Here is a 144,179-nt window from a genome sequence, read left to right as displayed (position 1 = left end):
CAAATATCAGGTCCTAGACAAGATCAACTCTAATTGTTCCTGGCCCTAAAGATAAGAACAGTGTAACTCAGTTTATTCTTCCCTCTCAAAACCTAAAAGCAAGGAAAATATTCCTTCATTTGTCCTTCCCCCCAAACCTCACACTTACTTGTAAATTGTATGGAATGCGTCTAAAGAAACAAGTCTGTGAGGAGATTTTCTGAAACCCACTACTCTAGAACTTACCCTTCCTAAAATCACGTTTCCTCGTTTTCTTCCGCTGTCAAAACCGTCAAAACCCAGAGAAGGGAACACCAAACAAAGGGTGTTTGGAGGACCCTCCCAGGAGGGGAGATGCATGTCGAAAGTGGACTATGGACTGAACATGTTTGCCACTCAATGCCTCTTTTGCAGACCACAACACCCAAAAGGAGAGAGAGAACACAGGGGATTGCCCTGCCACAGAGGCAGGGGGGGGATGGGGGGATGGGGGTGGGGGGGATATTATCCATGGTGGTGGAAAATGGGCACTGGTGGAGGGATGGGTATCTGATCATTGTATAATCAAACCCAAGTACAAAAAATTGTAAATCTACAACTGTACCTCATGGTGTTTCACTAATAAAAAAAAAAATTTAAAAAAAAACCCATCAAAATCCCTTTCTTATGATTGTTTAATAAGATGGTGGTTTGGAGGACATGGATATGCCATATTTCGTCTCCTGATGGTTTCTGGCAAAGCTTTTCTTCAGCTTGTCACAGCAACTCACATTTGCTTGGCTCTTGAATAGCAGTGGGGCCAGTCCACCTTGTGGTTGTAATTGAGTTGCCATTAGTGTTGCCACTTGACCTTGGTTCAGAAAATGTCCAACTAGGCCTCTATATCAACATGTCTGTTCTTTTCCCTGGGGACTACCCTTTTTCTTTGCTGAAACAAAGTGAGCTGCTTCTCAGAAAATCCCCAAGGGTCAGAGAAAGAGTTGAGGGTACAGGTATCAACCATGTTTGTGTGGCCACGTTTTTTGCCTGTAAAGTGGGAAAATCACACTAGAATTCAAGCCTGAGAAAAGTCTTTCAGTCCATCTGGGTCCCAGTTCCTGGTGGGGCAATTGTATGAGTGCTTCCCAGGAACGGAAATACTTGTAGGCATTTATACATAATCTGTAAATTTATACAACTGTCTGTCCTTGTGTGGCCATTTCTGTTATTTTCCAGAATCACGACAACGATCACAACCATCCTGTTGTTGGTCAATTGCCTCGAGCAGGTCCCAGTAACATCTCCTTCGTCCTAGCCCTGAGATTTTTTTAAAAGTGCCATATTAAAGGCTCTTTCAGGGTTAGGAGAATGAGACCCATCATAGTTACTGGTATTTGGCATATTGGGTACACCACGGGGAGTTTGCCAGAGTCTGCCGTGTGGGCAGGTTACATTTGGTATTTTCCAGAATAAAAATTGCAAAGATAGGGGTTAGAGCAATAGTACAGCGGGTAGGGAGTTTGCCTTGCACACAGCTGACCCTGGTTTCTATTCCCAGCATCCCATATAGTCCCCTGAGCACTGCCAGGAGTAATTCCTGAGTGCAGAGCCAGGAGTAACACCTGTGCATCACCGGGTATGACCTCAAAGAAAAAAAAATCAGAGATAAAGGGAAATTATTTTATTTTAAATTTTTAATTGTAGTGAATATTTAGTTATCAATCTTTATGAAGTTGCTCATAGTTGAGTTTCACACATACAATGTCCAGCACTGATCCCATCCCTTATAGCACTTTTCTTTGGCCACTGTCCTGAGGTTCCCTCCCAACTCCCGTATGGTTTCGAAACAGGCATGTGTTCGGTTATTTTAGTTTAGTCTCTTATTTCCAGCCTTGTTAGTTTTTTGGTTTGTATTTATGGCTCTATCACTTCTTGACATCACTGATATACTTCAGACCTCTGACCCCATCCCCATTACTTCCTGTCTGACTTTTCTTACTTTCCCCCTCGGTTCCTTTTGTTCTATGCCCTTCTGTTCCATATACTCTGGGTCATGACCTCGTCCAACTATATCTGACTTACTTTACACAATATGCTAAAAGGAACTTCGGATCTAAAATGTGCTTCATCTAGCTCATGTGGGAAGCATAAAGAAATGAAGAATGGGATTATGTAGACCACAGTGTAAACAAACAATCTGTTGGTAGAGATTGCCCAGAGATCAGCAACTGAAACTGGCTGCAAAGAGTGGGAGATAGGGTGGGGAGAAGGAACCTTGGGATAGTGGTGGACGGTTATTTACACATGTCAATGCAGATTTTAAGTAGCATTGCAAGTATTAAACGGTAGCATGAACACTGTTATAGGTAAACTATGCTAATCTGAACAAAAATTGCAATATATATTGACTTTAAAAAATTAATTACAGGGGTTGAAGTGATGGCACAATGGTTAGGGTCTTTGCCTTGCACTTCGCTGACCCAGGTGCGATACCCAACATCCCATATGGTCCCCCGAGCACTGACAGAAGTAATTCCTGAGTTCATGAGCCAGGAGTAACCCCTGCACATAGCTGGGTGTGACCCAAAAAAAAACAAAAAAAAAATAATGATAATAATAAAAATTAAAAAATAAATAAAAAAGAATTAACAGGGCTGGAGTAATAGTGCACTGGGTAGGGCATTTGCCTGGAAAACAGCAGACCTGAGTTGATCCCCCGCATCCCATAAGATCATCCACCCACCACCCCACCACTGTCAAGAGTCATTCCTGAGTGCAGAGCCAGGAGCATCCCCTGAGCATTGATGGGTGTGACCTAAGAAACAAAAACAGAACAAAATAAACAAAGAAAGAATTAACAAATTAATTAGCAAAAGGTTCTTTACCACCTTGTGAGAATCCTAGAAGGTTGAAACCACTTTAGTCTGAAGTAGTTACCATTGTGTTCAAATGTAGCTTCATTACTTAACAAACAGGACAAGCTGAATCATTGCTTGAAGTCAGAGAAAAGTGGATGCGTTTTGCTACCCCATGACCCCTCTCCCCCCCCCCCCCACACACACACAAACACACTCAGGCACGCACATATCCCTTTACTCTGGGGAAGGATACCTGGGGGCTTAATTTGTGTGCTCATTTTGTTTGTGTATTTTGTTCTGTGCTGGAATTTTCAGGTTTATCTGTTCATCTAAACGTGCAGAGAGCTCACATTTCTCTCTTAGCTCTCTTTGCTGTGGCATCCGGACTCTGCCTTGTCTATTCCAAATCTCCTGGGAAATACAAGTTGTGCGAGACTAGTAATAGGAACTTATTGTGTGCTTCTAAATCTATAAAGAGTACAGATGTACGTTTTAAGTCAGAAAGATAATGGATGAAGATATCTCTATTGAAGGAAAAGAAGTTATTCTGTTTTTAAATAAAGCCGGCTGCAGGGCTGTAGAGATAGTGCAGTGTTTAAGGTGTCGACCTGGCATTCACTGGATCTAGGTTAGATCCCTGGCACCCCGTAAGGTTCCTCGTGAAAGTGGAAGCCTCAGTTTCCTTTGACCAGCTGCTCTGAGCACTGTCATATTTGATGGCCTCATCTTATGTTTTTAATGTTCCTGATGTGAAAAGTTAATAACTGTCCAACATCATAAAAATTCTTACCCAGGCCTTAGGCTCAAGGGGAACCTAGGATAGTGGGCAGTACCTAAGGAAAATGACCAGATCATTCTATAGAATTAAAAAAGTCTGTGCAGTTTTGTGTTCTGTCGGGATGGGGGAAAAACAGAATTTAAAATGTTCTTTTAAGCTTTTCCACTGTCTAAACTCTACTTGGTCTACATAACCTGTCACTGCTGTCTTGGAGAAATCATTGTCCCAAAGGGTCATTTGAAATTCCCATCCAAAAAGGATTGTTGCAGTGACTTTCAATAAAAGCAAGAGATATTGAAAGAAAAAAATAAAAACACACAATTCTAAGTTGCATTCAAAGTTATGAAAAACAGTAAGAACTGAGAAGAAATCATTTTAAGCAACATGATAATACGGGTGTCCACTATTTAAAAACTGTGATACATTTGCAATGGAAAATAAATGAAACAAACTCTAAACTCATCCCATATTTTGATCCAGAGACAACCTGGCCCTAAATCTAAAAAGACTATCAAAAATGAGAACGGCAGCCTCACTAACATGAAGAGATTCAATGGCAAGTGAAAAATAAAAATTATGCTCCTGTGCCAATTCATGCCCCATCATTTCGCAGTAGTTGTCATCCACTCTACGGTGTGTCCTATAATATAGATTTATAATAATACTTTATTCATTTGTCTTGAAAATGGTATAGAAAAATATAGGTAATAAAAATGAGTGTCATTCATGCTGGGGGAAAAGGCAGCTCAGATAGAGAAGGGAACATCAAGTAAAGGATGTTTGGAGAATTCGCTCAGGATGCAAGATGCATGCTGAAATTAGACTATAGACCAAACATGATGGCCACTCAATACATCTATTGCAGACCACAATAACCTAAAGGAAAGAAAGAGCAAAAGAGAATGCCCTGTCACAGAGGTGGGCCAGGGTGGGGAAGGATGGGGTGGGGGTGTGGAGAGCTACTGGGATCATTGGTGGTATAGAATGGGCACTGGTGGAGGGATGGGTACTTGATCATTGTATAACTGAAACCCAAGCGTGAAAGTTTGTAAGTCTACAACTGTACCTCATGGTGTTTCACTAATAAAAAAAAATGAGTGTCATTCATGAGATAACAGTAACAGCATTGGCCATTATTTTTCTGTATAATTTCAAGATGTTCCTCAGTGTTTTTTTTTTTTACCTCAGTCCAGGAAGCTCCCTTTAACATGTCTTGCTGGTGGGGTCAGCTTTCAACAGCTGCTCTCCGTGGTGGTTAACATTTGGAAGCTCCATGACTCTCCTTTGGGAAAACTCCAGACGGTCTGCTGGAGAGGCTGAACCAGAGGATATTCTCACTAAAGGTGGGTAAAACTTGTTCTTTCACAATATAGAACTGCAATTTTTTGTTTTATTTTCACATTTTTCTGTTTGGTGACCATTGTGAGTGGTGCTCCAGGTCTACACCGGTGATATCTAAACTGGAAATGCCCAGTACATGAAGTGTCAGGAACAGACTCCTGGCCTCTAGCTTACATGCACTCCAGCCATTGGAGTTATCCGACTGACTCAGAGGAATGAGATTTCAGAGCTGCATATCCTGATATTACATATGCATCACTGTAGCACTGTCCTCCCATTTTTCATCGATTTGCTCCAGCAAGCACCAGTAACGTCTCCATCATGAGACTTGTTACTATTTTTGGCATATCGAATATGCCATGAGGTCTTGCCAGGCTCTGCCGTGTGGGTGGGATTCTCTCGGTAGCTTGCCAGGCTCTCAACAGGGACAGAGGAATCTACCATGTACAAGGCAAATGTCCTAAACGCTGTGCTATAGCTCCAGCTACATAAATATATATAGCAAACGTTTCCTATAATACTAATACATAATTATATATAATTATTAAACATGAATATGATATATTATTTATTTTATTATTTATATATTATTTCTTCAATGCTCTTGAAGGCATTCCAAGCAAAGCGGAGGTGGTGTAGTTGCCGACCATCTATCTTCACTCCCATGTTTTCCCATTCCAGCCGTCGCATGATGTTCTCGAGGGTGGCACTGAAGAGTTTTGGTGAAATGGTATCACCCTGCCGAACCCCTCTCTTGATATGGATGAATACTTCTTTGTAGAATGGTGAGATCTTGGTAGTGAATCCGCAATAGAGCTCACGAAGGATCCTGATGTATTGAGTTTGTACGCCCTGATTGGCTAGGGCTTCTATGACCACTTCCGTCTCAACAGAATCAAAGGCCTTCTTTAAATCAATGAACGTTAGACAGAGTGGCATCTTGAACTCCCGAGATACCTCAATGAGCTTGGTTACTGTGTGGATATGGTCGATGGTACTGAATCCTTTTCGGAATCCAGCTTGTTCACATGGTTGTCCTTCATCTAGTGTTCTGCTAATCCTATTCAGGATGACTCGAGTGAATGGTTTGTAGATGACAGACAATAGGCAGATTGGGCGATAGTTGCCAATGTCGTGGATGTCTCCTTTCTTGTATAGTAGTACAGTCTTGCTGGTTTTCCATTGGGATGGAACCTTGCATTCAGACAGGTAGCGTGTGAAGAGTCGAGCCAATGTATTGATGAGTACTGATGGTAAGTTCTTCAGGTGTTCAGGTCTGATCTTTTCTGGGCCAGGTGCTCTTTGTTTCTTTACCGACGAGATGGCATGTTGGATTTCAGAAGGGAGAACATTGGGAACGACATATCCATCATGTGGTATGTGGTATGTGGGATTGGATTCCACGAGACATCAAAAGATCACGTGGACGCCCACCTATAAGATGGTCAGACTTCTTCGTCAAGACCCTAAATGAGCTTGAGGCTCTACATGTTCCTAAAACGAACAGATACCATTGGGCTACGCTAGCACGCAACCGGGATGAATGGAGACGTTACTGGCACCCGCTCGAATAAATCGATGAATAACGGGGATTAAGTGATTAAGTGATTAAGTGATAAGTGATGATATATATTATATGATACACAGTACATTATGGTCTGCACTGTAGCACTGTCCTCCCATTGCTCGTCGATTTGCTCAAGCGGGCATCAGTAAAATCTCCATTGTGAGTCTTGTTACTGTTTTTGGCATATCAAATACATCATGGGTAGCCTGCGGGCGGGATACTCTCGGTAGATTGCTGGGCTCTCTGAGAGGGGTGGATGAATCAAACCCAGGTCGGCCACGTGCAAGGCAAATGTCCTACCCTCTGTGCTATCACTCCAGCCCACATTATGTTCTATAATATATAATTTCTAATACATATAAAAAAATATATATATTATAATTCATTATATTATGTTGCCAGCTAATGTATATAATATATTTATGCATACTATATATTTTATTTATTATATATTACATAACAATTATTGTGTATGAACATTTATATTTATTATATAATTATATTACATATTGATGCTCTGGAGGGATAGCACAGCAGGTAGGGTATTTGCGTTCCACGAGCCGACCTGGCCGACTGGGGTTCCATTTCTCTGCCCCTCTTGGAGAGTCTGGTAAGTTTCCGAGAGTACCTTGCCCTCACGGCAAAGCCTGTCAAGCTACTCGGGACATATTTGATATGCCAAACACAGTAACAAGTGTCACAGTGAGACGTTACTGGGCCCGCTTGAACAAATCGATGAACAACAGAAGGACAGTAACAATGACATATTGATATAAGATATATTATGCATTGTTTATATAATTATATATTTCCATAGATTCATATAAATTTACAAATATTTAGCATATACAAAAATATGTAACATGTAATTTCTATATATAAATATTTAGTATAAAATATGTTATATGTTATATTATACATTTAACTTATAATTCATATATACATATATTAATACATCAATATAATTAATATTTTGTATATGTGAATACATAATATATTTTCACATATAATATTACTGTATAATATAATTATATAAACATAAAGTTTAAATATCAATATATAATTCATCATACATTAAATATACATAACTGTATGTATATATTCTATAATATATAAAATTACATATTACTAGAATATAATATACTAATATCATTATATATTAATTTACTTTTTAAATATACACATGTATATAAATATATGTATATAAGCAAATCTATATTATTAAATAGAGACATATTTCATATAAAATTTATATACAAATATTTGGGCTGGAGCGATAGCACAGCTGTAGGGCATTTGCCTTGCACGCAGCCAACATGGCTGACCCGAGTTCAATTCCTCCGCCCGTCTCGGAGAGCCCGGCAAGCTACTGAGAGTATCTCGCCCACACGGCAGAGCCTGGCAAGCTACCCGTGATGTATTCGATATGCCAAACACAGTAACAATTGTCACAATTGAGACATTACTGGGCCCGCTCAAGCAAATCGATGAACAATGGGAGGACAGTGACAGTGATAGTATATAACATTGTATAAATATAGGTATTGTATAAGTAGTAAATATAATTATCTACATAATTACCTATTATAGATAATTATGTGAGGAGCAATAGCACAGCAAGTAGGGCATTTGCCTTTCAAGTAGCCGACTCGGCCAACCCGAGTTGGATTTCTCTGCCCCTCTTGGAGTGCCCAGCAAGCTACTGAGAGTATCTCACCCACACAGCAAAACCTGGCAAGCTACCTGTGATTTATTCAATATGCCAAAAACAGCAACAACAAGTCTCACAATGGAGACATTACTGGGTCCACTAAAGCAAATCGATGAAAAATGTGAGGACAGTGCTACAGGACAAGTGCTACAGTGCTACAGATAATTATATTTACTATTACATGGTATTAATATTATAATTATAAGCAACTATAAAATATAAACCTCAACTCATAACATATAATTAACATGATATAATATATTTAATATAATATATACTTAATATATACTGGCAATATGATGTATAATATAATAACATTATACTATCATGGGACTGGAGCGATAGCATAGTGGTAGGGCGTTTGCCTTGCGGGCAGCCAGCCAGGCCGAGCCAGGTTTGATTCCACTGCCCCTCTCGGAGAGCCGGGCAAGCTACAGAGAGTATCTCACCGCACAGCAAGGCCTGGCAAGCTACCCGTGATGTATTCGATATGCCAAACACAGTAACAAGAAGTCTCAAAATGGAGACATTACTTGGCCCGCTCGAGCAAAATCAATGAACAACAGGAGAACATTGTTTTTGTTTTATATTAATGTAGTATATTTCTTTTGTAATTATATATTACTTAATATATATTACATATTCTTTATTATAATATTTCATTTTATATTATAATCAATGAACAATGGGAGGAAAGTGCTACAGTGCTATTATAATGTATGATACTATAAAATATATTGTTATGTAATATTAGAACAGAATGCTATATAATATGTATTATATATTATTATATTATATGATGTGTGATAATGTAATATCTTTTATTAATATATATAATTTTATATATCACATTACTATAGAGTTTTAAAATATTATATTACCTCTATATACTATATCTATTATATTATCTCTATAATATACATTTTCTATCACTGTCACTGTCCTCCTGTTGTTCATAGATTTGCTCGAGCGGCCCAGTAACGTAACGTCTCCATTGGAGACTTTGTTGTTACTGTGTTTGGCATATCGAATACGTCACGGGTAGCTGGCCAGGCTCTGCCGTGCGGGCGAGATACTCTCGGTAGCTTGCCGGGCTCTCCGAGAGGGGCGGAGGAATCGAATTCAGGTTGGCCATGTTGGCTGTGTGCAAGGCAAATGCCCTACCACTGTGCTATCACTTCAGCACATAAATATAAATAATAATATAAAAAAATAAAGAGCGGGTAGGATGTTTGCCTTATATGCTGCCGACTGGGCTGGCCCGGGTTCGATTCCTCCACCCCTTTCGGAGAACCTGGTAAGCTACCGAAAGTATCTCGCCCTCAGGGCAAAACCTGGCAAGCTTTTTGTGATGTATTCCATAGGGTAAACACAGTAACAAGTGTCACAATGGAGATGTTACTGGGCCCTCTAGAGCAAATCAATGAACAACGGGAGGACAGTGCTACTGTGCTACTATGCAAATTATATTAAATTAAGAAATGAAGGGCCGGAGAGATAGTGCGGTGATTAAAGTGCTTGCCTTGCACATGACAAGCCTGGATTTGATCCCTGACACCCCATAAGGTCCCCAGAGCACCCTAAGTAAATCCAGGAGTAAGCACTTCAATGTAAATCATGGTCATTGATTAGCATTGAAGTCAGTGATAGATAAAACCTATATATTCCAGGAGATAAAGTAAGAACGAATAATATAACGTGGGCTCTAACAATTCACCTTGAAAGCAGTATACATATTAGAATCTAAATTAGTGAACTCGTGATGCTTTCAACCATAAGCTGGTGGTTTCCAAGTTTACTCCATATTTTTGGTAACTGTCATTGGAGGCTTTTTCTGGAGGAAATGTTCTCCCTGGGCTCTGCCATGTTAAAGGAAGCTGAAGAACCTTAAATGATCCCTTACTCATAACCTGTACCTCATCTATGTGATTCATAACTACCTCCCTTTAATAACCAGTTGATTTAGATAATTGCCCTCCATAAAGTATATTGTTATTAACTTGAGTCACAAGTGAAACCTTTCCACAAACGTGGAACTTAGCACACCGAGATCCAAGCCACATATTACAGGAGCATATGGGAGAAATTTACCTACTCCTCTGGGACCTTTCGAGTTGGTAAAAAAAAAATTAATTGACATCAGATATATTAGTTGGAGAAATAGAACACATTTAAATGCTTACATATGGTGACTTTCCATAGCTATAAATTCTAGAGCAAATAAGATGGACTAGGGATTTATATTCTTGAGCTAATGAATGGTATTGAGCCCTTGTATATCAAGGAGAGAAAAGGATTTTCTCACAAGATGAGAAAAGAGTGATTCATATGACAAAACCAGATGCACGATAATTTCGGTTTGCCATAAGGTAGGTTTCTCAGGTAAAAGTGATTATTTCTGGAAATAACCCTTAATCTGGCTAACTTTCATTCATTTACTTGATAGTAGTTTCTCTTAAATCCTAAAATCCTGAATCGACATTGCTTTCCATGTCAAGGAGCCATGTATTGTGTAAATCTTTCGTAGACATTTTAGGGAGATCTATGATTTACAGTCTTTGTTCAAATATACAGATATCTCAGACATAAAGTATGGGGAGAATGTATATTGTATAGGTCCTACATCAAAAATAACTGAAAAGGCTATATTATTATTTGCCAGGTAGTGCCCAAAACATTGATAAACTGGTGAAATGAAGAGCAAAATAAAATCTCATATTTATTAATTAACCAATGACATAGCCAATACTAAATTTCAAAGCATATAAAGCAAATGCTGACAGATGTTATAGTACAAATTATAAACACCATACATGCAGTTGTGATTTAAACACTCTTTTCTCTTAGGAGAGGATATAAAATCTGTAAGACTAGACAACATTTTTGTTACAGAATGTTTTAATACACAAAATACATATTTTTGAAATACTATGCTCAATGTAATGACATTTTCAGGTAGAACCTTGGAAGTAACTAAGTTTGGATTCAGTACTTGGTGGATAGCCTCATTATGAGAGGTTTTCCCTTATTAAAAATATATTGTGAGGCATCTGCTTCTTGTATCATATCCAGATATATATTTTGTCATGTCATCATGTGATAGAGAATGAAAACCCTGGAATAATATATTTAATTCACTGACACCTTGATTTTAAACATCCCACCATCTCAACACTTAGAATAAATGTTTTCTGCTTAAGTTACCTAATCTTTAGTATTTTTGTTATAACAGTCTTAACTGATGGAAACCACTACGAACCTGCCTAACCTTACTGATATTTAGAAGACTCTAGAGCAAACATTTTTGGAAAGGTACAGATAAAGTCAGAAATTTATCCCACATGCTTGAACATAAATAAATATATTGCATAGAAAAAGAGTATTTAGAAAGATGTCCGCGAACCACCTCCAGCACCATGTAAGCTCTTTCCACATTCTTGAGATTCACCATCTATGATCGAGAGAGGTGAACAAAATGCAGATATTCTTCCAGACCCCACACAAGGCTGAGTTTTCCATGGTACCTTGGGGCAGGTGGGGGAATGGTTGATCCCAGCACCCACCCAAACAGAGCCCTGGCAGCCAAAACCCTCCAGACTCCACAATTGCCACCATCCTCCTGGCTAAACTCCACTTTGGATGAGCCTCATCCAGAAATTAATCTGTTGAAAAACTCAGGTATGCAGGTTTTGTGACTGAAATCTCCGATGCAGGTTTTGTGCCTGAAATCTCCGAGCTTTCACAGGGTCGAAATGGGCTACCCATCCCCGTTTTCCTGTGCTTCTGGAAGCCCTAACAGTCATATGCATGCCACAAAATGTCCCCCAGTAAAAATTGTCACTCCAGCTGTATCGTCTCATCAAAAATTTTGGACTTCCTGTAGTGACACCTCAAATTCTACAACACTGATAAACCAGGAGTAGCAAACCAGATTGGATGGGGTGTATTGTAGAAAGGATTCAATCTTGATTAAAAAGTTATCAAAAAAGAAGGCTTAAATTGTAACAGCATTTTAGTAGTCTCATATTCAAGGGCTTAAACAGCTCTATTGTGAGATACACAATCTTCACTATCTTTCTTCTGAAAAAACATTTCTTGATCATTCTTTTAGCACATTATAACAGGCAATATAAAATAAATTATATAAATATAAATGTATATAAATTATGTAATATAAATATAAATTTAAAATGAATTATATAAAATAAATTATTGAAGGCCTGCTCTGGGTCATACTTAAGGGGTGATTGGGAAAACTGGAGATAATGGTGGTGAGAAGGTGGTGGGATTGGTGTTTGTATATTGAATGCATGTAGCAAATCATCATCAACAATGCTGTAAACCATGGCGTTTATAAAAGGTATAAGGGGGAAATAAAATATTAAAGAATAAATAAATAATTACTTTGGGGAAAAAGAGAGTATTTAGAAACAAAAAACAAAACACAATCAGTTAAATTCAGAGGATACAGCCAAAAGGATATAGCATGGACTCCGCACCAGGGTGTTTTCACTCGGGGCACCCTGGAGGGTGGTGGGCAAGAGCCCTTCCCACCCTAAGGGACCAAGCCCTGGCAGCCAACGTACACTACCCAACCGCTGCAATGCTCCAGGCTGCTTTCTGGACCACGAGGCCATGAAGCAGCCGCACGACACATCATAAGACACTTCTTACCCATTTTTCATAATTACCACACCATGTTTGATGGAATTTAGATGGTAGGCAACAAATCATAGAGAAATATATATGTATATATCTGTATATATATATATATGTATGTATGTACTTTGGGGCTGGAGTGATAGCACAGCGGTAGAGCGTTTGCCTTGCACAAGACTGACCTGGGTTTGATTCCTCCAACCCTCTTAGAGAGTATCTCTCCACACGGCAAAGTCTGGCAAGCTACCCGTGATGTATTCTATATGCCAAACACAGTAACAACAAGTCTCACAATGGTGACATTACTGGGCCCACTCAAACAAATCAATTAACAACAGGAGGACAGTTACAGTGACAATAAGTACTTTAGTTACTAATATTTCACATATAAGTAAAACCATCTAGTAATTTGCCCTTGCTTCCTTATGATACAGTCTAATTACCTCAAGATTTTTCCTTATTTCCTGAAAAGCACTATTTGATCTTTTGGATGGCATGGGGACAGTCAACTGAGTCTGCTTACCACATTTCTCTCCAGTCATTTGTTAATGGGGATTTAGATTGATTCTATGTCTTGGACTCTACAGCATTAACGTGAATAATACGATATCAACAAAGGGGTGAACTATCCTTTCAAATGAGATTGTTCAAATTCTTCTTCAAGTAAATGCCCTGAAGTGGTATTACTGCATCACGTGTGATTTTCACTTTTATTTTTCATTTATTTTTATTTTTTCGTTCTGGGACTGCATCTGGTAGTGCTCAGGGCTTACTCCTGACTCTGCAGTCAGAGATCACTCCTGGTGGTGCTCAGAGGACCTGAGACAAGCATACGTGTATGAGTCAAGTGCCCTACCTGCTGTATTAGTCTCCAGTCCCAGAAATTTTATTTCGTTGAAGAACACCCACACTGCTTTGCAAAGAGGTGCAACAATTTATATTTTCAACAACAGAGTACCAGACTTTCTTTTCACCCACATTGTCACCAACAATACTTCTCCAATCATTTTTATTAGAGGCCATTTTCAGCATGTGAGGATGTCGCTGTGATTTTTCTGTTTAAGTTTTGTATTTCATCTTTCTTCAGGCTTCGAGGTTCGCAAGTTAAATAATCATTGAGTTTTCACTTTTAATTCTCTAATAATGATGTTAAGCTTATCTTCATATCTATGTGCTATCTGTATGCCTTTAGTGAAGCATCCATTTGGGATTTTTGCCCATTTTTTTGGTGTTATAATTTTAATTTTTTTCTGTCGAGTTATGTGAGTTTTTTATATATTTTGTATTTAAACCCTTACGATATGTGTGCTATGCTTATGTCCCCCCTAACCCCCCAGTTCTTTTCGGTTGATTTTTCAGTTTTGTAGTAGTTTTTAATTTTTTTTCACTTTGTAAAAGTTTTTAAATAAGTTATTCCATCTGCTTATTTTTGCTTCAATTTTTCTTGCCATGGGTGTTGACTCTCCAAATACATATTTTATGTTGAGATCTTGGTTTGAATTTCCCATGCTATTTTCCCTGTGTATTTTGTGGATTGGAGACTAATAGCCCATTTCTTAATCCACTTTGAGTTATTTTTGTAGAAAGTGTAAAGTACAGATATGGTTTCTAATTTTTGTCATGCCACAGTCCAGTTTTCCAAATACCATTTATTTAGGAAATTACTTTTATTTATTGTAGGATCTTGGCTCTTTAATTGCTGAGTACGTGTTCATATGTGTGTGGAATGATTTGTCTACTTTATTTATATGTGAGCTTGATTTTTTCCAGTACCCTAACGTTTTAATTACTGCTGTTTTGTAATATAGATTGAAGTCAGGAAATATGAAACGTTCATTTTTTCTATTTTTTCTTCATTTACTCTCTATTTTTCTGCTTTAACCATTTAGTGTCATTCGTGCTTCTTCACAAATTTTAAATTGTTAGTTATTTTTCTTTAAAAATGGCAATGGTATTTTGGTAGATAATACATGGAATCTTAACTTTTTTTAAGCAAGATGGTCATTTTAATACTATTTACTTTTTCCAATCTATAAACATTAAATGTCTTTTCATTTATGTGTGTGTTCTACATCTTAGTGATACCTTATAGTTTCCAACGTATGTTTTTCACCTTCTTATGTTTACTTCCAGGTATTTAATATTTTTACAATTTCTCTTTCTTCCAATTCAGTGTTGCAAATAGAAATGCAACAAATTTGTGCCCATTGGTTTTGTATACGGCCACTTTGACTCATTGTTTCAAGAATTTTTGATGTCTTTATCATGTTATTTACAAATAATAATATTTTGTTAGCTTCTAATTTGGAATCTTTTAATACATATTCCTTACCTAACTGCTCCATCAAATTTCTTAAACTAGTGAAAAATTAATTAGACATACATATCTTTTCCCAGTTCTTAAGGGAAATTTTTCTGCGTTTTACCAGTAAATCTGTTTTTGACTATGAATTTTTCATATATAACTTTTATTGTGTTGACATATGCTCTTTATCTTCCTAATTTATTAACCACTGTTTTATCAGACAATATAAATGACAAAATATAATATGTGCTTATATAACATATTGTGTCTATTATATAAAGTATTTATTTAATATACATGGACATAATTATATGATATAATGATATAATGCATAACATTATACAATGTAAAATATATAACACGATATAAAATTATATAATAAATTTAATATATGATATTATGTATGACACATACAATACATATATAATACAATTATATTATGCATGGGCTGGAGCGATAGCACAGTGGGTAGGGCGTTTGCCTTGAACCCAGCCGACAATGCCGACCCAAGTTCGATTCCTCTGCCCCTCTTGGAGAGCCCAGCAAGCTACTGAGAGTATCTCGCCCGCACGGCAAAGCCTGGCAAGCTCCCCGTGACGTATTCGATATGCCAAACACAGTAACAACAAATCTCACGATGGAGACGTTACTGGGCCCACTCGAGAAAATCGATGAACAACGGGGGGACAGATGTGCCTTACATATTATGCATATTTTATTATGTATGTCACATACAATATATTATATATTATATAACAATACAATATGAAATGAATTGATATTGAATTTTGTCAAACTGCTTTTTAGACTCAAATGATATGATCAAATGATTTTTATCTTTCTTTGTATTGTAGATATAGTTAATTGCAATCATATATTTGCAGATATTTAATCATTCTTACACCACTGGGATGAAAACTATTTGGTTATAATGAATTGTTTTCTTGATGTGTTATTGGTTTTGTTCAATTTTTTATTAGTTCTTTATTCAGTCTTGCAATTTTTGTGTCATTCTAAACTATTTTTTCTTAATAATACAACTTTCTTTGTATGTTTATAGTAATCTTTTCTAACTTTAACATTTCTGCTGTATAAGATGAAGCTTCTCTAGTTTCTATTCTTTTACCCTCAAGGTATTATTACATTTTTTGCTATTATTCTTTTTTATAATGAGAAACCTCAACTTGTATTGATTCCTTCAAAGAACCAATACTTGGTTTCATCCATTTTTTTGATACCATCTTTTTATCATTTATTTATATTTTATGATTTATTTTTACTTTAGCATATCGACACTTGTATTTCTCCATTTATTATTTACTTATGTATTCATTGGTACTCAGGAACCACCACTGGCTCTGTGCCGTCACTCCTTGCCATACACAGGGCCCATTTGTGGGAGTGTGTCCATAAGTTAAGTAGGCAATGTTGGGGACTCTCCTATGTTCACATAAGGTTTGATTAGATTATTTAAGATTTTTTTTATTTAATGTGAGTCTGTACATCAATTGCACTCTATAGGATTGGATGACTAGTCCCTTTGACTTTGTTATTCCCCAGGTTATACTTTATTTCTTTTTATATTTATTCAGAAACTCAATTCTTAGTATTCTTTTTGGAGGTGAGGTTTTTCCTATTTTCTTTCTGCTGCTGATTTGGCATGTGGGTCCTGGGGGCTGAGATCTCCAAGCCTGCTTGTATCCGGGCTGAGCATCCTCCACCCAGATCCTCCATCTTCCAGTAGGCAGGGGTCACACCTACCAATTGGCCCCCTGGTGCCGTGTAATCCCATCAACAGCCAAGACCCAGAGACTACAAAACCCAGCTCCCGGAAGACATCTTATTATCTCATTCTTACTTTGGACAACTTGGCAGGCTATCGAATGTAACCTGCCCACACGGCAGAGTCTGGCAAACTCCCCGTGGCATACCCAATATGCCAAATACCAGTAACAATGATGGGTCTCATTCTCCTAACCCTGAAAGAGCCTTGAATATGGCACTTTTTAAAATCTCAGGGATAGGACGAAGGAGACGTTACTGGGGCCTGCTCGAGGCAATCACCGAACAACAGGATGATAGTGATCGTGATCGTGCTGATTTTCAGTCTCTTATTGAGATGATCAGGAAAGATATTTGATGGAGCAGAAAGCGAGTGCAGTGAGTAGGGAACTTGCCTTGCACACAGCTGACCTGAGTTCGATCCTGGCATCCCATATAGTCTCCTGAGTTCTGCCAGCAGTGAGTGCTGAGTGCAGAGTGAGGAAAAAACTCCAAGAATCACTGGGTGGGTGACCCAAAAATAGCAAAAAAGATATTTGATATCCTTTCAATGTTCACATTTTTTAAAAAAAATTTCTTTTGTGGCCCAATGTATGTTAAATTCTGAAGAATATTCCATATAAGCACATAAAAATGTTTATTACTTTATGTTAGGTTGAGACATTCTATATGTTTATTAGGTCCATATCCTCAATTATTTAGTTTGTTACTGTTGTTTGCTGTTTTGGGCCATACCAGGTGGTGCTCAAGACTTACTCTTGGCTCTACTCTCCAGGATCACTCTCGGTGGGCTCAATGGACCATGGTAGGGAACAGGGATCAAACCTGGGTGAGCTGCATGCAAGACATGCACTTTACCCTCAATAATACCTCTCCAATACTTCATTATTTTATTTAATGACATTATTTCTGTTATTTTTTCTCAATATCATTGCCATTTCTGTTGAGAATTCTAAAAATTTTCATGTTGCTGGCAATATATGCTTGGAGTCCTGATAAAGATTGCTTAGTGTATTTGAGTTTCGCCCATTGTATGCACATGTATTGATGGTCATTGTATCTAAATGGATTGACATAGAGCTGGTTAACTCTTGCAGTATTTTCTCAAACTAGAAAAATCAGAAGCAACACACACATACCATGAGGAGAGTTGATGAATCTCAAATTGTGATATGCTCACAAGTAAAACTATATGGCATCAAGTAAGCATAAAAGTTAAATTTTACATTCACACTTGAATGAATCTGGAAAACTCTTCTGAATAAAGGGGAATGAACTGAAGGATATGTAGTGGAAAATTATGTAAACTTTAAAAACAGAGATATTGCATGTTGTTTATGAAGTTATACTGTCTGGTAAAATGGCAAAATAATGTGTGAGGTAGATATTTGTTTATTTCTGAAGATAACTTAATACTAATTATTCTTAAAGTATATTTATTTTTATAATGCACTGACTTTTTAATTTTCATTTTATTTTCAATAAAATGACAGTCTTTTCAATGCAGCAGTAAATAACAGACATTGCTCTAGCACACAGTTAAAACCAAGGGAATTATAAAGCACACTTGGGTGTTCACTGCACAATGAATAATAATTCTTAATTAATTTTTAATTAATTCTTGTTAATCATCAACTATTAATAATTATTAGTTGTAATAAGAGCTGTCCTATCCCATTGAAAGGGATGGTAGACAGAAAACACATCCACTGTATTATTTTTATTTTGCTGTTTATAAGAAGATTTGGAACAGATATGATTTTATGTTATATAAGACCCTAGAATTAAGATTAGACGTTGGAACTTAAATAACATCAATTTAACATATACCTTATACAACATAGATTGAAAATATATCTAGGGTCTTATATTTGCTATTTGGATAAGCAAAATTACAGTGGCTGAATTCAGTGCAAAATGTGAATATAGGAGGTTGACTCTTTGCTGTACCATTTATTATCTTTGTGTAGACATTTTATTTATTTTCTGACCTTACTTTCCTCACCTGCAATACATAGTTTGTATGGAAAGATACCAAGTACCGCATATGAAAATTTAAAACTACTTACAATACAGAGTAAGTAGTATGTAAGTGTGAACTGTTACTGCTATTTTGATTTATTTTTCAATATTGAATTCACAGAGAGGGAAATTGTGGAAACAGTCTGCTGTTAAAGTTCTCTGCTGACATTCTAATGGCTACAATTTCAAAAATTTAAACTAAGACAAGTGCAATAATAAAGCGTTGTCACAGTAAGATACTGGTCTCAGTGACAGCAGAGAAGTTTAGAATTTTTAAAAAGTTGGTTACAGGTTCAGTAAAGGCTTTCTAAAGTGGCTATTTACGTTACTGCGACTTGAAAACCAAGAAATCCACCGCTAACTACCCCTGCTGAGATTTCAGTCACTGCCTTCATGGAGAAATACTTTCAACTGTGCCTTTGCTTTGAACTCATTGTTACACCCAAAAAAAAGAGTTTTTATTTTCTAAGCAATATCATTTGTGCACCTTGAAGTCTAAAGTGGCCTCTTCCATGGCCCTGTCACAAAATGTTTCATAAGAGGAAATCAAAGTGTGGCAATATTTGCTGGGGGAAAGGAAAGACGTAAAATAGAAATTTTAATCCAAAATTTGGCAGCTTGTCAGGGCAGAGGAAAAACAATGGGAGTACAGTAGGTTAGACCTTCATTCCTTCAGTGATAGCACTTAGCTGGAACCATAGCAAGTTCTTTGTGAAAAGACAGGGCCAGGACATAGTACAGAGGTTAAAGTGCTTGCCTTGCATGCTGCCAACCCCAAATTGATTCCCAGCACTGTTTATGGTTCCCTGAGCATGGTCAGGAGTGCTCCTTAAGGAATATATCCAAAATACCTCTGGATGCTACCCCTTTCCCCCAATAAAAAGATTCAAAGAACACTTGTGAACAAAATAACTTTCATGTAATAGGGAAATTGCAAACAGAATTTTGAGATGTTTTCTGAAGATTAGAATCTTGATCAAAATACTGGAAGTTTCAGCGTTACATTGATTTTTAGGGAGTTTGAGGAAGGAAGAGTTTTACAGAAAGAAAAGTATACAGCTCAGCTGCTAACTTTACTTTTTATTCTTCATGATTCCATAATTCTTATTCCTCAAATTTAATGTATGTCCTCCCCAATAAATCAAATTAAGCAAAAATCAGTTGATTTTTCAAGAGCAATGACTATTCACTACAAAGCTGAAGGATCAAATGCTTTTATTGTTTATGTGCACAAGCACACATAAATAAGTCTATGAGAAAGATGCTGCTTCATAGAGGCAAGAATCTAATATTCTCTGTTAGTTGGGCTTTGAATCTTGAAAGACAGAGTTTAAGTTACCACAGAAGAAATATTTCTGGTGAAGGATAGGCTCTCATGCCAGCCAACGATAAACAACCCATTTAATGAATGAAATAAATCATAATTTATAAACTCGTTAGAGATGTGATATTAGAAAAAGCCATGCATTTGTAGCCGCACAAGGCTTTGCAGTCCTAATCTTTGTAAGACTGATGAGCATGAACTATTTGCAAAAGAATCCATGAAATTGTACAGTTCCAGTTTTCTTCTCCTATTGATTATGAATGCAGTTCAGAACAAACATTGAACTTAGCCCAGAACTAGGCAAGTAAAGGGGAAAAAAGCAGGCAGTCAACAGCTTTGTATGAGCAATTTCAAGGCAGTAGTGGGGTTGAGTCATGGTTCTGTCATTAACCAGCTGAGTAAGCTAGAACTAGTCCTTGAATTTAAAAAGGCTAATTACTCAGTATCTGTGTTTCAGACCATGGTGCCCAGAAGGAGAGAGGGGGGTTTGCGGGAGGGAGCGAGAGGGAGGGGGACAGAGAGAGACAGAGACAGAGAGACAGCGAGGGAGAAGGGGACAGGGAAAGATAGAGACAGAGACAGAGAGAGACAGACAAGACACAGAGAGAGACAGACAGAGAGACAGAGAGACAGAGACAGACAGAGACATATAGACAGAGAGAGAGACAGAGAGAGAGCGACAGAGACAAAAAAGGAAAGAGTGAGACAGAGAGAACGAGAGAGAGAGAGAAGGAAAGTGCCTGCCATAGAACCATAAAGACAGACTGGGCGAGGTGTGGGTAGAAGGGAATCTAAGGTCATTGGAGGCGGGGAATGGACACTGGTGAGGGATTGGTGTTGTATCACTGCATGACTGAAACCTGATCACGAACAGCTTTGTAACTGTATCTCATGGTGAGTCAATTAAAAAAAGAAATAAAAAAGAATAAAAATTAAAAAATAAATAAATGGAATTGGTCACAATAAGGGCTGGAGCGACAGCACAGTGGTAGGGCATTTGCCTTGCATGCAGCTAACATGGCCGACCCGAGTTCGATTCTTTGCCCCTCTCGGAGAGCCCGGCAAGCTACCAAGAGTATCTCGCCCGCACGGCAGAGCCCGGCAAGCTACCCGTGATGTATTCGATATGCCAAACACAGTAACAACAAAGTCTCCAATGGAGACGTTACTGGGCCTGCTCGAGCAAATCGATGAACAACGGGAAGACAGTGACAGTGACAGGTCACAGTAAAAATATAAATCAAACTGAAAAAATTAAAACATAAGTAAAAAAGGCTAACTACTGAGAACCAGAAATGAATGAGTTGGAGAGCAAGTGCCCTGCAAACGTCGCCCAGCACTGCTGTACACATGCACTGCACATGTCCTAAATCCCCAGCTCCACAGCAAGGAGAGATCAAACTCTCCTTGCTGTGGAGCTGGGATTCCAAGTGTGTTCAAGCACCACAACCAACAACTGCAGGTGGGAGAAGGTTTCATGGGAACAATTAGGCTCATTGTAGGTCAGTGGATGCCTTTGTGTCTTGTCTAATGTCTTTCAGGTGACTGAGCTGAAGTGGAGTGTCATGGAGATAGTATTCTATTTACTTGTTTTGCCTTTTTTGGACCACACCCAGATGTGCTGAGGGCTTACTCCTGGCTCTGCACTCAGGGATTCACTCCTGCTGGTACTTGGGGACCATTTGGGATGTCTGGGATTGAAACCAGGTTAGCCAAGTACAAGACAAATTCCTCACCTGCTGTCCTATCACTTTGGTCCCAGAGATAGTAGTCTTGAGAAGGTTTGTACTACTTCCTTCCTGTTCAGTCCGACCAAGTTACTTAAGGAAAGTGCTTGGAGATTAGGACTGGTAAAATCATCACAACTTCTGACTGACATGAACGCTAGAATCCTACCAGCCCTAGGCAGCCATCAAGCTTCACCCAAATTCCACCTGATCTTCACAGCCTGAGAACCTGTCCCCACCATCCTGTTTTTGGGGAACCTTGTCCTAAGATTGTAACAAAGAAAGCCATCTCTGATCTCCTCCAAGATTCCCAGATTCCCAGATATCTAATCTGAAAGAAAGGATTTCAGGAAGACACGACTAATAATATAAGATAAACATATTTGGAAAATATGAGGAGACAGAAAGAGGTAGAAACACCATCAGAGGAATACAAGATTCTCCAAAGACGAGAGCACTGAGTACACATCAATTCCAAGTTTATAAAATTGAAATGTGCTTGACTTCTAATGCTAGGAGAGAGTTAACACAATCTGAGTTGTGGGCGATCACTAACCTGGCCAATGGATCCCACTTGCCTCTACTAAGGTAATCACTTGTTATCCCGTTGTTCATCAATTTGCTCGAGCAGGCACCAGCAATATCTCCATTTGACCCTGTTGTGTGCTAATGTATTCCAGTGGCATCTGCTCACTCCAGAAACATGAAGATAATCAAACCATTTATTCAGGGTCTTGATGAAGAAGTCCGACTGTTGGAGTACACGGAGCTTAGGTTTATCAGATTGTACCCATCACAGTGCTCCCGAGTCACTCCCATTACTTTGTCTGTCTGTAACCTCTTCTATGCTCTCTTCCCCAACCAATTTGTAAGGTCTCATCCTTCTTAGACACTGAAGCTGTACTGTAAGTCAATATTGCCTTTCTCCTCTCCTTATGTCTTTGAGCAGTTTACTTTAATGCAATGTCCTTTTGTATAGATACAGGAAGACAATTAATTAATATTATGCTTTATAACTTAGGAATTGATTGGCTTTGAATATTATTCACTCCTGGGCATCTGCCTTCTCAACTTAAGCCTCAGTTGCCCTCACTTCCTAGCATTCCAAGGGCAGGGTCCCGACGTGGGACTGGATGGAACCAGGGCAAGCCGGTAAGTTATGTGCTACCCTGGCATCGCGATGGGCCAGGCCAAGGTGCCACGATTCTTAACTATAAGTTAAGAGTTTGATCATAGGCAAATGATGTCATGATCCAAAAGTAACGACGAGACTAGGGCCCTGCTGCTAGGAATAGGAAAGATATCTGGCCTGAGCACTGCAGTCTGAGATCGAGATGGCCCTAGGAGAGCAATTCTATAAGCTCAAAGTATTTCTTACTGTGTCCATACGAAATGATTAATATTATGTATGCTTATATGTTGTTTGGACAAGGAGAGGAGAAACACGTCCTAGAAGCAGTTTTCTGTGTGTCCTGACTAGCTTGGATGAGACTGCTTTTTTGGAGATGTAGATTCCAAGCTCTAGCAGACTGGTCTTTGTTGTGCTAATCTAAGTGCTTGTAGCTTGTGAAAAGGTGAGGCCAGGATTACTGGCCTGCGGATGTAAGGAAACAATGTATGTTTGCCACCTCAGTGTTCTTTCTGTAACTCCTTTTGATGAGATCATTATATTGCGCCCTTTAGAGGTACTATGATCTATATAAGGGAGATTTCAGGGCTCTCTGGGGGGACACGTGCATCAGAGAGCCTGGGAAGATGGGGCTGAGGACAGAAGCTGAGAGAACAAAGGCGCACGTGCTCGAGGATTCCTGAGGCCTCCATGACATACATCTCTTCCATGTAATAAACGGCTGCTAAAACCAACCAGCTTGGCCTCGTTTCCTTCCTTCGCCTGACCATCACCATCGACCTCCTTGGAGTGGGGAAACGGCCAGACTGCCGGCCGTTTTATTTTTTGTGTGTTTACACATCCGACCATCTCATAGGTGGGTGGCCAGGTGTTCTCTTGATGTCCTGTGGAATCCAGTTGGTAACAGCTCTTGTCCAGTGGTCGTCTCCAAATCCCATTACATGTCCAGCCCATCTGATTTTTGACACCTTGGCATATGAGGCAGCATTCCTGATCTTCGATCTTCGATGTAGGTCGGAACTCCAGATTCGTTGTCTCACTTGAGTGAAGCGTGATGCTCCAAGCATAGCTCTTTCGATTCGTCTTTAGGTGATCCGAATAGTGTTCTTGTTCTCTACTAAGGTATCTTATATATTTTATCCCAAATTTTTGGGACTTTGGGATTTCTAAATAGATGACATCTGTTGCTAGAGAATTATCAAGGAAGAACTTGGAACTGTGGATGATCTTCTTTTTCTTATCACAGTCTTTGTTACTACAGGTGTGTCTCCTTTCAGGGAATACAACCGTCTCTTGATATAGCACTTCTATCCCTCAGTGGGTGTCCAGTATTATCAAAAAAAAAATCTTTCTGCATCTCAAACATTTCCATGACTTTGTACAGGTTTGACTTTGAGACACAATGACTTTTTCTAATCCATGTTTCTAGCGCTCAACTGTTTTCTTTCAACACAAGTATATCCATCATTGCATCAACAACAACAAAAGTAGAGAGGAAAGAAGGGGTATATATGTTTTGAATTTTAAAAGTAAATGCATAAATTGTACTAGCCTCTAGCTTTAAAGCAATTTAAGTGAATTTAAAAACTGTGTATGTTATTTAGCATTGGACCTGGTAAATAGTGATAAGTATGTTATCTATTATCAAATATTTCACAGTATGCTCTATTAATACTATTGGGAGTATTTTGATAATATTTTGATGTACTAAGAAGGAAATAGCTGTGAAAAACTTTATATTTTGGCACAAGTTGCCTGCTGAAATTTCTGTCTCCCTTCAATTAGTCCTAGGGAAATCAATCATTCTGATACTCCTTGGCATACAGGCATATCATGACTATCTAAATAACCCATTTCCTAAAATTTGATAAGCTTATTGCTCTTTCATGTCTCTGGGTCATAAAAAGTCTCAAATTGTCTCAGGATTCATATTTTAACGGTGAAAATGATACAGGTCTCACTATAAAATGTCATTTTCAGCAAGAAATAAAAGATCAATGCTGTCTTCTAATAGATCAGCTTAACTATTGGAACTCTAGCTTTACAGACATGCTTAAATTTTCAAGATCGAAAAAGTACCAGAGATTCAGGTTGAAAATGGCTACTATTCATCAATAGTTCACGCAAGACAGAGAAACAAAGGAATATCACAATACCATTAAGCACTAAGAACTGCATTTAACATGAGTAGATCCAAAAAAGAATTCTAGTAACTCCCATACTAAATTGGGTTAATCAAATTGTGAAGTTCAACAAGTCATCCTCCAATCTCTTCAGAGAGTCATATTCTTTTTTTAAAAAATTTATTTATTTATTTATTTATTTTCTTAAATTAATTTTTATTAGTGAAACACCATGAGGTACAGTTGTAGACAGTTGTAGACTTACAAATTTTTGTGCTTGGGTTTCAGTTATACAATGATCGAATACCCATCTCTCCACCAGTGCCCATTCTCTACCACCACCAGTCCCAGTATCCCTCCACCCCCCCTTCCCCCTATCCCACCCTACCTCTGTGACAAGGCATTCCCTTTTGTTATCTCTATCCTTTTGAGTGCTGTGGTTTGCAAAAGAGACATTGAGTGGCAATTTTGTTCGGACTATAGTCTACTCTCATCCCGCATTTCCCATCCTGAGAGGAACCTCCCAACACCCTTTATTTGGTGCTTCCTTCTCTGTCTGAGCTGCCTTTCTTACTACCTCTTTTTTACCAGTAGGGATACAGAAGTTAGGGGGGAAATAACTTGCCCAAAGTCAGGAAGCCACTAGGTGGCAGAACCTGCCTTTTTCAGCCCTGAGTTATGTACTGAGCTCGGAATGATTTTACTAAACTTTCTATTTGGCCATCTAAAGTCACCTTAATTTAAATATAACCAAATACGTACTCTGCTTCAACTACTTTATTTGCCTACTGCTAAACCCACTTCAGACCCAGAACGGACTATCTTTGTAGATTCCATTGTCTACCAAGTGTATCAATCCAAACGCAATGTGCAAAACAAACAAACAAAAAACCTAGAAATCAGTCTTGACTCATGCTTCTCTCTCACCCTGCACATTCAATTTGTCAATAGGGTTATCAGGTTTTCCTACAAACATTTCTTAAATTCTACAAATTTTAGCCATCTCCACTACCACCCCACTAGTCTGAACCAAAACCATCACTTCTCCCTAATTTATTGTAAAAAAAATGTTTAAGTGATCTGTTTCCACACTTGGCTCTTTAAACAGCTCAGATCATGTTTTAAATATATAAATCCAATCATAAGCATTTTATTTGTTAAATATTTGCATGACTTCCTTGTCTTCTTGCAATAAGAACTCTAAGCCATTCACGATCATGATCACAATCATCCTGTTGTTTGTCAATTGCCTCGAGCAGGCACTATTAATGTGTCCTTTGTCCTAGCCCTGAGATTATAAAAAGTGACACATTCAAGGCTCTTTCAGGGTTAGGAGAATGAGATCCATCATTGTTACTGGTATTTGGCGTATTGGGTACGCCACAGGGAGTTTGCCAGACTCTGCAGTGTGGGCAGTTTACATTCAGTAGCCTGCCAAGTTGTCCAAAGCAAGAATGAGATAAGATGCTTCCCGGAGCTGGGTTTTATAGTCTCTGGGTCATGGCCGTTGATGGGATTACATGACCCCGCCTACTGGAAGATGGAGGATCTGGGTGAAGGATGCTCAGCCCCAATCCGAGCAGGCTTGAAGATCTCAGCCCCGGGACCCGCATGCCTTTGTTCCTCTGCCGGTACCTTAATGCATGTGGAGAGTGGTCTCAGCATGGTTGTGGCAGGCTCCTGGAAGTCTTCAGATGCCGGGGCTCTGCTCAGGGTGGAGAGGGAAACTCAACCTGCCCCCTCCAAGGGGCCCCGGCAAGGACAGCAAGGCATGGGGGCAGGAGACTAAACCATTAAGCGGCCAATAAGGCTCTGCCTAGATTTGCTCCGAAATATATCTTTCTGTGTTTATGCCCAACTCTTTTCAGTTGCCATATTATGGCAGCATGTCCCCATTTGGGGTCATTAACATTTTTCTTCACCATGCCCTTTGAACATACAGTACTAGTGCCAAGAAGTCTTCTAACTAGATCCATGCAAAATCTCTTTCATTATTTTCATTCTCATCAGCTCAAATGCACTTCAATGAATCATTTCCTAACCATCCAGTTACAGCTATGCTCTGTATTACTCCATCTCATTTGTGGGCATTATCCAAATGTTTTTTGCATAAAAAGAGTATTCATTATTGAAAATCATTGCTTTCCCTGATTTTTTTTCCTGAGGCAAAAAAAAGGAGGATGAGCAAATGTATAAAAGCAAAGGCCATTTGTTCAGAGATTTTTATAGCAAGGAAGTCAGCTATAATCACTTGCATATTGTCAGAAGAGATCTCTGACAATGAGAAAGCTTTATTGTGGAAAAAAAAAATGGCAGGCTCTTAGTATGACCTGATTTTGGAAGCTTCTGCATAGGAACCTGAAGCTGGCTATTCTATGTGATTAATGGTGGGCGTGAATTTGCTTTCCTCTCTTTGCTCCTGAATTGGAAGTGGGACAAAATTCAGAAAGGTGTGTTATTACTCAAATCAGGGTAATTTAAGTCAATCATTCCATAGAGCAATCTCTTCACACTTTCTGCAAGTTAAATGTATAGAAGCGTCTTTTCTGAGCAGCATATTGTTAATAGGAGACATTTTCATGGTCCTGCTGTATGAATGCGTTTTAGATACGGTCTAGTAATTACTCGACTGTTTATCCAATTCCCAGTTTTGCATATCAGGTATGTCTTCAAAGTGGAGTAAAACAGCAAGAAAACAAGTCTCAAATCTGTTCTATCAATATGAAACTAAAGTATTGCCCAGGAAATGGATGGTATGCAGTACACATTTGATATAAATTAATGATTGAAAGACCAGTAGGGTACTCAAATTCTTTACTGCTTTAAACAAAATGTTTAAAAGCCAAAAACCAAATCAAAAGCTGTAAGTACCGAGTTTTCTCATTGGCCAGGAAGATTGACCGATTTTGTTGAGATATTGATCTGCTATAACGCACATCCACTGATTCAGTGCCCATTTAATGAACTCCTTCTCTTTAAAATGAGCACCAACGTTTTTCATAAATTATTTATCAGGGAAGAATATGTATATAACTCATGGCAGCTCTTATCAATAAATGGGCATTTTGGCACAGTTTAAAGGGTCTTTTTTGTCCATAGCTTTGGGAAAAGACAAACTAGTAATGATAGGAACATTAATAATTTGATAGGCTTCAAAGAGAAAAGTCACAAGCCAAGCTAAACAAATTTAGAGGTTTTTATTTGTTTGTTTGGGGCCATATATAATACACACTGGCTTGGTGCTTAAGGACTGCTCCTGTGTTCTGTTTGTGCCATGTGATAAACAGTGCATGAAATGGGCTTTCTACATGCAAAGCATGCACTCAGCTTACTTAATGCGCTCACTGGCCCTCAAAAAAATAAGATTGAGGCGAAGATATGATCAAACTACTGTTTTCATTTTCCATGCAGAGGGAGTCGAGGTGCAAACAAGTTGAACACTGAATACTAGAACTCTGTTATTTGGGTTTATCTTTGGTATTTTCAAAACACCTAAGTATCGTTTCTCTTCCTTATGTATTGTGACCAACTTGTGTGGCTGATGTCCTCATGGAGAATGAGTTATTTTAGTGTCGAACTGTATATATTCATAGATATCCATCTCCTATCATATCATACGTTGAGATAATTTATTTATTTATTTGCCCTTTTGGTCACACCTGGCAATGCACAGGAGTTACTCCTGGATCTGCGCTCAGGAATTACTCCTGGAGGTGCTTGGGGAACCACATGGGATGCCGGGAATTGAAAACCGGCTCGACCACCTACAATGCCCTAACCACTGCGCTATCACTCCAGCCCCCATTGAGATTACTTCTAAGGTCTCTAAATGAATATTATTTCAACTTAGTGTGGTGTGGCAATGACCACCTCAGGTCTACCAGAGCTCTTACTCATGTTTATCAGAGGAAGCATGCATATATGACAGTGTCAGTGAAAGAATAGTTTCCTGTCCCAATGCTAATAGGACAGGATGCATTTGCTCTGAATATTTTTAGACATACTGAACATGATTTCACAGGTTCAATCGCCAGCCTGGCTCTGGAAGTCAGGTTAAGATGATTACAGTTATAATTCTTTAGATTTTTTTCTCTAGCATGAACAAAATTGTACAATACATTATCCTTGTGTAGAGGCACTTTTATTCTAAAGTTTCTGAACTTTAAACACATTATTCCCTTGATGTGACTTAAGCAGTGTCACATTTTAAAGAACTCTTCATCGAGAGTAAATTATTAAAATATTTGCAAAGGGCTCCTTTGTCATAGTATACTGAATGCTGTGGGAATTCTAACATAGAACCTGTATGGGAAGTTCTAAGAAAATAGACAAATAACATATAGTGTATATGTATGATGAACTACACAGGAACCATGCAAAGTCTTGCTTTGGGAAAATTATTTTATAATATGACTCGAAAGTCACACTGGGATCTTTTACAAAGTTGAAGGATGGTATGTATATTAAACCCAATTCCAAGTGCTTTCAGAATGTTGTTAAAGGATTTACCAGGAAAGGAAAATATATTAAAGGAATAAAACATAAAGCTTTATTCACTTCTATACAAGTTGAAAATCTAAGAGTCAGGTAAAGAAATATTTGTTTTTCTTTTTCTGAACTAAAGATTCTAGCTAGAAGTCAGATGGGAGAGTGTTATCATGGCATGCCCTGGAACTCCATAGTAGTAATTTACTGCACAATCACATTTCAGTTTGTTGTAATCCTTAGCGAAAGTCATGCTGGTGTTTCAGATTTGGTACCAAGTAGCACTGTAGCACTGTAACAGTCCTCCCGTTGTTCATTGATTTGCTTGAGTGGGCCCAGTAACGTCTCCATTGTGAGACTTCTTGTTACTGAGTTTGGCATATCGAATATGTGATGGAGAACTTGCTCTGCTTTGCTGTGCGGGTGAGATACTCTCGGTAGTTTGCCGGGCTCTCAGAGAGAGGCAGATGAATCGAACCGGGTCGGCTGCATCGGCCGCGAGCAAGGCAAACGCCCTACCACTGTGCTATCGCTTCAACCCTGGTACCAAGTATGTACTGAATTTTTTTTGAACTGCTCATTTAGTTTATATGGCAGCAATTGATGACACATGATATTACACAATGTCTATCCTTTAATTTTCAGTTTTATGCATTACTGGAAATTAAGAAATTGCAGGTTGTAAATGTAATGCTTAGACCAGCAACAAAGTAGGGTCAGGAGTAACATTTACAACACCTTCTTATTTTTATAAATTACACATACAAGCCCAAAACAGCACTGCAGTCATGTTACTCATCGCATAACATACCTTTTTACAAATAGCCCTGTTTTGCAAAATATTAGAATAAAATATACAGTGGGAGGGCAATAACTATGAAGACAACACAATACAGAGTTTGGTCAGTTGAATTTTGGAAGAGCATAGTGTAATAAAAATACAACAAATCATATACAGATTAGAGAATTAGAAATGTACATTCTACAACATGATCATATTGTGACTTTTGTTGTGAAAATGTGCTTGAGAAGAATGTAATTTGTTAATCACTGAAATGGTATGTGAGATAGATTAGATGGAGAGCTGTAATGCAGGTGAAGAATTGTGTAGCAAAAAAAAAAAAATTGCAGGTTGTTAAGCACTGTGAAATGCAGTTACCTGTGAATCTTCTTTCTTGCAGTCCTGAATCCATTTATCTCATAATACCCTCCAGTTTAATTATTGGAACTTAGCTGACACAATATTCTAGCAAGTGAATATAACTATTGATAGACTTGTTTGAACATTATATCAAGTAGGTTATTTGTTATATGTAACATAATGTACCAAATGCCAATACTCTCCCACAAAAAAACTATTTTTGTATTATATAATTCCTTGACTATTAAGTAAGAATTAGTGCAAATATATGTAGCATTTTACAGGCAATATGTATAAGGCAAAATCTATATGTTCAGAGCAGATACTCTGTAATAATTAGATTTTTAAAAATCATCTACAATGAATATTTTCTTGGTTATCAGGGAAACTAAATTTGAATTTTAAATATACATAATGAATTCATATTTTCTTCACTTGACTACTGAAAAGAAGTTCCACATTTTTTCAAAGGCATGTTCTTACTAACCTTATGCCTCTTAAATCCCAAAACATAGCATAGGGACTTGCAAATAGTAGAAAAGTGTGGATATTCATATCATGATGATAAAAAGCTACACTTCCATAGAAAAGATAAAGCATTGGAGGATTTCAGAATGAGGGGGAAAGTTCTCAAAATAATTGCATAAACTTTGCAACAACAACAACAAGAACAAAACATAAGAGAATTAAACATATCCTGGTAGAATGACCTCCTTGGCCAATCAGTAAGAGTTTGCTTCTGCAGGGATCTATGCCGTACTATTCTTTGAAAATAATGGATGCAGAAGAATATTGTGACTTTTGTCAACATACGTGGGTTGTTGTTAAAACTCATTATACATCGATGGTTTGGAATTTACAAGAAAAGAGGAATAACTTTTATTCTCCAGTAGCAAATAGAAAAAGTTCTCCATAGTTTATCTGAAGACGAAACAAAAGAAAACTTGTGACAAGGAAGAGTCTCTAGCACAATATAGGGCCTATTCACATAAGAGTTCCATTCCAAGATGTGATACTCCAAACAATTTCCTGATAATAAAAAAAATAGTAAGCTTTATTAAAGCAAATCAAGTTGGATTGAACTGCACTGTAGCACTGTCCCCCTGTTGTTCATTGATTTGCTAGAGTGGGCCCAGTAATGTTTCCATTGTGAGAATTGTTGTTGCTGTGTTTGGCATATTGAATATGTCACAGGTAGCTTTCCAGGCTTTGCCTTGCGGGCAAGATACTCTCAGTAGCTTTCTGGCTCTCCGAGAGGAGCAGAGGAATCGAACCTGGGTTGGGTGGGTTGGCCGCATGCAAGGCAACTACCCTATGTGCTGTGCTATCTCTCCAGCACAGATGTAACTATACATGAAAAAATTGAGATATAAATGCACTCTAATGTTGAATCTGAAGGTCAACAAAAGAATTGGAAACACTCTTGTTCTTAATAACTTTTGTTTTTCCTTTAGATTGATTGACTATATTTGAATCATCCCTCCTGGTGATTTCTCATGGGATACCATGTCGTGCTGGGGGTCAATCCCAGGTTTAATTTTTGAGATATCTTTATTGTTTTATTTATTTATTTTTTGGGTGGGGGAAAGTGATGGCAAATCCAGCTGCACTTAGGGCTTACTCCTGGCATTGTGCTCAGGGATTACTCCTGGTCAGTTCAGAGAATCATATGTGATGGCAGAATAATTAAACTTGGGTTGACACCATGCAAGGCAAGCTCCCTACATTCCATACTCTGGAAAGTTAGCTATATATAAACTCTGGCCCTGAGCTATCTTTCTTAATACAGTTCTCTTGTGCATATTTATAGGCAAACTGAAATTTGCTAGTTTGATCATTTTAAGGCATGTGTTAAAGTAAATAATGACAACACTGATGAGGATGATAATAATATCCCCTAGTTTTATTTAATAAGGCCCTCCCATTGATCATCGATTTGCTCGAGCGGGCCCAGTAACGTCTCCATTGGAGACTTTGTTGTTACTGTGTTTGGCATATCGAATACGTCACGGGGAGTTTGCCAGGCTCTGACGTGCGGGCGAGATACTCTCGGTAGCTTGCCGGGCTCTCCGAGAGGGGCGGAGGAATCGAACTCGGGTCGGCCATGTTGGCTGCATGCAAGGCAAACGCCCTACCACTGTGCTATCGCTCCAGCCCAAGGCCTACAGCACCCCGGTATTCCCAGGCGGTCTCCCATCCAAGTACTAACCAGTCCCGACCCTGCTTAGCTTCCGAGATCAGACAAGATCGGGCGCGTTCAGGGTGGTATGGCCGTAGACCACTATTTAATAATAAAATATAGAATATAGAACCCATACTTCTGGGTGTTTTCCTTTCAAATCGTGATTGATATTCTTACATCCTATATTGCCTTTTACCTGGCCTTCCACTGCTGCTAAGCCAGTCCTCTAATCATGTACTATGATGTAACTAGATCATCTGAGAATGGTTCCCTCAGTAGCATGAGAATCTGTTCGTTGTTCCTCTCATATTCTACTGTAGGTTTTTTGGATGCTATTGTGTAAGACATCAGCATTCACTCATGCACAATCACAACTATGAAAGGGTTAACGTTTCATGAAAAGTGTAGAAATTTCACTAAGAAAATTATGATGCTCATTAAATCTATAAAAAGCATGAATAACTTCAGTATACCTAAACCTCTATAATTTTAGTATATGTATGTTCTATGCAATATTGGAACTGTAATTACAATAAAATATAATTGCTTTAATATAATCCAATGTAACTGAGTATTCTGTATTTCATATGCCACTTTCGGGTTAATTATGGGTTTACATTTGGCCTCTACAGGATTAGAACGAAAGTTCAGTAAATGTTTCTTGAATTCCATGGATGAAAATCTGAGATTCATCCTATGCAGTAACTCAGAAGAGCCTAGTGGAGTAATGCAGCAGTTACCTACAGTCATGAGCAGATCTGTGTCATATGCCTGTATTATTTCTCCCTCCTTGCCCGTTTCACGGTTAATGAATTCCCTATTCTTGCTCCTTGCGGTCACATCCCCAAATAAGCTACTTGCATAAAAGCTTTTCTCTTATTTTCTTGTCTCCCTACCCCGACTTCACCTGCCTCTGGAATCAAGGAAAACACTGAAAATGGTAACAGTAAATTCTATTTAGTTATAGAAATGTTAAACCTAGACGGATAGCCTTTTAAAATGTGAAAACTGATTTCTAGAAGTTAAATTATATTGTCTAAGTTTACATTGATTAACCAGGGCAGGTGTGAACTTACACTGGAGGTGGCTCCTGACTTCTGTTCGAAACTCTGTAACTAGATTGTTTATGTTTATTTCATGCTACTCTTTAAAAGAAAAATTAATTTAAAATTTTCTTAAAATAGTATAGTATCATCTTTAGGAAAATAACATAGATAATTTATTATAGGAATAAAAAAATCTACACTCAAATTCCCACCAAATAAAATGAACTCATAATAGCAATTAGACTCATACTCTTTCAAACATCTTTTTAGCAGAGAATAAAATTAGAATCAATACAAGGCAACTAACATTTACTTGTATAAGCATGTGTGTGTATATGTGTGTGTGTGTGTGTGCGTATAATTGAATTTTCTCAAATAAGAAAAGGAACAGAAACCAAAGAAAATGCTTCAATTCATATTCACACTTCATTATAATAAGAAATAGTATTTCTTAAAATATCCCTTAAGAGTAATAAAGTGATCATAACCACACAGAAAAATCGGACTCATTATTGGTTTTAATTAAATGTTTCCTTTTTGTATAGTATTAATTGACTGCTCATTGTGAAAGATGAGGACATTAGCTAGCTCACATTTTTTCCTCTCCCTGGTCCTCCATCTTTGAATTTTTGTGAATTATGTCATCATTCCTTCTACATCTTCAAGTTCTTTAATGCCCATATCCAGTTTCATGAAGATATTTTCCAAAATTTCCTTTTATTACTTTTATGATCCAAAGGATCGAAATCTCAGTGACCCCTGCGCTACTCCACAGCTGTTCTATTCATAAGGTCTTTATTTTGAATCGTCTCTTAATTAGCTACAGATTTATTCATGAAATAAAGATTTTGTTTGCTTTCCTGTTTTAAAGAAGAGTTCTTAGAACCCATGGTATTTTAGTTCTTTTCTTTTGTTAGCATGTCTGCTTATTACCCTTGTATTTGAATGGTAACTATTTTTTGACACAATTTTCCCAGTTCTCATTTTCCTTCCCCTTGAGAATTTAAAGGTATATTTTCATGATCTCTGGCCTTTCAAGTTAGGATAGAAATCAGATTTTTTTCCTATTTGCAGATGATTTGCTTTTCTAGTCCAGATTCTGAAAGAATTATTCTTTTATCCTAGAAATCCAATAACCGAACTAGGCTATATCTTCAAGAAAATCCTTATGAAAATTTTATGCAAGTCTTTTTCAGTCTATATGTATCTGTGTATTTTGCATTTTTGTACCCTTTATAATTGCCACATGCTATGATGCATGCTTAAACACATGAATCTATTTCATGTAATTATATGGGACTTAAAGTATTTGGTATGTATTATTTTGAGACTGTGTCCAGTGGTTCTCAAAGTCTCTTCCTGACCCTGTGCTTGGGAGTCACTGCAGGCAATCCTTAGTGGACCATGTGGTAGTGGGGATTAAACCCAGGATTCGCCCATGCAACTCACGTGTTCGATTTTTTGAACTACCTCCTCAGCCCAAGGAACTTACATTTTTACTAAAGTATCATAGTTTATAATATCATTGATATGATCATTTTAAGCTTACATTCTACTGCACCAACCATCAGAGTGACAGTACCCCTCCGCACTACCCCAAAGTCCTTTCTACACACCATCGTCCTCAACCTTAGAAGGCTTTGTTGTCAATTCATGTGACAATATCTCAGGGTTAGTTTTCATAAATCATTGCTTCTTACTTTGATTTCTTAAAAATGATTACTCCATATCACATATGAGTGAATAATCTGACATTAAATGCATAATTATGATTCCAGTTCCATCTGAGATTTGAAGAAACAAAATGCCCACATTTGGAGTCTCAGCACTTTTATATGGCAGCATGAAGGCTGAAAAATTGATGAGCCACTGCATTGTTTTAGCCATTACTTTGCAAGATCAGAATATTGGTAGAATTGGTAGAATGCAAGCCAGAATCGGGAAAGTGGTATCATGAGAGAATTCACACACAAAGGTGTACCTGTCAGATTTTAATTTCAACTTCCTTGGTGGTATTTTGAAACTTAACATTTTACTCCATTAAAGGGAATCCATTTTGTCACAAAAGCCAGTCTAGTTAAGATGTGCAAGATAGTTCTGGGATATTTTTTAAGTCATGGAGAAGCAAACTTCAATGAATAAATTAAGGAAAAATGTCAGGGAACTGGAGCATGACCTGATACTTTCAATGTGTTTGCTTGTGGACTGTCTCCTACCCTTAAAGGAAAGTAAGCTCATATGTAATATTAGAATTCGACACTTTTATTCCTTTCTTGTAATGTCTAGGACGGAATTTATATTCATTCAGGCTCCAGTTTGAGGGCTGTGTTTTAGTGCTTTGCCCATTTTTTCAGTATCATGAGATCACGGAGCAAATGAGGAACCCAACTGAGGAATAATTGATGTACCTTTGGGTAGAATGTCTAAACTTTTACTTCGTTGAATATTTTGTCTGATTTTTGTTTATGTATTTAGTATAAGATTCACCTTATGTAATTATGAGGTAAATTTCATTCTCATACTGAGATATTTGTAGCTTTGAATCATATGTCTCATTCATTGTAGAGTTCCGGAGTCATTGTTTTTCTCACTCAGCTGCTTTTCACTATTCCCTTTTTGTGTATTTATCTCTAATGGCTATTTCTTGAATCCTAGTAAAGACAAATAAAAAATTAATAAGTAAGGGTGCCTTCCCAATATTTCTGTAAAATGTTAAATATTTATTAACATTTTCAGGTTTTCTTTTTATTAATCAGGAAGTATAGGATAAAAGTGATAGGAGGCTATCATTGAAAGTAGAAATCATTAGATTTTTTTCAGAAAGCAGTTTTTATAAAATATATGCTTTAAGGGTCTAGGATAACATACAAGGACTAAAACTCTTGCTTTGCATGCAGTCAGCACTAGTTCAATCCCTAGAACCCATTATGGTCCCCTGAATAAGCCAGGAATGATTGATCCCAGAGCACAAAGCCAGGAATAATCCTTGAGCACAGTGAGTGTGATGTAATTATCACAATCCTCTCCCCCAGCAAAATCTATAGTTTAGACATTTAGGCATCATGTCCGGCTAATATTTTTCTTAATAACTATGTTCTTTAGTTTTCATTCTTTAATGAGGTTGGTGTTTTTAATATTAGTTCAATTTTTCCATTTTTACCTCTCCACTAAGTTTTCAGAAATAATTTCAAAATTTCCTGAATAATGGCATCTTCTGAAAGTAGAACATAATGTGTTTTTTTCTCATTTAATCATTTAAACATATTAGTGTGCATAGCTGTACTCTCTAATGGTTAACACAAATGTCTCTTAAGGTCCATCAACAATATTAGCAAAATTTAGTATAAGAAATCTTTTATTTGAATAGAAATGTACTGGTTTCACAATAGATAATCATAGATAAATCAATGTTTTTCATAAGGAACAAATAGTTTATTGCTACTATAAGGTCTCGATTAATGAAGTAAACTAAAAAGAATAATCTGGAAGACTAGGATCAATAGTTTATCCTAAACTGCAACTTTGTAAGGGATCATATTCATCAAACTGATGTAGTTAACAGGAAATGAAAAGAAATATTCCATAAAACATAAAAAACAAAATTTATTAAGTTAATGGAGTAATTTTTGCTTATATTTGTTTATTTTGTTCTTTATTAATTTATCATCAAAGAAATCACATTGATCCTTCCATTTCTCAATGCAATGTAGCAAATAATAATCCAGGTGTGTATGTACCTTTCACTGCTCCATAGAAAATGAGATTGAACCACTTACAATTTAAGGAAGTGTCCACACTCCATGTTAACTCTGTCCAGAAAGCATCAGTCGTCTCAGATTTCTTCGCAAATTGCAGAAGCCTATTTCTGAAAAAAGAAAAAATCTAATGATTTATACTTTCATTGATAGCATGATAGCATGGCTCTGACCTTGTCTCACTTTTATCCCAAACTTCCTGATTACTAAAAATAAACTCTGAAAATGTTACTAAAATAAATGCAGAAGCCTAAATCTAGTGTTCAATCTGACACTAGAATCTTGATTGTCCTGATCTTCCTCTTAGGCTGAACCTATGTTCTGGAACAATTTGATAACGTTCAGTCTTGTCCAGGACATAGTCAACATAATATCAGACCAGATCCGAGACGGTAGGGTCTTTAGGAGTCAACTCAACCCATTAGCGCTGTGAGTCATGAGAAAACAGAGACCAAATTCAGGAAATGTAGTTGTTCCTTTATGACACATACAAATTCAAGATCTGAATTGGGACCATCAATTTCCAGATGTGAAATTCTTTACCCTAGGCTCCTGCTTTTCATTCACTGCTTATACATTTATTTCAACTATATTAAAAATTAATTTCCAGAACTCAATTAGCCAATTGAAGATTTTACAACGTATCAATAGTAATTTTTAGCAAATAGAACCTCTAAGGATTTTCTATAGCAGAGATGCCTAACCTTTCTTTCTTTACCTTAAAACAAAAAACGATTATTAAGTGTCCCCTGGAAATCTACTTTCTTTAACAAACACAGTATCCCGGAACTGCTCTCAAGACTACGGCCAGCCACTAAATCATCCAAGTTCTCTCCATTCCTGGAGGGCGGTGGGAAGCAGGGTTGGGAGACAGTGGTCTTTGACCTTCCTTCTCTATCACCGTGATCCTTTAACACTGTAATATTCCAGCACAACTGCTTTTTACTATCTTAGGAACAAGGCTTGTGTTGGAGCAATAGCACAGCAGGTAGGGTGTTTGCCTTGGATGGAGCTAACGTGGCCGACCCAAGTTCGATTCCTCTGCCCCTCTCAGAGAGCCCAGCAAGCTACCGTGAGTATCTTGCTCCACGGCAAAGCCTGGCAAGCTACCCATGACGTATTTGATATGCCAAACACAGTAACAACAAAGTCTCACGATGGAGATGTTACTGGGCCAGCTGGAGAAAATCGATGAACAATGGGAGAACAGTGACAGTGACAGGAACAAGGCTTGGTTTCCGAAGGCTTTCTAAGGGCCTAAATAAAGTTCTACTGCTGACAGTTGCTAAAACATTTGCACTAATAGAGGCCAGGCATTCCATTAGATTCAGTCTCACTGAAAAAGGTCTCTCTATGACACCTTAACCCTGAGCCTTACAGCCACCAACTCATACAGCATAGAAAGCACATTCTACTCTTGTCATCATAAACTATAACCTAGAACTTTTACTGATTTGTTCCCCCGTCGGTAAACGTAGATCATATGCCTCACTTCACTGTGCCCAATGCCAGGTACTCGAAAGAGAAACAAGCTCCGATTCTTAGTCTCACATTGGTCACACACAGCCTCCAACAGCAAAACTTTGCTCACAACAAAAATAAATAAATGGAGAGCTGTTTCATTTTGAAAAGTCATTTCCTTTTTCCCAAAAAGGTGACAATGGGTTCTTTATTTAGTTCTCAAGGATCAAAAGTGTTACTTGACAGTATAATTGCTCCGTGGATTGAAGAGCAATATATTGCAGCATGAACTCATTAAAACTAATGTGGTTTCTATAAATAAAGGCCCTTGAATGGACCGATATGAGAAGTGTCATTGGCGTCATTCTCCCGCCCCACCAAAAAAGTCAATTGATGCAATAAATGAGTTTTCTCTAAGGATATATTGTTATTCATTTTAATCTTTGGCGGGGGGATACACATACAAAACCATCTCATTCATTTTTCATAATGAACACCTGTGGTTAAGAAAATAATCTATGGAGCTGAAATGCTGTCTAGATATTCTTCTCTTCAAGATGTTATCCAGTACATTACTTCTCTCTGCCAGGAGGATAAACATAAGGGATCACATTTTCAAATAGCCCACTTAATTTTCAACATATCAATTTTTGTGCGTGAAATGAGTACAATAATTGTCTGGGAGTGTTATGAAATATGCAAGCATATGTAGATACATATCTATGCCAGAGATTTAAGGCAAATGTCAGAAAGTTTGGTAAAATCTTGTACTTTTCCATTAACCATTTTAAAAATGTATGAATGTATCCTCAGCAAAAGATCGTAAACAACAAGACAGAGCTGAGGTTTTATATATTAACTGGCAAGCATATATAGGAGTTTCATTTTGTCCAGAATTGCTTCCTAAGCTAGTGAAAAATAGAAAAAAAAAGCATAATCATATTTATCAGTATATAGGTACAAGCAATGATTGCATAAAGATTTTAAAAAATATTGTAATATGAGAAACAACAAAAGTATGCTGAGATATGCAGACCCCAGCAGAAAACACTTGGCAGCAACATAGTATAGTCTTCTAACATCTGAAGATTTTCTCAGTGTTTGATTAAGGTAAGAGCTATTAGAATGCTTCTGCATAGATTCTGAAACCAAAAGGTTCAAAAGGTTCTAGTTACAGAGATCACAGCACAATTCCACAAATGAGTCAAAAGAATTTTCTACCAATTAATTTTGCTTTATTTTTATTCTATTCTATTTGTTTATTTTATTCTATTTTCTAAATTCTATTTTTAATTCTAATTTATTTATTGTTTTGGATTCTATCCTCTGGAATTTTCAGGCATTACTCATAGGCCTGCATTCAGAAATTATTCCTGGAGGTGTTCAGGAGACTACATGGTGTGCTAGGTATCAAAGATAGGTTGGCCGCGTGCAAGGCAAGCACCTTACTTACTGTCCTATCTCCAGACCCCTATTAGTCTTAAAGTGGAACAGGATGCCTATAAAATCACTGTCTGTTCTGTATTAGAAGTGGCCAAGTAAAATGACAGTTGAGAGTTGAGATTGTCATCAGCTGTACTGAAGAATGAGTTAATATCTCTCAATACTTGTGTTTTGTTAAGCTGTTCATCCATGTTATCTGCCAATCTCAATAAAAATGAAAGTAGGGTCAGAGAAAAATCTGCAACTGTCAGTGCACATGCATTTCATAGTTGAGCCCTGAATCTGACCCAAGGCAACGTATGGTCTCCTGAACAGCCTTGGGAGTGATTCTACCAAAATCTCTGAACCAGGAGTAATCCCTGAAAATCCCTTGGTATAACTGAAAACCAAACCAAACCAGACCAAAACAAAACAAAAGAAAAAGTAAAAAGAAAGTTACCAAATAAACACATGCACAAACACCAAAACATAAACACACAGAAACACACACAGTTGTTTACCACAATGCACATAAATTTAATTAGGATTATTTTAAATTTTAAACAGTATAAATTTTTAGAAATTGCCTTGCAAGTGATTGGCCTCAATTGGTGATGTCCCCCAGGTAGTGTCAGAAGTGATCAATGACCACAAAACTGGGACTAGCAAACTAGCACTGCTAGATATGACCAAATCCATATCCCCCATTAAAAATATTTTTTCTAAGAGGCATTGAATATCAATGATAATTTTGAGAGCAGTTTAACAAATTCTAAGGCATAATAAAGAACTTTTTGAAAAGGAAAATATAAGAGGTAGAATCTAATATAAATCTGACATTGGTACTTCCCTCTTTCTAGATTAGGTCCCTTTGAAGGACACAGTTTAAATATTTTACCTTATGTGTCAGAAACATAGTACAGAGTTTAGGACAATAGCCCTGTGTACTTGCCAACTTTGGTTTGATCCCTGCACTGTATATTGTCCCTCAAGCCCACTAGTATGAGTTATCCCTAAGCACAATATAAACTCTAAACTTTACTGTTAATGGCCCCCACACTAAAATAAACACATAAATATTTACCCCCTGTGGGGCTGGAGAGATGGTACAGTGGGTACAATCCCTGCATCCCATATGGTCCCCTGAGCACAACCAGGAGTTATTCCTGAGTGCAGAACAAGGAGTAATCCCTGAGCATTGCTGGGTGTGATCCCAAAAGAAACAAAATTATACTCATCCAATAAACTATGGCAGAGGGATATTGGTAATTCTGTGGTGGTTGTGATGTGGTAACACATGTTTTTAAGATGTATGAAATTGCACCCCAGAAGCATGTGCAGCTGCAGCCAGTGGGGTCTGTAGGTGATTTGTGTGATGTGGGGATGAGAAAGGAGGAAGCCTCAAGAAGGAATCTGTTTCTTTGTCTCTATCAACCTCTGCCACCCAGGAAGGAGCTGGGGGAAATCAAGGACTGAATAGAGTCTTGGGTTTTATTCCTTGCAGGAAAGGAAAGTTAGTCCTGAAACTTACCCGGGCCTTTTGCGTTCTATTCCTTTCTCTCAGAAAAGAATTTCAGGGGGTTGGATGGAGAGAGAGAGAAAGAGAGAGAGGACTTGGGAGAAGATGGGCTGCTACATGGTGTACAGGTAACTACAGTACATACACGTCACAGCATAAGTAGGAAATCCTCAAGAGAGATGCAGGTGACACATGTGCGCGGAAACCACAAGCACTAGACAGCAACACCTGGGCACAAGCAGCATATGTGCGTGCTTCCTTTGTTCAAGTTGGCTTTTATAAAGTTTTTCCTAAGTTGCCCCACATGGGGATTTCTAGGTAGGTAAGAGTCTGTTGCTAAGGTTGTTCCCAAGGCAGGGTTTGAGGAACAGTTGATGAGATTTTTTGATACTCCTTTCTTAGCCTTTGTTCCTGCTGGAGCTTCTCTCAGTGTGTGTGTGTGTGTGTGTGTGTGTGTGTGTGTGTGTGTGTGTCTGTTGGCATGTTGGGTGTGGAGTCCAGCCTTCTCTGGATATGAGCATGATGCCAGGTAAAGAAATGATCAAACCTTAGTTCCTAAGTTTACAATCTGGATGCTGACAACCTTAAGACTAGCTAGTTTTATTACTTCCCAAGAACTCATTGCCATGGGGGACCTTTCCCTATCGACATGCCTGCCTGCTACATAGTCACTTAATCACTTAATCACTTAACTTCCCGTTAGTCGTCGATTTGCTCGAGCGGGCGCCAGTAACGTCTCCATTTGTCCCTGTCGCGTGCTAGTGTAGCCCAATGGCATCTCTTCACTCCGGGAACATGGAGGGCCTCAAACCGATCGTTCATGACCTTGACAAAGAAGTCTGACCATCTGGTAGGTGGGCGGCCACGCGGTCTCTTGACATCCCGTGGAATCCAATCAGTAACAGCTCTAGTCCAACGGTCGTCTTTAAATCTCATTACGTGACCAGCCCATCTGATTTTCGACACCTTGGCAAATGAGACAGCGTCCCTGATCCTTGATCGTCGACGGATGTCAGAACTCCGGATTCGTTCTCTCATTTGAGTGAAACGTGATATTCCAAGCATAGCTCTTTCTATTCTTCTTTGGGAGACCTGAATGGCGTTCTCATCTTGTTTGCGTAGGGCCCAGGTCTCTGAGGCATATGTTAATGCAGGAAGAACAGTGGAATCAAAGAGATGTGCCCGGAGCCGGAGGTTCTTCGTCCTCTTAGCTATTTCTTCGACGTTCTTGAAGGCGTTCCAAGCCGCTCTCTTCCTCCTGCGCAGCTCGGGTGCCAGGTCATTTGTCATGTTGACCTCTCGACCTAGGTACACATAGCTGTTGCATTCGGAGATGGTCGTTCCATTGAGAGCGAATGGGGCGTCAGGAACAAGGCTATTTCTCATAAACATTGTCTTCGTAAGATTCAGCTGTAGTCCTACCTTTCCACACTCACGGTCAAAGTCGGCCAGCATTTGTGCCGCTTGGCTGATGTTTGGTGTTATTAAAACAATGTCATCAGCAAAGCGGAGGTGGTGTAGTTGCCGACCATCTATCTTCACTCCCATTCCTTCCCATTCCAGTCGTCGCATGATGTTCTCGAGGGTGGCACTGAAGAGTTTTGGTGAAATGGTATCACCCTGCCGCACCCCTCTCTTGACATCAACGATCACTTCTTTGTAGAATGGTGAGATCCTGGTAGTGAATCCGCAATACAGCTCACGGAGGATCCTGATGTATTGGGCTTGTATGCCCTGATTGGCTAGGGCTTCAATGACCGCTTCCGTCTCAACAGAATCAAAGGCCTTCTTTAAATCAATGAACGTTAAGCAGAGCGGCATCTTGAACTCCCGAGAAACCTCAATGAGTTTGGTTATCGTGTGGATATGGTCGATGGTGCTGAATCCTTTGCGGAACCCTGCTTGCTCACATGGTTGTCCTTCATCTAGTGTTCTGCCAATCCTATTCAGGATGACTCGAGTGAACAACTTGTAGATGACAGACAATAGGCAGATCGGGCGATAGTTGCCAATGTCATGGATGTCTCCCTTCTTGAACAGTAGTACGGTCCTGCTGGTTTTCCATTGAGATGGAACCTTGCATTCAGACAGGTAGCGAGTGAAGAGCCGAGCCAGTGTATTGATGAGTACTGACGGCAGGTTCTTCAGGTGTTCAGGTCTGACCTTGTCTGGGCCGGGTGCTGTTTGCTTCTTTACTGACGAAATGGCGTGCTACATAGTCATCTAAACTAATTCTATTTCAACACATAATATTTCATCCTATCTATAAGTCTTAATAGAATTTATAATGAACCCTCTTGTACCCCTGGGGCTGGAGTGATAGCACAGTGGGTAGGGTGTTTGCCTTGTATGTGGCAGACATGGGTTTGATTCCCAACATCCCATATGGCCTCCTGAGCACTGCCAGGAGTAATTCTTGACTGTAGAGCCAGGAGTAACCCCTGAGCATCGCCACGCCAGATGTGACCCAAAAAGCCAAAAAAAAAAACCCTCTTGTACTCCTCCAAAAAAAACAAACAATGAGTAAGATTAATATTATGCTGCATACGGCGTCAAAATAACTTTGTAGAAACTTACAGTAAAATGCAAAGAGGTTTCACAAAGGACTGGGTCTTGGTCTAGTTGATGATGATGGTTATCACATGATTTGCAGATTGCTGATTTCCCTTCTCATGAACAGAATGAACCAAATTAGGATTTCTACCCACAATAAGGATCAAAGGATGTTTGACTGGTCCAGTTTGCTCAGATGACATTTCCCGATCTGGAAAGCAATTGCTAGAATGTCTAGAGGTTGGACTCTAGTGGCCTGGTCCTGGTTTAGGACCATTGCACTGAACCACGTGATATTTCAAAAGGGTAAATCTTCATCAATGAAACTTGTTAACTCCATGCACACTTAAGTACCACCATTTATTTGTCATAATCTAAAAGATTCTACAAAGAAATAAAGAAAACGTGTATCTTTTTACACTTTTTTTAGGGGCTGGAGCTATGGCGCGGCAGTGGGGTGTTTGCCTTGCAAGCAGCCAGCCCAGCCGAGCCAGGTTCGATTCCTACATCCCTCTCAGAGAACCGGCAAGCTACCGAGAATATCTCGCCCATGCAGCAAAGCCTGGCAAGCACCTGTTAGGTACTCAATATGCCAAACACAGTAACAACAAGTCTCAAAAAAATTAGAGACGATACCCGATACCGGGCCCGCTAGAGCAAATCGATGAACAACGGGAGGACAGTGCCAGTGCCAGAGACAGTATCTTTTTATAGTATAAATAGGCAAAATATGTAAATGTTAAGGTAAACAGTATTTCAGTGTCTGAAGACGAGGAGCTAGGGAGGGGATCAGAAATTGTAATCAATGGATGAACAGTGTATTCCCTTGTTTGGGGCTGGCACAACTTGCTTGCAACGTACACAAGCTACGGGGTCTTCCATTCTTGGCTTGGAAATCTATGATTCAGGGTTGAAGGTGCTGGTTCCATCAGATTTTGTTGGTTGGTCATGCACAGAAATGGGATTTCTATCCTACGTAACTAGCAGAATGTAACTATGTTGCTTTTCTTTTTATCTTTTTATCTTTGGTATTTTTTTTTTTCTTTTTGGATCACACCTAGCAGTGCACAGGTGTTACTCCTGGATTTGCACTCAGAAATTCCTCCTGGTGGTGCTCGGGGGACTATATGGGATGCTGCAAATCAAATCCAGGTTGACCGCATCCAAGGCAAACGCCCTAACCTCAAGGCTATCGCTTTAGCCCCCTCTGTTGTTTTTCAAGACTATAATGCAACACTTGAAACTGAAAATCTTAGAAGAAAGTAGAGGGAAAACCATTCCATATGTACAGTTGATTTTGTTAAAGCTATAAACATAAAACAAAACAGAATAATAAATTGGAGAAGAAGATACAGATATTTCTCCCAAAGATCCACAATTGTCTATTAGGTGTATTAAAAGATATTCAATATCAATAGTCATCAGGGAAATGGAAATAAATTCCACAGTGCCATCTAATATGTGCTATCACAATATCCCATAATGGTCAGTTTAAACAATAGAAATACATTGTATCATAGTTTTAGATTATAGAAATTCATGGTCATGTTGGCAGAACTGGTTCCTTTTAAGGATTGAAAACAAGGATCTCTCTCATTCCATTCTTCTTGACATAGATGCCTATATTTATGTACTAGAATTTTCACATTATATTTTTTCTGTGTACATATGTCTATATTTGATAAAATTATTAAATATTTTAGGTGAAAAAATTATAATGGTACTAAAGTTCATGGCATTAATGTACAAAGCTACTGTACCCCACAACCGCTAAACATTACTGTTCCTGTATCTACTTCTTATACCAGTACCAATCATATTAAATTATGGTTTACCCAAATGATTTCCTTGATCTTGTTTTCGACTAATTCTTTCTGTAAAAACTAATGTAGTTTTATTCCAATGTCATTTCCTTTTAACTAAAGCACTCGATCTTAATATCTTTATATATAAAGAACCATGGAGCAATAACACAGCAGGTAGGGCGTTTGCCTTGCATGCGGCCGACCCAGGTTTGATTTCCTTCGCCCCTCTCAGAGAGCCTGACAAGCTTCCAAGAGTGTTGCGCCTGCACAGCAAAGCCGAGCAAGCTCTCCGTGACATATTCTATATGCCAAAAACAGTAACAACAAGGTTCACAATGGAGACGTAACTGGTGCCAGTTCAAGCAAACTGATGAACAATGGAAGAAAGTATTACAGTGCTATAAAGACTTTGGAGTTTTTTACATATAAATATAAACTCACAAAGATAGACAAAAAACAACTAAATCCCAATCAAAAAATGGAAAGACAAAATGAACAGACAGTTTTCTGAAGGAAAAAGGAAATGACCATTAAACATATAAAAATGTTCATCTTCATGTTCATCTTCATGTATCATCGGGAAAATTCAAATTGAGATGGCAGTAAAATAACATTACACTACTGAGAATGGCACATGTCAAAAGAGCAAACAAAACTGGGAACTATCTGGGTTGGAGGGAGTGTGGTGTAAAGGGCATTCTTATCTAGCACTGATGGACATCTCTAATTTATCCCTTTCAGAAAACAGTATGGATATTTCTCAGAAAAGGAAAGATAGAGCAGCCATTGGATCTAGAAATTCCATTCTTGTTATTTAGCCCCAGGACCTAGAAGCATTCATTAAAATGTACATATGCAGGTCACTATTTGTTGCAGCACTTGCCACAATATCTAGGACATGGAATCAATCTAGATATCCAACAACTGATGAGTGGCTAATGAATATATGTTATATATGCATATTGGAATACTATGTAGTTTCAAGGAAGAATGGAATCATTAATTTGCTGCAATTCAGATTAATTGGAGGATCTTATGTTAAGACAAGTCAATCAGAAGAAGAAAGACAAATACCAGATGATCTTGCTAGTCTGTCGTATATAGAGTAACAGCATAAGGAGGTGCAAGATATTAAGGGGCCCTACATAGATTATCCTGGATCTTAGACTAGACTAGAACTAAGAAGGATAGGGAAGGAAAAAACCTCGAGGAGAGTAAGAAGAAGCAGATAGGAGGTAACAGGGGCAAGGTTCAGGGTCCTTGCACACATTGCAGTGTATGAATGCAATGGATTTATTATACATCTGCACCATAGAACCAAGAGCACCAAAGTATAAGATCCAAACGGCAGCAATCAAACTTATAAAATAGGCCTATCAAGAGAGCAGTGGGGGAGGTGAGGGAAGGAAACAGGGGACACTGTGAAGGGTAGTTAACTTGACACTGGTGATGGGGTTGGCATTGGGATATTGTATGCCTGAAACTCTACTATGAATAGTGTAAGTTTGGTGTCATCGTCGTCATCATCATCATCATCATCATCATCATCATCATCATCATCAGAGAGTCTGTAAACTTATAGTAGTATGATATGAGATGTGTACAATTATGTTTCTAATTCTAGGAACAATACTGCTCAAGTATTGCATTGCACCAATTTTGTTCTCTTTAATCATCATTCATTAAGCATTTATTAGTGCTTTCTCCATGCCAAAGTTTGTTCTTGGTGCTAAGCTCTGGGTACTTCATCTTAAAAATGCTAAGCAAGGACTCTGTCCCCATAAGTTTACACTTAAAGCTAAAAATTAACACACACTTCTTTTCACAAAGAGAGCTATTAAAATTCTCAAGACTCCAAAACCATATTCACAAAATTTTCCTTCTTAGCTATATACTATAACTCTAAAATTTACATAAGTATTGTTATCACCATACCTAAGTGGAAATGGTGCATAAATCTTTTTTAACCAATATATTTCTTTAATGAGACCAAAGTCACAACGATTAATGAAGTTCTAGAGTATAGATATATTAACTAACAAACCTCCAATTTTAAAATTAATACATTAAAAAATCAATTTTTAAATGTGGAAATGGTTATATCTCACCACATCGTTGGTAGGTGTTTTTCTGAGGATTTACTAAGCTGTGTGCTGCTAGTTCAGCCTTCTGTTATTGCTGCTGTTTGTTGAGTTTAGTTAGCTTCTGTGTTACTTTCCCCATCTAATTTGGTGTGCTACTACTTCAATTTCAGTGTTGAGAAATTTGGTGTGGTGGGCGAAGGCTGTCTGCTCCCACTCTGAAAGACCAGCAATTTCTCAGCCTGGACACTGGGATACCTGCGCTTTTGCCAGTTTGGTGTCTCTACAGAGTCTCAGTGAAGCATCAGAGTTGAGCCTTTGGTGTGGCTGCAGCTGTGGCTGCAGCTGCTGGAGTTTTGACAGGGTGGGGACTCACCCTGTTCCTCTCCCGAGGGTGTCCCAGAGTATTCTCCTCCAGGGACTGGTGAGTCCATGATTTTAGGTTACTTGACTGCACCTTCTTGGAGATTCAGTCGAGAGGCAGTAGAGCAGAGGTGGTGGGTGAGTCTGCAGTGGCAACTGTGGGAGGTGGGCTGGCTTACATCTCAATAGTGTTTTATATTGACCACTTTAATACCAGGCACTGTACTGAGTTCTTAACGCATATTAACTCATTTGCTCCTCAATATGAGCTCAGTAAGTACAGCTTAACATTCAGAAATTGAAATAGAAATACTTTAAACAACTAACCCAAGGACATGGAGCTGGTAAGCAAATGAGAGAGTACCAGAAACAGAAAGTAGATTTTTTTTTATTTTAATGGATCAATGTGAGATATATTTACAGACTTATAAACTTGGGTGATTACGTTTCAGTCATACAATGTTGAGTACCCATCTCTCCACCAGTGTCCATTCTCCACCACTAATGTTCCCATATCTCTCTTGCCACCACCACCTTTTCCCACCCCTGCCTCTGTGCCAGGAATATTCCCTCTTACTCTCTCTCTCTCTCCTTTTGGGTGTTATAGTTTGCAATACAGGTACTAAGAGGCACCATGTTTGGTCCATAGTCTACTTTCAGCATGTATCCGCTATCCTGAGAAAGCTCTCTAACCGTCATTTACTTAGTGGTCCCTTCTCTATCCCAGACTGCCTTTTCCCCTAGCATGTGAGACGGGATTCCAAGTCAAGGAGCAATATTCCTGGCCCTTATCTCTATTGTCCTTAGGTGTCAGGCTTCTATTATGTTACTTTATATTCCATAGTCATTCTATGTCTATCCCACTCTTTCTGACCCATTTCACTTAACATGATACTCTGTATGTCCATCCAACTGTATGCAAATTTAATGATTTCAGTAGATACTGTTTTTAAGAGCTTCTGCTGTGTTGATAAACACTCTCTAGTTGACTTTATTACTTGCTCAAGGCTAAAATATGTGCATGCATTTACCATTGGCTCACCTTAATTAAGAAGCAATTTAAACCAGTTTGGAAATAAAAATAAAACAAAAACAAAAACGTAAATATTCAAAGCATGAATGGAAGAAGACAAAATACTAAGAAAATGAAAATGGGAACGGGGTCAAAATAAGGAAGTGTATGTGACTATAAACTTTATTTTTGCCATGATTTTCTCTAACATTCCATGAAAAATAGGGGAATCCGGCCAATACCAAAGTTCATAGCACCCACATCAACTGCTGAGAACTACAACTATACTTAGAACTGAGATCAGATAAGAATTTGTCTTCAGTTGTCTCACAGAAGTTATCTTGGAACAAAATGAGCAATAAGCAAATGAAATGAATTTCAAAGGTTTGCTTCTTTGGTGTCTCTCCTGTAATGAAATCTGTGAAAGGAAGCTCAGTGAAAACAGTTCTGTAAAGCACTCTGACAAAATGAGTCATCTAAATAGCTCTTTGCTGATTTGATTTCATTATGAAATCTTTTAGCAAGTCTTGATCAATAGATGGGAAAGGCCCCCTCAAAAATTTCTCCTGGGGTACTGTTGTCCTCGGTCTTTTGGGCTTGACTTTGGGCAACAAAAATTTTGAGATTTTCATGTTTTCTAAATGAAGTTCTTTTAATATTGCCAATTAATGTCTTCATTTGCTGTGACCAGTAGTTATGCTAGTAGAGCTGACATCCTGTTTTATCATTTTCTTAATAAATACTCATTTCTAAATATAGTTTTCTCCTGACTTAAACATTGGGCTGAAAATAGTACTCATTTATATGATGTTACACAGGTGTTTCCACATGAAAACACTCTTTGTCAACAACTCCAGAAAAGTTTTATCAGACACTTTGAATTAATATGGAATCCAACTTTAGTAAAGCATTTTATTTTTCTATGAGATAAATGGAATAATTAAACATTTTAAGAGTTCTGAACACCACCCCAAAAATGCCTCTGTGACATACTATTTGGCTTCAGGACAGTTGAAAGGCAAGAGATATAAGATATAAGATAGAGTCCTCTTTTTCTTAAAAACAATGGGCAAAATCCTATGTGGAAATTATCTTTTCTATATCTATAGGATTTCTTAGGGATCTGAGGCATCCCCAGGAGTGAGTAGGGCTTACTCTTGCTCTGTACTCTGGGAATCACTCCTGGCGGGCTTGGAGGACCATTACCATATGGGACATTGGGGATGAAACCTGGGTCAGCCGAGTATAAAGCAAGCACCCTACCTACTCTATTATTATTCTAGGCCCCTAACCTGAACTATTTTCATCCTTCACATGCATGTTATCTCTTATCACCCTGTCACTGTCACTGTCCTCCCGTTGTTCATCGATTTGCTCGAGCGGGTCCAGTAACGTCTCCATCTTGAGACTTGTTGTTACTGAGTTTGGCATATCGAATACGTCACGGGTAGCTTGCCAGGCTCTGCCATGTGGGCGAGATACTCTCGGTAGCTTGCCGGACTCTCCGAGAGGGGCGGAGGAATCGAACTTGGGTCGGCCATGTTGGCTGCGTGCAAGGCAAACGCCCTACCCGCTGTGCTATCACTCCAGCCCCTTATCACCCTAATTAACACGAACATTATGACATGTTAAATAAAAAGCCTTCAGGGGGCAGGACAGATAAGTTACAGGGGGTAAAGTACTTACTTTGCATACTGCTGATCTGTCCAAATCCGAGCAATGTAGATACACTGTTTATTTATTTTTTAAATGGTGAAGCAAGATAGATTTTTATTGAAACTTCACCATAAAAGAAGAGAAAGATAGCAAGTACATGTTGAAAAACTATAAACAAACAAACATGTGCTTCTCCAGAGTGGAAAAACCGAAGAGATATAGAGACAAGTAAGTAACATACTGTATGTGTTCAAGGGAGAACAGGGGCTTAAAGAGCAAGCCTTTTCATTTCTTACAGAAGTGCTTGCACTTCCCAGGATAATTCGTCTGGTGCTAGGCATTATCCAACCAACTAAGTAGGGCTGGGAGACCAACAAAACTACGCCCCAGTGGTGTTGAGGGGAACCATGTAATGCCTAGAATCTGCGAGTCTCAAGAAGACCTGAAATCCACTCTGCTAAACTATCACTCCAGGCCTAGATGTTTTAAGTTACTACCAGTATTGCTTGGAATCAGGATCAGGGATTTTATAAAGAGGAAGGAAGTATGATCTAGAAGAAATGTTTTTAGTTTTATTTAAGGTCTTTTCTTGCAAACAAGAATTGGTTACTGCACTCAAGGTTGTTTGGGCTGGAGCTAGAGCACAGCGGGTAGGACATTTGCCTTGCACACGGCCAACCCAGGTTCGATTCCTCCACCCCTCTCTGAGGGCCTGGCAAGCTACCCGTTGACGTATTCAATATGCCAAGAACAGTAACAAGTCTCACAATTTGTTGTGAGACGTTACTGGTGCCTGCTCAAGCAAATCCATGAACAACAGGAGGACAGTGCTACAGACAGTGCCATTTCTATAGGAAGGTAATATTTTAATCTCCAAGAATGGAAAATTGGGGTGGAGAAAAACCTGTGAAAATAAACTTTCTTAATCTAAATCTTAAGGCTGGAGCGATAGCACAGCGGGTAGGGCGTTCGCCTTACAAGCGGCCAACATGGCAGACCCGAGTTCGATTCCTCCGCCCCTCTCGGAGAGCCCGGCAAGCTACCGAGAGTATTCGATATGCCAGACACAGTAACAACAAAGTCTCCAATGGAGACGTTACTGGGCCCGCTTGAGCAAATCGACGATCAACGGGAGGGCCTTTACCTTTACTTTTTTAATCTAAATCTTATATTTCCAACTTTCTCACCAAATTAACTACCATAACCCTGCATTTGATTTGCTTTGACAACATATTTTATTTGTAAAGCTCATGGATAGATTCAACTTTAACTCTTATTTTATAAATTTTTTCCATTGTAGACTCCCATATACATGTTTTTTAAAAAAGTTAATTATATTCCTGTTTAATCTCACACATGTCAGTTTAATTCTTGAGCCTCATCAGAGATCATAAAAGGTAGAACAGAAAATTTTCTTTGTCTACAAAAGAACCTTAAAAATGAAACCATATGTCCAAACATGTCATTTGTGTCTTAGCAAGGAAAATGTAAATGTTTGGTCAAGTATGGCATGACTTTTAAAGATTTAAGATCCTAGAATTATTAAGATAAAGAGCCAACTCTTGAATTCAATTTATCTGACTTAAGAACTAACGCACTATCAAAGTGTGTAGCCACTGGCTTACTTTTATAACAGAAGTCTAAGAAAGTGAAAGGAGAATACATATGAAGTTAAATACTACAGTATTCCTTGGGCATTTGCTAAGAGAAAATTACATTAGCTACTATTTATTTAGTTTTCACTATATAGTTAATCCTACTTGATTCCTATATTTTCTTTATTTTATCTTAGAGTTCTGAAAAGCAGATATTGTTTTTCTCATTCCACAGATAAGAAAATAAATTATTAGGTAGGAGATCAGATAGTAAGGACATTTAAAAAAATGGGTAGAAGAATACAAAATTCAAGATCTATTTTCCAAATCTATGCATTCAAATATGACACGATAGAGCCTTTCTCAAAATTAAGATTCCATTGAAGCATTTTGCTAAACATTTCCTTACTAAACATGGCATGGGTGGGGTAAAATAAATACATTGAACAAAAATTAACTCAAAACCATAAGATATGTAGGCATTTGACTAAAGAGCTATTACTGTTCTTTTATACACTGAACCAATTATTAAGGCTATGTGTTCAATTTAGCTGGTCACTAGAAATTCAATTCAAATTGCACTTATAAGCAAATGAGTACATAAACATTCTGAAGTATTTAAAATTTACTGAGAGCCAGACAATTTAACCTGAAAAAGATATTATAGATGTCACTTGCACCTGTCTCCAAGGTTACTCACCCTTCTTAGTTAAATATTTTTTTCCATAGTTTGCAGAATATATATTGAGACTTAAGCATTCTAGCCTAAGACCAGAATGCCTTTCCTATGAATTATCCATTAAATTTGCATTTTTATTGACACAAATATCAATCAATCTTCCAATAGAATGTACAAATTAAGAGTATGAGGTGCAAAAGTCTACCGTTTAATTTTGAATTATATTTCCATCACTTACTAGATTTTAGTTCTTAGGGGGAAAATGTGTCTTTAACATCTCTAAACATTAGTTTTCTTATATGTAAATTAAGGCTACAAATAGTACTTCATGAAGTTCATATGTAGAATAAAAGAGAAATTATTACATGTTTGCACAAGTTCTAGTACATAGAACCTTATTCTTTACCATGTGCTGGGCACAGTTTTAGGCATTTGGTGTGTATAATCAAACCAAACAGCTAAAAATCCTTGAAATAACACAACTTGAACTCTCATCATAATTACCATCATATTTGTCATTAGCATTATAAAAGGGTAATTCCGAAACTCCAGAGATTTTAAAGTCTATGAAGATAGGATATCCTCCGAAGATGCTTTACTAAATAGATCATAAGACTCATTAGAACAATTTTGGTCACAACTGATCAACTCTTAACTGTGCATCACTCTTTTACTATACCAATGCCTATTTTACTCATTTTATAAAGACCAGGACTCCATAGAGAAAAATAAATGTGGCATCATAGCACTGGAGAAGAACAAATTTAAAAGCCAACTCATTGTTTCATAGATAGAACAGCATGTAAGGCTTGCATTCAACTGAACTGATTTCAGTCTTCAGCATCCCACATGGCCCCTTGAGCCTACCAGGAATGATCCCTGAGTGCAGAGCCAGGAGTAAGCCCTGAGCATAGCTGGCTGTGGCACACATCCAACCAAAAAAATCACTTAGGACTCTAAACCATGCCTACAATCTTCTGGAGCAGAGAGTACCTGTAAGTCTGTTTCCTACCAGATCTCACAGTCAGAAGAGAATCAGGAAATAAAATGTTAAAACTTTGCTTCAAAAATTCCAAATAAATTTCCCAAAAGAATTTTTAGAGAAAAACGGTTCATCCTGAGGGAAGATAAACAGCCTCTTCACTTTCTTTAAAAAAGGAGAGGAACAGAGCAATTTATCACTAAGCACCCTGTCGCCAACAGGTTGAGAGTGTCTGACATTAAAAAAATCATAAAAGCCATCAGAGAGTTCAGAAAGAAAAGAATGCCATTAGCAGCATCAAAGCCAGTAATTTTTGTGTATGGGGGCAGTTCTGTTCTCACATCTAGACCAGGACTTTAAGACACCAAAAGAAGAGAAGCCCACAAAATACTCCACAAAATTACGCAGAGGAAAAAGCAAAGACAACCAGTCGAAAAACTGATCTCACTTTAGGCAGGATAACTTTAACCACAACTGTTGTCACTGAGGAAGATCAGATATTGCAACAATTTCAAATGATATACATGGAAGTTATTTTTTTTGTATATGTAGCCAAAGTCTGCTCCGAATATGACAGTCTAAACTGAAAGATGGCTGAAAATTAATTAGAGGAGGTGGGGACTTGGGTAAGAGAGTGCTCAAGGACCCATACTGAAAGATCTTATTTTCAGGTCAGCCACAAAGTTAGACAGGAACCAGAACACGTGTTTCATTACAGTGAGATCAAACACACCCCCACAAAATCAAAATTTATATCTATGCCACGAATCCTCACTTTCGTTTATCATTAATGTTTCACCAGTTGTACTTAATTGCTATAAATATAACCTATGTAATACCAAACTTGAATTCCATAATTATGTATTTTATTTTTCTACAATGCATAAATAATACATGAAATAATATGGTTTGCAGGTGTGCTTTCTAACATATGTTTATAAGATAGGAGTCACAGTAATTATTGATTCATTCAGTGCCTGGTTGGTCTCAAGAATTGTGCTAACTGCTAGCTCTCTACGTTAAACTGCACTGTCCTCCCTTTGTTCATTGATTTTCTCAACCAGGCACCAGTTATGTCTCCATTATGAGATTTGTTGTTACTGTTTTTGCCATATCAAATATACCATGGGTTGGTAGCTGTCCGAGAGGGGCAGAGGAATTGAACCCAGGTCGGCCTTAAACAGTGGAGGCAGAATAGGTACCCTGATTAAGCTTACATTTGGAAGGCAAGGGAAAAGTTAATGTGCATACAAAATGATCCATTTTAATATCACAATTGTTGGTGTTCTTCAATACTACCTGAAAATATAATAGAAGCTAATTTCAGAGAAAGTAAGAGGCAACGCATATAAGGGGTTTAGGCCTTAATGTAGAGAAATGTGTAAGATGAGAAGAATGACAAAAGTACAGCCAGATGAACTTTCAAGTCAGTTGAACTGATAATTCAAGGCCATGTTACAATCAGGTTTAATCTGCTTGGGGAACATAAATAGGTATAGTGTGAAAGGAAAATAATCAGGAAAAATGAGTGTCTGAGGTGAAAAAAAGAGATAAATAATTCGTGTTTCTCAGCCTTTTTCTCATCATGGCCTCCTTCTTATCTTGTTTTCTCTTTTCCATTTTGGTTTTTGGGTCACAGCTCGTGCTACTTAGGTCTTTCTCCGGGCCCTGCAATTAGGGTCATTCCCACTATGCTCAGGGGTCTATAGGGAATGCCAGGGACCAAACCCTGATCGGTCATGTGCATGACAAGTGCCCTACCTGCTCTGCCATCTCTCTAGCCGGCTACCTTGTTTCCTTGCTGTGGTCCCCTGTCTCACTGGTTAGCCTCCTAGTCTCACACCATGACCCCCATTTACAAGATTTTCACTAGTGGACCCTTTAGAACACACTGAGAGCCTGTGAAGGAACATGATACAAGGACCTGGCAAGCCAAAAGGAGCCGAAGATTTATTTTGAATTACATAGAAAACTGCCCTCACGAGTGCTCCTCCAATTGATTATACAGAGTTCTAGAATGTGTCCATTTAAGTATTCTGTCAGTTACTCCTAGTGAATACCATAGAGAATCTGTCATTTGCTTCTGTTGTCTTCTGCTTCAGTTGCTAAATTTTTTGAGTATGATTTAGATGAACAATATAATACCACCATGTCAGAAATGCAATGCTACCTGGAGGTTGCAAATTCAATAGCAAATAACTAAGAAGTGATGTCCTATTTACACACCAAATAGAGACTAATCTGCTTCTGACTTACACAGCTGTGTCTGTTCTGTGCTCTCATCTGCAATACTCCTGGACTTCAAAAACATTCCAAATGAGCCCATGTCTTGTCATTATATTCTAGATACTGTAGTCTAGAAGTTCAGGGTTATTGATCTAGTATATATGCAGCTACAAAACACCATAACTTGTGATCTTTATGTGCTACATAGACCTGAGTGACTTCTGTCCTTTTTTTAGAACTTGCAACAGAAATGTATATTGAAAAGCAAAAGAGAAAGAAACTCTCAATTAGGAGAAACACAGACAAAAGTCATGCTTGTTATTTTCAAACTAATGTATTTTCTCCATTATTATGATTATTTTCCTTCTCCAGGACTCTGATCTTTGAGAAATAGACATCTGAATAATAGACATTATAAGTTTTTAGATGCTTTCTTTTATCTCTTCCTCGTTTGACATAAATTGAAAAGCCAAATGTCCTTCTGTAGAATATTTTCCAAGAGGATACTTGGTCCTCAAGTAAATAGAGGCTCCAAATAGACTAGCTTTATTGGTCCATTAGATAGGATGACTGCCAAGCTGAAACTCTGAGGCTAGCAGTGATCTTGAGAAATAAATATCACCAGGATGGTGGATATAGAAAACTGTTGAAATATGTTCAGATACTATCAGAGGTGAAGAAGACAAAAGCTCTAGGCAACTTATGAAAGAAATAGCCTTAAAAGATAATCAGATAAATGAGGACATTTTAAGTAGTCTAAGTATGAAAAATATCTAATATCATGCATAGAGAGAAAGGAAGCTTATAATTCCTTGCCCAGTTTAGTCATTTATTAAGCTATAGATATATAACTCAGATATAAATCTTTCTGATCTCACACTCCCTATTTGTTTCACTCAAGCATGATGCAATATATGCTTTAAAGTTAACCTGAAATATTGACCTTAAATATTTCAAAGTCATTTTAATTCTACCAACTTTTTTCTTTTTATTTACTATTCCAGAAAAGTAACTTTCCATTGGTTTCACTGCTAATCAAGGCATTAATTACACCTTGATTATATAAAGCTGAAAAAAAAACTGTTTAAATACAGAAAAATTAACTCATGGATTTCCTAGACTTGGCAACATGGAATGGCATTTTCTTTATCCACAAACCCCTTTCAAATAACTCAAATATAATAGAACAGAGGAACTTAGGTTTTTACCTCATTTTTTAAAAATAATCTATTATGCAAAAACTTTAGATCTCTTTTCATTTTCTTCATTGAAAAATCACGTATGTCAAATGATCATTAACAATTTTTTTTTGCTAATTGTCAGCCAGGGAGGCAAATACAACTCACCAATTTTTAAAGCTCCCTATTATTTTTGTAGTCTCTTTATTCTGTGGTAAGTGCAGTTCACAACAGAAAATCAATGCTGATGAGTAACACAGCTTGTTCGCTCTCCTTGAACAGTTTATGTTCCATGTATGAGTCTCCTGAAGAAATGCATGAGACACCCAGTGCAGACATGTATGTGCATAATAAAAGTGCCAAATGTTCATGTTAAGACCTAGTTTACAACAAAAAAATCTGAAAAATAAGAATATTGATAACTGAGTCTTTGCAATGATCTTCATTTTGCCTACAAAATATCTGCAGTTTGGCTGGAAATGAAAATATAATGCCATTCACAGCCACTTAGATGAATCTTCAGGGAATTACTCAGAAGGCCAAAAGCCAGTTCAGAGAGGTTATATTCTGTGTGGCTGCATTTCTAGAGCAATCTTGAAATGCCAAAATTACAGAAAGAGAATAGATTAGGGGTTACTGAAGGTTACTGATAGATTAAGGTAAGATGAATCTTGTTATTAAAAGGTAACACGAGATCCTTGAAGTGTTGGAATTTTTCTGTACAACGTCTGTCTTTTAGTTGTGATATTGCATTACAATTTTGCAAGGCTCGGAGAACACTATGTTGAGGGTCTGTACTGTGTTTATCTATTATATACTATGTATATATGTATATATACAATTTTATTGCATTGATTCTGCAATCATTTCAAAATAAAAATGAACTATATTATTTCAAACTGAAAATTAAGATTTATATGGAATGTATAGCCATGACAAACTATGATAACTGCCCCATACATGAACTTGCCTGGTTATTTCATGTGAAGTTCTGACCTTCATTTTATTTTTATATTTTCCTTGAAATTAGTGTAACTGTAATAGAAGTTCCCCTTCTGAGTATCATTCTACAAAATGAAGAACCCTACATTTGAAAAGGCGCCCTATGGAACAGAGAGCCTGATGTTAATGTATTGACTTTTTTGTTGTCACACCCATGAAAATCTAATTGAATTTGCAATGACAATAGAGACATCATAAGAAAGATTCTGGAGATCCACTACATGTAGGAAATATAAAATTAATAAACATGTGGACGGCAATGTGCAAAAACCAAAAATGTCTGTTGTATAATTTTAAAGCTACATAGGCCAATAATTAAAGATGAAATGGCATACATTTCAATGGTTTTCAAATCTTGCCAAAAATCATCTGCCACATGTGAATTAACAACAAAAACAAAAAAAAATCACTCTATAGCATCACTAATAGCAAAATGAGACTGCCTTCAAGCCACTAACTGCTTCTCAAATCTTCTTGGCAGCTTATAGAAGCCAACCCCCGAAACCAGTTCCTGTCCAAATAATAACTCACATTTAGAGAAAATTGGTTACTAGGGAAAAACTGCATTCATGTTCCCTCTATGAGAAGCCCAGTCGTCTAGCTCTGGCAACAAAATTGATAACAATTTATTCACATGCAGTGTAGCTGGCCAACTTCACTCCAATCACTTCAGTTTCCTCTGCATTTACCTAAAAGTACTAATGAGCAAAACAATTTAGGCTCTAATTTGAAATAACACAGAACCTGGAGAGAGCTCCGCATCCTCATTTGATTTCATTCTGTTCTGCTATCACTAAGTTACAATCTCTCAGACTGACATTTAGTAAAAGCTTCAAAAGAATCTTTTATGAAGGTAAATCAAATCAGACATAACTAAGTGAAGGAGCACCGAAGTACACACAGATAAGTCGATTCTATACTCATTTATTTATCCAATATAGAACTGGCAACTATAATGTAAAACCAAAAATATATAGAACATAAGGAAATGAAATATAAATTCAGGAAAATTTAAAATAACATGCCGGCTTTTTAGATATTACAAGGTCACACTGTGGAGGAGTCCATTTATATGGAATGCCCAGAATAGGAAATATTGTTAGAAATAGAAAGAATACTGATCATTAGGGCATGGGGCTTGGGGATTCTGTCTTTCCCACCAAGTACAAAGTTGATTTCAAAGTGACGAACATTTTTGAAACTACATAGAGGTGACAGGAGTTTAGTTTATAGTTTGCTGAAGGTTGACTTTAGGTTGACCTTGCAGCCACTCATTACTTTTGGACTGGAGCGATAGCACAGGGCTGGAGCGATAGCACAGTGGATAGGTGTTTGCCTTGCATGTGGCTGACCCAAGTTCAATTTCTTCGTCCCTCTCAGAGATCCCGGCAAGCTACTGAGAGTATCCTGCCTGCATGTCAGAACCTGGCAAGCTCCCCCGTGGCATATTCGATATGCCAAAAACAGTAACAACAAGTCTCACATTGGAGACATTACTGGTGCCCATTCGAGCAAATCTATGAACAATGGAGGACAGTGCTACATAGAAATGATATTTGTACAGCACTGGGAATGAATAAAATGTGACTGAAGTGTTTACTTTAAAATGACTGATTTGGGGCTGGAGCAATAGCACAGTGGGTAGGCGTTTGCCTTGCACGCAGCCGACCTAGGTTCTATTCCCAGCATCCCATATGGTCCCCCGAGCACCGCCAGGAGTAATTCCTGAGTGCATGAACCAGGAGTAACTCTTGTGCATCGCTGGGTGTGACCCAAAAGAGCAAAAAAAATGACTGATTTTATTGCATATGCTATTTTTACCTTATTCTTTTGAAATGTAAAATCCAGGTTCTTACCTATGGAAGGTGAATGATCATAGGCAAGTTTCTCCAGCCTTTCTGTACCCTCAGTTTTTGCAGATTATAAATGATAATATAACTGGTCCCATAAATTATCCTTTTTGATGATCCTCTACACTGTTTTGAGCAATCACTGCATGATAGACGGGGACCAGTAAAGGAATGATGATGTCCCAAGAACTGTGGGAAACAGCACTGGCATAGAGAGGTGTCCTGGCCTCAATGTTTTCATGGTCAAGATGAGAAAACAGGCGTGGGCATGAGAGATAAAGGACTCCAGAACATGTGAAATAAATTCATAAGCCAAATTCAGTGGGACTGAGTAAGAGAAAAGGATAATTTCATTGAGAAGAATCAAGAGGTTTTCATTGAGAAAAAGAATTCTAGCACAGGGGCAAACATGATGTAATTATTACTAGATAAAATAAAGATGCTCCAGCTGAAGAAAAAAATTACATGAAAAGGATAGAGACAGGAAATATTAGTTTTTCCTTCTCTAAAGAGATTTGGGAAAATAATACATTTCAAGATGGCCATCAACTTGGGGAATTCTTAAGATTGAGCAAGCTGTACCTTTGAACATGGCCCTAAACCATGGAGGATAAGAGATTTACAAGGGGTCTTCTCATTAGTCAGAATATATAAAATGAGAACCTCTAAATCATAAGTAAATATCTAATAAAGCTGGATTATTAGAAAGCTTGTTTTTTAACAGTTCATAGAAATGCATAACATAATGACTACCAGGATCTTTGAGAAGGTTTTCCAATCAAGGGGAAGTCAAAAACAATAACTAAATATGAACTTTTAAGTTATTTCCTTCTATTGTGCGGTTTACTTGTTTCAGCTCTCCTTCACATGCCAAATAATCATGCCCCTAACTTGCTTGAACGAAGGAGTGTTGAATGATGATGCTTGAATGATGCTATTTTTAAATAACAAAGAAGGGTGCTCCATTAGCTTGTCAAATCTAATTTTGTCTGTGCTTTATCTTCACTCTGCTGTTTTAAAGTGGTAGAGTTATATTATATAGCTGCCCCACAAAGGTGATTTTCAGGAAAAAAAAGAATTTTTCTTTTGATCCCAGTTTATAATATTCAGGGTTATGTGGATGAAATGCAGTCTGGTTTAATGAAAAGTAAATTGAGAGAAAAGACAAATGGATGGAATAATTGCATGACTTTGAATAAGGTCCAAATAAATAAATATACATATATGCATATGTATATTATTCAACCTAGGCTTTTGTAAGAATAACTAAGATAAAGTAGGTGAATCTATGTTTACTGGATTTTAAGTGTTAAATCAATCAGTGAGAGTCTGTCTTTTCATTTGGCATAATAACTTTATGCTTCTGAATTGAGATTTCAGGAAGAAAACATATTTAACAGCTAACACGTCATATTCAGAAACACTGCTTCAATACACATAAATGAATCCATATCTTTCCTATAGACAAAGATCTAAATCCAAATGCTTCTCATCCACTGAGACTGTTGCTTGCCATGATGTAGAAGTTATTCATTTATAATAGAAAAACTCTACAAGGCCAGCTGCTGACTCAGTTGTACTCCCTAGAAGCCACAGCTGTTCTATGCCACATACCAGATTTATTCCAACTGTGTCACTACCATTAATTTATGGGTCTTCAGTGTCCTTACAACTACTGATAAATGTTAAGGATATTTTAGGCCAAGGAAAACATCGTTTTGCTTGTCAAATAGAGAATATTGTCAACAAACTATGGTCATTACCTAAGTTCGTTCAACAGCTTTTTCCATGTCACTTAATTCATGTCATTATGCTTGGAGCATAGTATATACATATGAATGATACATTTTTAATAAACTAAGGCTAAATAGAACTGAGATTAGTAAAAAGGCCACATAGGACCATAAAAAAGAATTCTATACTATTAGGATGAAGAGAGAAGAGTTGCTTATCTGTGTTTGAAGACTTCCTGGAAGAGAGATTTGGTCTCACCTTAGGGGAAGGTACTAATATATAAATATAAGGGATGAGAAAGACAGAATAATGGACACTGTCATTATAAGGCTATTCAGTTCAGAAACACAGTCAAGGACCTACTTTGGGTAGGGAGTTTTCGGGCAGCTGAGGCTGATGAAGGCCAAAACCTAAGTGACAGTCAAAATTAGAATTATTAATGAGCATATGGGATCAATAAGCAAGTAGCTCAGATAAGGATGCAAATAATGAACAAGCTCTTGGTTGTTTTCTGGGGATGGTTTCTCCCTAAATTAAATAGGTGTGGTGCGAGGATAAAAGTGAAATCAGAGTCCTTGAGATGTGTGAGTGTTTGTGTGTATGTAATTTTGGTTTATCATCTATTATTTTAATATGAAAGTGGAAAACACTTCTCTAAATATGTTAAAAATGAGAAATGCTTTAATCTAGAGAAAATGAAAAATTAAAATGAAAATTTATGCCTAGGCTTCTTTGCATACAGTTTCCTGAGAATCAAATCCCCCATATCTCATCCATATAGCTTCCAGGTCTCCGTATGTATACTAAAAATAACTTGGCTGAAATTACTGACTTCTTTTTTGTACTAGTCATTGAGTTCCCTATGTTTGAAATGAGTTCCACTACTGCCAAATGAATTGGGAGAAATTCCAGCATATAGAATGTCATTTCGCACTTAGGAAGATTGTTAATTATTTCCTCAGATTTCAGGCATCTTTGCAGTTAATAATGTCTCTATGAAAACGAAATTAGAAAAAAATCAATCTCAGATGTTGTATTCTGGCACTAAATTATATTGAAAATAATATTTAGTATTTTAGAAATGATCTACTCAAATTTGTTAGATGTATGTTGATGCTTAGCAGAAGCTTATCAATACTGCTATATGTTGAGCGCATGTAGAAAAGAATTAGAAGCATCCTCTACCCATTTTGTTTTATATCATCCTGAGATACTCCAGAAATGACCTTTTCTTTTACATCAGGTCACATGGCCACCTTCAGGACATGCAGTGTATCTCATGCACATTATCAAGTCATGCAGCACCATATACTGCATATTACGTGGTGACAGGTATGGTTTTGAATGAAAGAAAAATGCTTGAAAGGTAAGGCTGGTTCTAGGTATTGGCATGTTCTTTGTGCATTGTAGGAAGTATCACTGCCACTGTATCACTGTCATCCATTTGTTCATTGATTTGCTCGAGCGGGCACCAGTAACATCTCCATTCCTTCTAGCCCTGAGACGTTAGCAGCCTCTCCTTACTCATCCTTTCCAACGGTGCCACATTAAAGACTCTTTCAGGGTCAGGGGAATGAGACCCGTTATTGTTACTGTTTTTGGCATATCGAATATGCCATGGGGAGCTTGTCAGGCTCTGCCATGCAGGTGGGATACTCTCAGTAGCTTCCCAGGCTCTCTGAGAGGGTAGGAAGTATAGAATACACAATGTCCTTCGGGATAAAGTTTGGATTTAAGAAAAACAGGGAAAAAAGAATCCATCTAAAACTCTAGCTTTGAACTAGAGCCATAATACCACAGGTAAATTCTTGTCTTGCACGAGACACAGACAGTTTCAAATCCCAGCACCCTGTATGGTCCCTCATGTACCAACAGGAGTAATCCCTGAGTATATAGCCAGGAGTAAACCCTGAGCACTGCCAGATATGACTCCCAGACCAATGAACCAGCAAACAAACAAAAACTCCAGCTTTGCTTTTCTCCAAATATGACTCTGGGCCATATGCTTCAGTGTCAGATCACAGTTCATTAGAAATTTAGAAACGGACCCCTACCTACATTGAACACATCAGAACCCAGGGTGGAAGCCTCTATTATACGTTTTAACAATCGTTCCAAATTTTTTCTGCGTGAAAAGCAGCATGGAGAAAAGGATGCAGAGGCAATCAGCATAAATGACTGTACTAAGAGATCATTTGTTCTCCAAAATAATGATACAAGGTGATAATCTACAATTTTCAATCCATTTTCTTCAGGTTAAGACAAAAGAGGAGCGTTTGGGAATTTAATCAGTACTGGCATGAGAATCAGACATGCCTAAGTTTGAATGCTAGGCTTGTCAGTCTTCACTGTGTAACTCTGGTCAATGTTTGTTATATTATGGCACTTGGATTTCTCATTTGTAAAGATGAGAGCGTGCAATTTGATCTTAAAGCCTAGCCCAAGACCTATAATTCTGTGTATTTTGTTGTATACAAACATTCTATATGAATTCCTTCAATATCTATAATAGTTCCAGCAAATCTAAAGTGTACAAAAGAAAAATCCGCCCTCAGGAAGCTCAAAAACTTACTAGGAATAGATGTAACTTATTCATCAAGGAAAAAGATTATAGAACAACCTAAAAATATGACCAAGATCCTGCCGGCAAAGAAATGGCCCGGCTCCATATCTGAACCTCATCAAACTGCCAAGCCACCAAATTGTCCCAGATCTATGGCTGTGGACTGCATGGTTGCCTCTATGCTATACCTCCCATTTTTCATTGTACTATCAACCCAGAAGAATCACAGAAAATTTGAATGGAACACTGCATAAAAGACCACCCAGCTCTATGAGCCTAAATAATAATGCATATGGTTCAACTTCTTTAAACTTCTCTGCTTAACGTTCATTGATTTAAAGAAGGCCTTTGATTCTGTTGAGACGGAAGCGGTCATTGAAGCCCTAGTCAATCAGGGCATTCAAGCCCAATACATCAGGATCCTCCGTGAGCTGTATTGCGGATTCACTACCAGGATCTCACCATTCTACAAAGAAGTGATCGTTGATGTCAAGAGAGGGGTGCGGCAGGGTGATACCATTTCACCAAAACTCTTCAGTGCCACCCTGGAGAACATCATGCGACGACTGGAATGGGAAGGAATGGGAGTGAAGATAGATGGTCGGCAACTACACCACCTCCGCTTTGCTGATGACATTGTTTTAATAACACCAAACATCAGCCAAGCGGCACAAATGCTGGCTGACTTTGACCGTGAGTGTGGAAAGGTAGGACTACAGCTGAATCTTACGAAGACAATGTTTATGAGAAACAGCCTTGTTCCTGATGCCCCATTCGCTCTCAATGGAACGACCATCTCCGAATGCAACAGCTATGTGTACCTAGGTCGAGAGGTCAACATGAGAAATGACCTGGCACCCGAGCTGCGCAGGAGGAAGAGAGCGGCTTGGAACGCCTTCAAGAACGTCGAAGAAATAGCTAAGAGGACGAAGAACCTCCGGCTCCGGGCACATCTCTTTGATTCCACTGTTCTTCCTGCATTAACATATGCCTCAGAGACCTGGGCCCTACGCAAACAAGATGAGAACGCCATTCAGGTCTCCCAAAGAAGAATAGAAAGAGCTATGCTTGGAATATCACGTTTCACTCAAATGAGAGAACGAATCCGGAGTTCGAACATCCGTCGACGATCAAGGATCAGGGACGCTGTCTCATATGCCAAGGTGTCGAAAATCAGATGGGCTGGTCACGTAATGAGATTTAAAGACGACCGTTGGACTAGAGCTGTTACTGATTGGATTCCACGGGATGTCAAGAGACCGCGTGGCCGCCCACCTACCTGATGGTCAGACTTCTTTGTCAAGATCATGAACGATCGGTTTGAGGCCCTCCATGTTCCCAGAGCGAAGAGATGCCATTGGGCTACACTAGCACGCGACAGGGACAAATGGAGACGTTACTGGCGCCCGCTCGAGCAAATCGACGACTAACGGGAAGTTAAGTGATTAAGTGATTAAGTGATGGTTCAACTAGCACCAACCAGCACATTAGATCCTCACTCAGATAATGACTTTAGTGACATCATTGTGAGATAAAAGCAATTATCACAAATTGACTCTTAGTGATCTAAGATTTGAAAATTTCATTTGTCTGTGTGTTGTAACAAACAATATGAAGTAAATTTTAGGGGCAGGCTGGGGTGGTGGGTTGGAAACTGGGGACTCTGTTACTGAAATTGCTGTTGGAACACTTAATGCCTGAAACAACTGTATCATGAGCAACGTGGTACATCACAGGGTTATAATAAAAAATTAAATTAAAATATGACCAAATCATGGTAAAATCAACTAAGAATTGAAGAAATTTGCTCTTTCACAGGAAAGTTGTTCAGGGCTGGGTAATTTGAAAGAAACCCAATGGTTAAGTCCCTTCTAAATGGCTTCTTCCATTATATCATATAAATTTGCCATGCCAGATTGGGGAAATATAATTAGGCAGACATTTAATAATTTTGAAGGCACTTTTTTATATCAAGTACTTTATGTGATACATCGCATGTGTAATTTTTCTTTAGAAATCTCAAGACAATCTAGGAGTCAGACGCTAATATCAATTTCCAATTTTACCAATTAGGAAGATGAACTTCAAGTTTTGAGATAATCTGCTTGAATGTCCACATCCTGTAGATGGATCTTGAATTTAACCTTAGTTCTACAAACTTTCAAAGCACATTCTTGTTTTTCTTGAGTTGAGGTTGATATGTATGGCAAGGTCAGTTGTGATACAAATAGATGCTGATACAGGTAAGCAGATTGATACATGTGAGAATAATAAATTTGAAATAAAAATAGTGTTAGTCAAAGTTGATATGCAAAAATTGGTTTCATTCTTATATACAAATAATGAATCAGAAGAGAAAGAGACCTCTCTCTCATTCAAAGTAGTGCCCAGAAACACCATGTAGAAAGGAATCAACTTAACAAAAGAAGTGGCAGATCTGTACCATGAAAACTTAAAAAATAAATAGGAGACCTTAGAAAATGGAAAAATTTTCCATGCTCTTGGATTGGAACAATCAACATTGTCAAAATAAATAACACCTAAATTACTATATAGATTCAAAGCAGTTCTTATCCAAATTTACAGGGAATTCTTCAGGTACTTCCATAATAAAGTTTATAATACAAGACTAATGGAGTAATAAAAGACTCCAGATAGCCAAAACCATACTGAAAAATAAGAAACTGAAAAATATGAATTGGTTTTCCAACTTGAAACTAAACTATAAAACCATAGTGATTGTAACAGCATGGCACTGGAATGGGGCATATTCTATGATCAATGGGTCAGAATAGAATATCGAAGAACATTTTCATTTTATATTGATGAGCTTTTGTTGGAGTATAAGAAGCTTAGGTTTATCTGGTTACACCCATCAATCTGGTTACACCCATCACAGTGCTCCTGAAGCACTTCCACTTCCATTGTGTTTATCTGTAAACAATTTTCCCTATGCTCTCCTTCCCACCCAGTTAATCAGCTTTCCCCTTAATCAGACTTTGTTAATTTGTAAGATCAGTTTCCCAGAAATCTATGATTTTATATGTATGAGTGAAATATTGCCTTTCTCCTCTCCTTATGCCTTATGACTAGTTTACCTTAAAGTAATATCCTTTTTGTATAGATACAGGAAGACTGTTAACATTATGCTTTGTAACTTGGGATTTGATTGGCCTTGAATATTATTCACTCCCGGGCATCTGCTTTCTCAACTTAAGCCTCAGTTGCCCTTAGTTCCTAACACCCCAAAAGCAGGGTCCCGACGAGGGACTGAATGGACCCAGGGCAAGCGGTGAGCTACCCTGGCAGCGAAATGGGCCAGGCCAAAGTGCCACGATTCTTAACTATAATTTATGAGTTTGATCATAGACAAATGCTGACATGATCCAAAGATAACGACAAGACTAGGATCCTGCTAGGGGTGGGAAAGACTATCTGGCCTGAGCACCGTAGTCTGAGATCGAGATGGCCCTAGGAGAGCAATTCTATAAGTTTAGCACAGCGGGTAGGGCGTTCGCCTTACACGTGGCCAACATGGCCTACCCGAGTTCGATTCCTCCACCCCTCTCGGAGAGTATTCGATATGCTACCGTGAGTATTCGATATGCCAGACACAGTAACAACAAAGTCTCCAATGGAGACGTTACTGGGCCCGCTCGAGCAAGATATTTCTTACTGTATCCATACAAAATGATTTATATTATATTCTTATATGCTTGTCGGACAAGGAGAGGAGAGGCACGCCCATAGGATTTTGCTCTAGGGTGGGTCCTCCTGCTGAGGAAGGATCTGTCCTAGGAGCGGTCTTCCCTGAGGCTAAGATTTCTACCCCTATTGATTTCTACCCCTATTGATTGTGACCGCACCTATGTGTAATTGTTCCCCCAATTTCTCATGGAGAAAGGATTTAACTGTACTGTAGGAGTGGGCTAGGGGCAGAAGGAGGAAAAGAGATCAGAACCCAGACTCCAGAGAAGGAGGATGAATGGGAATGGAGAAGGAGAATGAAGTAGCATGGGGAAGAAACAGAGAGAGACGGGGGCAGAGAGACAGAAGGAGAAGGGGGCAGAGACAGATAAAGAAAGAATCAGAATAAACTACGACTAATACCTCCCAACCTGGCCTTGGTTCCTTCCTCCGCCTGACCATCGCCATCGACCTCTCCGGGGTGGGAGAAGGTTGAGACTACTGAACGCGGACGGCGGGAGAGATAGAGCCACCGCCGCTGTGTGTGAGTGCCGTGCCCCCCCTTTTGTGTGAGTTTACACAAGCTTTCACAAAAAATAACATATTTACTAAAATGTAAAAAATAACATATTTATTAAAATTTAAATTAATGGAATTAGATATCTTATGCTCAAAGATTCTGAGATCTTATATGGTCTCTCCAAGAAGGAAGACTCTGAAATAGAGGATGCATAAGGTTAGATGAAATTCAAATGCCTAGAATTAAAAAGTGGTTCTTGTATTAACACTTTTGCATTTTATAAAAAACACAACCTTTTTTACTTCCCAAAGAAGCAAGTTATTGCGATATTCAAGTATTTGGTTGCTGAGTAGTTTGTTGAACTGACAAATATTTCTTCAAATAAGTTAAGTACACAGACTAAATATATTCTGGGAAGTGAAAATCAACTTAGCTTTTACACAAACACCCTCTTTCAACCAAATATCATGAATCATTTTTTAATAAAGAAAAAGAAGTTCTGATTAAATTATTATTTAATCAGCACTTATAATTCAATATTTTCCCGACACTTTGAGTCATTTTGGATGTTCCATAATTATTTTCAAACATTTATTTTTCAACACTCTCTGATAAATTTGGGTACTTCCCCAAATCCCTGTTCGGCTTCTTGAATAGGTAATTGCTATTACATCAATGGTTGTCTAGTATTTAATTTGACTAATGACATCTATTGTTGGGAAATCAAATCCCCTTCAGCTTAAGTATTCCTCCTTTGGTTGAGAGTTCTAAAGGAGGAGTTCTCATCCCAGCTGCTTTTTGAAATCATATAAAATCTAACTTTTAAAATACAGGTGTCACCCTTATCTTCAGTTTCTGTTACCTGCAATCAAAGACATTCTGAAAATATTACCTGTGATATTAGGAGAGACAACATACACATACCTTTCATCAACATACATCAGACACTCATAATCGTCTTCACCTTATCAACCCCTTTTTTAGAAAACAAGACTTATGGCCTCTCCAGAACACTATTTTCCTTAAGCAAAAAATCATAAAATTCCCAATTTCTCAGGTTCCTTCATTTGAGAAGATACTGTTATCACGACAATGCATAATTCCACCCTCTTCACAGGCATCAGGATTGCCAGTTTAGGAAAATCTAATATGTGTTATGATGGTCTCTCTCAGTATTAGTTATTGTAACTAATCTCTTACTGCACCTAATTTATAAATGAAACATTATCATAGTGAAGGCACACTTCAGAGATAATGTAAGCATGGTTCCAGACCACCATTATAATTAAACATAAATACTCAATAATGATAGTGGCATGTAGGAACATTTTATGACCAATTACAGACAACTTTGTAACTCTTTATCTCATAGGTAATTTAATTGTAACATATTTTTAAAAAAGCTAGTCACATGCATTTTGTGGTTTCCTGATGCATTGGAAGATATAACAACACTATTCTGTAGTCTCTCTCTTTGCAATTTCTTTATGTCAAAAATAGATGTATCTTTCTTCTTAGTTTCCTCATCTAAAAGCTAAGTATCGTTCTTTTCACCCAAAGCTATTCCTAACAATAACTATTGTTATGTAGCTGACAGAAACAGGGCTTAGCAGGTTTCCACAGTCGGCCCACCAGTATACAAAAGACAGCATCCAAGTGTATGCTGGGTATGTGACTGAAGTCTCTATCTAGCACCTCTTAGATCCCTGGTGGGTGTCGCCATCTCAAGGAACAAATTGGCCAGCTCTTCAAGAGCTCATAAATCTTGATTTTTTTAAAGTTTTTTTTAATTTATAGAGTTTCGGTGAAATGGTATCTATCGCACTGTCAAACCCCTCTCTTTTAGTTGATGATCACTTCCTTGTAGAATAGTGAGATCCTGGTGGTGAATCCATAATATAGCTCATGGAGTATCCTGATGTACTGAGTTTGTCTGCCCTGTTTGGCTAGGGCTTCAACGACCGCTACAATTTCTCTCTCTTTTAATTTTTTTATTTTTATTCTATAGTGCCACCCTCGAGAACGTTATGCGACGACTGGGAATGGGAAGGGATGGGACAGAAGATAGATGGTCAGCAATTACAGCACCTCCACTTTGCTGATGACATGATTCTAATAACACTAAATATCAGCCGAGTGGCACAAATGCTGACCTACTTGAACCATGAATGTGGAAAGGCCAGACTGAACCAAAATCTCATAAAGACAATGTTCATGAGAAACAGACTAGTTCCTGACGTTCCATTTGCCCTCAATGGAGTGAATATCTCCAAATGCAGCAGTTATGTGTACCTAGGTCGAGAACTCAACATGACAAATGACCTGGTGCCTGAACTGCGCAGGAGGAAGAGAGTGGTGTGGAACACCTGCAAGAGTGTCAAAGAAATTGTTAAGAGGATGAAGAACCTCCAGCTCTGGGCACATCATTTTGACTCCACCATTCTTCTTGCACTAACATATGCCTCAGAGACCTGGGCCCTATGAAAACAGGATGAGAACACTATTTGAGTATCCCAACGAGGAATCAAAAAGCTATGCTTAGAACATCACGTTTCACTCAAGTGAGAGAAGGAATCCAGAGTTCCGACCTCCGTCAATGATCAAGAGTCAGGGATGCTGTCTCATTTGCCAAGGCATCGAAAATCAGATGGACCCAACACATAATGCGATTTAAAGACGACCACTGAACTATAGCTGTTACCAATTCCATGGGATGTCAAAAGAACGCATGGCAGCCCATGTACGAGATGGTCAGACTTCTTTGTCAAAACCCTGAACAAATAGTTTGAGGCTCTTCATGTTCCTGGAGCGAGCAGATGTCATTGGGCTACACTAGCACGTGAGAGGGATGGTACTGATGCCCACTCTAGTAAATCGTTGATCAACAGGATGAAAGTGATACAAGTGACTTCTTTTATAAAGTAGTTTACAATATTTGATTACATTTAACATACAAACACCAATCCCACCACCATTACACCTTCCCACTACCATATTTCAGATGTTTCCATCCTGAACCCTGGCCCCTACCCCAAATCAGAGGCGAAAGAATATACTTTGTATTATTTGTTTTGAAAATTTGCTTATAATCCTACAAAAAAAGTTATCCTTAGAGGAAAGAGTGTGAATATTGTTGTATTTCATCCAGGGGCCATTAAGCCCTTCTATAAGAGATCACTAATATATATATATATATATATATATATATATATATTAGGAATAACAATAGCACAGTGGATAGGGTATTTGCCTTGCATGTAGTCGACCCAGGTTCAATTCCTCTGTCCCTCTCAGAGAGTCTGGTAAGCTACCAAGAGTATCCTTCCGGCATGACAGAGCCGGGCAAGCTCCCCATGGCATATTGTATATGCCAAAAACAGTAACAAGTCTCACAGTGGAGATGATACTGTGATGATACTGTGACCCACTCAAGCAAATCAATGAACAATGGGAGGACAGTGCTATAATGCTACACATACACACACACACACATTCACACATATATACATATATATATATACATATACATAATAAATATGCTGTTTTTTGTGAGAGCTCATCAATATAAAATGGTCACTGTCACGGTCACGGTCCTCCTGTTATTCATCAATTTGCTCAAGCGGGCCCGGTAACATCTCCATCGTGAGACTTGTTACTTTTTGGCATATTGAATATGTCATGGGGACCTTGCCAGGCTTTGCCGTGCGGGCGAGATACTCTCGGTAGCTTGCTGGGCTCTCTGAGAGGGGCGGAGGAACCGAACTTGGGTTAGCCATGTTGGCCACTTGCAAGGCAAACGCCTTACCCGCTGTGCTATCTCTCCAGCCCAATATAAAATGAAAATATTTATTTCTGTATACATATGTGTGTGTAAAAAAATTTCCCTCTAAGATTGGTTGCCTCCTATTTTGAACCCCATCAAATGTGGTGCAGTTCTCTTGGAGTATGGGTAGGGTGTGTTTTATGAAATATCCAGGAATAGGTTCACTCTTGAGTGAGTCTCAGCCTGAGCCTGTGGAGTGCAGCCATGAGAGTGGTGGTGGTTGAGTTCTGGAGGTTTTCCGCTCCCGGGGCTGGTTCCCTTGGGGTGGGGAGGGGTCTCCATTGCACCCCTCCAGGGTGCCTCAAAGCTCATAAATCTTTGTAAGAAACTTTTTTCTTTCTTTAACTGTCCTGTTACCATGTCCAATGTAAATGGATGGCCTGCATTTCCGTATCCATAAGAGAAGCTGTACATGACAAGTCTTTTCTATCAATCAAACTCATGGGTGGAAAAATAATTACATTACATTCCTATAATCTCTGAGTCAAGACTCAGAGACTATAAAATCCAGCTCCCGGACGAGACCAGTGCAGTCTCCTGCCCCTGCGCCTGGCTGTTCCTCGCTGGGGTCCCTTGGAGGGGAGCGGGTTGAGCTTTCCTCCCCGCCCTGACCAGGGCTCCGGCAGCCGAAGACCTCCAGGACCAGCCACCATCATGCTGAGACCACTCTCTGCACACATGAAGGTACTGGCAGAGGGACAAAGCCACGCGGGTTCCAGGGCCGAGATCTCCAAGCCTCCTTGGATTGGAGTCGAGCATCCTCCACCCAGATCCTCCAAATTCCAGTAGGCAGGGGTCACACCCACCACCTGGCCCCCTGGCGCCGTGTAATCCCATCAATGGCCAAGACTCAGAGACTATAAAATCCAGCTCCCGGAACCGCGCAGCCGCATTCGCAGTCGCGTGACATCTTAGGAGGACATCTTTTTATGACATCTTATTATCTCATTCCTACTTTCGACAAACTTGCAGGCTATTGAATGTAGCCTGTCCACAGGGCAGAGTCTGGCAAACTCCCCGTGGCGTACCAAATATGCCAAATACCAGTAACAATGATGGGTCTCATTCTCCTAAAGAGCCTTGAATATAATCTCAGGACTAGGATGAAAGAGACGTTACTGGGGCCTGCTCGAGGCAATGGACGAATAACAGGATGATGAATGAATGAATGAAACATTCCTATAAATCACAGGAATAGGTACCGTGCCTTGTTGTGTTGGGTTTTGTTTTAACTTCTGTCTCACTATCCAGAGAGTAAAACAGCCAACTACTCTGCCCTCCCAAGGAGAGAAAGGAGGCACTTTCCTCCTTCAGTTCTAATCATGTTATTTTCTCTGTTCAGACTCGCAGACTGACAACTTTGAAACCCATCTGTTTATTGCCTGGGCCGTGTTACAGCTAATGTAGCTTAAATTTTCACCCCTTCGGCAGGCAGGGTCTACAATCCTTTCATCAGTGTGAAGAAGCTCCAGAAGACGGACCTTCAATCAATCATTTTCCCCTTAAAGCTTCAAGGTGGTGGGACTGGAGTGATAGCACAGTGGGTAGGGCATTTGCCTTGCACGCTGCCAACCCAGATTTGATTCCCAGCATCCCATATAGTCCCCCGAGTACTGTCAGGAATATTCCTGAGTGCAGAAGCCAGGAATAACCCCTGTGCATCGTTGGGTGCGATCCAGAAAGCAAAAACAAAAGCAAAAAAGCTTCAAGGTGGTGAAAACTGGGGGAGAACATGTAGCAGGCAGGCTTGCCATAGAGAAGGGCCATTCATGCCAATAAGTTTGGGGAAGTAATAAAACCAACTAGCCCACAACCCACCTTGTGAACTCAGAAACTAAGACTTGATGAAAACTTTACCTGGTTCCAGCACAGAGCCAGAGAAGTCCGGACACCCCTCTATACACAGTCCCGCCCCCTCTGAGAGAATCTCCAGCAGGAATAAAGGCCAGGAAAGGAATTTCAAAGGGAACCATCCATTAGCTGCTCCAAACTCTGCCCCTTGGCAACAACCCTAGTGATGGACACTGACCTAGGTAGAAAGCACCATGTGGAGCAGCTGTGGAGAAACTCTATACATGGTAACTTGGAACAAAGGAAGTGCATGTGGATGCCACCCAGTCCATGTGTTGCTGCTAAGTTCACGTGGTGCCTGAGCACGTGTCACCTTCATCTCCCCTCTTGAAATGTGTACTTTTGCATTTCCATATCTAATGCCTTGATGTGTACTTTCATGCTTTGATGCTGGAGAAGTTCATATTCCCTCTTTTTTTTCTATTAAAATTTCATTTATTTTTATTATATATATAATAATATTATTTTATTCTTTTTTTGTAGGAGTGCTGGAGTGATAGCACAGTGGTAGAGTGTTTGTTTGCCTTACAAGCGGCCAACATGGCCGACCCAAGTTTGATTCCTCCACCCCTCTCGGAGAACCCAGCAAGCTACTGAGAGTATCTCGCCCGCACGGCAGAGCCTGGCAAGCTACCCCTGATGTATTCGATATGCCAAACACAGTAACAACAAGTCTCATGATGGAGACGTTACTGGGCCCGCTCTAATAAATCTATGAACAATGGGAGGACCGTGATCCGTGATTATTTGTAGGAGTACTGCTATTTATTCAGCCACTGATTAGCTGATTGAATTGGGCATGAACTCCACCTTAATTTTTTAAATTTTATTTATTTTTTTCTTTTTATATTTATTTATTGAATCACTGGAGCGATAGCACAGCGAGTAGGGCGTTCGCCTTACAAGTGGCCAACATGGCTGACCCGAGTTCGATTCCTCCGCCCCTCTCGGAGAGCCCGGCAAGCTACTGAGAGTATTCGATATGCCAGACACAGTAACAACAAAGTCTCCAATGGAGACGTTACTGGGCCTGCTTGAGCAAATCGATGATCAATGGGAGGGCCTTTACCTTTACCTTTATTGAATCACTGTGGGAAAAGTTACTAAGCTTTCAGGTTTAAGTCTCGGTCATGCAATGTACCTTTCCCTTCACCAGTACTCATTTTTCACCACCAAGAATCGTATTCTCTCTTGAACACACATGCACACTCTCTCTCTCTCTATCCTCAGAACTTCCAAACAAAACTCACTTTCACTTCCAAAAATGTACATATCATAATTCAAAATGCATATTTGCTAAAAGATAAGTCTATCATTTATTTTGCTATAAAGACAGTCTATATGCTACCAGAAAAAAATGCTGGCAGTAGTATTGATTGGGCCACCAAACGTTCAATTTGTAAGAAATGTAATATCTATGAAGTGCAATAAAGTGAAGATCGATGAAATGAGGTATGCCTGTATATCACTATCACTATCACTATTCCCTTCCGTTGTTCATCGATTTGCTCAAACGGGCCCAGTAACATTGTGAAACGTGTTACTGTGGTGTTTGGCATATCGAATATGTCACGAGTAGCTTGCCAGGCTTTGCTGTGCGGGCAAGATACTCTCGGTAGCTTGCCGGGCTTTCCGAGAGGGGAGGAGGAATTGAACTAGGGTTGGCCATGTTGGCTGCATGCAAGGCAAACGCCCTAATCACTGTGCTATCGCTCCAGCCCATGCCTGTGTATATGTATAGGAAATAAAATCCAGCATAGATAGAGTTTGATATCGTCCTTAGTTCCAAATCTACCCTTTTCGTTAATGGAGACAGGGTACTAGTGGTATGGCATACTGCTGTATTCTGAATTTTAGATTTTGATTCAATTGGTGTCCTAGGTACTGGCACTTTTCTGAAAGCTGCCTAGGTGACTCAAATATTTATAGTCATAATTGAGGATTATTATCTGAGATTAAATTCTTACATAAGAAGAAAATCTTGCAAATTTTACAAAATTTCCTTTAATTGGAACGTTGATAAGAAAATATCTTCCTTCATATAGTCTTAACCGTATTTGTGAAAGGATTACTTTTATAACAAAGGGTTAGAATCTGCTGAAATTACCACCCAAAATTAATTAAATCAATAAATATTACATAAAGTACATAATGCAAAGCCTTTGGAATATTTTATATCATGATACAAGTGCAATTTTATTTGAAACCATAACTAATGAATACATATTATTTTCTAAAAAAGCATATGGACAGTATGAAAAACTAGAAGATTTACAGATAACCACCATCTGTGATCGTCAAACCCAATCTAATTTTTATTTGTTTTTTTGGTCCACTGGCTGTGATTGGGACTTACTCCTGATTCTGCACTCGGATCATTCCTTGCAGTGCTCAGGGGATCATAATTGAGTTCCAGGGTTTAACATCTAGTCAGCTGCATGCAAGGCAATCTCCCTGCCTGGTACCTGAATCTCATTTTTTTCCACTGTTGTTTGTGACACCAATGATGGTGGTGGGTGATAAACACTCAATATATGTCCATGTAGACATCTTTCTAAAGCAAGTCATCTATTTTGGGGTTTTTTTGGTTTACTGCTTATGAAGCAGGCATATTTAGCGACCCCTGGTCATGAGCACTCCAGAAGTAACAAAACCAAGATGAGTTTTAAGAAAGTTCTTCTGTCACTAATTCAAAAATGGCCCAAAAACATCATGGCCGGATGCATTCTGTGGACACAGGAACTGAGGTGTGATAAGATTCTAACTTGCACCATTGTCAAGTGTCAGACCACCAACAGGAGAGCAGTTGCAGCAGGAACTGTGATAAGAACATGAAGGTGAGTCACCAAAAATCTCAAGCTCTTTCCCTTGGCCATGTCCTAGCAAAGGACTCTTATCTACAGGACAGTGACAGGGCTGAGCATGGAGAGGAGACTCAGCCCTGAAAACTGTATTTTCTAGGCTCTCTTACTGACTGACTTCTAGTTAGATTTAGTCAGTGGGTGATTCTAGAGAATGTGGAAGGGTAATAAGAAGGAAGAAAAGAGGATAATTCTTGACCTCTCTATGTAATGCTAGCCATATCTGTGGCAATGGCTGCTCAACCAATGGCTGCATAACCTCTGTTTTTATTATTCTACTTCTCATCAGTGGTCTAAACTGTGTTGTGCCCAAGTTTAGATACCCAGTTGTGGAGAGACCAAGTCCACACATGAGAATGCAAAAGCAAAGGAACTTTATTACTGACCGAAGCCAGCGCTAGCCTGAAATACGGTCCAAGTCTCATCCAACACAGTGGACATTTGACAAGGACCCTGACTCCAAATCACAAGAAGTTTATATAGGGTTCAGAGTTAAGAGGCAATTTATATATTGGTCTATTTTTTAGCATTGGCCCTATTACAGTGGTGGTCATCAATTAGGCAACGGTTAGTAACAGTTTCTAAGGAGTGACCCTTCATGACCGGCCAGACTCAACTGCCCTATTCCTTATATTGGTATCTTGGTAAATTACTCAACTGGGAGTTTACCGGAAACTGCAAGTCCTGCTTTGGGGAAACAGAAACGGAGGCCTAGTTGAGACTTAATGTTAGCTGCAGCTCTCATGGCATTAGTTTCGCCCTCACAACTACACAAATTTATCTCATTACCGTAGCCTTTGCAGCCAGCCATAGACCTGAGAGTATATACACTATATGCTTGGATTGGCTTATTTTCCTATTTTTCTTCTCACCTTTTCAGCTATTTTAATGCCTTCTAATGAATCTCTTGACTCTGTTCCCATCACTATACCCTGACTGACAGGCACGTACTAGGAGAAGAGTATTTATTGAGTCAAAGAAGAAGAAGGTATTTAAATAAAGTTTATCTTCCTCAGTGAAGAAATAATTTGCAGCCAACTTGTAAAATATCATGTGGGGACATGTTTTATTGAACTCTTTCTTTCTGGGATTTATTGTTCTCTGAAATCTCTGTCAATTTCAAAGTATTTCTTCAACTTACAATTTGTTTTCCAGTGGTTCTTTTCTACCTGATTTCTAAAATCAAAAACCACGAGGGCAAGTGTCCTCTGTCTTCTCTGTTCCTAAGCATTTGTGTTCATGCCTAGAAAAAAATGAGAAGCATTTATTATCATCTGTTGAATAAGGGAACAAATATATTGGAAATTTTATTCTGCTTTTTTCCCCATTAGAACAAATTTGTTCCATATTCTCCTCCCATTGTTCATTGATTTGCTCGAGTGGGCCCAATAACATCTCCATTGTGAGACTTGTTGTTACTGCATTTGGCATATCGAGTATGTCATGGGTAGCTTGCCAGGCTTTGCTATGCGGGCAAGATACTCTCGGTAACTTGCTGGGCTTTCCGAGAGGGGAGGAGGATTCAAACCTGGGCTGACCGGATTGACCACATGCAAGGCAAATGCCCTACCCGCTGTGCTATCCCTCCAGTCCAAAGTTTATAAAATTGTATAAACTTTTTATACCTAAAGATTGTTCCTTCACTAATAAAAATTCAAAAAAAATAAAAGATTGTCCCCTACTATACACAGTTAACTTTCTAGTATGTGCATGAGGGGAGAAATATTCTCTTTTATCACTGTTTATCTTTTCTTGTCCAGATATTTTCTTTGGATTATAAATTATGAAAATATTTAATATAAAGTAATATTTATTTTTAAGCATCATAGATCTTGACCACTGGACATAAAATAAAGCTGAAATAAATAGACCTTAATGCCATGAGTAGGGCTATTTTTTGAAAATGACTTAATCAAAGAACATCTCAAGATTGACACAGAATAAGGGATGTAACAATGAATACTTAAGTACCAAAAGTGGGGTGTGATTAGTACCTTGTGGCAATTTATCACACTAACACCAATAGGATTGGTACCTTTGACCTCTGTCCAAAAGAGATTGTAGCAGAGAGTGAGACAAACACACAAGGAGACAGACAAACATACAAGGACTGTCCAGGTCTTAAGGTTGCCTGGGCGACCGTGTGTGAGTACACAGGCTGGCCATTTATGCAATACAGTTATCACTCTTCTATCCCGGTTTCCAAGGCTGGAACGATTATTTAAGTTGACAGAGACATGAGAACGGTTAGTAAACACATCACTATTCAATGGCTACATTTACAGTAGAGACTAAAGTATTTCTCACAGCCGGCATCCCTTAAAGATAAAGTCCTAGCAATTTCCTATTCTATTTTTTCCCATGTTGCCCTCTACATCTAAAAGACAGTGTCATTCTATCTGTTCCTGGGTGAGCGTTCCTTGCCTGTCATCTGTTCTAGTCTTTCCTGGGCAGACTATCACTTCCCATATTCTATAGCTTAAATTGCTTTCCCTGGGGACTCTCCCGACCTTGGGTGTTTGTTAGGTGGATGATATTCCAGAGTATCGATACACCTGAAAGAAGAGACTGTAACTGCTTTATGGAACTGAGGCAAAGAAGAATGCATTCTTGGAGGAGGAGGAATTTAGCAACTTCTAGAAATGTGGGATAAAGATGGTAGAATGATCATGTATGGCAGCTGACTTTTATGATATTTCAACACAAACTGGTAGATGCCCACATTACCAATAGTCATAATTATAATTCAAACTATTCATAATGGCTCCTTTGGGAGTGTGCTGGCATATTTCATTAATCAATGTCATAGAAGGAATAATTTGAATGTAGCTAAAGTATTAGGCATTTTGCTCATGGGTTACTCCTGGCTCATGCACTCAGGAATTACTCCTGGAGGTGCTCAGGGGACCATATGGGATGCTGGGAATCGAACCCGGGTTTGTGGTGTGTAAGGCAATCGCCCTACCTGCTGTGTTATCGATCCAGCCCAGTATTAGGGAGTTTTAACCAATTGTTTTCCATGTTTCTATATATGTACATATATTATTTAATTTATAATTTAATAAAATGTATAATATAATTACAAAATTAGATTACAAATATCTACTATTTGATATTTCAATTGCTACTTACAAAGCTAATTCTTCAGTAACGGGACCCATAGAAGTAGTATAGCACTGTCCTCCCCTTGTTCAACCATTTGCTCGAGTGGGCACCAGTAACATCTCCATTGTGAGACTTATTACTGTTTTTGGCATATCGAATATGACACGGGTAGCTTGCCACGCTCTACCATGCGAGAAGTAGTGTATATTTGCAATAATGAACGGTTTGGTATATCTTTCCTAAAATGGATATGATACTTTCCACTAGTCATTCCTCTGAGAAGAATGTAAAAACACAATAAGTCAGCATACGTGCCACTACTTTCTGAAATGCTATGTAAATGTGTTTTCTAAACTGCTGTGCAAATGTTAGCAGCAGTGACCACAAATGAATAATGGAAGCGCAATTCATTTTTTGTCAATTGCCTATAGCATGATTGCATTCCAGAAGATGTTGTTTGAATGTCTACACTATGAACCACAAGTTCTTTCACATCATAAAGAAACTAGACCCAGTCCCTTATCATTTTGGGGGGGGGGGTTAATTTTTTTTTATTAGTGAAACACCATGAGGTACAGTTATAGACTTAAAAATTTTTGTGCTTGGGTTTCAATTATACAATGATCAAGTAGCCATCCCTCAACAAGTGCCCATTTCCCACCACCACAGATCCCGGTATCCCTCCCATCCCCACCCCCCCATCGCACCCTGTCTCTGTGGCAGGGCATTCCCTTTTGTTCTCTCTCTCTCCTTTTGGGTCCTGTGGCTTGCAAGAGAGGCATTGAGTAGCAATCATGTTTGGTCTATAGTCTACTTTCAGCATGCTTCTCCCATCCTGGGAGGATCCTCCCAACACCCTTTATTTGGTGTCCCCTTCTCTATCTGAGCTGCCTTTTCTTCTAGCACATGTGGCTGGCCTCTGAGTCATGGAACAAAATTCCTGGTACTAATCTTGGCCACTCCGGGGTGTTAGTCTCCAATTTTGTTACTTTATATATGTTACTTTATGTATGTATGTTACTTTATCATTTATAGAAGTATATATGTATGTATATATTTATTTATTTATTATATATACCAAACACAGCAACAACAAGTCTTACAATCTTACAATAGAGACGTTACTGGGTCTGCTCAAGCAAATCGATGAACAACGGGAGGACAGAGCTATATATACTTTTAATTATATAAGAAATATATCTAAAGAATTGGCACAATATAATGACAAAGTATACTGTGACACAATCTAATTGTCTATTCTGTGGTATGTTGTTAATTACTGTTCAAGCTGTTAAAATGCCAAGTCCCTATTGCAGGGCTCCAAGACCCAATACCTATCCTGTGTTTCATCCTTCTGAGATTTCTACCATTCCCCCCCCCCAAAAAAAAAAAAAACATAGTCAGTATGAAGCTCTTTGTGGTCCTCAGGACAGTCCGTCTAACTTAAATTTGTCTGAAATCATCTCTTTTTTCTTTGATATTAAGTTTGTCTGTGTCTTTTTTTCTGATTATCTAACCCTTCTGTTTGAGTGCTGGAGAAACAGTTCAGGGCTGAATATGTTTCCCTGACACACAGACAGGTTCGCAGATGGTAGACGGTCAGGAGTAAATTCTAAGTACCTGGTGATGTGGCTCCAAACAAAACTAAAACAAACAAATAAACAACAACAACAAAACCCTTCTGTTTTGAAACAAACCTGTGCTGTTTACGGACTAGTCCAGTTGCTGCCAGCTTCATGAAGAGTATACTGCAGCCAATTAAATAAGCACCATGAAATCAGAGTTCAATTATTGAATAAATCTAAACCTGCATGTAAAATATACAGCTAGAGATCATCGCATATGTTAATAACTGTTTTAAAAATATCTCGATATTAAGAGATGAAGAACAAGCGGGTGCTTTTCTCTGGAGAATAAATATATACTGGACCTATACGAGTCCCATCTCAAGTAGCCTAAATCAGCCACCGTTCAACAGAAAGGCAATTGGCCAAGGGGAATTGTTGGCAGCGTGTTTTTTTTTTTGTCGTTGTTCTTTCCTAATGCCTAGTATTATTCTGTTTTTGAAGTACCTGAAGTTTCCAAAAATAAATAAATAAATAACCCTAGGGGGACAGGCTCACATTAACTATCTTTGTTCATTTCCCATTTCGGATTTCCACTTTAGATTACACCTGGCTTGACAAATTGCACTAATTGTGTGCCTCTCAAGTGAACAATCAATTGCTGTCAACTATTCACCAAAGCTAGGCTAGCACCATCTATTTGGGTGAGGCTCAAATCAAAGTGCCCAGCTTAAGAGCCTTCATTTCAGCCTCAAGACTATTTACTGTACTTAAGCTTTCCAAATTGCACAGCATCCATCACGTAACGTTGAAGGAGGTAGGTAATAGAAAATTTTCCGGGGAACTGGGAAGCTTCTCTCCATATTGAGCATAGTCTTGAGCTCAGGGAAAGCTTTTAAGTCACACCATGTCATTTTCATGACTTACAATTTGAGGTTTTTCAGAAAAGCATCTGTCTGTGTACAGTGAAGATAAGTCTGGCCAAAAAGTGTCTTTTGATTTGTCATAGTATTGCAATCATTCTTTTGTATAGCTGACAGACTCCTTTCAAACAGAAAAGCAACATCTTTTAATTGAGTTGGCAGTGGAGACACTCAAATTTCTTTTGTCATCTAAATCACTGTGTTTAGCGAGAACCTTTATTGCCTCTTCTGAACATCTGGTCCAATTAAGGATAGCTGTGTCTCCCCTTATTTGAGTGGCAGAGGGAGGTTAATTTTAACAGGCCCCATAGGCAAAAATCTGTTCTTTTCTGGTTTTGAGATATAGCTTCTTGCTCTAACGATAGCCTTGAAAACTAATCAGTTAAGAACCAACCTTAAAACTTGGGTACGGCTATATCTCCAAGTACAAACATCGGTAACATCAAGTAGGACCAGTCAAACAAACTCTTGATGTGATATTAAACAAGTTGAGCTTTCAATAAATAGAGGTTATTCAGTGTTGGAAAGGTCTTTGGAAACTTACCCTCAAGGAAGCAACTATCAGATTGTGTGTTGAAAGTAGTGAAGTGAAGGGGAAGACAATTTTTTGGAGTGGCAAATAGAATGGAAGCAGTTATTCTTTTTTTGATTTCTGTGCAAAACTGAAGTGTGATCAGCATAGTCCCTCAGATGACAGAGAGGCAAGCAACCAAGTTAAAGATAGACCCTTAAAGAAGTTCTTGCAATTGCTGGAAGGATGAGGAGGAAATTTGACAACTGAGCAACTTAGGAAAATGATTCCAGCACAGACTCTTTCAGCTGCTATATTTGCTGCCATCAAAAGGAATGATGGGTTCATACTTAAGGTATGTAAAATTTCATGAAAATATTTAAAATGTGTGCATGTTTAGTTGATCAAATAATTGATCTAATAGAATTTTTGCAAAGCATGTGATAAAACAAAACTAGCAATGGTGTTCTTGCCATACATTGGATGTTTAATAGTTATTACAGAGAATGAAATATGTGATACAAAAGAAAATTTTCCATGCAAAAAGCAGCTAAAGTATCAAGAAAAGAATATACTAACTTTGATGTTAGGTATGTACATGTTGGCAGCACATAAAAATGGTATCGCAAGACAATATATTTCTACAGAGCCCAAACACAGTTTTTTTTTATTTTTTTATCATTTTTTTTATTAGTGAAACACCATGAAGTACACTTATAGACTTATAAATTTTTGTGCTTGGGTTTCAGTTATACAATGATCAAGTACCCATCCCTCCACCAGTGCCCATCCTCCCCCACCACGGGTCCTAGCATCCCTCCCACCCCCCATCCCCCCCCCCCCCCCCCGTCCCACCCTGCCGCTGTGGCAGGGCATTCCCCCTTGTTCTCTCTCTCTTCTTTTGGGTACTGTGTTTTGCCAGAGAGGCATTGAGTGGCAATCATGCTTGGTCTATAGACTACTTTTAGCATGTCTCTCTCACCCTGGGAGGGTCTTCACAACACCCTTTATTTGGTGCTCTCTTCTCTATCTGAGCTTCCTTCTCACCTAGCACATGTGGCTGGCCTTCAAGTCATGGAGCAAAATTCCTGGTACTAATCTGAGCCATTCCTGGGTGTTAGTCTCCCGTTTTGTTGCTTTATGTTCCCCAGATGAATGCAATCTTTCTGTATCCCGCTCTTTCTGACTCATTTCGCTTAACATGATACTTTCCATGTAGTACCACTTGTATGTAAATTTCATAACTTCATCTTTTCTAACAGCTACATAGTACTCCATTGTGTAAATGTACCAACGTTTCTTTAACCAGTCATCTGTTCTCGGGCACTCAGGTTTTTTCCAGATTCTGGCTATTGTAAAGAGTGCTGCAATGAACAAACAATTGCAGATGTCACTTCGACTATACCTTTTTGCCTCTCTGGGTTATATCCCCAGGAGTGCTATAGCTGGGTCAAATGGGAGATCAAATTCTAATTTTTTGAGAATCGTCCATACTGTTTTCCAAAAGGGTTGGACCAGCCTGCATTCCCACCAGCAGTGAAGGAGGGTCCCTTTCTCGCCACATCCGTGCCAGCACCTGTTGCTTTTGTTCTTGTGGATGTGGGCCAGTCTCTGTGGTGTGAAATGATATCTCATTGTTGTTTTGATCTGCATCTCTCTGATGATTAGTGATGTAGAGCATTTTCTTATGTGCCTTTTTGCCATTCGGATTTCTTCTTTGCGAAAGTTTCTGTTCATTTCCTCGCCCCATTTTTGATGGGGTTGGGTGATTTCTTCTTGTGTAGTTTAACCAGTACCTTGTATATCCTTGATATCAAACCCTTGTTGGATGTGTATTTGGTGAATATTCTTTCTCATTCTGTAGGCTGTCTTTGTATTTTGGTCACTGTTTCTTTTGAGGTGCAGAAGCTTCTTAGTTTAAGATAGTCCCATTTGTCTATCTCTGTTTTCACTTGCTCGGCCAGTGGCGTGACATCTTTGAAGATACCACTAACTTCAATATCATGGAGAGTTTTGCCAACTTTGTCTTCAATAATCATTATGGATTCCGTTCTGATGTTGAGGTCATAAATCCATTTCGATCTTACTTTTGTGCATGGCGTTAGGCAGAGATCTGAGCCCACTTTTTTGCATGTAGCCATCCAGTTTTGCCAGCACAATTTATTAAAGAGGCTTTCCCTGCTCCATTTCACTTTTCTTGCCCCCTTATCGAAGATTAGATGATTATATGTTTGGGAGGAGATGTCAGTATATTCAACTCTGTTCCATTGGTCTACAACTCTGCCTTTGTTCCAGTACCATGCTGTTTTGATTATTACTGCTTTGTAGTAGAGCTTGAAGTTAGGTAGGTTGATTCCTCCCATTTTCTTTTTCCCAAGAATTGCTTTAGCTATTCGTGGGGGCTTATTGTTCCATATAAATTTCAGGAGTGTTTGCTCCATTTCTTTGAAGAATGTCGTGGGTATCCTTATAGGGATTGCATTGAATTTGTACAGTGCCTTGGGAAGTATTGCCATTTTGACAATGTTGATTCTCCCCATCCATGAACAGGGGATATTTTTCCATTTCCTCGTGTCCTCTTTTATGTCCCAAAGTAGTGCCAAACACAGTTTTACTGGTTTAAGAATCAATAATCTTACAAAAACATGCTGAAAATTTTGTAGCAAATTAAATCTTCCAAAGTGCATCCAGATATGTTTTCATTATATCTTCTTAAAAAATCCAGATTCATGCTTTCATTTTTCTTTTTGAGTCACATCCGGTGATACACAGGGGTTACTCCTGGTCCATGCACTCAGGAATTACTCCCAGCAGTGCTCCTGAGACCATATGGGATGTTGGGGATCGAACCCGGGCCGACCGCATGCAAAGAAAACATCATACCCGCTGTGCTATCACTCCAGCCCTGGATTTATGTTTTTGATAAATCAGACAGAGAAACCAAGATTCCCATATAATTCACTATATCAGTTAAATGTGCACTTAAAGCTAATGAGGGAATGAGATATTGAAAGAAGTTGTTCTGTTGATCTTGGAAGGACATGATTACAAGTTAAATCCCTATGTGACAGGAGCCTCTTGAAATTTTATCACAAGAACCAGCATGCTTATTATTGCCTAAAAAAGACGAAAAACTCTTATTTCTGGGGCTAGGGAACTATCACAGTGGGCAGGGTGTTTGCCTTGCACACAGCCAACCTGGGTTCGATCCCAGCATCTCATATGGGCCCCTGAGCACTGCTAGGAGTAATTCCTGAGTGCATGAGCCAAAAGTAACACCTGTGCATCACCAGGTGTGACCCAAAAAGAAACAAAACCCTCTTATTTCTTTTACACCTATTTCCACAATATATCAATTTTATTATTTTCTCACGGATTGGTTTGGTTGAACATCATGGCTCAGTATCACGTCTGCATCTCTCAATATAGTGACCTGGATTTAAATTTGTTCAGTTAGTTCTAACAGCGAACTTAGGACTGCTTGTCAGAGCTGGGGAGGTGGTTCGAAGGCTAGAGGGCATACCTAGCATGCAGAGGCTTCCAGTTCCTACCTCCACACAGTCCCGGAGAATTGTCAGGTATGGATCTTCAACACTACTGTTAACTAGAAATATTGCATCACCCAAGGACAGTAGACCTAAGGGTCAGGAATATACCCCCAGAGTTGGAAGCCTGTCTCATAAGCTGGGGACAAGGCAGCTGGAATAAAGGGATCACTAAGTCAATGATGGTTGGAGGAATCATTGGGAATGGGAGATGTGTGCTTAAAGTAGATACGGGACCAAACTTGATAAGTTCTCAGTATCTATATTGCAAACCATAATGCCCAACAGTTGAGAGAGAGTATGGGAGAAATTGTCTGCCGTGGAGGTAGGGGGAGGGTGGGGAAGGGAGGGTATATTGGGGACATTGGTGGTGGGGAATATGCACTGATGGAGGGATGGGTGTCTGATCATTGTATGACTGTAAATTAAACATGAGAGCTTGTAACTGTATCTCATGGTGATTCAATTTTTTTAAAAAAGGGGAAACAATTGGAAAAAAAGAAAAGTAATATTGCATCACTGATTCCAGTCATTTTGTTCACATATTTGGAGTGAGTTTTAAGGGAGCACCCTCAGGTTTGAAAGGCTCCCCAATTCCTCTCAAAATGTATTTGCTTGTCAGATACACAAAAATATACTATGGGCAAAAGGCAATTGTTCTTCCTACAAAATGTCACCCCATCCACTGACAAAAGAGGCATGTTGACATGCTTCTTCGTATTTATTACATACCACTGAGCATTCTATTATTTCTCTTGGAGGATTTGTTATTTTAATGAAATGATCTTTTAATATTATGTGTAAACTCATAAATTGCAGCAAACACTGACAAGGTCACATCAAAATATTGCTTCTTCTATGTAGTAGGCTTTACTGCCCAAACCTTAATAGCCATTCCTTAAATTGTGCATGACTAGGAAATTGCTCTGATATTGAAAATACTTATCTCAGTTATGTGTTTCTACTGATTACTGTGGGAGTCTTTTCATACATCTAATACATAAACCTCTTGGCTTTAACTGCAAGATTTTTCTTTGTTTCATTCTTTGGATCCCAAGAGATCATATTCTGATCAAGGTTATGCATAAAATCAAAATAAACTTTGGAGGTAATCCACTGAGTTCTATATAGACATGCTTCTTCAGGATGCATGTGAGAAATTTCACAGTTATAATTCCATCACCTACTTAACTGAAATGAGGGAATGTTTTTTCAGTTCAATGGATTATCCTGTTAAGTCTCTTGCAGACATTGTCTGAGCAAAGGACAAAATTAACAAGGAGTCAAAAATTGCTAATGGAGCATTATTTCAATCTTTGACACTACACAGATCTTATTTTCACAATATTTACAACCTTAGAGTTTGGATAGACACATACACACACAAACACACACACACATGCACATACACAAGATTCACATTTTCAATATAACTGAATATGCTACCTATGGCAAAGCTATTTTATTTGATTCCATTTTTGCTTTTTGGGTCACATGCAGCAATGCTCCTGGGTTACCCCTGGCTCTGCATTCAAGAGTTACTCCTGGCTGTGCTCGAGGGACCAAATGGTAAAAGGTAAAGGTAAAGGCCCTCCCGTTGATCGTCGATTTGCTCGAGCGGGCCCAGTAATGTCTCCATTGGAGACTTTGTTGTTACTGTGTTTGGCATATCGAATACTCTCGGTAGCTTGCCGGGCTCTCCGAGAGGGGTGGAGGAATCGAACTCGGGTCGGCCATGTTGGCCGCTTGTAAGGCGAACGCCCTACCGCTGTGCTGGAGTGATAGTGATGCTCCTGGGTTACCCCTGGCTCTGCATTCAAGACTTACTCCTGGCTGTGCTCGAGGGACCAAATGGGATGCTGGGAATTAAACCCCGGTCGGCCGTGTGCAAGGCAAATGCCCTACTGGCTGTACTATCGCTCCAGCCCCAGCAAAACTATTTCAAACAGTGGATCTGTAAATATTTCCATGCTTCATCCTGAGCGAAATAGGAAATGTACAACCAAGCCTCTCCTATGCAGTGTGAGGAGTAAAAGGTAAAAAGGTAAAGAGAAAAAAACAACAAAAAAACAACAAAAAAGTAATTGAGACAAGGAAAAGAAACCTTCAAGGAGGAAGAAAACAGAAGATGACAGAAAAAGAAAGTCCAGAGCAAAGACGGTGTATTGCGGCGGGGGGGGGGGGGGGGGGGGGGCGGGAGGGGAGGACCACAGAGGAGAAGTGAGTATCTGTTATAAACTGTCTACATGATGTTTCCCTCAGTGTCATTTAGGATTGTGCATAATAGCAAACCAAGAGATGCTACAGGCATTAGGGACTTGCCACACACTCATCCCACTCCTGTTGGACGATCAAGTATGGTAGCCCCTCCCACCCACAGTGCTGGGGTGACCGAGAGTAGTACCACATTGTCAGAACCTAGCACTGATCTTTGCACCACCAGGAGGAGTCTCTTGGGTTCCTGAGTATTGCCTCGGAGACCCTAGAATCTTTTAATTATAGTGAGAGATTTCTGTGACTCGAGAAGAAACATATCCCGGAAGGAGAAAGGAGAGGGGAGTAGGATGCGGAAGGAACACTGAGACAAGAGTGGAGGAAACCAGACACTGATGCAGGGTATGGCGTTGGAAGATTTTATGAGTGAAACGCTCCCAGTGACAATATTGTAAATCACAGAGCTTCAAATTAAAATTTTAAGGCAATCATAAATAAAAGATGTTGCATGAATATCAACATGAAACTGGCCAGGATCTCCCTACTCTAAAATGTAATGTTTACACACTCCCCAAACTTGGCATTCCTTGTCAGTCTCACTCTGATTATTTCCTTTGCTTCCACCCCACTGACATGTTCCAACCATCCAGTTGTTTTCTACATTTGCTTTCTGAATTTCTTTCCACACTAGAACACGGGCAAGGATCTCTGCCTTCTTTAATGATATATCCCAAGTGCGCGAAATGACAGCTTGCCAAATGTTTGATTTCAAAAATAATAAGATAATCTTTTCACAGGTGAACAGATGAGAAAGAAAAATATTTTAAACACACGCTTATGCTTCCGACAGAGCTCTGTTCAGACAGAACTGTAAGAGAGATGATAAAAATGAAGTCGTTACAAACTTGCACTTACAGCTGGATCACTGAGTGATTAATTAAAATGCGGGCTAATGTCTTTATATTGTCATGTCATGAGAAAATATATTGTCAGAAATGCAATTTTCTTTTTTTGCTTATTTTGATGTCAAACAAGTAGTTATTGAATTGAAAGAACATTAGAAACTTTGTTTTCTCTTCCTGTTGCATTAAGATCTAATATGATGATGTCAAAATGCATTTCTCATTGTGGTCTCAAGTACGTGTCTGCCGTTATAATTTTAGCTTTAGATATTGATGTTTCACCTGCACCTTCTCTGTTTTTGGGTGAGACAAGATAGCCTTAGAATGGACTAGGAAGATTTTCTATACTGGTTTTGTTTTTCTTTTGTGGTTTCAGTGTGATTGGTGTCTCAGCAGAGCTAGTGGAAAATGGCCGACACATCTGGGAATTCTCAGCCAGTTAAACTGGCAAGTCAACCCCAGGACAAAAGTATGTGCTACAATGCCAAGGATCCCTGAGTCACCATGTGATGCTCTGGGACACTTGCCAGTGGCCTAGGGGCCATGGAGTGCAGCAGATTACTCTGGGGTCAGGCCTACCCTAAGATCTGGACTATCTTCTATACTATCTCCCAGCCCTATTTTCCTTTGTTAAACAAAACATGACTATTGTTCTTAGGACATCATTGCCCTCCCGTTGTTCATCGATTTGCTCGAGCGGGCCCAGTAACATTTCTATTGTGAGACTTCTTGTTACTGTGTTTGGCATATTGAATACTCTCGGTAGCTTGCCAGGCTCTCCAAGAGGGGCAGAGGAATTGAACCCGGCTCGGCCAGGCTGGCTGCGCACAATGTAAATGCCCTACCGCTGTACTATCACTCCAGGGGTAGGCAATTATAGAAAATTTAAAAAAAAAATTCAGGTCATGGAATATAGCAAACACAAATCCAAATCATCAATTTGTTGGTTAGAGCAAGTGTTGGGCCTGAATTTCAGATCCCCTGTCACAGAGAGACCCAGTTCACACACGATAATGCAAAAGTGAAGGAACTTTACTAGCTCGAGCTAGGGTCCAAGTATCATCCAATGCAGTAGAGTCTTGTCAAGGACCTCGACTCAAAGACACAAGCGGTTTATATAAGTTTCAGGGTTGAGCAAGCATTAGAATAACAGTGATCAAACAACAGAGCTAAGTGATTAGTCAATAGTTTCCAGAAACATTTGATAAGAGTTAGTCAGTTTGTGGTTATTCCAAAAAAAGGGACATAGTGACCCTTCATGACCAGTCAGATGATCTAGCAGTTCTTTCTTGGGGCAGGTTACTCAGCTGGGAGTTTACCAGGAATTGCAAGTTCAGTTTCTGGGAAACAGAAACTTAGGCCTTGTCAAAACTTAATGTTAACTGTGGTCTGTCATGGCGTCATCGGTTTCACCTTCACAAAGTTATTTAATTTTTTATAAAATTGTATTGCAGTACACTGGGATGTTTGGAGTCCAGCCTTGAACCTCAATCTGCATATGAGCCTTACTCCACCCATCACATAAGGACCAGCATCCTCTCTCTGTCAAAATGAGATTTCAACCCTCTCCTCCAACACACTTCCTCATAGTTTTATTCATAGTATTCATCATAGTTTTAGCATTGAATACATAGTTACTTTGGTTGTGTTCTTTTTTTTGTTTTTGTTTTTGGCTTTTTGGGTCACACCTGGCAATGTTCAGGGCGACTCCTGGATCTGCACTCAGGAATTAATCCTGGTGCTGCTCCGGGGACCATATGGGATGCTGGGATAGAACTCTCATCATGCACATGCAAAGCAAATGCTCTACCCACTCTACTATCATTCTAACTCCATATTTTTGTTAATCACTTCAATTAACTTCCCATTAGTCGTTGATTTGCTCGAGCAGGTGCCAGTAACGTCTCCATTTGTCCCTGTCACGTGCTAGTGTAGCCCAATGGCATCTGTTCACTCTGGGAACATGAAGAGCCTCAAACTGATCGTTCATGATCTTGATGAAGAAGTCTGACCATCTGGTAGGTGGGCGGCCCCACGGTCTTTTGACATCCCGTGGAATCCAGTCGGTAACAGCTCTAGTCCAGCGGTCGTGTTTAAATCTCATTACGTGACCAGCCCATCTGATTTTTGACACCTTAGCAAATGAGACAGTGTCCCTGATTCTTGATCACCGATGGATGTCAGAACTCTGGATTCTTTCTCTCATTTGAGTGAAACGTGATATTCCAAGCATAGCTCTTTCTATTCTTCTTTGGGAGACCTGAATAGCTTTCTCATCTTGTTTGCGTAGGGCCCAGGTATCTGAGGCATATGTTAATGCAGGAAGAACAGTGGAATCAAAGAGATGTGCCTGGAGCCGGAGGTTCTTCGTCCTCTTAGCTATTTCTTCGACGTTCTTGAAGGCGTTCCAAGCCACTCTCTTCCTCCTGCGCAGCTCGAGTGCCTGGTCATTTGTCATGTTGACTTCTCGACCTAGGTACACATAGCTGTTGCATTCGGAGATGGTCGTTCCATTGAGAGCGAATGGGGCATCAGGAACGAGGCTGTTTCTCATAAACATTGTCTTTGTAAGATTCAGCTCTAGTCCTACCTTTCCACACTCACGGTCAAAGTCGGCCAGCATTTGTGCCGCTTGGCTGATGTTTGGTGTTATTAAAACAATGTCATCAGCAAAGCGGAGGTGGTGTAGTTGCCGACCATCTATCTTCACTCCCATTCTTTCCCATTCCAGTCGTCGCATGATGTTCTCGAGGGTGGCACTGAAGAGTTTCAGTGAAATGGTATCACTCTGCTGCACCCCTCTCTTGACATCAATGATTACTTCTTTGTAGAATGGTGAGATCCTGGTAGTGAATCCGCAATACAGTTCACGGAGGATCTTCATGTATTGGACTTGAATGCCCTGATTGGCTAGGGCTTCAATGACCGCTTCCGTCTCAACAGAATCAAAGGCCTTCTTTAAATCAATGTACGTTAAACAGAGCGGCATCTTGAACTCCCAAGAAACCTGAATGAGCTTGGTTATCGTGTGGATATAGTTGATGGTGCTGAATCCTTTGCGGAACCCAGCTTGCTCCCATGGTTGTCCTTTCGTCTAGTGTTCTGCCAATCTTATTTAGGATGACTCGAGTGAACAACTTGTAGATGACAGACAATAGGCAGATCGGGCGATAGTTGCCAATGTCATGGATGTCTCCCTTCTTAAACAGTAGTACGGTCCTGCTGGTTTTCCACTGGGACGGAACCTTGCATTCTGACAGGTAGCGAGTGAAGAGCCGAGCCAGTGTATTGATGAGTACTGACGGCAGGTTCTTCAGGTGTTCAGGTCTGACCTTGTCTGGGTCAGGTGCTGCTTTCTTCTTTATCGACGAAATGGCGTGTTGGATTTTGGAAGGGAGAACGTTGGGAACGACATATCCATCCTGTGGAATTTGGTATGTCGGCAAGTGGACATGGCTATCGAAGAGATTTGAGTAGAAGTCATGGATAATCTTCTCCATTTCCATTCTGGAGGATGTGATGAATCCATCAGGATGTGGGAGGGCAGTCATCTTGGTCTTGTAGTTGGCGAAGGACAGGCGGGCGTTATGAATACTTTTCCCAGCTTCTGCCGCATCTACCAGCACTTCTGCTCTTCTCTCTTTGAGGTCTTCCTTGATCTTGATCGTATCTCTGCACTGCTTTGCGAGCTCCGACATTAGCTTGCGGTTGCCTGAGGCATGCGCCAAACCACGCAGGCGAATTAGCTCAAGAGTTTTCGAAGACAGGCGTTTTTTTGTGGCTATCTCTCTCTTGGCGTTCCTCGCACATCCATGGAGGTGCTGAACCAGTCGATCGTATTCCTCATCAATGTTTTCAACAATGGCATCTTCCCATGTTGCCGCAATAGTGCCAAAGAGTTCCCATTTGGTGGTCGTTCTGGGAGTTCTGTTTTTGAACTTTGCAGCCCTTTCTCCCCGCTCTGTGAAGTAGAATTTTTGTTGTGTTTAGCAATTTGTTGTTTTTTTTTTGGTTATTTATATTCTTCACAGGAGTGGAAAAACTTGATCTTTCAACAAGGACATATTTCACTTAGTGTTATCACCTCAATTTCCATCCATTTTGTGCCAAAAGGCACATTTCATATTTTTTAATGTCACCGCCATTTTCCATGGAATATATGTTCTACCATATTTTTTCTTTACTTTTCTTTCGTGGGCTATGCCTGGATGATATCAAATTTTAGTACTGGCACTGTTCTAGGGATTAAACCTAATGGAGCGCAGAGGACCATCAACAGAACCAAGATTTGAACCCATTCAGCTACGTGAAAGGCAAGTGCTGTACTATCTCTCTGACCCCTATGTCATAGTTTTTATTTATTTTTTTAAAATATGTCATCTGCCAATAGGCTTCCAAGTTGGTTTATTTTGTGTATATTGTGAATAAGGCTGCCATTAACTCAGTGGTTCAAGAATAATTTCTAATTAGTGTTTTCATACCCTTTCGATAAATGTGGATAAATGCCTCGCAGTAGTTTTGTTGGGTCATGTGGTACTTTCACCTCTGTGTCTTTTTTGTAGTAGTACCCATACTTTTCCATAGAGGCTACCCATTAACTATATCAAGAATCAGAATTCTCATAAACAGCAAACAAAATTCCAAATAATAGATTTCCTTCCCTTCAGTTTCACAGTATTGTATTCCCAGAAACTTAAATATTAAATTAAAGGTAAAGGTAAAGGCCCTCCCGTTGATCGTCGATTTGCTCGAGCGGGCCCAGTAACGTCTCCATTGGAGACTTTGTTGTTACTGTGTCTGGCATATCGAATACTCTCGGTAGCTTGCCGGGCTCTCCGAGAGGGGCAGAGGAATCGAACTCGGGTCGGCCATGTTGGCTGCGTGTAAGGCAGACGCCCTACCCGCTGTGCTATTCTTGCAAAATATTTAGTAATTATAGGCAAAATGAAACTAGCTTATAGATTTTGATAATTAATTATAAAAGCACAGTAGAATATATTGAGTTTATAATTCTTTGCTATTCCTTTTCCTTAAAATGTCTAAAAGTGGGGGCCAGAGTGATAGTACAAAAGGTAGGACATTCGCCTTGCATCCCATATCGGCCCCCAGCACCACCAGGAGAAATTCCTGAGTGCAGAGCCAGGAGTAAGCCCTGAGCATTGCTGGGAGTGACCCAAAAAGCAAAAATAAATAAATAAATAAATAAAAGTTTAAACCTCAACATCATTGAGAAAAAAAAAAAGATTTAAAAGAAAAGCACTGGGGTCAGTTGTAAGGTTTGCATGTGGCTTGCATATGCTGACCAGGGTTCAATCCCCAAATAGTCACCCAAGGTCCTCCTGAACACAGAGCCAGGAGGAAAACCTGAGCACTGATTGGTGTGATTTGCCCAAAAGAATCAAACATGAGGGAGTACTTGAATTTGTCCAAGTGCTCTCTGTGGGATTAATATAAAGTGTCCTCCATTGGCAGTCATTGACTTACACTGTCCACTGTAATAGTATGATCTGCCTTTAGAGAGACACTGAACTATAGCCTTGGTTTCAAAACTCACCCCCTAAAAAAACAAATATGCATAGAGTAAGTAGCAACTTCACGAATTTAGTCAAAGTTGAAAGTTATCATAGGAATTTATATCCAGTCTTACTGTGTTTTTGCTATCAAATATTATTTTTCCTGTTTTGATGTAACCAGAAAAATATTCTTAACTTATGACCTTATGTTATAAGTAATTATATTTTTTGATGTAAGAGTTTCCCTAAATGCCCTAAAACAGCCATTTTTCTTAAGTAATGACTGTATAGTAAGCTTACTATATTACAGTTCTTATGTTATTTAAAATAAAATAAAATACATTTATTTTATTTAAAGAATAAAATGTGTACATGCATCCATACAATTATGAGTAGAAATTCCCTAAGCACTTTCCTTTGCACAATTAGGAAGTTATGAGTTCTGAGCATTAGCATTGCAAATACATATACATTATTTTCCATTTAGTTCTACGAAGAGCTACTTTGTCTGATGCCTTTGGCAAACAAGCAATATATCATTGGAAATACAGGCACATGCTGTTTTGGAATTAGTACCCAGTCCTCTCCACCCCTTCCTCCCATTCCTGAAAAAAATTTCAAATTTGATCAGCATCATCATTACATAATGACAATAAGCATCCTCCCTATTCTGAAATTTTAAACTACGTGTTTCAGTGACACACAACATTGAAGCATGAGAAATAAATCTGCAGTTCTGAACAGCTTGCTTTTATGGAAATGTGTCAAACTGAATATATTAAAATGATAACTTTCACGTAGCCTGTCACAGCTGACTTTTCTTCCGTCTTCGGGGTTGAAACAGTACACACTGAAATAAAATAGCCCCTAGGATGCATTTTTTATAAACGTTATAATTTCTACAGACAAATTAAACTGCACTAAGAATCTCAGTGGCCTCTTGAATAGAAGCAATTTGTCTATAATTTCTCTATTATTGTTAAGCCGTGGGTACTGAGGACAGAACTAGGTTTTCAGCAACTAAAATGTATCTTAGTTTCCTCATTCGTAAAAGGGAAATATTGTTAGATGATCCCCATAGTTTTTATCTATTCAATATTGAAATAGACGTTGGTGAGCAATTTCAGAAGTTGGTGTGTTTCAGGTAGTTAATCTTGATCTCGTAAAATTATCTGCAAGGACAAGAAATGAATACAAATATTAATGAATGTTTCTTAGGACTGAAAATGTGTACAGCATTGCAACAGATTAAATTCATTGATCAGAAAGTAGGTGGATTCTGTACATACATCTCTTTTATTCACTCATCTGCTCATCAATTTCTCTTTGGTTCACTCTAGAAGCTGTTTCCACTTCATTACAAAGTTCTGTCCCGTTCAGGTTACAATTGATTGACCTTGCTTTCTTCTTCAAGATTTTTGGCCTTTTCCAGCATGTTTCTCTCCCAATTTGTTTTACCCAGTTGCAGGATAGCAGAGTTGCTGAGTCATGGTGTTTGTAGACTGTTAATCCTCTGTTTTAATATTTATCCGGGGCCTCAATTGCAACATTGCACCTTAAGAATTATTTAAGTGATTAGCTAATTAGGAATATTTAAATGTTTGAATATTTAAATGGATAATGATAATGACAAAGTTTCAAAGGGTAAACTTAATGTTATACACACACACACACACACACACACACATATATATATATATGTATATCACTCACTGTATCACTGGCATCCCATTGTTCATTGATTTGCTAGAGCAGGTACCAGTAACATCTCCATTCATGCTAGCCCTGAAATTTTAGCAACCTCTCTTTACTCATCCTTCCCAATGGCGCCACATGGGAGGCTCTTTCAGGGTCAGGGGAATGAGACCCACCATTGTTACTGGGTTTTGGCATATCGAATACGCCACAGGGAGCTTGCCAGACTCTGCCATGCAGGCAGGATACTCTCGGTAGCCTGCTAGGTTCTCCGAGAGCGAGAACAAGACAATAAGAGGTCACATGGCTGCAAATGCCACCTTGCACTTCCAGGAGCTTGGCTTGATAGTCTCTGGATGTTGGACCTTGGTGGGATTACATGGCAGGGTCTCCTGGCCTCACACCTGGCTATCTTGACAGGAAACACTTGAAGGGGTGTGGGTTGAGTTTCCCTCCCCACCCCGAGCAGAGCTCTGGCCAATGAACATCTCTGGAACCCAGCCATAGTCATGCGCAAGACCACTCTCCACACACTCGGACGAGCCTCACACATGAAGGAACTGGCAGAGGAACTCAGGTATTTGGGACCCGGGGCTGAGATCTCCAAGCCTGCTTGGATTAGGACTGGGCTTCCTCCACCCAGATCCCCCATCTTCCAGTAGCTAGGCATTACACCTACCAACTTCCCTGGGTTCTGTGTAATATATATATATATATATATATATATATATATATATATATATATATTCAGGATCCAGAGACTATAACACCAAGCTCCCGGAAGAGAACAAAGCAGAGTCTCCTACCCTCATGCCTGACTGTCCTAACCAGTGCCTGACAGCTGAAGACCTCCAGGACCCAGCCAAAGCCATGCTGAGACCACTCTCCACACGCTTGAATGTGCCTCATGCATAAAGGAACTGGCAGAGAAACCCAGGTATGTGGGATCTGGGGCTGAGATCTACAAGCCTGCAAGGTTCGGGACTGGGTCTTCCAGTAGCTAGACAGTTATACCCACCAACTGCCTTGTAACCCCATCGAGGGCCAGGATCCAGAAACTATAATACCAAGCTTCCCGAAGAGAACAAAGAGGATGCATCAGATGCCAGCATACATGCACTGAAAGTACAGACAGTCATTTTTGTCTTTCTTCGTTTGGGTAGCCTAGTTCGGCCTTGAGATTTTATCAGCCTCTCCTTCCACATCCTTCTCAACGCTACCATATTCAGGGTCAGGGGAATGAGATTCATTTTATTTACTGGATTTGGCTTATCGGATACGCCATGGATAGCTTGCCAGGCTTTGCTGTGTGGGTGGGATATTCTTGGTAGCCTGAAAACACAACTAAACTATTCTGAGTCATCCTGAATAGGATTGGCAGAACACTAGATGAAGGACAACAATGCGAGCAAGCAGGGTCCCAAAAAAGATTCAGCACTATCGACCATATCCACAAGATAACCAAGCTCAATGAGGTTTCTCGGGAGTTCAAGATGCCACTCTGTCTAATGTTCATTGATTTAAAGGCCTTTGATTCTCTTGAGACAGGAGCGGTCATCGAAGCCCTAGCCAATCAGGGCATTCAAACTCAATACATCAGGATCCTCTATGAGCTGTATTACAGATTCACTACCAGGATCTCACCATTCTACAAAGAAGTGATCATCAATGTCAAGAGTGGGGTTTGGCAGGGTGATACTATTTCACGGAAACTCTTCAGTGCCACCCTCAAGAATGTCATGCGAGGACTGGAATGAGAAAGAATGGGAGTGAAGATAGATGCTTGGCAACTACACCACTTGCACTTTGCTGATGACATCGTTCTAATAACACCAAACATCAGCCAAGCAGCACAAATGCTGACCAACTTCGACCGTGAGTGTGGAAAGGTCGGACTACAGCTGAATCTCACAAAGACAATGTTCATGAGAAACAGTCTTGTTCCTGACATCCCATTCACTCTCTACGGAACAGCCATCTCCGAATGCAACAATTATGTGTACCTAGGTCGAGAAGTTAACATGATGAATGACCTGGAGGAGGAAAAGAGAGGCTTGGAATGCCTTCAAGAGTGTCAAAGAAATCACCAAGAGGAAGAAGAACCTCCAGCTCTGAGCACATCTCTTTGATACTACTGTTCTTCCTGCATTAACATTCATGTCAGAGACCTGGGCCCTACGAAAACAGGTTGAGAACGCTAATTGGGTCTCTCAAAGAGGAATCGAAAGAGCTATGCTTGGAGTATCATGCTTTACTCAAATGAGAGAAAGAATCTGGAGTTCCAACCTCCGTCAATGTTCAAGAATTAGGGACGCTGTCTCATTTGCCAAGGCATGGAATATCAGATGGGCTGGACACTTAATGAGATTTAGAGACAACCACTGGACTAGAGCCATTACTGACTGGATTCCATTGGACATCAAAAGATTGCGTGGCTGCCCACCTACGAGATGGTCAGACTTCTTCGTCTGTACGATCAGTTTTAGGTTCTTCATGCTCCTAGAACGAGCAGATCCCATTGGGCTATGCTAGCATGCAACAGGGATGAATAGAGACATTACTGGCGCCCGCTCAAGCAAATCCATGAGTAGCAGATTATCAAGTGATCAAGTGATATATATATATGTATATATATATATATGGCATATCAAATATCGAATACGTCACGGGGAGCTTGTCAGGCTCTGCTGTGAGGGCGAGATACTCTCAGTAGCTTGCCAGGCTCTCCGAGAGGGGCGGAGGAATCAAACTTGGGTCGGCCATGTTGGCTGCGTGCAGGGCAAATGCCCTATCGCTGTGCTATCGCTCCATATGAATAACCTTAATTTGGACATAGACATGTTCTTGTTCTTGTTCTTTTTCTCTTTTCCCTGTGATCACTTGTCCAAGTACACAGAGAGAAAGGTCCAGAACAATGGAATAACTAAGAAGTTGCATTTGTTTGGGGGGAGCTGGAGTGGGAGGTTGAAGTCACATCTGGTTGTTGTGCTAACACTTTACCCCTGACTGCATGCTCAGGAATCACTTTTGGCAGTGCTCTGGTGACCATATGTGACACCAGAGATTGAACCAGGGTGAACCACGCGCAAGGCAAGTGCCTTAGTCCATGTACTATCTCTCTGACCCCTTGCGGGTATATCTTAAAAACTCAAAACATGGACAGCATCATATTTCTAATGAACTCTCATGAATCCAAATCTCGGATTTGGCAAACATCAATGTCCTCCCATTGTTCATCAATTTGCTGGAGCGGGCCCAGTAACGTCTCCATTGGAGACTTTGTTGTTACTGTGTTTGGCATACCCAATACATCACGGGTAACTTGCCAGGCTCTGCCGTGCAGGCGAGATACTCTCGGTAGCTTGCCAGGCTCTCTGAGAGGGGCGGAGGAATCGAACTCGGGTTGGCCATGTTGGCTGCATGCAAGGCAAACGCCCTACCGCTGTGCTATCACTCCAGATTTGGCAAAATCACCCATGATTTGAAAGCACAGTGTGTTTTAAGAATCCCTGGTATGAAATAGGAATGGATTGGATAATTGCCTCATCAATACTCAATGCAGTTATTAATGGTATTCATTAGGATGATTAGCTGTTCGTTCCTCCTCTTTCTGCAAGGTAATGCATGACTGAAAAGCAGTTCCCCTCCAGTTTGTATTTTGTCATGCTTCATCAAGCTAGCCGCATGTCTGGTACAGTAAAGAAAGCAAATCTATATCTGCTTTGATTGACTAGAAACCCAAGTGGGACCCAGTAAAATAACAGTTAACTCTAAGTCTAACTGGATCACATCTCTGGCATGATGAACTTTCTATTATTTAATCAATAGGCACCTAGTGAGATCATAGTATGTTTGTTTTCTATAAGTTCCTTTGTTTTAAAAAAGCCAATCAATATTATATATCTTTCCTAAAAATTAAATTAAGAATGATGGGCATGCTCTAAGAACTGCTAGCAGCTTCAGGAAGTTGAAGGTATTCTCCGGTTATTAGTAAGTCAATCAGCCACAAGAGGCCAGAACAGTCAGTGCTAATAGATGTAAGGAAATTCATACTTCAAACACTGTGTGTTACCTTGAAGCAGACCCTGTGTGAGCCTATAGGGAAGAATGCAGATCCCACCCCAAGTCTCTATTACAACCTTGTGAGAGCCTGAGCTGAAACTAAGCAAGACCTGGACCTATGATTCTCACAAATTATGATATAACAAGTGAATATAAAAATAAATATAAATGTATGTACTTGAGCTACTGATTTTATTGCTTTATATTAATTGCTATAGAAAATTATGGCATTCATAAAATCAATATTTGATGATGGCTGAAAGAGTTTACATATGAAAATACATCACCCATAATTCTGCTATGCAGAAAATGTTTATTATTTTTTACATTTTTCTAAGCCCTACCTAATAGTGTGTAGCACTGTAGCACTGTCCTCCCATTGTTCATTGATTTGCTTGAGCGGGCACCAATAACGTCTCCATTGTGAGACTTGTTACTGTTTTTGGCATATAGGATAAACCACGGGGAGATTGCCAGGCTCTGCCATGCTGGCTGGATACTCTAGGTAGCTTGCTGGGCTCTCTGAGAGGGACGGAGGAATCGAACCTGGGTCGGCCACTTGCAAGGCAAACACCCTACCAGCTGTGCTATCGCTCCAGCCCCTAATAGTGTGTAGCTGCTCTATTCTCTTTCAGAAGGTGTTTTGAAAGTCTGTCTCCCATTTTCTTACTGATAATCATGGGAAGTAAGACCACGATAGCAGGGATTCTGTATTCATCACTAATGTATTTTTAGCACCAATGATAGTGCTTAACACATAATAGTATCCAAAATTATATTTGTCGAATGAAATAGTTTCTGTTTTATGGTGGTAAGGACTCTTCATAAACTGTCTTCTAGTGGTTGCATACAATTCTATAAATGAACAATTTTAACTACCATTCCTCTGTTTTGGATTTGCATTTGACACTCTCATATATCATTGAAAATATGTTTGTAATGTAGACTTCTTTTGATATACAAATGTCATTATCCACTCTCTGATTCCCAACCAACGTTGCAAATGAGAATATGCTATGTTCGGTCAAAAAAAGGACAACACAATGTTGAGACAATACTCCCTTTAACTAAAATAAAAGGAAATGATAGAGTATCCCATGTCATAGGGATTTGGAAGAAAAAAAATCTTGCAGCCAGTCAGCAGAGGAATGGCCATTCCTCAATAATTTCCAAATAGTGAACTATTTTAAAAGTCTCATAAAATGTAGCCTTGCTCTTTAATCTAATCTAGGACTTATTCTAAGATCAATCTTCCTATTATTACACAAATGGAATTATGCCAATTCCCTTCTTTTAAAATCCAATGACCAATTACCATTATCTGTAAAATATGTTTAACCTCTAAAAAAATCATGCAGGTATCTCTCTAGTATCTCATCATCTATATTTTTGATTTAGTTTTCCTTCAGTGGCTTAATACTTATTTATGTCATACCATAGTTACCCACCTCCTGAATACAAAATGTGTTCTTGAATTGTTTCCCTGTTGTTGATTTGACTTGGACTGGTTGTCTTTTGTTTTGCTTAAATTTGTTATTAGTGTATAATTGACAGTCTAGGTATATGACATAGTGCTTTGATATTTGTACATATACTCTGAAATGGTCACTGCAGTAAGGTAAACACCTGTCACCATAAATAATTACTGTTATTTTCTTCTGATGAGATATTTTAGGAATCTACTCTCAGCATCTTTCAAAAATGGGAATCCATACTATCAACTATATTCAGTATTCTGTTCATTATGCCTGACCTGATCTACTTTTGCAATCATTCTCTAGCTATTAAAATATTTATTATCATTCAAAGACAAGACACAATGCTGTCTAGTAATATTTTCTCTAAGCCTCCTTATCAGAATGAAGAATTACTGTTTCTGTATCTCCATCCAGTCTTGTGTTACAAAACATATGACTAGTTCTCCCATTAGATGGATTTATCCTTGACAGCAGACACTTGATTAGACAAAACAGAAAAAAAACCTACTTTCATAAAGCTTACACTCTGGATAGGGAAGAAATATAGGCAAAAATAAAACAGCTGTGATGTATTCATGAGGAAAATCAAAATCAAGGTAAAATGATAAAGAATGATGCAAGTGAATATTTCACAGCCACATGCTATATTTATAGGGTCTAAGTTAGCTTTTTCACTAGAGTTTACTACAATCAAAAGCAAGGAATTTAGTGAAGTATATGAAGATCTGCAGAAAGAAAAGAACTTTAAACGTACTATCACTGTCACTATCATTGTCCTCCAGTTGTTCATCAATTTGCTCGAGTGGGCCCAGTAACATTGTGAGCCTTGTTGCTACTGTGTTTGGCATATGGAATACGTCACAGGTAGCGTGCCAGGCTTTGCTATGCGAGCGAGATATTCTCGGTAGCTTGCCAGGCTCTCCAAGAGGGGTGGAAGAATCCAACTTGGGTCGCGGGGTCAGCCGCGTTCAAGGCAAATGCTCTACCCACTGTGCTATCGCTCCAGCCCAAACTGAATAAAGAAGTGATATAATATGAATTTTCTTTCCATAGTCTCACTCTGTTTTGTTGAGATTAGGGGGTATGTAGAAGATGAAGGGCAGAAGCAGGGGATTTATTAGAGAGCTGTTAAAGTGTACCCAGGAGGTAATGGTAATTCATCTTAGAAGGAAGTGACAGAAATAGTGATAGTTTCTGAATATATTTTGAAACTAAAATTACTCACATGCAATCCTCTATACTATGAGCTCCATGAGAGCTGGACATTTTGTCATTACTTTTTAGCACTGTCTTCTTGAATAAGTAGAGCAGTGGTTGGCACTTGGTAACTACTCTATTAAAATATGTGAAGAGCCAAATGATATGCTAATAGATCAATGGAGAATTTTATGTGAAAACTGAGTCAAATATAACTCCAATTTTTAACTATACTATACAGAAAAACAAAACTCCAATTTAAGATCAATTGTAATTGGAGCTTTAGAAAAACAAAACAAAATGGAATTTAAGGCCAAAATGTAGCACTGTAACATTGTCCTCCCATTGTTCATCAATTGGCTCCAGCAGGGACCAGTAATGTCTCCATTGTGAGATTTCTTGTTACTGTGTTTGGCATATCAAATACGCCACAGGGAGCTTGCAGGCTGTGCCGTGCAGGCAGGATTCTCTCCATAGCTTGTGGGTTCTTGAAGAGAAACGGAGGAAACGAACCCTGGTGAGTCGCATAAAAGGCAAACACCCTACCAGCTGTGCTATCGCTCTGCTCAAGGGCCAAAATGATAGTACAAGTATCATATATTTTTGACTCAAACCTTGCCCCTTTAAAAATGCTGGGATAGAAATTGGGTCAAGGGATATGTATAGTTGGATTTACTTATAGAGTTACTATGAGGCTTCAGTATGAAAATGATTTGCTAAGTTTCAAGCATTTGAAGTACTTGCATTGAATTCAGTTCCAGTTTGAATCTCCAGCACTGCATAAAGACCCCTGAGCACAACCACAGTTCACTTGGAACACAGATTCAGGAATAGCACCTGGAGACAGCCGGAAATGGTCCAATGCCCTATTAGCAACAAAATTAGTAATAAAACTTTGACTTAAAAATATTGGGGACACTGCAATTATTGCATACATTAAAGAGAGGGAATTAGGATTTCAGTCTTATGCATGTTAAATTATACACTGAACAGACAAAAAGAAATTGAACCTTCAGAGCACATATGAGAATATAAGCTAATGTTATCTATACAATTAAAAGGTAAATATAAATGGGATATAAAGCAGCTGCCCACACACCAACACACACATAATATTTTAGGGGAAATACATATTGGATACATATTGGGGAATTGCTTAGCTGCTTATAGATGACATTTATAGTGGTACAGAAACTTTATATACACACTAAACAACAATATATTAACACATAGTCATTTATCTCAACAAAAGTAAAAAGTTATAGAGCCGGGTTAGATATAATACTTAGATAAAGTGTAAAGATGTAGATGAATATGGGTGGAAATGAAAGAGGGCTAAGAGTTGAGTCCTGGTATTCCATTATTAAAGGGATGAAGTGGAAAAGATTGAAAGACATAACCAGTGAGACAAGAAAAGAACCACAGAATATCCTGACAGAATTCAAGAAAATATCAGAAAAAAGAGAAAGTGAGATAAAGACTGAAAATGGAACATTGGACTTGGTGACAGAACAGCTGCTTGTAGTGTGCTCACAGCATCTTTCTTAGAAAAATCAGAGAAATTCTGATTAAAATGTTGCAAAGAGAACAAGTACTTGGTCAGTGAATACAGGCAATTAAAGGAACTTTGTAGGATAACACTGTTCTGTCCTTCCTGCATAGCCTCAGGAATAGTTGATAGTTGATTGATAGTTTATTGGACTGAGGAAAAGATAAAAACACCTTAAGGAGGTATTTTGCCTGGGGCCGCCAGGAATGGCTTTAGAATACCTTTTAGGTGGGCCCTCAGGAAGGGCTTTCTTATGTTGATTTTGCTACCTGACTTGGTTGATTTGGCTACCTGACTGGGTGGAGTGTCAGCCCAGAAATTCCAGGGAGTTGGAGAGACAAGGGAGCTGGAGAGAGAGAGAGAGAGCAGGGCTGCAAGATGGACCATGGAGAGACTAGCAAGGAGAATTTGTGCTTGAGAGAACCTAGGCCCTCCATAACATAAGTTTCTCTATGGGATAAATTTCCTTGTAAGAAACTGCTACTAAGATCAACTGGCCTGGCCCTCGTCTCTTCCTTCGTCTGCCCTTGGCCAACAGCAGTCCCGATCCAGACCACACACAGTGGTTCTAGGGCACTGAACATGGGCCGTGAGATAGAGCCATCCAGAGAGCCTGCAAACACACAACCTTCTGCCTGTTTAGTTTTTTACAGAACTTGAATGAAAATGGTGGTAACCAGTGATGAAGAGAGAGCGCTCAGGGTAGGTGGTTATCTGACATGTGGCAAATCTAAGTTTAATGCCAGGCACCACATACAGTTCCTGGAAGTATCCCCAAGAGTGAGCCCTGAACACAGAGACAAGAATTAGCTCTGAGCACAAATGCATGTGGTCCAAATCCCATACCCTAAAAAATGCTCGGATAGAAACGAGGATACATATCTTTAAGATTTACTAACAGATGTACTCTGAGTCTTCAGTTTGAAACTGCCTTGCTAAATGTCAAGTATTGACAACAGACATGATTTTAAATTATATTAATTATTTTCAGAATTTTAAAATGTTTGACAAATGCTCTTCTAAGAATAAGATACCATGTTATTATTACCAGATTATGAAAAAAAATTAAGTTCCTATGGTCCTCTGCTTGCCAACCTGTTCAACTTCTCTGTATAGACAGCTATCTCCTCAAGCACAGTGTTCCACTTCCATAGGAATTGTTTTGATTTTTTTAGACATTCCCATGGCATATGTGAAGAGCAATAGCAGGTAAAATATCTACTAGATAATAAGTGAATGATGGAAAGCACATTTATATAAATACAAATGTACAAAATAATACAAATTAGTAAGCCCTTCAATATATTGCAACCCTTCAAAGGTAAGCTTGTTTTCTGCACTGGATACAGATGCCCGAGTAGACAGGCTGCTGATACAACCAAGGCACACTTCCAAATTTTATTTAAGTAATAATCTCAGATTCACATGCAATTATTAGTGCCACCCACAAATCAATGCATGCTGCCACAACACACATTCCTCTGCCCTTTACTTGTATAGCACAAGGAAAGTTCAAATACCCATTAGGAAATATGCTATTTTGTTGGATAACAATGGTTTTTCCTTGCTCCTAATTCAGGGAATTAAGCTTTTTTAGTTACTCTCACAATAGTGCTCTTGACACACAGCCAATTCCATCAGGCACATAATAATACTATATGCTTTTCTCTTTCCTTTGTGTCATTTGAATGTTTTCTTTAGCAATATCCTTTTTGTATAAACACAGGAAGACAGTTGATGCTATGCTTTTGTAACATGGGAGTTTATTGACTCCGAAATATTTACTCCTGAGCATCCATCATATTTACCTGACTTAAGCCACAGTTGACCTTACTTCCTAACACCCCCAAAAGGAGGGTTCCAGCAAGGGAAAATGATGGACCCAGGGTAAGCTGTAAGCTGTAAGCTACTGGGGAATCGAAAAGGGACAGATTATAATAAGTTAAGAGCACAATCATGGGACAAACTCTGTCATAAACCAAAAAGAAGTAACTGAATAAGGACCCTGCTGGAGTTAAGAAAGACTAATCTGGCCTGAGGACTGTGGTCTGGAATATATAGCGAGATGTCCCCAGGAGGAGCCATCCATTAAGCTTAATATATCTCTTACTATGTTTATACAAAATGACTAGAAATATTAGTAAAAAGTAAATTTACTATCACTGTCACTGTCCTCCCGTTGTTCATCAATTTGCTCGAGCAGGCCCAGTAACGTCTCCATTGGAGACTTTGTTGTTACTGTGTTTGGCATATCGAATACATCACGGGTAGCTTGCAGGCGAGATACTCTCGGTAGCTTGCCAGGTTCTTTGATTGTTTAAATGAATTACTAGCTGAGGAAAGGAGAAAGCACCCTTCTAGGTTGCTTTCACCCTAGAAGGAACCCCATCCTTGAGTGGTTGGGATCTTCTAGTAGTCTAGAGTGCTGAACCCTCAGATGAGGTTTTGTCCTTGAGTAAATCTCCTAGAACTTCCTCTGAAGGAGTGGCATTACATTTGTTTGTTGTTATGATAATGTTCACCCCCACCAATGTGTACCCCTACCCTTCACGATTTCTATATAACCCTGCTGTAAGAAGGGAGGAGGGAGAAAATATTGACACTGAAAGGAGGAAGAGAACTAACTATGCTGGTAAAATGACTATGCTGTAAAGAGAGAGAGATCTAACTATATGGGGACAAAAATAATAACACTGTAATAGGGGAAAAGGGAGAATTACTATGCTGTAAGGGGAAGAGATCTATCTCTGCTGGTAAAGATATCTAACTATGCTGGGGAAGAAATAATGACTCTGTAAGAGAGACGTAGGAGAATGAAGCTGTGAGAGAGGAGAAGGAGAAGAGAGAGAAATAAACACTCCCTGATTGCCAACCAGTCTGGGGTTCTGTTTCCCCATTCCCTCGTTCCTTCATTCATCTGTCGCCACTGACCAGCCTGGGGAAACGATTCTCAACTACTGAGTGCACGCATCTAACACACTCACACTTCTTGAACTTATACTATTATATCAAAACATAGTGTCAAACTTCTCCCCCAAATATTATAGAGCTGCCATTATCATTTCCACCTGTCTCTCTTCAGGAGGAAAATGCTAGAAAATATAAAGTCATTGCAGTATTGCTTGTGATTTGGGTAGTATTGCAACACGGATTTCTGTTACTCCGCATACCTCTTAAACGCGGCTGATGGAATCTATTCACCAGTATTTCAAAAGAGTCCAATGAACAATTCACTTCATGGTAAAGGGGGCATTTGATGGGTGCTAATTATCAGGAATATTTAAGATACTTGATTGCTTTTATATTAAATGACTAATAACCAACTAGACATCTTTAACCGCTCACTTGGCTCACATCTGTATGGCGAATAGCTATTTTATCTTTTGCAAATATCTATAAAATAATTTAGATTCCTACTGCTGGACAAATTCCATATTCTCCATCTGCAAATACAAGTAAATCAGCTAGAGCTTTTCAATCCAAGAGAAAAAAACTGATCATTGCACAGGATGCGGCATTTTCAGAAAGACTCTAAATCCTAACCACCTGTCCCCAGTTTCCCGATCAAGGCTCAGTTATCTACCCTAAGGGATATAAACAGCAGCAGAAAATCCATATTTTCTCTTAAGCTTTGGAAACGTTTTTCTGTGATCATGGCGGTAGCTATCACTTTACAATTCTGTTTTGTTTACTCTCCTTTGCAAATGCCTTTGTATTTACTGAGTGTGGCAGCTGGGCAGGGGCGATGGAGCTCCGTTGTAGAGAGGATGAAAAAATGAACTCAATTTGCTTCAAGAAACAGAGAGAGGAATTTAAAGAAGCATGTATAAAACAAAATTGATTGAGTCCATAGTTGGTAAAGCTGGGTGATGGGCATATCACTGTGCCATTTTCTTTACAGTTTTCTATGCTGAGCATTCTCTATAAAAGCATGTTTTTTTTTTTCAAACCAAAGAACTCACCGTGTGATATGTCAGGTCATGGCAAGTATTGAGCTCAGAAAATATCTCACACCTGTTTTGGAAAACACCAAGAGCTACTCTAGCAGTCTAAAGAGAACAAACTACTTGGTGGACTTAAGGAAAATAATAATAGGTCATAAAATACTGATAATTTACCTGAAAGGATAATGAATGCTATGTTATTTTGATTTTTTTCAGTTGTTTTATGGATCGAGATTCTGTGATTTACGATATTCTTTAACGATGGTGTCTCATGCACGTGATGCAAATACCACACGCATGATCACTGTACCACCCTCCATTTTCCAAGGACCCCGACATCTCCCTCTAGAAAACCTCTCTCCAACTCAATTATGTGGATCATCTCTCCCATAATTTTGCCTTTGGCCTTTCGTTGCCACTTTGCTGTGTATCTTTACGTCCCACAGCTGAGAGGAATCATTCTGTATCTTTCCATTTGTTTCCTCCTTACTTTATTCAGGGTGATAGTCTCTAGTTCCACCAGTGTAACTGCAAACTGCGTGGATTTATGTGTTTTTAGAGCTGTAGCCCAACTACAGATGAACAGAGCTAGATCTGTGTCATGTATGCACAGTGCTATCTCACTGAAACATTACTGGCACTGTCACCTTCATAACAGAGACTCAGAACCTCAGAGAAGGTAACTGACTTGAATGACATAGGATTTGAAAAGGGAGAAGCACAGATTCCAGGCTAGTTCTGCTACACTTCCACTTACTTACTCATAAACATTAAGATTTATGCTGAGTCCATTATTACTATAGTACCGCGAGTAAGTTTTTTCCAGAAGATAGGCCTTACTATAACAAAATGGCCATTCTTGCTGATATGATTCAAAAGTATAAAGCAGAACATTGTACACCAATCAAGCATTTGAATTCTTATTTTTAATTCTGCAATGCTCTGAGACATGCTGTATAGATAAGGTGTTATTTGTAATATGCAACAGAAGCAAAGGGTCTCTAATTCAATCATTTAGATGTGCCATTTTCTTAAAATAAGTAAAGCCAGCTTGTTCATCTGAAAGAAAGAGATAAAAAGTCATGAAAATACTGCTGTTATTAATCAGAAAACTTTTCCAATGTTTCTATTTTTATTTAGGCTGAAAACATACTGGCCCATATCAATCTCTAGTTATTTTCTGAAAGTATGGCATTTGGGGGCAAGCAGCCTGTCTGATTCTGAACTTGAGCTGAACAGAAATAATTCAGTGCAGAGAATGCTCTGTTCAAACTAACCCCATCATAATTTTAGCAAAGCAATAAAATCATATGAGCATGTTCCAGGCTCAAGTAAAATTAGAGACACTATTTTAAAAAGGCTTTAATTCTTTGGAAAATACTGGATCCAGCGCTTTTTAAAAATCAACAAACAATGCTATGCAATTGTTTCTTGCTCAAAGTGTACTAATATAAATAGCAATTCTACTTTGGTTAAATGTTTCCTAATCATCCTGCTGTGTATAATTAAAAAAACATGCAGACACACACAAACCATTTACAATAATTTCATATGTTGCAAAGGATGAATTTTCTGTATCAGTTTGTAGACAAAACCATTTTATTCTAAATCTATGAAAAATAATTTTAAGAAAATAATAAAAAATATTAGCCAAACATTAGCCACTCTGAGCCAGAAAATCCAATACAACTGAATATATGAGGACTAGCACTGTACCACTGTAGCACTGTCATCCCATTAATCATCAATTTGCTCTAGCGGGCACCAGTAGTGTCTCCATTTGTCCCACCCCTGAGATAACATCATAAACTTTATGTCCTCTCTCCTTGGATGCGGCATGCCAGCTGGATGTCCTTGGGCATAAGCTTGGCGTGGATGGTGCAAATGCTGGTGTCCTCAAAGAGCCCCACCAGGTAGGCCTCGCACACAATCCTTATGAGGACTTAAGAAGAAAAAAATAAAAATATAGCCTCACACTTTATTTGTTGTTGGAAAAAGAAGAGTTCCGCTTTGATTACAGATCTGATGTTTGACCAAAGGCAAGCATATTATGTAAAAACCAACAGATAGCTATACCATATATTTTTCTGAAATGAAAAAAATGTATATTAATAGTATTGCTTTGGGACACAATCACTGTATATAGCACGTCACAATCTTCAGTGAACAATTCAATAATCTGATTACAACTTTACACAACCAACTGAGGTGTGGAAAAACACAGCGTTGTGGAAAAGAGTGCAGTGATAGGCAAAACATTTGATGATTTCCATGGTGAAAAAGTTTTTTTTTCTTTTTTGCGATTTTTATACATTTTATTTTCATAAAGTAGTTCACAATAGTTCATTACAAATGATATTCAAACACCCACCCAACTAGCGAGCATCTTCCCAGCACAACAAGAGGGAAGAGTGTGAAGGTTGTATTTCATTCTGGGGCCATTTAAGCTCATATATAAGAGAATAAAAGCAAGTATGTTAAAACCAAACACATGTGTGCTGTTTTAGGTACATCAGTGGCCTAGAGTATAAGAGGTCACTCCAGGAAATACTGCATCACTCTCCTCGGGGAGCTTTGTTTTATAGTCTCTGGATCTTGGCCATTGATGGGATTGCATGGAGCTAGGGGCAGTTTGTGGGTATAACTGTCAAGCTACTGAAAAATGGGGGATCTGGGTGGAGGAGACCTAGTCCTGATCCGAGCAGTCTTGGAGATCTCAGCCACGGGTCCTGCATGCCTGGGTTCCTCTGCCAGTTCCTTCATGCATGAGGCTCTTCAGAGCCTGTGGAGAATGGCCTTGAGCATGACTGTGGCTGGGTTCTGGAGATCTTCAGCTGCCAGGCTTCTGCATGGGGCAGGGAGGGAAACTCTACTCGCCCCTCTCCAAGGTGACGACAGCTGGTGAAGACAGCCTAGCGTGGGGGCAGGAGATTCTGCTCATAAAAATATTTTCCCCGGTGGGTTTCTTAGGTTGCTGATCTGATAATACTGAAAAAAAGAGTTAGGAAAAAGATGCAAACAATTGGCTTTGTGTAGAGAGCAAAACCCAGCTCTAAGACTTATACATATTACCAAATGGTGACCACTTATAAAGTACTAGAATGATTCCTAATGCCCCTTTCTAACTTTCTTATCCCCATTAGTATACCTTTGAACATTAGTTCAAAATTTTTAACTCTGAATTAGTGTTTCTTATTCTTGAAGTCCATAAAAATTTATTTATACTCATGTATATAAGTCAGTTTCTCTATATAGGAATATGTTTTCAAGGTATATCTATGTTGTTATAGACATTTGTAATGATCTCTTTCTGCACTGCTGTGTACTATTTAACTACGTGGAAATACAACTATTTGTATATCCATTTTCCTGTTGATGGATTTAATATTTTTAGTTTTAAACTATTTTGAACATAACATCTATGTAAGACTTCTAAATTTCTCCTTGTGCACACATATTTTCATTTCCTTAGGTCAGTTGTCATGATGGAAAATTCTGTTCAGTCTGAAATACATGTTGAATTTCTTAAGAGGCTGCTGGAGTCCACATCTTGAGTTTGGGTGATGATGTAACAAAACATTTTGTATTCGTAAAGGTAATGTATGAGATATGTGGATGTTTCATATCTTTCAGATATAAGTCAACATTCAGAGTTATCAGTGGTTTTAATTTCCGTCATTTCAATGGGTTTGAAGTAGTATCTCACTAAGGTTTGAATTTGCATTCTCTGGTAACTAATTATGTTGAACAACTTTTCATAAATTGATGTCCGATTTATTTCTCATTTTTGGTGAAGTATATATATAAGTAATCTCTTTTTAAAGTATTATCATATTGTTAGTTTATGCCATCATATATGTGCCATGGGCTGGAGCGATAGCACAGTCGTAGGGCATTTGCCTTGCACGCAGCCAACATGGCCTACCCGAGTTCGATTCCTTCGCCCCTCTCAGAGGGCCTGACAAGCTACCGAGAGTATTTCACCTGCACGGCAGAGCCTGGCAAGCTACCAGTGATGTATTTGATATGCCAAACACAGTAACAACAAAGTCTCCAATGGAGATGTTACTGGGCCTGCTCGAGCAAATCGATGAACAACGGGAGGACAGTGACAGTGACATATGTGCCATGTATGTAACATTAAAATTAAATGTTTATATGTACCGCCTTATCGTTGCCAACAAAAATTATTTTTTATCTTCTGCAGTACAAAAGGTTGTTAACTAGACTTAAACATCCACTTCTCCCTGACATCTGGTAAGCAAAACTTTGCTCTGGAGTCTAACGGTTTTTTTTTTTTCTAATTCTTTTTGGCTGCGTGCAAGGCAAACACCCTACTGCCCGGCAAGCTACCGAGAGCATCTCGCCCACACGGCAGAGCCTGGCAAGCTCTCCGTGAAATATTCGATATGCCAAACACAGTAACAACAAAGTCTCCAATGGAGACGTTACTGGGCCCGCTCGAGCAAATTCTTTTTTTTTAATTGAATCACTGTGAGATACAGTTACACAGATTTCATGATCGAGTTTCACTTGTATAATGTTCCAACATCCATCCCTCCACCAGTGCACATTTCCCAGGAATAATATACCCTGTATTCCTCCTGCCATCCCTGCCCCAGACTGCCTCTATAACAGACATGTTTCTTATGACTCTGTCTCTGTGTCTGTGTCTGTCTGTCTGTCTGTCTCTCTCTCTTTCCTTTTGGGCATTATAGTTTGCAATAGAGATACTGAGAGGCCATCATGTTTGGTCCTTTACCTACTTTCAGCATATATTTCCCATCCAGGGCAATCCCTTCCAACCATCATTGCCATAATGGTCCCTTCTCTATCCCAAATGCATTCTCCCCTAACTCTTGATTGAGGTAGGCTTCTAACCGTGGACCATTCATCCTGACCCTTGTTTCTACTGTTCTTGAGTGTTAGTCTCATACTCTCTATTCTTTTTAACCCAGCAAAACCACTTCTGGGAATATAGCTCTGGGATACAAAAATGCAGAACAGAAATGATATCTGCACTTGTATGTTCATTGCAGCACTGTTCACAATAGCCAAAATCTGGAAACAACCTGAGTGCCTGAAAACATATGACTGGTTAAAGAAACTATGGTATATCTACATAATGGAATACTACATAGCTGTTAGAAAAATGAATTCATGAATTTCTCTTACAAATGGATGGACGTGGAGAGTATCATACTGAGTGAAATAATTCATAAAGAGAAGGAAGACAGAATGAATATATGCATATTTTGTATGATATACTAATATGCAAACTACCTTCTCTCACTCCAGAGACTTCATTTTCTTTATTAGTAGCTTTTTAAAGAGCTAAGTGTGCTCATTTTAAGTATATTTTATTTTGTATTTTATTAATTTATATAAATATGTCTAGTAACTTAGATCATTTTATATGCATTAGCTTCATTTTCTTTCTCAAGTTTGGTAAGATGAAAATTTTGATCAATGATTTTATTTACTGATAGGTGTGTTGGCTGTCAGTGGTTCCATGCAGAGCCTGAGGGGTGAGATGCTGCTCAGGTCCTGGGATGCTAGGGACACAAAGGTCAGCCTGGTGGTGCTTAGGAGCACTTTCTTGGATATCTTCTGTGATACTTGAAGGCCTGCAGTGTTGTACTCTTAATGTTCAGAGGACCGAAAGGTACCAGGGGTCAAATAGAGATTGGCTGCATACTAGATACATGACTTAAGTCCTGTACTATCTCTCTAGACCCTAGACCAATAACTTTAAACTATATGCTATTATGTAGAAATTAATGTAATAAGCATTTAACAAATGGTTTTCAATTTGGTTATGACTTTGTCCTTTTAGATGTTTGGCAATGTTCAAAAGTATTTTTCAGTACCACAAATGGAAACTTAGTATATGTGTATGTCAATATGGATAATATCTTGTTCCATACTTCAGGATGAAGTCTTCTAAAATATACTAGTGACATTATCATCTTTGCTCTATTTGTTAGAAACAAGATGCAAATGCATTGAGCGCACAAGATAGTAAAAGAGTCAAGGGCACAAAGACAGTAGGTGAGAATCATGAGAATCATAAAGAATCAAAGCTGATATCTTTGGTACAGATAATTTTCAATCTACCTGTGTGTGTGTGTGTGTGTGAGAGAGAGAGAGAGCACACGAACATATGTTTCTATGTCCCTCTTAACCTTCTTTAAATTACTTCCATTGTTTTATTATTATATTCTAATGCCTCTATATTTTTCAATATACTTTTAAAATTAGTTTTGAGTCGTTGCTCAGAAAATTCCAATATCCATAAAATTTCATTGTAATGTAATTAGAATTGATTTACCTGTATTATATTTTACTTTAATATATTTTATAATACACAGTAGTACATTATTATTTTGTATTTTTAATTTTTTTCAAGTTTGGGCCACACCTAGCAGTGCTCAGGACTGAATCCTGGGTCTGTGCTCAGGGATAACTCCTGTGGGGCTTGGTTAACCATATAGAGTGCCAAGGATCAAACCCCAGTGATTGCATGCAAGACAAGTGCCCTGCCCACTAACTAATGCTTCAACCCCTTTAAAAGACTTTCAAAAATTAAGAATTCTTAAGGAATTAAGGAGAAAATTCTATTGATAGCATATATATATATATATTTAACTCTTCAAATGAAGGTTTAATATGATATAGCATTTTGCTTTTGTGAAAATTCTTCAATACTTCTTATTGTGAAGATCTTTTGATGGCAAAGTCTTACAAATTTTAGTCTCCTTCAAATGTCCCAATAATCCTCACTTTCTAATGTTGTTTTCACTGGATATCAAATAAAGTTTGAAATTGTCCCTTTGCCTCTTTCAGCATATGCAGTTGTCATAGAGCTTCCACCATTTCTGATGAGAATTCAGCTAATATTGCTACCATTGTTGCTTTGTATGTAATTTGACATTTTTCTCTAACTGCTTTGAAATCTTTCTACTTATCATTCATGATACACAGTGGAACAATGATGTGCTAAGTGTAGTTTGTTTGTATTTATCCAGCTCTGTTTGCTGAGTTTCTCACATATTTAGTTTGATGTTTTATGTAGTCAATATGGGAAAGTGAAAGTTTTAGCCCTTATTCTTGCAAATTGTTTTCTAGTATTCTCTTTCTTATTTCCATTGGGATTATGTTACATTCCTTTGTTTCATTTGGATTTTTTTTTGCTTTTTCTCAAATGTTTTTATTTTTATTGTCTTAGCTCCCTTTCTCCTGACCACTAACTCTTATCATCCCCATTATACTGTCAAGCCTATGCAATAATTTATACTGATTTTAGTAATTTTACTTTTCTGTTCTTGAATTTCTATTTGTTTCTTTTTAAAGTCCTTGTTCCCCTGCTAAGATCCCTGCATTTTGTCATTATGCCCAACTTGTCCTTCAAGCAATGGAAAATATTTGTAAGAAGTCTTTCCAGTTTCCCATCTTATAATTTAATCTTATAGCCTATCACAGGGCATGTTTATTGATTGCTTCACCTGCCTCCATAATGGGTCACATTTTCTTGCCATGTTATGTATCTAGTTATCCCCCCTGCCAAGTCTATTGCAATAAAATACATATAGAGCGAAAATCATCATTTCACTTATAAAGTGTATGATTCAGGTGCATTTAGCAAATTCACAATGTTGGCCTCTTTCATTTTAAAGTAAGAAAATGCACTGAATTTTCCTGTACCTTTTATACTATTTCTTTTTATACCACCATTTGAACAAAGGTCTCTACTTTCAAGAATTCTGAGATTAAGTCAGGTCAACTGAGTGAATATCCTTAGTTGAATGTAAATTGTACTATATAACATAAAATAAGATGGCAATGAGATACCTCATTAAATGTCTTTAGCGGGCTATTTCAGAAATCTTGCCAACCACACCATTTCTTGATAACCTACTTTATAATTGTCACTTTAAGTAATGCATTTTAATTTCTGACAATTATATATACATTAAATATGTGGTGAAAACATATTGTAAAAATTAAGTGCTTGTTTTTAATGATCATGTGACACAACTATATTTTAGCTCCATATGGACTGACTCTAAAGCACATTGCACTGATTTCTATAGTGTATGTTTTCTCAAAATTTAAGTGCTTAGGTGTCAGAAGGAAGTTCCAGGTAGTTGAATTGCAGTGTTTTGTAGCTGATGAAATTCATGAATATAACTAAAGTTACAATTCAATGGAGAAAAATGTAACTATAAAAACCTAAGCAACAGAGTTGAGTCTTCATTTTGTTCCTTTGCAGTACACTTACTTGATATTATCTTGATTAATATTTCAATTGATTTCACAAAGGAATACAGTCTTAGAATTAACACAATTCTACATAAAAGTAATATTTTAATGGAACTATATTAAAATTATGATGAAGTGAAAATGGCCCAAGTGATGAGACAGTGAGTAGGGCTTTGGTCTTGCACACAGCTGACCCAGGTTCTCTCACTGTCAATGGGTTCAACCCACCAAACAAGAGTCACAAAGTGATAGAGTGATAGGTGGATCAGAAAACTGAAATCACCTTTCTAGCGACTGACAAGTGACATATCTGAACAGTCAAGGAAAACATAAGCTCAAAAAAAAAAAAAAAAGACTGGGATAGCAATCTTACAGGCAAACAATTCCTTTAAAAGACCTAAAACTACATCTATATGGCTATAAATCTATAACTATATACTTATATCCATGATGAACATAGGTGCAAAGATCCTCATCAGAATATTAGCAAACCTAATCCATATCAATTGATCATACACTACAATACAATAGAATTTATTCTGGGGGTGCAAAGATGGATCTGCAAGTCTATCAATGGAACACACCATATCAATGTGGAGAAAATGAATGTAATAGATGCAAAAAGGCGCAAAGATCCAACACCCATTGATGATGAAAATTTTTTCTCAGTAAAATGGATGTTGAATGAATTTTCCAAAACATAATTAAAGCCATGTGCCACAAGCCTATATATAGCAAATATCAGAGCCAATGGTGAAATCTAAACATTCTGGTAACATCAGAGATAAGTCAAATTTGCCCATTCTCATTATACTGAATATAGTATTAGGAGATTTTGCCACAGCAATTAGGAAAGAAAGAGAAAATAAGGGCATCCAGATTGAAAAAAGAAGGAATCAAGGTCTCATTTTTGCAGATGACGTTATACATATAAAATCTTAAGGGTTATATAAAAAATAAACTTCTAGAAAAAAAGAGACTTATAAATAAAGTGGAAGTCTGAAAAATCAGTGCTCAGAAATCCATGGTTTGTCTATTGGTAAATAATGAAATAGAAAAGATAAATTATAAAAACAATCCCTTTCACATTAATGACCTAAAAAGTCAACTACCTAGGAGTCAGCTAAATAAAAGAAGTGAAATATATAAGTAAAACTATCATTGAATCACTGTCACCCCGTTATTCACCGATTTGCTCGAACAGGCACCAGTACCATCTGCATTTGTTCTAGCCTTGAGATTTTAGCAGCCTGTCCTTATTTGTCATATAATCATACAAATAAATGAATAAATAAATAAATAAAAGAGGACATGAGTACATGGAAATACATACGCTGTTCATGAACTGGAAGGATCAATATTGTCTGAAACAAAATCTTTTTAAAAGTTCTATACTAATTAAATGCAATTCCTACAGAAACATCAATAACATTGTAAAGACATAGACTAAATGCTGTTTAAAGTTATCTGAAGCAATAAAACACCAAAGTAGTCAAAGCAAGCCTTAAGAGAAAAATAAGATGGAAGACATTTTCTTTTCCAGTTTTAAAAATTATATTGTAAAGCTATAATAATCAAAGCAGTGTAGTTTGGGAACAAGGATAGGCTCTCTGGCCAATAGAATAGAGTTGAGAGTTCAGAGAGAATCTTCGGCACATGTAGAGTCAATCTTTTACAAAGAATAAAAAAACATGAAGTGGACCAAGAAAAACCTCTTTAGCCAATAGTGTTGAAAAGACTTGTTGGTCACAAACAAACATATGGGAACTCAGATCCCTTCTTAATACCTTGTACAAAAGTCATATCAAACTGGAACGTGAGATGATACAAGACTTCAGTTCATAAATTATGTTGACTAAACCATAGGTAAAGCACTTCATGATATTTAATCTCGATGTATTTTAGTGATTCAATGTCACTAGCCAAAAAAAATGGAAGCAAAGATGGGTTTGCATCAAACTAAGGAGCTTCGGCACTTCAAAAGATATGTTAAGCAGAAAAGACACCCCACAGAGTTAGATAAAATATTTATCCACATATCTATTGACAATAGGTTACTCTTAAAGATATTTTACCCACTGATAGAACTTAACAAGATATATGCATCCAACCCCATCAAAAAATGCAGGGGAGAGATGAACAGAACTTCCACAAAGAAGATATGCAGATGGCCAAAGCTATATGAAGAAATGCTCTCCATCTCTTATCATCAGAGAGATGTAAATACAAACCACAATATGGTATCATCTCACAAGACTGGGGCTGGCACATATCAGAAAGAACAAAAACAATCAGTATTGGTTTGGATGTGTAGCAAAATAAGACCCTTATTCACTGTTAGTGGGAATGTTGACTGGTTCAGTGTTTTAGAAAAATGATCCATGACTTGATCAGTCATGCTGGATTCTCCCTCCATGAAAAACTCTCAAAGAAAAATGATCAAAGACCTTTAAGGTTTGAGTTCTAGATAGTGTGTGTGTTCCCTTTGTCTCGCTGGCCCATCCATATCTTGTCCAAGGCATTTTTTTCATCTGTCTCTTACTGAGTTGCAGCCTTTATAATATTAAGTGTAGTGCTACTCTTGAGTTTTGAGAGCAACTAGAGCAAATTATCCAACCTAGGAAGGTGGATCTTAGGAGGGTCCAGGCTCAGCTGATTGAAACAATCAGATTCCTTGGGATTTAAGATCATCATCCATATCTTTAGCAAGTAAGCTGATTGGTCCTTGTTGTAGGGCCACAAAAGTCTGTCTCTCTAAAATACATCTCTGGCCAAATGTTAAGTTCATGGTAGGGACACCGAAGGCAGAATATTGGTTGCCTCTGAAAAGATACTTGTAAAACTTGTCCCTTTCTCTCCCTGTACTATACCATAGAAAATATAATCTCCTTATCTTTTCAGTAGTGAAGGCAGAACTTAAATCTGCATATATATATATTCTTTTTCTTTCCCTGAAAACCTCTCTAAGTGACCTTCCCCTTCATTTTTAACACTCTCAGCTTCAAGTTTTATTTAAAGATGGCGTCTGGAGCCACATGGGGTACTTACTCAGCTTTGCTGGATTACTTCCAAGTACATAGGAGGAACATATGTTATTAATACATTTCTCCTTGCTTTTTATTTTATCAATCTGTCTGATAGTTGTTTTATTATTAGAACTCACTGGGGTACTGGATGATTTCTTTTTTTGCTCCAAAAGTCTCCTCTTGGTATCTTTAACAGCCTAACCAATTTTGTCCTCCCTGCCTGTACACCCTCTTGAAAGACACAAACAAAAATATTTGACTTCTTAAAGCTGTTGCAATGAACTGGACTATTTTTATTGTGTAAGTAAAGAAGAGTGTGTCATAAAAATGAATACAGGTTCCCATCTTCTAAAAACTCAATTAAGTTTACAGTTACAAAATAAATTCCAGAAACATGAAAATTACAGAGAAACTCAGAGATGAGCCTATGAAATTATATTTCACTCTATCTTTTTAATAAAAGTAATACCATGTGCTCCTCAAAGTCTTCCTAAAACTCTGATGGTTTTCAAAGGTGCTTAATCATTAAAAGAGTGAAATTTTTATTTTAAAGAGATATTTTCATAATACTGATAAATAATGGTACTTTGAAATCCAACTAGTAAGACAGCATTAAATTATATTTTCGTGAAGGTTATTAAAATAGAATATTCTGAATGACATGTGAGTACACAGAGAGACAGCTTTAATTATATTTGAGGATATAACGATGTCGACAGTTTGCAGTGGTAATGTTAAGGTCAAAATAGTAACAACAATGATTGTGACCATTTTCGGGGGGTTGTTTTTTGAAGGGTTTATACCTTGCAGCATGCAGGGACTATTGTGGGATCTATGCTGAAGAGCAATCCTTGACATTGCTCAGGGGACTATATGGGGGTCAGAAATTCAAACCAGGGTCTGCTGCATGCAAGGCAAGTGCATTAACACCTGCAATATTGCTGATGCCTCTGAATATCACCATTTTAAATGAAATTATTTATTTTGAGTTTTGTTTAAGACATATATCCATTTAACATGTTTTTTAACACAAAGCAGCATTGCATGCTGGTTAAATTCTGCTTTCTACTGTCTGTAAAAGATCTGGTTTTGCCACTTAATAATTTTTTTCACTTTTGTGTGGCTATAAGGAAGCCATTTAACATTCCTAAGATTCAAATTTATCATTTGTGAAATTAACATTCCATGATAAATTTAAGTTTAAATTAAGTAATTTTATAATGTACCCAGCATTGACACCGCCCCCCCCCCAGAAGATCTTTGCAAATACAAGCAGATGATGTCATATGTTCTCTAAACATCTTTTCTCCATTTGAGATTATATGGGAGTTGACTTCAGCATTGGATTTGCATTCCAATTTGTGTTTTGATGGAAGAGAGTGTTAGGACCCTCTTAGCCAGAGAACTGCCATCAAAGGCTCTGAGTGACTTAGGCCTCTTCCAGGAACAAGACAAACAGAAAAGCCAGATGCTTTTGTCAAAGATTATATCCCCGGAATAAGATTAGTTTTTGGAATATAACTGTCAGGGAGGTGGGCTGGAAGTTGCGGGCCAAAACAATAACAACAAAAATATATGTATACTTTGTAACTAATGGAAAATTGCTGAGTAGCCCTCTATGTTGGGCAGATACTTGGAGCCCAGTTAGCCGGAACAATAAACCTCGCTATATGATTTGCATTATCCACTCTGTTGTCTGTCCTTGAGGTGTGGTCGACTCTGGACTCTAACAATAGGAAATGATGAGATGTATTCTAGCTTTGAAGGCACTTATAATATTCCAGTGGTTTTTCCAAAGTAGACTAAACTCAAGTTGCATACCTTTGATTTACATGCCTATAATGATGAGAAAAGTTGAAACTCTAAGAAGCAAATGGAAGAGGAAGAGTCTAATTTTTTTCTTTAAAATAATAAAGAATGTCCACCTTATAAAGGGACGAGGGAATACCTTTCTAAAATTTTATCTAGCACAGTGTGTAGGGCGTTTGATTTGCATGCAGCTGACGCAGCCGACCTGAGTTTGATTCCTCTGCCCCTCTCGGAGAGCCCAGAGACATCACTGAGAGTGGCTGATATTCTTTCTGAAATGTCCATCTTCAAATTTATAGGATTTTTATAGTCATTTACTAACACAATCAACAGAAGAAAATAGAAAGTGGATGTGAAAATGTAAAACAGAACAGAATAAATAGTTGAATGAGATACATCAGTGTTAATACTAAAATTAAAACATTTTGTTTGATGAAGCCATAGGGAAAAGGTGGTTATCTGAAACCCCAGTCTGTCTTTCCACAAAAATAAGAATTAGACAATGAACCATGGAACAAAAATACCTCTGGAGTGTTCTTGATTCATTGAAAAAATGTTCCCAAAGTACAAGGAAAAAGTATCTGAAAAAAAAAATTGTAATAATCCAGGATAACCTAGCTATGTCAAAATCTTGATGTTCACAATAGTTTTAAAATCCGATTTAACCTAGGAAGTTAATAAATTCAGATTCCAGAAATTAGAAATTGTCATCTTTGGTAAGGCATCTTGTAGGTAAGCTTGTCTGGAAAAAAGAAGTGAAGATTTCTAGATATTTCAATCTTTATAATACATGTGCTGCAGGCAGAAAGTTAGAGGCCCCTGATAAAGGTGTTTTGGGGAAAACAGGAGTCAGAAACCTGAACTAGCCAGAAAGTTTGGAGGCCTTTGACACAATGAGCTCATCTCAGGAAGCCAGAAAGCCCTCAAGATGCAGAATATTAGCCCAAGTGCCAGAGGCTTCCTGATAGGTGGTAGTGGGGGAAGGATCCCTGGCAGGAGAGTTCCCAGCTCTGCAACAAAGCCCTGATGAAGAATATCAAAAGAAGACCATCAACTTCCCCTAAATAACCCTTGGGCAACCACCTCATCAGCTGGCAGGAGTATAGAGCCCCAGGGAACTGTTTGGAAGAAATGTGTATCAATAGCCACCTTGAACAAAAGAAGCAAGGAGTGTCCACATTGATGTTAGTGGTCCCACTGATGACTTATGTGAAGGGAAGGAGAAACACTGTCATTTTCTCCCCATCTGCCTCTGCCATCCAGGACCCAGGGTTACTGGGTTCTTATCTCCTCACACAAAGAAATTTTGGGAATAGACAAGCAGTGAATAAAATAGATTTTATTTGGAGGGTTTTTGACGGTTTGGAGAGGGAGAGAGTGACATAGCGTGAAAGTAACATGCTCAAGAGAGAACACAGGCTTCTCCAAGGGCAGAGAGAGCCCCTACACACATCCCAGCATGCATGAAAGTACATATCTCAAGAGGGGAGATGCGGGTGCCACCTGTTCTCGAGTGCCACATGTGCTCAGCTACCTGGGCACAAGCAGCACACAGGCTCAGGCAGCATATGCACGCCCCTCTTTTGTTCAAGGTGGCCTTTATAGGGTTTCTCCAACCTGCCCCCGTGTGCGGATTCTACCTAGTCAGAGTCCATTGTTAAGAAGGTTATCGGCGCGGTTGGAAGTGGTCATGGTCTTCTCTGAAATTCCTTTCCTGGCCTTTTGTTTCTGCAGGACCTTCTCTGGGGCTGTTGCTGGCACCAGGTGAGGGTCTTACCAGGCCTTAGTTCCTGTTTTTTCCTATTTTTCCTGTTTTCTGCAAGGTAGGCTTTTGTCATTGCCTTTGGGGGGGGAGGGGTTCCCTTACCTGCCTACATCAACATGTGTTGCTGCTAGGTGCATGTTGCCCTGGTACATGGGACCCAAGCATAGGCACACCCAAGCACATTCCCTCTTGAGCTGCGGACTTTCACCCTGGGCAACTTAAACGCTGGGATGTACACTGGCTCTCTTCACTCTGGAGAAGCCCATGTTCCCTGATGAGCAAATATCTTACCTCACCTCTTTTTATAATTGTTCTCCCTTAGTTTCCCCTCACTCTTTGTCTCCTCCTGAAAGATGTTTTTCTGAGCCAGGAAGGTGATGGAGCCAAAAGGCCCGAGCAGTGTCTAGGATTGACTTTGTTTGCCTTCAAAAAGCAATTCTTCACTCCAGTCTAAGTGCATAGCTCCCCAGGAAACCAGAGGGTAGGGATCAGGTCCCACGCTGCACAGAGCAAGTGATGTCCAGTGCCTCATGGCGCTGCTGGGACATTCTGCAGTGCCGATTTGGGGCTTACGGCAGATTTGATCCATTCTAGATTTCTCCAGACATTCCCAGGGGCAGAGTAGGGAGTATGGTGTTCATGGTAGGTAGTGGCGGGGAGGGATTTCCTTCTTGAGATTGCTGCCTCTATTCTCCTGGTGTAGGCAGGATAGAGAAGGCCTCCTCCCAAGGCAAAAGCCAACCTTGCAGAAAACATGAAAAACAGGTACTAAGGCCTGAAAAGACCCTCACCTATCTACAACAATAGACCCAAGAAGTTCCTGCAGAAATAAAAGACAAGGAAAGGAATTTCAAAGAAGACCATCTCCACACCCAACCTCCCTGGTAACCTTCTTAGCAATTGACTTTGACCTTGGTAGAAGACCCACTTGGGGGAAGTATGGATAAACTCTATAAAGGCCACCGTGAACAAAGTGTTAGGGCATGACTCTGGATCTCCGACCCTAAGCAAGGACAATGCAGGAATGCAATTAGCGAGCAGGTAGTTTATTGAGCTGGCTAGCCAGAGTCAAACCATCAGGCAAGACCCCGAACTTCTTCAAAGGGGATCTTATATAGGCCTTCACTGGCCATTACAGCAAAGCCCGCTCATTTCATAGCCAATAGATTTGTAACAACATATACTTTCTTAACCAATCCATTTATAAGTACATCACTCCTTAGCCTATAGATTCAAAGATCAGCATTTATGTACATAGGCATTGTGGCTAGTGGGTACCTGGTAACTCGGACATTTGGTTATCATCTTTGTTTCCTTTGATTCTCAGCTCATGGCTCCTGCATTCCAGCAGAGGTGGATAAGGGAAAAGTTCCTATCAAATAAGGAAGGGCCATCCCAACAGGGAAGAGTCAACAAATGGTTTCAGAATTTACATCCCAATAAGGAATGGTTTCACTCTAAAGCTCTACTAGGGAGGGGGTAGGAAAGGGAGAGTTACTAATTAGTAGAGTTTTAACTCTGGAATCTCCCTCAGGGTCCCAAGGGACCTTACAAAAGGAAGGGCGCACATATGCTGCCTGAGCCCATGTGCTGCTTGTGTCCACATGGCCAAGCACATATAGTACCCAGGCATATGTGTCATCAGCATATCCCCTCCTGAGATATGTACTTTCATGCTTTCATGTCTAATTCTGGGATGTGTATAGGGACTCTCTACCCTTAGAGAAGCCTGTGTTTTCTCTTGCGTTTGTTTCTCTCTCTCTCTCTCTCTCTCTCTCTCTCTCTCTCTCTCTCTCTCTCTCTCTCCCTCTCTCTCTCTCTCACACACACACACACACACACTCACTCACTCTCACTCTCAGTCTCTCCTCCTCCACACCTCCAAAAAGCCCTCCAAATAAAATCTGTCTTTCTTCACTACTACTCTACTCCTGAAATTCTTTTGTGTGAATCCAAACAAGAACCCAGTAACCCTGGGTCCCGGGTAGCAGAGATGGATAGGGAGAAAGTGACCATCTTTTGCCTCACCACTTCATGTAAGTCACCCTTGGGGCCCACCAACATCACTCCCACCACACAGAAGTCATCTGAGGAGCTCCACGAGCTAGTCATGCATATCTTAGCTAATGAAAGAATGAACATTTAACCATTTTATCAAAGAATTGGTTTATCAACTCACATAAGTTATATTGATAAAATGTTCTGATATAACATGATAAGATAATATGAGAATTATGCTATTTTATGATATTTTTGAACACTGGGTATTGATGTGCCTTAGTCTGGTACTTTGCTTCTGTGGTTCTCTCCACAAAACACACAATTCTGAGTCTAATCGGGACGGGGGGAGGGAATATCAGACAAATCCCAATTGAAAAAAACTTTCTGAAATAGCTGACTTACCTTCCTTAAAACTATCATATGATTGCCAAGGTCATGAAGAAAATGAAAAGCCTCAGGAACTCTTAAAGACAAGCTTAAGGGTATATAATTTTGAATGCAGTATGGTAATCTCGATGGAAACCTGAAACAAATAAAACTGTATATTTAGAAAAGATTGCAGAGAACTGAGAAAAATACAAACTTTGATATTATTCTACCTATGATGGCAAAATAATTATAGCAAATGTGCCTGTTTATGTAAAATGTTAATATGGAAAAGCTTGAGTAAGTAATAAATAATTTTTTACTATATTAATAATAATAATTATATAATTCTCGCCTGCACAGCAAAGCCTGGCAAGCTACTCATTTACGTATTCGATATGTCAAACACAGTAACAATAAGTCTCAAAATGGAGACGTTACTGGGCCTGCTCGAGCAAATTGATGAACAATGGGAGGACAGTGTTTGTTTAATTCTAACAATGTTTTAAAGAACAGTTTTGTTATGTCCAGGACTGCTAAATGTTTCATTTCCATAGGTTATTTTTGTTGTTTTCCCATTGCAACAACATTATTTGGGGTTCCTGAAGTAAGGGGATATGAAGTGATCATCTTAAGGTTACAATTATATGAGACCTCTGCTTAGTTTAGTAAAATGTATTTTTCTTGCCTATTTTTTAAATCATAAAAATGTAAACATTTTTTATCCTTTCATCCCTCCAAATTTTCAATTTATCTGCATCAAGGAAAATTCTCCTAATTCAATACATTTTATTTGAGCTACTAAACTGCATAAATTTTTTGTACATGTATAATTATATATTGCCATAATCTTTTTTTTTTATTGAATCACTGTGGGAAAGGTTACAACGCTTTCAGGTTTATGTCTCAATCATGCAAATATCAACCACATTTCCCTTTACCAATACCTATTTTTTACCATGAAGAACCCCAATAAAACCCCACCCCCCACCCCTCCCCGTCCCTGTGAGGCAGATGAATTCTAGTTAACACTCTATCTGCTTTGATTAGATTCATTGTTTCAATAAAATATTCACCACTATTTTTTAGAGTTTACCCCCCCCCCAAATCAGACATGCTGAAAAAGCATTGTGAAGTGATTTGCTTTCTACAGCTGGGTTCAAGAATTAAATGTTGGTTTTGGATTTAGGCTATTTTACCTATTGACCCTGGAGGTATTTCTACTGAAAGTCAGATAGTTAAGAAATTGGTTTCTGTGTTCTGGAGTCGTGGCCGTGCTGGAGAGCCGCTCGCGGGGGGCAACCGGTGGCCTCGGTAGGGTGTGAAGGGCGGAGCGAAACGCCCCCCTTCCCATGAAGTTTTAGTCGCCCCCACACCCCCGGCTCATACCTGCTGTCCACAAGGCTACCATGTGGCCGCCATCTTTCTTTCCAGAGAGGAGAGGGCGAATGGGGCAACACCCTTTCCCCTCCGGCAGACTTGATGGCCTGGATCAACGCATAGTCTGTTCACTTTTCTGCTCCAAGCTGCTGGGTTCTGCATTAAGTCCTTGTGCTTCTGGGGCCATGGCCGTGCTGGAGAGCCGCTCGCGGGGGGCGACTGGTGACCTCGGTAGGGCATGAAGGACGGACCGGAACGCCCCCCTTCCCATGAGGTTCTAGTCGCCCCCACACCCCCGGCTCATACCTGCTGTCCACAAGGCTCCCATGTGGCCGCCATCTTTCTTTCCAGAGGGAGGAGGGCGGAAGGGAGCAACACCCTTTCCCCTCTGGGCAGAAATGATTGCCTGGATTAACGCATAGTCCTTTCACTTTTCTGCTCCAAGCTGCTGGGTTCTGCATTAAGTCCTTGTGCTTCTGGGGCTGTGGCCGTGCTGGAGAGCCGCTCGTGGGGGGCAACTGGTGACCTCGGTAGGGCGTGAAGGACGGACCGGAACGCCCCCCTTCCCATGAGGTTTTAGTCGCCCCCACACCCCCGGCTCGTACCTGCTGTCCACAAGGCTCCCATGCGGCCGCCATCCTTCTTTCCAGAGAAGAGAGGGCGAATGGGGCAACACCCTTTCCCCTCCGGCAGACTTGATGGCCTGGATTAACGCATAGTCCTTTCACTTTTCTGCTCCAAGCTGCCGGGTTCTGCATTAAGTCCTTGTGCTTCTGGGACTGTGGCCGTGCTGGGGAGCCGCTCGTGGGGGGCAACTGGTGACCTCGGTAGGGCGTGAAGGACGGACCGGAACGCACCCCTTCCCATGAGGTTTTAGTCGCCCCCTCACCCCCAGCTCATACCTGCTGTCCACAAGGCTCCCATGCGGCCGCCATCCTTCTTTCCAGAGAAGAGAGGGCGAATGGGGCAACACCCTTTCCCCTCTGGGCAGAAATGATGGCCTGGGTTAACGCATCGTCCATTCACTTTTCTGCTCTAAGCTGCTGGGTTCTGCATTAAGTCCTTGTGTTTCTGGGGCTGTGGCCGTGCTCCAAACTTAACTCTGATTTTCAGGGAGAAAGATTGGGTGGTTTACTTCTCATTGATCACTTTGTATATAGAGAGATGTCGCACGGCCGCGTAAGCGGCCGCGCGGTTTTGAGAAAAAGTCCTCGTTCCTGCATACTCGAGCTGTGTTTTTAGAGGCTTCTGGTCACCGGGGTTCCATCTGGGGGAGGCAGGATGCGGCACCTACTCCATCTGGAACTTGCCAGTGATCTTGGTTCTTTTTGGAACCTGTTTTTTTTTTTTTTTTCCCTCCAGGATCTGTGGTTCCCGCACCCTCCATGTGGTCCTTCTCTTAGACTGCCATAATCTTTAACCAAATACATTATATACATTTGCTATTAAGCTAACGTATTCCATTACTCTGATATAATCTCTTGATTTTATAGGAAGAAGATAATAGTTCGTGAAAAGGTAGGTGATACACTTGAGTGGTTTTTCAATTCATCCTTTAGGAGAAATTACATTTTTTGAAAGAAGAGTCAAATTCCAACGATCTCTACTGCATAGGAAATTGTCATAAACATGAGTGACATAAAGCAAAATCAATCCTTATCTCTGATAGCTCTGTCGTTTTATGGGCTTGACTTCATCATTCTCAATGAGCTTTCTCAGAAAGTTGCTTCTTCATTCTTATGTTTAGTTCCTGCCGAATTGGAACCACTGGAGACTGATTTGGAATCTCTTTTCCATGCTTGCACTCCATGGCCTAGCATGGGCTTTCTTAGTATGGTTGCTCTAGAAAGTCAGAGTTTTTTTATGAATGTTGGCTTCCTCCAGGTAGAGAAAAGACGTTTGCTACAGGTGTGGGTGGAGAACAGAGAATGGAACAGTATTACAATAATAGTTGGAAATGATCACTCTTGACAAGAACTGTGTGTAGAAAGTAGGTAAACATATACATGATAACCTTTCAGTTCCAAGAGAGAGAAAGAGAGAGAGAGAGAGAGAGAGAGAGAGAGAGAGAGATGGAGAGCTATTCAGAGAGACAGACATGGACTGGCAGCAAGAGCAAAACTGGGGACATTTGTTGTGGGAAATATACACTGGTGAAGGGATGGGTATTGGAACATTATATATCATGAACAATCTTGTAACATGTATCTCACTGTAATTCAGTTATAAAAAATTAATAAATCATTTTATTTAAAAAGAAACAAAACAAAAAATCACAGGCAGAAGCTTCATGGTTCTTTATAGCTTGGACTCATAACTTTTGCAGTATGATTTCAACCATATTCTGCGCAATTTCAGGCTAACTCAGTTTAAAGAAGGTGCAGAAATAGATTCATTTCTATCCCTATCTACACATATAGAACAGAGAGAAATTGATAGCAGTCCTCTCTGAGATAATTGGGCACTTGCATAGATGCCAAGAACTGCTTTCACTGGGTCATATGCAAGAACAATTGTAGTTTCTTGAGAAGTATCATATTGTCTTCCCAAATGATTGAACCAGTCAACAGTGCTACTAACAGTGATTGAAGTTTCCTTTTTCCCCTACAACTACACCATCAAAGGTTGTTTTATGTATTCATATTTTGTGAAGTTTCTCAGTCTTTCCTATGTGAGATGACAGCTCATTGTTGGTTTTATTTTTCTGTTATTTTTTCATTTGGATGGGGGGGCTTTTTTTTTTCTAATTTGGCGTCACATCTGGCAATGCTCAAGAGTTACAGATAGCACTGCACTCAGGAATTAGTTCTGACTGTGTTCTGGGGACTATATAAAATGCCGAGGATCAAACCCTGGTTGGCTGCATGCTATGCCCTCCAAGATGTTGCTTTTCCCTAATAATAAGTGAAGCAGAACATATTTTACCCTTCAGCCATCTGCATGTCTTGAGATTTATTTTTATCTATTCTCTATTTTTATCTATTCTCTATAATTTTTGATGAGTTTGGTTGATTTTTCTCATTAAGTGCTCTACTATTTGCCTTATAGATCTTTGATATATACAAACAAATGGGGCTATGTTTGATATAGCCCCATTTGTTTATCTTTGCTTCTTTTCTCTTAAAATAGTGGCATTGAATCATCAAAGTTACCTCTAGATTCAATGTCATGAAGTATTCCTCCTTGATTTCCTCAATATAATTTATAAATTCAGAGCTGATATCAAGGTCTTCAATCCACTATGATTTGATTTTTTTCCCTACCCTCTATTTTATTGTTTTGAGATTGTTTCTGGAAATTTTATCATAGAATTTTTAGATTTTTCTAGATCTAGATTTATGTTATCTGAAAATAGTGAGTTTGACTTATTTTCCAATCTGTATGACTTAAAAATCTCTTTCTTACATAATTGCTGTGACAAGCACTTCCAATAACATATAGAATAGCGCTGATGAAAGTGGACTACGTTGTATTTTACATGATTGTAGAAGGAAAACTTTCAATTTTTTAGTGCTGAGTGTGATGTCTGCTGTAAATATATGGTAAATGGATTTATCTTTATTAAGGAGTTCCTTCCACCCTCAATTTACTGAGAATGTTTATCATACATAGGGTTGGGTCTTGTCATATGCTTTCTCTGAAGTTATTTGTATGATCACACTTTTCTAATACTTCCTTATGTTGATATGGTGCCTTATGTTGTTTGACTTGAACATATTAAACTATCATTGCAACCCAGCATGAATTCTACTTGGTTGTGGTATCTCATTAATTGATGTGCTATTGGATTTGATTTGCTTATATTTTGTTGAGGATCTTTGCACCTATTATAATCAGGGATGAAGTATATAGCTTTTCTTTCTTTTTTTTTAGGTGATGTTTCTCTCTGCTTTTGGTATCAGGGTAATGTTACCTTAAAGAAGATAGGCTTGGAAATATTCTTACTTCTTCAATTTTCTGAAGGAGCCTGTAAAGGATTAGGAATAGTTCTTTAAAGATTCAGAAGACAATCATAATTTTGTGTCTGTATGTCTCATGGTTATTCAATAAAAATTGATATTTATTTTTTAAGTAAATGAAATTAAAATTTAATAGAAAATTTCTGTAAAACTCACTAGCAATCCCATCTGAGAGTAAGTTTTTGTTTTCTGGAAGATTTAATTTTGTTTCAATATCTTTGATACTAATTGGCCTCTTCAGGCTCTGTTTTCTCTTGATTGAAACTTAAGAGCTTATAGGAGTTCAAAAATGTATCCATTTTTCTAAGTTCTCCAGTTTCATGGCAAAAATATCTGCAGAGTAATCCTTGGTGATCCCTGTTGTCTCCCCTTTCATTTCTGATTCCATCTATTTGAGTTTTCTCTTTTTCTTTCTTGTGGTTGTGGTTGTTCATCTTGATTCTTCTACTGTAGTTGTACACTGTCAATATCTTCCTTCTTAAAATTAGCAGTTGATTTCAATATTTGGATGAATCATCATTGAGAGTATATGTTTTTATCAGTGTGAGTCTTTCATTTATTTGTAATTTATTCATTAGCAAATGACCATCTCTGTTCCTTATGGTCTCTTTAGTGGTGGTGTTGGGGGTTGGGTGTTGCAGGCCATATTTGAAGATAATCAGAGCTTTCTCCTGGATCTGTACTCAGGAATTACTCCTGAATAGTATTTCAGGGATCATACTCAGGTTGGCAGCTTGCAACATAAATGTCCTACCTGCTGCATTATCACTCTGGCCATATCTGTTGTATTATCACTCTGGCACCAGAATCATTGTTCTTTAATTTGAAGTCTGTATCATTGATATATATACCTATGGCCACCCATGCCCTTTATGGGAACTCTTGTCCTTTAAGATTGCTATCTAGCTTTTGGATTTTAGCCTATGTTTACTCTGACTATTCAGATATATGTCCTGCATGCAGCAGAAAGTTGAGTTCAATTTTCTGATCCATGCTGCCACTCTGTCATTTGATTGGTGAATTCGGTCCATTGATGTTGAGTCAGGTCTTTAAGATAAAGAGATTTACTGCCTTTATTTTGTAGAAGCAATGAATGGTTGTGAATTTTGTCTTGTCTTTAAGGAAGCCCCTTTAATGATCTTTGCAAAACGTTTAGACCCAAAGAAGTTCCTAAATTGTTGCTTTCCTGTAAAACTATATATTAGTTCTTCAAAACTTAATGAAAATCTAGCTAAATATAGTATCCTTGGTGAAGCATTCATGTATTCAGGTTTTTTTTTTTATATATTCCACTATTCTTTTCAGGTCTGTAGAGGCTCATTTGATAGATCTGCTATGAATTTTATGTTCTTTTTTGTCCTCTGTGAGTTCGTTCATTGTTCATAATATTTGCAATAGTCTTTGTCTTTTTTTGGCTTTTGTCATTCTACTTACAATATATCTTAGAATTATTCTCTGGGCAAGAATGCTTTGGGCCACTTAAATCTGAGAGCATACACTCAATTTGGGGGAACCTCATATATAATTATTTTGGTTTTTCATTAAATTCACCTTCTGTTTCTCAGGAAACCCAATAATAAATTTGATTTATTCCATAGTTCTCGGCTGTGTTGTTCATTTTATCTGTTACTTTCATCTGTCTTCTGTTGGTTCCTAGAGATTTCTTGTATCCCATTTTGACCTCACTTTCCTGTTGAGGTTTCACACTGAATTTTTTATTTTACCTACTATGCTCTTTTGGTATTTTCTTCCATTCGTAATTCTCTTCTATTTGTAATTTTCTTGGTTCTACGTTCATGTATTTTCTTGTGTTTTATTCACTAACTGAACCAACATTTACTTCCTTTTTCCTTGAGCTCCCTGAACATCCATATCATGATGTCTCTAACTTATTATCTGAGATGTTATGAACTGATTGGTACTGGTGTAGCCTTCTGGACTATTATCTGCACTCTTTGGGCTTGAGGGGCTTCTATGTTTTTGCCTCATTGTGTCCTTTATTCTTTGTTCAGTTCCACGGAAGTGCTCTGCATGTTTCAGATCTGAGAAGGATTAGTGTTCTTCCAGGATTTTGGACTCTTACCAGTGATGCCAGAGTATGCCATGTGAGCGTGTAAAGATAGTGGTATCTAGTGGGTACATATGTGGCTGCATAGTTCAGGATTGCCAACGTGGAAGGTGAAGTTGAGGCTCCATGCAGATTCCCGACAATCTCTGTGAATTGGCTGAGCCCGGTCAGCCTGCTGCAAGCAGAGGGTTACCAGAGTTTCTCTGGGGAGTGGCTTAGGTCCAGGCTTCAGGATGGACTCTGGGTGCCTTCTGCACAGCCACAGTGTCTTCCTAACTGTGAATTAGCTGAGCTGAGGCAGCATCTTGCAAGCAGCCCGCTACTGGTCTAGGTTTGGGAGGAAACTAGGCCTTGGTTTCAGGCAGGGTGACTTCGTTATTGAAGGATATACAAGAACTAATGAATACATTTCATAGTAACCCCTACTTTTTCCTTGATCAAGAACCATTAATGATTTTCAATGTCCTGTCTTTTTCCTGTCTTAAATTTATTTAATCCTAAAAACAACTGTGAAAATTATAATCTTCTCTAACTCATTGCATGTACCTGTTCATTCTAGGAAGTTACTATAAAAAATATGAAAATGTCCGGATGCTAGCGAGTGTGTGACAGCAAAAATCACTGAGATTATCTAGTTTCCCTGACTAAATGTGTGCTGGTACAAAGACTCTGCGAGGCATCTCCTAAGAGTTTTGCATACTTTTTCTCCTTTCATCAGCACATTAGGCTTATGACACTAGTGTCAGTATTTCCCTTTAAGAGCAAAGAAATGAAAGTTCCAAAAGCTTAATTGATTTTCTCAAGGTCACTCAACACTGCAGTACCTGCGCATGCATTCAAATCTGGAGAATATATTCTTTACTACTATACAATTCTTCCTATGAGACTGGTAATATGGCTATTAACAACACAGGAAAAACTATTGAATTGAGTTCTGTAGGAATTGCCATACTACCCTAATTGTCCTCAAGGAACAGAGGATTAGGGAGTGCCTTAATCACCTAAGGAATATTTAAATTTGGGGAGTTTGACCCACACCAACTATGGTCAGGGCTTACTCCTGGCTCTTCCCAGAACACCCTATGCAGTGCCAGAGAATCAAACCTGGGTCAATCAAATGCATAGCAAGCATCTTACCCCTGTACTAACCCTTTCACTCTAATTCTTTTCTAAAAACTAATTCTTTCTTCAAGGACACAGCAGACTCTCCCTAAGAGGGATGATGGCAGCATGTGGTTATAGGTCCGACATTTGTTTTTAATAAACTTTGATCGAACTGTTCTGTGGGGAGTTCTGAGAAAAAAATCTGGTTGAAAACTAAGGATTCTATACTTCCAAGTAGTCAATTTTTTTTCTAGGCAGTATAGCTCATCACAATTTCTGCCTCTGGTATGGCGACATTTCAATAAGTCCTGGTTCAAGCACCGAGCAAGGTTAAGTTTTAATACATAGAGAATCAGTGATCTGATCTAAATAAGGCTGACGGGAAAGGATTTTCACACAAAAGGTTTTCAATAAGTGTTGTTGACATTTTACTTACTCTTACAATCGTGTCTAAGAAAAATATGCCTTTGTCTTTTGCCGGTAAGAATCAATGCAGTCGGCCTATGCAGTTCCTGTCATTAAAGTATTCCCGATTAGCAGAATGAATGTGGAATTTCAAGTTACATTTCATTCTATTAAAAATGAGGACTAGAAAACTTTAATCAAATACTTCTCAGACACTTTCCAGAAATGCAAGTTTAATGTGTCAAGTAACTCTCTAAATAGAGTCACTCCTCCATTACCGGTCTGTGCTAGACAGAAACATTTACCTTTGTAACCTATCTTCATTTGGTTTCTGCTCGATTTCGGATTCTCTATTAGGAGCCTGCTTCGTATCACAAAGATCTATTTCCCTTTTCATAGTGCATTCTGTTGGGGAACATTATAGAATGAGAAAAGAATCAATCTTTGGATTCCTACAATTGTTTTTACTTCTTGCTGAACATTTTCATTTTTAGACAATTTCTGTTAATTCATTGATTCAGTGAATATTTTCTCAAGTATCTATTTTGCCTGTACTATTTATCATGTAAAATATTATGTTTTGAGGATACAATAGAAAACCTAATAGATTGGCCCCTCCAGAACTCTCTGAATTGTATACTTATGATTTGGATTATGCATGGGGAATAAGAAAGTGAAAATTAACATGATTTGAATGACAAAATCATTGACTTTGTTCTGATATGGAAGTCTATCTGATCTGCTGAAACATTTAATTCTTTTTAAAAAGTGCCAATTCATTTAAAGATATATTTAGAATGTTACATAACAAAGAATATAATAATAATAATAATAATAATAATAATATACCATGGGCATAAAATGGTTAGTAAGAATCAGTTCCTGTTCTCAAAGAATTCCATATGGGATTAGACATAGATGAAATAATTTCAAGGTCAAAACAAAGGAGATTGTGAATGTGGCTCAAAGAGAATATTAAATCCCCAGGGTCGCTTCCTGACACCACAAAAGGAGTGAATATATACTTTGTTGCTTAAGATACTATGCAGTCATGATGTTGAATTATAGTTTTTAGTATTTTAAGAAACAATATTGGCGCTGGAGTGATAGTACAGTGGGTAGGGTGTTTGCCTTGCATACAGCCAACCCAGGTTTGAATTCCAGCATCCCATATCGTCTGCTGAGCACCGCCAGGAATAATTCCTGAGTGCAAAGCCAAAAGTAACCCCTGAGCATCACCGGGTGTGACCCCAAAAAGCAAAAGAAAGAAAGAAAGAAAGAAAGAAAGAAAGAAAGAAAGCAGGAAGGAAGGAAGGAAGGAAGGAAGGAAAGAAAGAAAGAAAGAAAGAAAGAAAGAAAGAAAGAAAGAAAGAAAGAAAGAAAGAAAGACAATATTGGGTTGTCCTTGCTAACCCTGTAGGGAACTTAGGTTTATTGAGGTACATCCACCACAGTGCTCCAAGGAACATTCAGTTCCTTCGGTTCCTCAGGGCACTCCCAATCCTCTGTGTTTATCTTTAATCTCTCCTTTGCTCTCTTCTTTCCCTATCTGTAAACCACAAATATCCCTAAATCAGCCCCAAAGTCTGTAAGTCAATTGTTTTGATGACTTTGGATTTTGTATAGGTGAAACACTGCTTTTTCTCTTTCCTTTATGTCCTTTGCATAGTTTATTTTAGAACAATGTCCTTTTTATATAGACACAGGAATATAGTTAATGCCATGCTTTTGTAACATGGAAGTTTATTGACAGAATATTATTTACTCCTTGGTATCCATCATATACTTGACTTAAGCCTCCATTGCCTTAATTCTGAACACCCCAAAATGGTGTCCCATTGAGAACGTGGATAAATCCAGGGCAATCTGTAAGCTACACTGGTATCTAAAAATGACAGTATATGCACCATAAGAAGTATAAGTTAAGAGTATGGTTATGGAACAGATTCTGACATGACCCAAAAGGAAGTAACTGAATAAGAACCCTGTTGGGGTTAAGAAAATTTGCCTGGCCTGAGGACTATAGTCTGGGATATATAGCAAGATGTCCCCAGCAAGAGTTACCCTTTAAGCTTAATATAACTCTTACTGTGTTCATACAAAATAACTAGAAATGTTATTAAGAAGTAAATTTAATGATCATTTAAATGGATTACTAACAAGAGAAAGGAAAAAGCAATACACCCTGGGATGGAATTGTGCCCTTGGACAGATCTAGTATGAATGCTGGAGTCCTTAGATGAGATTCTATCCTTGGGTGGATCTCCTTGAAAAGCGTCCCCTAAAGGAAGGGCTTTACATTGGTTCATTGTTTATGATAACGTTCAACCACACCTTTGTGTAATCACTGTCCCCAACCCTTCATGATTTCTCTATAACTAATGCCATGAGACCTGAATAAATGGCCACTGATTACCAACCAGTGTGTGGCCCCTGTTTCTTCATTTGTTGACTGACCAGGGAGACTGTGATTGGTCCGCAATGCACCAGGGGACTTCCAGGTTGCTGTAGGATGATGACCAGGAATAATAACAATATATAATATTCATACTCTACCAGAGTGATTAGGGATAATGGTTGATCTGAGTCTTGAAAGATAAGGAGTAGGAGGTTTTGCCAAGCTGAAGAAATGGGGCATGTTTTCCAGAAGAGTTGTGTGTGTTGGGGGGAGTCGGTGAACTCTATTGAGTTTGGCGCTAAGTCTTTCTTGCTTTTGCAGGCCTATGGATCTCTGTGCTGCATGATTGGCTCACATGAGCCACAACCTACCTCAGGTCCTAAGTTAGCTTTGGGAGTAAAAGGTAAAGGTAAAGGTAAAGGCCCTCCCGTTGATCATCGATTTGCTCGAGCGGGCCCAGTAACGTCTCCATTGGAGACTTTGTTGTTACTGTGTCTGGCATATCGAATACTCTCGGTAGCTTGCCGGGCTCTCCGAGAGGGGCGGAGGAATCGAACTCGGGTCGGCCATGTTGGCTGCTTGTAAGGCGAACGCCCTACCGCTGTGCTATCACTCCAGCTTTGGGAGTATGTGAACTAAAACCTAGTCGAATTTTACTTAATTATGAGGAGCAAAATCATCTCACCCAAATGGCAATGAAAACTGCTCCGTGTCAATGTGTCCCTAGTGCCGGACCACAGTGATGGGTCTCTGGGCTCACAATGACAGCATTTAAAACTTTTAGTTTTGTCAGAAACCCATTTCTTGAATTAGGCCTGGAAGCAAGACTGTTCAGAATCCCTCCACTTAGAATTCCCTAAAGATTTCATTATCAAAGTCCTTACCATTCTTTTCTCTGGGGAGATTTATAGCTTTCGCCCAGAAATCCTATGTGATGGTTTTATTTTCAGAATAATTCTGTTCTTTGCTCCTTTCCTGATAGGAGGTTTTTATAGCCACTGGTTCTCACGGAGTTTTATGAAAACAGAATATCCTTCTAGTCAAGAATCTTAAAAAGAATGGTTTAATCTTCCCCCCTGCTGATAATCACTTATATTTCAAATTAGGTTTTCAAATGTGGTCGAAATAGTGCTAGACTTCATGAAAAGAAGGTCCGGGGTCCAATTTCAGTTTTGTTCACTTCCCAGCAGTACTATTTTGTAAAAAGAAAAGAATTCTTAAGATCTTTGAAGTTCAATTTTTAATTTTGTGTAAAATGATGCAGAGTTATTGTGAGAGTTAAAAGCAATTCATACTTAATATATTTTCCATCCCCTTCCCTCTCCTCCCCTCCCATTCTCTCCCGTTCATTACTTTCCTTTCCCTCCCTTCCTCTGTCCCCCTTCCCACTACTTCCCTTCCCAGATATGGATATCATTTTCTTTCTACACATTAACTGGCTTGGTCATTTAGTAAAAAATACAAAATAGAGGATGACAAAATAATACAGTGAGGTAGGGTACTTCTCTTGCATTCGATCTCCACCACCTCATATGGTTCCCTCCAGTTCCATCAGGGGTTCAAAAAGGGGAGTAAGCCCTGAGCACTACTGGGTGTGGCCTCCAAACCAAAAGTATCACTTGTATCACTTGTCATCCTGTTGCTCATCGATTTGCTCGAGCGGGCACCAGTAACATCTTCATTCATCTCTGTTGAGTGCTAGTTTAGCCCAATGGTGTCTGCTCACTCCAGGGACAAGAATAGCATCAAACGGTTCATTTGGAGACAACCGCTGGACTAGAGCCATTACCGACTGGATTCCACGGGACATAAAAAGAATGCCTGGCTTCCCACTTACGAGATCAGACTTCTTCATCAAGACTCTGAACAAACGAATGAGAACCAAGAGTAAATAAAATAAAATAAAACATATTTTCTGGTAAGTAAAACCAACAAAATTCGTTTTAGTATGATGCATGCTCCTCTCAGAAAATTTGTTAACAATAGAGGCATTCTGAACTAAGTGTCTGAGTACATTTTTCTTTTCATTCCAGTTGAGTGGGTTTGACTGAGCTGTTGTATCTGCATATAATAGAAAGTAGCTTCTTATAGGACTTCTGTTACTTCCTCTATAAAGAGAATGTCAACACATCAGTCGCATCCTCATATATCATTTGTTTTTGTTGATATTTTTATTAAAAATAGACCCCTAAGTACAGTTCTACAAATATGTCAAATTCCTGCTTGTTCCAACTCCTTGACCCTGTCTTCCCAAAGAGGGAGTAAGCATTGGATATACATGAATAACTTATAAAGCAAAAGGCACAAGATGCTATATTAATGAAATTCAATGTAGAAATCACAGGGATGGAGAAAATACCAAAAAATCCAAAATTGTCTTAATTTTGAATAATTTAAATACTTATTCTTCCTAAAAGTTTCAACAAGATTCTTGTTCTTCTATTTCATTGAGGAATCCGTGGCATACAAACATGCTACATTAGGAGAAAGCAAAGTGACAGGTATAATCCCATTTAAATATAGCACCTACAATTGCTTGTGTTCAGATATACTTGTACTCATAATTATGTGTTTAAAGTCTTCTTTTTCCCACTGCCTGGTTAATCAATATGAGTCTGGACTATATTCAGAGGTTTTTCTTCTGCTTTTGTTTCCTCCCTGTAGCTAATCAAATGAGTCTACTCTTTGAGCGTATGTCCGATTGCCTGCTATAACTAATTAGCAATCACCTAAGTGTGACAAAGAGATCGATTTGTGAATTACAATTCTCAATTGTCTAAATGTTCCTATAGAACTGCAGATACATAATCCATCATTTCTTATGGTATCTGACCTTTATTTTCGACTTTACTAGCCACATTAAGGTTGCTTTATACTTGTAGAAAACTTAAGAATGATTCTAGTGGAAATTAGCGAAAGCATCAATTACATTGAAGAATGATATCTGATTTGAAACACAAGAATAATTTTCCTGCAAATCATACTTCCTCACTGAAACATTGGTGTTGTGGTCTGTCTCACTTCTTACTGAAATAATAAATTTCTATTCCTGTTAGTGGTAAGAGATACTTGTGAATAAAATCAAAATGGTGTCACCATCAGAGATAAACACCACGATGTCATAGAAGCAGTATGCTTTTGGGGAGGGTGGTGGACACTGGGTCACATTTGGACATATTCAGGGACTTCATGACTCCACCCACTTCTAGTGGAGCTCAAGAGACCAGATTCAGTGCTGTAAATGAACCAGGCTTGGGCACATGCTAGGCAAGACCCTTAACACCTGTGATGTAGGCAGGTAGATAGGGAAAGGCTCTCTGCAATGAAACAAAGTCTCATAGAAGAAGAATTCTAGGACCGACCCACCCTGTGGAGACAGAGAATAAGAACTTGATAAGACCATCCCCAGACCCTGAAAATATGGGCCTCCTCCCCATGAAATTCCTCCTTTCCGAAAACCCCCCTTTCAATGCGGTTGACTCCAGCAACCCAGCCCCAAGGAGATTCCAGGACATTCCAAGTCAGATGATTCTCGAACCCCCTTTCAATCCGGTTAACTCCAGCGACCAAGCCCCAAGGAGATTCCAGAACATTCTGAGTCAGAAGGATCTATAAGAACCAGCTCGAGAGCCCACTTGGCGCTCTCTCCACCCTCGGAGAAGCCCGCATTCCCTCTGGACGTGTTACTCTCTCTCTCTTACTATCTGCTTATCCCTTTCTCTCCCTCTCCAAAAGCCTCCAAATAAAACCTGTTACTTCACTGCTCGTCTACTCCTGAAATTCCTTTCTGCGAGCGAGACAAGAACCCCAGAAACCTCGGGTAAGGCTTGGGACTGGTCTCTCCTTTCCTGCAAAGAGCAAATTCTCGCCCCAGCTTGAGTCTGTGGCTCCCCGAGCAATCGGGTGGCGGGGATTAACTCCCGTGCCCAGAAGATCAAGCGGACTTCAGGTGTGGCTTGCCGGCCACCTTGTTGGGCTGGCAGGGCTTAGGCCCATGCCGAGCAGGTGCTCACTGCAGACTTTACCGGTCCTAGCCTACCCAGGGTTCCGGGTGGCAGAGGTGGGTGGGGAGAAAGTGGCCGTCTTTCTCCTCCCCACTTCACATAAGTCACCCGTGGGGCCCACCGACATCACCTGCAATTCTCTTTAACCACATGTGTATTTGTTTGTGTGTTAAGCCATATTCATGACTTTCCCAACAGGATGTTTATTTCTGAGAAAGACTCTAGCAGTCACTAGATATAAGTTAAAAAGCAATGTATTTGACCTGAGTTATAAAATTTATAACACAGTTAACTCCATTTTCTTAGTGTCACCTGGGAAAGAACAGGCACCAAAAAAAATCATTGAAAAATAACTTGTTTATTTTAAATTGTAGACTTACAATTTAATGAGGATCTGTACTACCATTCCTACAGCAGAAAAAATAAGAGCATATCAACAGCTCAAACAGCTGAAGATCCATAATGCATGAATATAGCTTTGCATATTTGGACTGAGGAGGGACCTAGGATATTTTCCAGTACTTGATACTGATGGTTCAGACCTGAGAATTCCTTGGGGAATTTGCAGTGACACAGATTGAACTAAAGTTCTTGCACATTCTGGGCATGATATCTACTACTTGCGCTATTGCCCCAGTCCACAGCAAGATATATATATATATATATATATATATATATATATATATATATATATTTTGTTTTCAATTGAATCACAGTGAGATACACAGTTACAAAGTTGTCTATGATGGAATTTAAGTCATAAGATGTTTCAACACTCATCTTTTCACCATTGTACATTTCCCACAACCAATTTCCACTGTTTCCCTCCCAACTCCCCTCCACAGCCTCTATGTCAGGCACTTTTCTTCCCTCTGTCTCTAAACACAGAGTCACTGTCACTGATCTTCCCATGTTCATCGATTTGCAGGCCCAGTAACGTCTCCATTGTGAGAATTGTTACTGTGTTTGGCATATCAAATACATCACGGGTAGCTTGCCAGACCTTGCCATGCGGTCGAGATACTCTTGGCAGCAGAACACACATTGTTTCCTTGCAGCTGCACGCCATAATTTTGGACTCCTAAAGAAGATACTAAACCAAAACTGAAACCT

General features: G+C 38.9%; 1 non-coding gene across 1 annotated transcript; it reads right to left on the bottom strand.

Annotated features, from left to right (window-relative positions):
* Positions 1-33,069: 33,069 nt before the first annotated feature.
* LOC130038446 (5S ribosomal RNA) lies at positions 33,070-33,189 on the bottom strand. The gene has a single exon (XR_008794684.1). It is a non-coding gene; the product is annotated as a 5S ribosomal RNA (ribosomal RNA).
* Positions 33,190-144,179: the final 110,990 nt, after the last annotated feature.

This window comes from Sorex fumeus, unplaced genomic scaffold (genome assembly GCF_029834395.1).
Source record: "Sorex fumeus unplaced genomic scaffold, SorFum_2.1 ptg000075l, whole genome shotgun sequence".
Classification (NCBI taxonomy): domain Eukaryota; kingdom Metazoa; phylum Chordata; class Mammalia; order Eulipotyphla; family Soricidae; genus Sorex; species Sorex fumeus.
The sequence above is the reverse complement of the archived record's forward strand: the minus strand, read 5'-3'. Positions and strand labels throughout refer to the sequence as shown.